Source organism: Schistocerca serialis, chromosome 1, assembly GCF_023864345.2.
Source record: "Schistocerca serialis cubense isolate TAMUIC-IGC-003099 chromosome 1, iqSchSeri2.2, whole genome shotgun sequence".
Classification (NCBI taxonomy): domain Eukaryota; kingdom Metazoa; phylum Arthropoda; class Insecta; order Orthoptera; family Acrididae; genus Schistocerca; species Schistocerca serialis.
This window is the reverse complement of record NC_064638.1, coordinates 41,812,786-41,956,964: the sequence shown is the minus strand read 5'-3', so window position 1 is coordinate 41,956,964 and position 144,179 is coordinate 41,812,786.

Here is a 144,179-nt window from a genome sequence, read left to right as displayed (position 1 = left end):
ACTATGGGCTCTATGGCTTTTCCATCTAAATCGAGTAACGTTTCTGTTGAAACGACAGGATTTTCTTTTGGAGTACGAGTATCTCCTTTCCGATGCACTATTCCTTCTTAACTGCATCTCTCGCTCCCTCCTAATGACGAATAAACACAGAAATTGCGTCGCTACGAAATACTATGGGCTCTATGGCTCCTCCATCTAAATCGAGTAACGTTTCTATTGAAACGACAGGATTTTCTTTTGGAGTACGAGTATCTCCTTTCCGATGCACTATTCCTTCTTAACTGCATCCTTCGCTCCCTCATAATGACGAATAAACACAGAAATGGCGTCGCTATGAAATACTATGGGTTCTATGACTTCTCCTTCTAAATCGAGTAACGTTTCTATGGAAACGAAAGGATTTTCTTTTGGGATACGGGTATATCCTTTCAGATGCACTATTCCTCCTTTATTGCATTCCTCGCTTCCTCACATTGTCGTATTAACACAGAAATTGCGTCGCTACGAAATACTATGGGCTCTATGGCTTCTCTATCTAAAACGAGTAACGTTTCTATTGAAACGACAGTATTTTTTTTGGAGTACGAGTATCTCCTTTCCGATGCACTATTCCTTCTTAACTGCATCTCTCGCTCCCTCATAATGGCGAATAAACACAGAATGGCGTCGCTACGAAATACTATGGGTTCTATGACTTCTCCATCTAAATCGAGTAACGTTTCTATGGAAACGACAGGATTTTTTTTGGGATACGGGTATATCCTTTCAGATTCACTATTCCTTCTTTACTGCATCCCTCGCTCCCTCACATTGTCGTATTAACACAGAAATGGCGTAGCTACGAAATACTATGGGCTCTATGGCTTCTCCATCTAAATCGAGTAACGTTTCTATTGAAACGACAGGATTTTCTTTTGGAGTACGAGTATCTCCTTTCCGATGCACTATTCCTTCTTAACAGCATCACTCGCTCTCTCATAATGACGAATAAACACAGAAATGGCGTCGCTATGAAATACTATGAGTTCTATTAATTCTCCTTCTAAATCGAGTAACGTTTCTATGGAAACGACAGGATTTTCTTTTGGGATACGGGTATATTCTTTCAGATGCACTATTCCTTCTTTACTGCATCCCTCGCTCCCTCACCTTGTCGTATTAACACAGAAATTGCGTCGCAACGAAATACAATGTGCTCTATGCCTCCTCCATCTAAATCGAGTAACGTTTCTATTAAAACGAAAGGATTTCCTTTTGGAGTACGAGTATCTCCTTTCCGATGCACTATTCCTTCTCAACTGCATCTCTCGCTCCCTCATAATGGCGAATAAAGACAGAAATGGCGTTGCTATGAAATACTATGGGTTCTATGACTTCTCCTTCTAAATCGAGTAACGTTTCTATGGAAACGACAGGATTTTCTTTTGGGATACGGGTATATCCTTTCAGATGCACTATTCCTTCTTTACTGCATCCCTCGCTCCCTCACATTGTCGTATTAACAAAGAAATTGCGTCGCTACAAAATACTATGGGCTCTATGGCTTCTCCATCTAAATCGAGTAACGTTTCTGTTGAAACGACAGGATTTTCTTTTGGAGTACGAGTATCTCCTTTCCGATGCACTATTCCTTCTTAACTGCATCTCTCGCTCCCTCCTAATGACGAATAAACACAGAAATTGCGTCGCTACGAAATACTATGGGCTCTATGGCTCCTCCATCTAAATCGAGTAACGTTTCTATTGAAACGACAGGATTTTCTTTTGGAGTACGAGTATCTCCTTTCCGATGCACTATTCCTTCTTAACTGCATCCTTCGCTCCCTCATAATGACGAATAAACACAGAAATGGCGTCGCTATGAAATACTATGGGTTCTATGACTTCTCCTTCTAAATCGAGTAACGTTTCTATGGAAGCGAAAGGATTTTCTTTTGGGATACGGGTATATCCTTTCAGATGCACTATTCCTCCTTTATTGCATTCCTCGCTCCCTCACATTGTCGTATTAACACAGAAATTGCGTCGCTACAAAATACTATGGGCTCTATGGCTTCTCTATCTAAAACGAGTAACGTTTCTATTGAAACGACAGTATTTTTTTTGGAGTACGAGTATCTCCTTTCCGATGCACTATTCCTTCTTAACTGCATCTCTCGCTCCCTCATAATGGCGAATAAACACAGAATGGCGTCGCTACGAAATACTATGGGTTCTATGACTTCTCCATCTAAATCGAGTTACGTTTCTATGGAAACGACAGGCTTTTCTTTTGGAATACGGGTATATCCTTTCTGATGCACTATTCTTTCTTTACTGTATCCCTCGCTCCCTCACATTGTCATATTACCACAGAAATTGCGTCGCGACGAAATACTATGGGCTCTATGGCTTCTCCATCTAAATCGAGTAACGTTTCTATTGAAACGAAAGGGGGTCCTTTTGGAGTACGAGTATCTCCTTTCCGGTGCACTATTCCATCATAACTGCATCTCTCGCTCCCTCATAATGACGAATAAACACAGAATTGGCGTCGCTATGAAATACTATGGGCTCTATGACTTCTCCTTCTAAATCGAGTAACGTTTCTATGGAAACGACAGGATTTTTTTTGGGATACGGGTATATCCTTTCAGATACACTATTCCTTCTTTACTGCATCCCCCGCTCCCTCACATTGTAGTATTAACCCAGAAATGGCGTCGCTACGAAATACTATGGGCTCTATGGCTTCTCCATCTAAATCGAGTAACGTTTCTATTGAAACGACAGGGTTTTCTTTTGGAGTACGAGTATCTCCTTTCCGATGCACTATTCCTTCTTAACTGCATCTCTCGCTCCCTCATAATGGCGAATAAACACAGAATGGCGTCGCTACGAAATACTATGGGTTCTATGACTTCTCCATCTAAATCGAGTTACGTTTCTATGGAAACGACAGGCTTTTCTTTTGGAATACGGGTATATCCTTTCTGATGCACTATTCTTTCTTTACTGCATCCCTCGCTCCCTCACATTGTCATATTACCACAGAAATTGCGTCGCGACGAAATACTATGGGCTCTATGGCTTCTCCATCTAAATCGAGTAACGTTTCTATTGAAACGAAAGGGTTTCCTTTTGGAGTACGAGTATCTCCTTTCCGGTGCACTATTCCATCATAACTGCATCTCTCGCTCCCTCATAATGACGAATAAACACAGAATTGGCGTCGCTATGAAATACTATGGGCTCTATGACTTCTCCTTCTAAATCGAGTAACGTTTCTATGGAAACGACAGGATTTTTTTTGGGATACGGGTATATCCTTTCAGATACACTATTCCTTCTTTACTGCATCCCCCGCTCCCTCACATTGTCGTATTAACCCAGAAATGGCGTCGCTACGAAATACTATGGGCTCTATGGCCTCTCCATCTAAATCGAGTAACGTTTCTATTGAAACGACAGGGTTTTCTTTTGGAGTACGAGTATCTCCTTTCCGATGCACTATTCCTTCTTAACTGCATCTCTCGCTCCCTCATAATGACGAATAAACACAGAATTGGCGTCGCTATGAAATACTATAGGTTCTATGACTTCTCCTTCTAAATCAAGTAACGTTTCTATGGAAACGACAGGATTTTCTTTTGGGATACGGGTATATTCTTTCAGATCCACTATTCCTTCTTTACTGCATCCCTCGCTCCCTCACATTGTTGTATTAACACAGAAATAGCGTCGTTACGAAATACTATGGGCTCTATGGCTCCTCCATCAAAATCGAGTAACGTTTATATTGAAACGACAGGATTTTCTTTTGGAGTACCAGTATCTCCATTCCGATGCACTATTCCTTCTTAACTGCATCTCTCGCTCCCTCATAATGACGAATAAACACAGAAATGGCGTCGCTATGAAACACTATGGGTTCTATGACTTCTCGTTCTAAATCGAGTAACGTTTCTATGGAAACGACAGGATTTTCTTTTGGGATACGGGTATAACCTTTCAGATGCACTATTCCTTCTTTACTGCATCCCTCGCTCCCTCACATTGTCGTATTAACACAGAAATTGCGTCGCTACGAAATACTATGGGCTCTATGGCTTCTCCATCTAAATCGAGTAACGTTTCTATTGAAACGACAGGATTTTCTTTTGGAGTACGAGTATCTCCTTTCCGATGCACTATTCCTTCCTAACAGCATCACTCGCTCCCTCATAATGACGAATAAACACAGAAATGGCGTCGCTATGAAATACTATGTGTTCTATGACTTCTCCTTCTAAATCGTGTAACGTTTGTATGGAAACGACAGGATTTTCTTTTGGGATACGGGTATATCCTTTCAGATGCCCTATTCCTTCTTTACTGCATCCCTCGCACCCTCACATTGTCGTATTAACACAGAAATTGCGTCGCTACGAAATACTATGGGCTCTAAGGCTTTTCCATATAAATCGAGTAACGTTTCTATTGAAACGACAGGATTTTTTTTGGAGTACGAGTATCTAATTTCCGATGCAGTATTCCTTCTTAACTGCATCTCTCGCTCCCTCATAATGGCGAATAAACACAGAAATGGCGTTGTTATGAAATACTATGTGTTCTATGACTTCTCCTTCTAAATCGAGTAACGTGTCTATGGAAACGACAGGATATTCTTTTGGGATACGGGTATAACCTTTCAGATGCACTATTCCTTCTTTACTGCATCCCTCGCTCCCTCACATTGTCGTATTAACACAGAAATTGCGTCGCTACAAACTACTATGGGCTCTATGGCTTCTCCATCTAAATCGAGTATCGTTTCTGTTGAAACGACAGGATTTTCTTTTGGAGACGAGTATCTCCTTTCCGATGCACTATTCCTTCTTAACTGCATCTCTCGCTTCCTCATAATGTCGAAGAAACACAGAAATGGCGTCGCCATGAAATACTATGGGTTCTATGACTTCTCCTTCTAAATCGAGTAACGTTTCTATGGAAACGACAGGATTTTCTTTTGGGATACGGGTATATCCTTTCAGATGCACTATTTGTTCTTTACTGTATCCCTCACTCCCTCACATTGTCGTATTAACACAGATATTGCGTCGCTACGAAATACTATGGTCACTTGCTCCTCCATTTAAATCGAGTAACGTTTCTATTGAAACGACAGGATTTTCTTTTGGAGTACGAGTATCTCCTTTCCGATGCTTTATTCCTTCTTAACTGCATCTCTCGCTCCCTCATAATGACGAATAAACACAGAATTGGCGTCGCTATGAAATACTATGGGTTCTATGACTTCTCCTTCTAAATCGAGTAACGTTTCTATGGAAACGACAGGATTTTCTTTTGGGATACGGGTATATTCTTTCAGATCCACTATTCCTTCTTTACTGCATCCCTCGCTCCCTCACATTGTCGTATTAACACAGAAATTGCGTCGTCACGAAATACTATGGGCTCTATGGCTTCTCCATCAAAATCGAGTAACGTTTCTATTGAAACGACAGGATTTTCTTTTGGAGTACCAGTATCTCCATTCCGATGCACTATTCCTTCTTAACTGCATCTCTCGCTCCCTCATAATAACGAATAAACACAGAAATGGCGTCGCTATGAAACACTATGGGTTCTATGACTTCTCCTTCTAAATCGAGTAACGTTTCTATGGAAACGACAGGATTTTCTTTTGGGATAAGGGTATAACCTTTCAGATGCACTATTCCTTCTTTACTGCATCCCTCGCTCCCTCACATTGTCGTATTAACACAGAAATTGCGTCGCTACGAAATACTATGGGCTCTATGGCTTCTCCATCTAAATCTTGTAACGTTTCTTTGAAGCGACAGGATTTTCTTTTGGAGTACGAGTATCTCCTTTCCGATGCACTATTCCTTCTTAACAGCATCTCTCGCTCCCTCATAATGACGAATAAACACAGAAATGGCGTCGCTATGAAATTCTATGTGTTCTATTACTTCTCCTTCTAAATCGAGTAACGTTTCTATGGAAACGACAGGATTTTCTTTTGGGATACAGGTATATCCTTTCAGATGCACTATTCCTACTTTACCGCATCCCTCGCTCCCTCACATTGTCGTATTAACACAGAAATTGCGTCGCTACAAAATACTATGGGCTCTATGGCTTCTCCATCCAAATCGAGTAACGTTTCTGTTGAAACGACAGGATTTTCTTTTGGAGTACGAGTATCTCCTTTCCGATGCACTATTCCTTCTTAACTGCATCTCTCGCTCCCTCATAATGACGAATAAACACAGAAATGGCGTCGCTATGAAATACTATGTGTTCTATGACTATTCCTTCTAAATCGAGTAACGTTTCTATGGATACGACAGGATTTTCTTTTGGGATACGGGTATATCCTTTCAGATGCCCTATTCCATCTTTACTGCATCCCTCGCACCCTCACATTGTCGTATTAACACAGAAATTGCGTCGCTACGAAATACTATGGGCTCTAAGGCTTTTCCATATAAATCGAGTATCGTTTCTATTGAAACGACAGGATTTTTTTTGGAGTACGAGTATCTAATTTCCGATGCAGTATTCCTTCTTAACTGCATCTCTCGCTCCCTCATAATGGCGAATAAACACAGAAATGGCGTTGCTATGAAATACTATGGGATCTATGACTTCTCCTTCTAAATCGAGTAACGTGTCTATGGAAACGACAGGATATTCTTTTGGGATACGGGTATAACCTTTCAGATGCACTATTCCTTCTTTACTGCATCCCTCGCTCCCCCACATTGTCGTATTAACACAGAAATTGCGTCGCTACAAAATACTATGGGCTCTATGGCTTCTCCATCTAAATCGAGTAGCGTTTCTGTTGAAACGACAGGATTTTCTTTTGGAGACGAGTATCTCCTTTCCGATGCACTATTCCTTCTTAACTGCATCTCTCGCTTCCTCATAATGTCGAAGAAACACAGAAATGGCGTCGCTATGAAATACTATGGGTTCTATGACTTCTCCTTCTAAATCGAGTAACGTTTCTATGGAAACGACAGGATTTTCTTTTGGGATACGAGTAACTCTTTTCCGATGCAGTATTCCTTCTTTACTGCATCCCTCGTTCCTCACATTGATGAATTAACACAGAAACTGTGACGCTATGAAATAATATGGGTTCTATGACTTCTCCCTCTACATCGAGTAACGTTGCAATGGAAACGACAGGTTTTTCTTTTGGGATACGGGTATATCCTTTCAGATGCACTATTCCTTCTTAACTGCATCTCTCGCTCCCTCATAATGTCGAATAACCACAGAAATGGCGTCGCTATGAAATACTATGGGTTCTATGACTTCTCCTTCTAAATAGAGTAACGTTTCAATGGAAACGACAGGATTTTCTTTTGGGATACGGGTATATCCTTTCAGATGCACTATTCCTTCTTTACTGCATCTCTCGCTCCCTCACTTTGTCGTATTAACACAGAAATTGCGTCGCTACGAAATACTATGGGCTCTATGGCTTCTCCATCTAAATCGAGTAACGTTTCTATGGAAACGACAGGATTTTCTTCTGGGATACGAGTATCTCTTTTCCGATGCACTATTCCTGCTTTACAGCATCCCTCGTTCCTCACATTGACGAATTAAGACAGAAACTGTGTCGCTATGAAATACTATGGGTTCTATGACTTCTCCCTCTAAATCGAATAACGTTGCTATGGAAACGACAGGTTTTTCTTTTGGAATACGGGTATATACTTTCAGATGTACTATTCCTTCTTAACTGCATCTCTCGCTCCCTCATAATGACGAATAAACACAGAAATGGCGTCGCTATGAAATACTATGGGTTCTAAGACTTCTCCTTCAAAATCGTGTAACGTTTCTATGGAAAGGAGAGGATTTTCTTTTGGGATACGGGTATATCCTTTCAGATGCACTATTCCTTCTTTACTGCATCCCTCGCTCCCTCACATTGTCGTATTAACACAGAAATTGCGTCGCTACGAAATACTATGGGCTCTATGGCTTCTCCATCAAAATCGAGTGACGTTTCTATGGAAACGACAGGATTTCCTTTTGGGATACGAGTAGCTCTTTTCCGATGCACTATTCCTTCTTTACTGCTTCCTCGTTCCTCACATTGACGAATTAACACAGAAACTGTGTCACTATGAAATACTATGGGTTCTATGACTTCTCCCTCTAAATCGAGTAACTTTGCTATGGAAACGACAGGTTTTTCTTTTGGGATACGGGTATATCCTTTCAGATGCACTATTCCTTCTTAACTGCATCTCTCGCTCCCTCATAATGACGAATTGACACAGAAAGTGTGTCACTATGAAATACTATGTGTTCTATGCCTTCTCCATCTAAATCGAGTAACGTTTCTATGGAAACGACAGGATTTTCTTTTGGGATTCGAGTATCTCTTTTCCGATGCACTATACCTTCTTTACTGCATCCCTCGTTCCTCACATTGACGAATAGACACAGAAACTGTGTCGCAATGTAATACTATGGGTTCTACGACTTCTCCCTCTAAATCGAGTAACGTTGCAATGGAAACGAGAGGTTTTTCTTTTGGGATAGGGGTATATGTCGTTTCAGATGCACTATTCCTTCTTTACTGCATCCTTCTCTCCCTCACATTGTCGTATTAACACAGAAATTGCGTCGCTACGAAATACTATGGGTTCTATGACTTCTCCCTCTAAATCGAGTAACGTTTCTATGGAAACGACACGATTTTCTTTTGGGATATGGTATATCCTTTCAGATGCACTATTCCTTCTTTACTGCATCTCTTGCTCCCTCATAATGACGAATAAACACAGAAATGGCAACGCAATGAAATACTATGGGTTCTATGTCTTCTCCTTCTAAATCGAGTAACGTTTGTATGGAAACGACAGGATTTTCTTTTGGGATACGGGTATATCCTTTCAGATGCACTATTCCTACTTTACTGCATCCCTCGCTCCCTCACATTGTCGTATTAAGACAGAAATTGCGTCGCTACGAAATACTATGGGCTCTATGGTTTCTCCATCTAAATCGAGTAACGTTTCTATGGAAACGACAGGATTTTCTTTTGGGATACGAGTATCTCTTTTCCGATGCACTATTCCTTCTTTACTGCATCCCTCGTTCCTCACATTGGCGAATTAACACAGAAACTGTGTCGCTATGAAATACTATGGGTTCTATGACTTCTCCCTCTAAATCGTGTAACGTTGCTATGGAAACGACAGGTTTTTTTTTGAGATACGGGTATATCCTTTCAGATGCACTATTCCTTCTTAACTGCATCTTTCGCTCCCTCATAATGACGAATAAACACAGAAATGGCGTCCCTATGAAATACTATGGGTTCTATGACTTCTCCTTCGAAATCGAGTAACGTTTCTATGGAAACGACAGGATTTTCTTTTGGGATACGGGTATATCCTTTCAGATGCACTATTCCTTCTTTACTGCATCCCTTGCTCCCTCACATTGTCGTATTAACACAGAAATTGCGTCGCTACGAAATACTATGGGCTCTATGGCTTCTCCATCTAATTCGAGTAACGTTTCTATGGAAACGATAGGATTTTCTTTTGGGATACGAGTATCTCTTTTCCGTTGCACTATTCCTTCTTTACTGCATCCCTCGTTCCTCACAATGACGAATTAACACAGAAACTGTGTCGCTATGAAATACTATAGGTTCTATGACTTCTCCCTCTAAATCGAGTAACGTTGCTATGGAAACGACAGGTTTTTCTTTTGGGATACGGGTATATCCTTTCAGATGCACTATTCCTTCTTAACTGCATCTCTCGCTCCCTCACAATGACGAATAAACACAGAAATGGCGTCGCTATGAAATACTATTGGTTCTATGACTTCTCCTTCTAAATCGAGTACCGATTCTATGGAAACGACAGGATTTTCTTATGGGATACGGGTATATCCGTTCAGATGCACTATTCCTTCTTTACTGTATCCCTTGCTCCCTCACATTGTCGTATTAACAAAGTAATTGCGTCGCTACGAAATACTATGGGCTCTATGGCTTCTCCATCTAAATCGAGTAACGTTTCTATGGAAACGACAGGATTTTCTTTTGGGATACGAGTATCTCTTTTCCGATGCACTATTCCTTCTTTACTGCATCCCTCGTTCCTCACATTGACGAATTAACACAGAAACTGTAACGCCATGAAATACTATGGGTTCTATGACTTCTCCCTCTAAATCGAGTAACGTTGCTAAGGAATCGACAGGTTTTTCTTTTGGGATACGGGTATATCCTTTCAGATGCACTATTCCTTCTTAACTGCATCTCTCGCTCCCTCATAATGACGTATAAACATAGAAATGGCGTCGCTATGAAATACTATGTGTTCTATGACTTCTCCTTCTAAATCGAGTAACGTTTCTATGGAAACGACAGGATTTTCTTTTGGGATACGGGTATATCCTATCAGATGCACTATTCCTTCTTTACTGCATCCCTCGCTCCCTCACATTGTCGTATTAACACAGAAATTGCGTCGATACGAAATACTATGGGCTCTATGGCTTCTCCATCTAAATCGAGTAACGTTTCAATGGAAACGACAGGATTTTCTTTTGGGATACGAGTATCCCTTTTCCGATGCACTATTCCTTCTTTACTGCATCCCTCGTTCCTCACATTGACGAATTGACACAGAAACTGTGTCGCTATGAAATACTATGGGTTCTATGACTTCTCCCTCTAAATCGAGTAACGTTGCTATGGAAACGACAGGTTTTTCTTTTGGGATACAGGTATATCCTTTCAGATGCACTATTCCTTCTTTACTGCATCCCTCGTTCCTCACATTGACGAATTAACACAGAAACTGTGTCGCTATGAAATACTATGGGTTCTATGACTTCTCCCTCTAAATCGAGTAACGTTGCTATGGAAACGACAGGTTCTCCTTTTGGGATACGGGTATATCATTTCAGATGCACTATTCCTTCTTAACTGCATCTCTCGCTCCCTCATAATGACGAATAAACACAGAAATGGCGTCGCTATGAAATACTATGGGTTCTATGACTTCTCCTTCTAAATCGAGTAACGATTCCATGGAAACGACAGGATTTTCTTTTGGGATACGAGTATCTCTTTTCCAATGCACTATTCCTTATTTACTGCATCCCTCGTTCCTCACAATGACGATTTAACACAGAAACTGTGTCGCTATGAAATACTATGGGTTCTATGACTTCTCCCTCTAAATCGAGTAACGTTGCTATCGAAACGACAGGTTTTTCTTTTGGGATACGGGTATTCCTTTCAGATGCACTATTCCTTCTCAACTGCATCTCTCGCTCCCTCATATTGACGAATAAACACAGAAATGGCGTCGATATGAAATACTATGGGTTCTATGACTTCTCCTTCTAATTCGAGTAACGTTTCTATGGAAACGACAGGATTTTCTTTTGGGATACGGGTATATCCTTTCAGATGCACTATTCCTTCTTTACTGCATCCCTCGTTCCTCACATTGACGAATTAACACAGAAACTGTGTCGCTATGAAATACTATGGGTTCTATGACTTCTCCCTCCAAATCGAGTAACGTTGCTATGGAACGACAGGTTTTTCTTTTGGGATACGGGTATATCCTTTCAGATGCACTATTCCTTCTTAACTGCATCTCTCGCTCCCTCACAATGACGAATAAACACAGAAATGGCGTCGATATGAAATACTATGGTTTCTATGACTTCTCCTTCTAAATCGAGTAACGTTTCTATGGAAACGACAGGATTTTCTTTTGGGATACGGGTATATCCTTTCAGATGCACTATTCCTTCGTTACTGCATCCCTCGCTCCCTCACATTGTCGTATTAACACAGAAATTGCGTCGCTACGAAATACTATGGGCTCTATGGCTGCTCCATCTAAATCGAGTAACGTTTCTATTGAAACGACAGGGTTTTCTTTTGGAGTACGAGTATCTCCTTTCCCATGCACTATTCCTTCTTAACTGCATCTCTCGCTCCCTCATAATGACGAATAAACACAGAATTGGCGTCGCTATGAAATACTATGGGTTCTATGACTTCTCCTTCTAAATCGAGTAACGTTTCTATGGAAACGACAGGATTTTCTATTAGGATACGGGTATATTCTTTCAGATCCACTATTCCTCCTTTACTGCATCCCTCGCTCCCTCACATTGTCGTATTAACACAGAAATTGCGTCGTTACGAAATACTATGGGCTCTATGGCTTCTCCATCAAAATCGATTAACGTTTCTATTGAAACGAAAGGATTTTCTTTTGGAGAACCAGTATCTCCATTCCGATGCACTATTCCTTCTTAACTGCATCTCTCGCTCCCTCATAATGACGAATAAACACAGAATTGGCGTCGCTATGAAACACCATGGGTTCTATGACTTCTCCTTCTAAATCGAGTAGCGTTTCTATGGAAACGTCAGGATTTTCTTTTGGGATACGGGTATAACCTTTCAGATGCACTATTCCTTCTTTACTGCATCCCTCGCTCCCTCACATTGTCGAATTAACACAGAAATTGCGTCGCTACGAAATACTATGGGCTCTATGGCTTCTCCATCTAAATCGAGTAACGTTTCTATTGAAACGACAGGATTTTCTTTTGGAGTACGAGTATCTCCTTTCCGATGCACTATTCCTTCTTAACAGCATCTCTCCTTCCCTCATAATGACGAATAAACACAGAAATGGCGTCGCTATGAAATAATATGAGTTCTATTACTTCTCCTTCTAAATCGAGTAACGTTTCTATGGAAACGACAGGATTTTCTTTTGGGATACGGGTATATCCTTTCAGATGCACTATTCCTTCTTTACTGCATCCCTCGCTCCCTCACATTGTCGTATTAACACAGAAATTGCGTCGCCAACAAATACAATGTGCTCTATGGCTTCTCCATCTAAATCGAGTAACGTTTATATTGAAACGACAGGATTTTCTTTTGGAGTACGAGTATCTCCTTTCCGATGCACTATTCCTTCTTAACTGCATCTCTCGCTCCCTCATAATGACGAATAAACGCGGAAATGGCGTCGCTATGAAATACTATGGGTTCTATGACTTCTCCTTCTAAATCGAGTAACGTTTCTATGGAAACGACAGGATTTTCTTTTGGGATACGGGTATATCCTTTCAGATGCACTATTCCTTCTTTACTGCATCCCTCGCTCCCTCACATTGTCGTATTAACACAGAAATTGCGTCGCTACGAAATACTATGGGCTCTATGGCTCCTCAATCTAAATCGAGTAACGTTTCTATTGAAACGACAGGATTTTCTTTTGGAGTACGAGTATCTCCTTTCCGATGCACTATTCCTTCTTAACTGCATCTCTCGCTCCCTCATAATGGCGAATAAACACAGAAATGGCGTTGCTATGAAATACTATGGGTTCTATGACTTCTCCTTCTAAATCGAGTAACGTTTCTATGGAAACGACAGGATTTTCTTTTGGGATACGGGTATGTTCTTTCAGATGCACTATTCCTTCTTCACTGCATCCCTCGCTCCCTCACATTGTCGTATTAACAAAAAAATTGCGTCCCTACAAAATACTATGGGCTCTATGGCTTCTCCATCTAAATCGAGTAACGTTTCTATGGAAACGACAGGATTTTCTTTTGGGATACGGGTATATCCTTTCAGATGCACTATTCCTTCGTTACTGCATCCCTCGCTCCCTCACATTGTCGTATTAACACAGATATTGCGTCGCTACGAAATACTATGGGCTCTATGGCTTCTCCATCTAAATCGAGTAACATTTCAATGAAAACGACATGATTTTCTTTTGGGATACGAGTATCACTTTTCCGATGCACTATTCCTTTTTTACTGCATCCCTCGTATCTCTCATTGACGTATTAACACAGAAACTGTGTCGCTATGAAATACTATGGGTTCTATGACTTCTCGCTCTAAATCGAGTAACGTTGCTATGGAAACGACAGGATTTTCTTTTAGGATACGGGTAAATCCTTTCAGATGCACTATTCCTTCTTAACTGCATCTCTCGCTACCTCATAATGACGAATAAACACAGAAATGGCGTCGCTATGAAATACTATGGGTTCTATGACTTCTCCTTCTAAATCGAGTAACGTTTCTATGGAAACGACTGGATTTATTTTTGGGATACGGGTATATCGTTTCAGATGCTCTATTCCTTCTTTACTGCATCCCTCGCTCCCTCACATTGTCGTATTAACACAGAAATTGCGTACCTACGAAATACTATGGGCTCTATGGCTTCTCCATCTAAATCGAGTAACGTTTCTATGGAAACGACAGGAATTTCTTTTGGGATACGAGTAGCTCTTTTCCGATGCACTATTCCTTCTATACTGCATCCCTCGTTCCTCACATTGACGAATTAACACAGAAACTGTGTCGCTATGATGTACTATGGGTTCTATGACTTCTCCCTCTAAATCGAGTAACGTTGCTACGGAAACGACAGGTTTTTCTTTTGGGATACGGGTATATCCTTTCAGATGCACTATTCCTTCTTAACTGCATCTCTAGCTCCCTCATAATGACGAATAAACACAGAAATGGCGTCGCTATGAAATACTATGGGTTCTATGACTTCTCCTTCTAAATCGAGTAACGTTTCTATGGAATGGACTGGATTTTCTTTTGGGATACGGCTATATCCTTGCAGATGCACTATTCCTTCTTTACTGCATCCCTCGCTCCCTCACATTGTCGTATTAACACAGAAATTGCGTCGCTACGAAATACTATGGTCTCTATGGCTTCTCCGTCTAAATCGAGTAACGTTTCTATGGAAACGACAGGATATTCTTTTGTGATACGGGTATATCCTTTCAGATGCACTATTCCTTCTTTACTGCATCCGTCGCTCCCTCACATTGTCGTATTAACACAGAAATTGCGTCGCCATGAAATACTATAGGCTCTATGGCTTCTCCATCTAAATCGAGTAACGTTTCTATGGAAATGACAGGATTTTCTTTTCTGATACGGGTATATCCTTTCAGATGCACTATTCCTTCTTTACTGCATCCCTTGCTCCCTCACATTGTCGTATTAACACAGAAATTGCGTCGCTACGAAATACTATGGGCTCTATGGCTTCTCCATCTAAATCGAGTAACATTTCTATGGAAACCACAGGATTTTCTTTTGGGATACGAGTATCTCGTTTCCGATGCACTATTCCTTCTTTACATGCATCCTTCGTTCCTCACATTGACGTATTAACACAGAAACTGTGTCGCTATGAAATACTGTGGGTTCCATGTCTTCTCCCTCTAAATCGAGTAACGTTGCTATGGAAACGACAGGTTTTTCTTTTGGGATACGGTTATATCCTTTCAGATGCACTATTCCTTCTTAACTGCATCTCTCGCTCCCTCATAATGACGAATAAACACAGAAACGGCGTCGCTATGAAATACTATGCGTTCTATGATTTCTCCTTCTAAATCGAGTAACGTTTCTTTGGAAACGACAGGATTTTCTTTTGGGATACGGGTATATTCTTTCAGATGCACTATTCCTTCTTTACTGCATCCCTCGCTCGCTCCCTCACATTGTCGTATTAACACAGAAATTGCGTCACTACGAATTACTATGGGCTCTATGGCCTCTCCATCTAAATCGAGTAACGTTTCTATGTAAACGACAGGATTATCTTTTGGGATACGGGTATATCCTTTCAGATGCACTATTCCTTCTTCACTGCATCCCTCGCTCCCTCACATTGTCGTATCAACACAGAAATTGCGTCGCTACGAAATACTATGGGCTCTATAGCTTCTCCATCTGAATCGAGTAACATTTCTATGGAAACCACAGAACTTTCTTTAGGGATACGAGTATCTCTTTTCCGATGCTCTATTCCTTCTTTACTGCATCCCTCGCTCCTCACACTGACGAATTAACACAGAAACTGTGTCGCTATGAAATACAATGGGTTCTATGACTTCTCCCTCTAAATCGAGTAACGTTGCTATGGAAACGAAAGGTTTTTCTTTTGGGTAACGGGTATATCCTTTCAGATGCACTATTCCTTCTTAACTGCATCTCTCGCTCCCTCATAATGACGAATAAACACATAAATGGCGTCGCTATGAAATACTATGGGTTCTATGACTTCTCCTTCTAAATCGCGTATCGTTTCTATGGAAACGACAGGATTTTCTTTTGGGATACGGGTATATCCTTTCAGATGCTCTATTCCTTATTTACTGCATCCCTCGCTCCCTCACATTGTCGTATTAACACAGAAATTGCGTCGCGACAAAATACTATGGGCTCTATGGCTTCTCCATCTAAATCGAGTAACGTTTCTATGGAAACGACAGGATTTTCTTTTGGGATACGGGTATATCCTTTCAGATGCACTATTCCTTCGTTACTGCATCCCTCGCTCCCTCACATTGTCGTATTAACACAGAAACTGCGTTGCTATGAAATACTATGGGCTCTATGGCTTCTCCATCTAAATCGAGTAACGTTTCTATGGAAACGACAGGATTTTCTTTTGGGATACGGGTATATCCTTTCAGATGCACTATTCCTTCTTTACTGCATCCCTCGCTCCCTCACATTGTCGTATTAACACAGAAATTGCGTCGCTACGAAATACTATGGGCTCTATGGCTTCTCCATCTAAATCGAGTAACATTTCAATGGAAACGACAGGATTTTCTTTTGGGATACGAGTATCACTTTTCCGATGCACTATTCCTTCTTTACTGCATCCCTCGTACCTCTCATTGACGTATTAACACAGAAACTGTGTCGCTTAGAAATACTATGGGTTCTATGACTTCTCCCTCTAAATCGAGTAACGTTTCTATGGAAACGACAGGATATTCTTTTGGGATACGGGTATATCCTTTCAGATGCACTATTCCTTCTTAACTTCATCTCTCGCTCCCTCATAATGACGAATAAACACAGAAATGGCGTCGCTATGAAATACTATGGGTTCTATGACTTCTCCTTCTAAATCGAGTAACGTTTCTATGGAAACGACAGGATTTTCTTTTGGGATACGGGTATATCCTTTCAGATGCACTATTCCTTCTTTACTGCATCCCTCGCTCCCTCACATTGTCGTATCAACACAGAAATTGCGTCGCTACGAAATACTATGGGCTCTATGGCTTCTCCATCCAAATCGAGTAACATTTCTATGGAAACCACAGAATTTTCTTTTGGGATACGAGTATCTCTTTTCCGATGCACTATTCCTTCTTTACTCCATCCCCCGTTCCTCACATTGACGAATTAACACAGAAACTGTGTCGCTATGAAATACAATGTGTTGTATGACTTCTCCCTCTCAATCGAGTAACGTTGCTACGTAAACGACAGGTTTTTCTTTTGGCATACGGGTATATCCTTTCAGATGCAGTATTCCTTCTTAACTGCATCTCTCGCTCCCTCATAATGACGAATAAACACAGAAATGGCGTCGCTATGAAATACTGTGGGTTCTATGACTTCTCCTTCTAAATCGAGTAACGTTTCTATGGAAACGACAGGATTTTCTTTTGGGTTACGGGTATATCCTTTCAGATGCACTATTCCTTCGTTACTGCATCCCTCGCTCCCTCATATTGTCGTATTAACACAGAAATTGCGTCGCTATGAAATACTATGGGCTCTATGGCTTCTCCATCTAAATCGAGTAACGTTCCTATGGAAACGACAGGATTTTCTTTTGGTGATACGGGTATATCCTTTCAGATGCACTATTCCTTCTTTACTGCATCCCTCGCTCCCTCACATTGTCGTATTAACACAGAAATTGCGTCGCTACGAAATACTATGGGCTCTATTGCCTCTCCATCTAAATCGAGTAACGTTTCTATGGAAACGACAGGATTACCTTTTGGGACACGGGTATATCCTTTCAGATGCACTATTCCTTCTTTACTGCATCCCTCGCTCCCTCTCATTGACGTATTAACACAGAAACTGTGTCGCTATGAAATACTATGGGTTCTATGACTTCTCCCTCTAAATCGAGTAACGTTGCTATGGAAACGACAGGTTTTTCTTTTAGGATACGGGTATATCCTTTTAGATGCACTATTCCTTCTTAACTGCATCTCTCGCTCCCTCATAATGACGAATAAACACAGAAAAGGCGTCGCTATGAAATACTATGGGTTCTATGACTTCTCCTTCTAAATCGAGTAACGTTTCTATGGAAACGACTGGATTTTCTTTTGGGATACGGGTATATCCTTTCAGATGGTCTATTCCTTCTTTACTGCATCCCTCGCTCCCTCACATTGTCGTATTAACACAGAAATTGCGTAGCTACGAAATACTATGGGTTCTATGACTTCTCCTTCTAAATCAAGTAACGTTTCTATGGAAACGACAGGATTCTCTTTTGGGATACGGGTATATCCTTTCAGATGCACTATTCCTTCTTTACTGCATCCCTCGCTCCCTCACATTGTCGTATTAACACAGAAATTGCGTCGCCAACAAATACAATGTGCTCTATGGCTTCTCCATCTAAATCGAGTAACGTTTATATTAAAACGACAGGATTTTCTTTTGGAGTACGAGTATCTCCTTTCCGATGCACTATTCCTTCTTAACTGCATCTCTCGCTCCCTCATAATGATGAGTAAACGCGGAAATGGCGTCGCTATGAAATACTATGGGTTCTATGACTTCTCCTTCTAAATCGAGTAACGTTTCTATGGAAACGACAGGATTTTCTTTTGGGATACGGGTATATCCTTTCAGATGCACTATTCCTTCTTTACTGCATCCCTCGCTCCCTCACATTGTCGTATTAACACAGAAATTGCGTCGCTACGAAATACTATGGGCTCTATGACTCCTCAATCTAAATCGAGTAACGTTTCTATTGAAACGACAGGATTTTCTTTTGGAGTACGGGTATCTCCTTTCCGATGCACTATTCCTTCTTAACTGCATCCTTCGCTCCCCCATAATGACGAATTAACACAGAAATGGCGTCGCTATGAAATACTATGGGTTCTATGACTTCTCCTTCTAAATCGAGTAACGTTTCTATGGAAACGACAGGATTTTCTTTTGGGATACGGGTATATCCTTTCAGATGCACTATTCCTCCTTTATTGCATTCCTCGCTCCCTCACATTGTCGTATTAACACAGAAATTGCGTCGCTAAGAAATACTATGGGCTCTATGGCTCCTCCATCTAAATCGAGTAACGTTTCTATTGAAACGACATGATTTTCTTTTGGAGTACGAGTATCTCCTTTCCGATGCACTATTCCTTATACTATGGGCTCCATGGCTTCTCCATCTAAATCGAGTAACGTTTCTATTGAAACGACAGGGTTTTCTTTTAGAGTACGAGTATCTCCTTTCCGATGCACTATTCCTTCTTTACTGCATCCCTCGCTCCTCACATTGACGAATTAACACAGAAACTGTGTCGCTATGAAATACAATGGGTTCTATGACTTCTCCCTCTAAATCGAGTAACGTTGCTATGGAAACGACAGGTTTTTCTTTTGGGAAACGGGTATATCCTTTCAGATGCACTATTCCTTCTTAACTGCATCTCTCGCTCCCTCATAATGACAAATAAACAGAGAAATGGCGTCGCTATGAAATACTATGGGTTCTATGACTTCTCCTTCTAAATCCAGTATCGTTTCTATGGAAACGACAGGATTTTCTTTTGGGATACGGGTATATCCTTTCAGATGCACTATTCCTTATTTACTGCATCCCTCGCTCCGTCACATTGTCGTATTAACACAGTAATTGCGTCGCTACGAAATACTATGGGCTCTATGGCTTCTCCATCTACATCGAGTAACGTTTCTATGGGAACGACAGGATTTTCTTTTGGGATACGGGTATATCCTTTCAGATGCACTATTCCTTCGTTACTGCATCCCTCGCTCCCTCACATTGTCGTATTAACATAGATATTGCGTCGCTACGAAATACTATGGGCTCTATGGCTTCTCCATCTAAATCGAGTAACATTTCAATGAAAACGACATGATTTTCTTTTGGGATACGAGTATCACTTTTCCGATGCACTATTCCTTTTTTACTGCATCCCTCGTACCTCTCATTGACGTATTAACACAGAAACTGTGTCGCTATGAAATACTATGGGTTCTATGACTTCTCGCTCTAAATCGAGTAACGTTGCTATGGAAACGACAGGTTTTTCTTTTAGGATACGGGTATATCCTTTCAGATGCACTATTCCTTCTTAACTGCATCTCTCGCTACCTCATAATGACGAATAACCACAGAAATGGCGTCGCTATGAAATACTATGGGTTCTATGCCTTCTCCTTCTAAATCTAGTAACGTTTCTATGGAAACGACTGGATTTATTTTTGGGATACGGGTATATCCTTTCAGATGCTCTATTCCTTCTTTACTGCATCCCTCGCTCCCTCCCATTGTCGTATTAACACAGAAATTGCGTACCTACGAAATACTATGGGCTCTATGGCTTCTCCATCTAAATCGAGTAACTTTTCTATGGAAACGACAGGAATTTCTTTTGGGATACGAGTAGCTCTTTTCCGATGCACTATTCCTTCTATACTGCATCCCTCGTTCCTCACATTGACGAATTAACACAGAAACTGTGTCGCTATGAAGTACTATGGGTTCTATGACTTCTCCCTCTAAATCGAGTAACGTTGCTACGGAAGCGACAGGTTTTTCTTTTGGGATACGGGTATATCCTTTCAGATGCACTATTCCTTCTTAACTGCATCTCTAGCTCCCTCATAATGTCGAATAAACACAGAAATGGCGTCGCTATGAAATACTATGGGTTCTATAACTTCTCCTTCTAAATCGAGTAACGTTTCTATGGAAATGACAGGATTTTCTTTTGGGATACGGCTATATCCTTTCAGATGCACTATTCCTTCTTTACTGCATCCCTCGCTCCCTCACATTGTCGTATTAACACAGAAATTGCGTCGCTACGAAATACTATGGTCTCTATGGCTTCTCCGTCTAAATCGAGTAACGTTTCTATGGAAACGACAGGATATTCTTTTGTGATACGGGTATATCCTTTCAGATGCACTATTCCTTCTTTACTGCATCCGTCGCTCCCTCACATTGTCGTATTAACACAGAAATTGCGTCGCCATGAAATACTATAGGCTCTATGGCTTCTCCATCTTAATCGAGTAACGTTTCTATGGAAATGACAGGATTTTCTTTTGGGATACGGGTATATCCTTTCAGATGCACTATTCCTTCTTTACTGCATCCCTTGCTCCCTCACATTGTCGTATTAACACAGAAATTGCGTCGCTACGAAATACTATGGGCTCTATGGCTTCTCCATCTAAATCGAGTAACATTTCTATGGAAACCACAGGATTTTCTTTTGGGATACGAGTATCTCTTTTCCGATGCACTATACCTTCTTTACTGCATCCCTCAATCCTCACATTGACGAATTAACACAGAAATGGCGTCGCTATGAAATACTATGGATTCTATGACTTCTCCCTCTAAATCGAGTAACGTTGCTATGGAAACGACAGGTTTTTCTTTTGGGATACGGTTATATCCTTTCAGATGCACTATTCCTTCTTAACTTCATCTCTCGCTCCCTCATAATGACGAATAAACACAGAAATGGCGTCGCTATGAAATACTATGGGTTCTATGACTTCTCCTTCTAAATCGAGTAACGTTTCTATGGAAACGACAGGATTTTCTTTTGGGATACGGGTATATCCTTTCAGATGCACTATTCCTTCTTTACTGCATCCCTCGCTCCCTCACATTGTCGTATTAACACAGAAATAGCGTCGCTACGAAATATTATGGGCTCTATGGCCTCTCCATCTAAATCGAGTAACGTTTCTATGGAAACGACAGGATTTTCTTTTGGGATACGGGTATATCCTTTCAGATGCACTATTCCTTCGTTACTGCATCCCTCGCTCCCTCACATTGTCGTATTAACACAGAAATTGCGTCGCTATGAAATACTATGGGCTCTATGGCTTCTCCATCTAAATCGAGTAACGTATCTATGGAAACGACAGGATTTTCTTTTGGGATACGAGTATCTCGTTTCCGATGCACTATTCCTTCTTTACTGCATCCTTCGTTCCTCACATTGACGTATTAACACAGAAACTGTGTCGCTATGAAATACTGTGGGTTCCATGTCTTCTCCCTCTAAATCGAGTAACGTTGCTATGGAAACGACAGGTTTTTCTTTTGGGATACGGGTATATCCTTTCAGATGCACTATTCCTTCTTAACTGCATCTCTCGCTCCCTCATAATGACGAATAAACACAGAAACGGCGTCGCTATGAAATACTATGCGTTCTATGATTTCTCCTTCTAAATCGAGTAACGTTTCTTTGGACACGACAGGATTTTCTTTTGGGATACGGGTATATCCTTTCAGATGCACTATTCCTTCTTTACTTCATCCCTCGCTCGCTCCCTCACATTGTCGTATTAACACAGAAATTGCGTCACTACGAATTACTATGGGCTCAATGGCCTCTCCATCTAAATCGAGTAACGTTTCTATGTAAACGACAGGATTATCTTTTGGGATACGGGTATATCCTTTCAGATGCACTATTCCTTCTTCACTGCATCCCTCGCTCCCTCACATTGTCGTATCAACACAGAAATTGCGTCGCTACGAAATACTATGGGCTCTATAGCTTCTCCATCTGAATCGAGTAACATTTCTATGGAAACCACAGAACTTTCTTTAGGGATACGAGTATCTCTTTTCCGATGCTCTATTCCTACTTTACTGCATCCCTCGCTCCTCACATTGACGAATTAACACAGAAACTGTGTCGCTATGAATTACAATGGGTTCTATGACTTCTCAATCTAAATCGAGTAACGTTGCTATGGAAACGAAAGGTTTTTCTTTTGGGAAACGGGTATATCCTTTCAGATGCACTATTCCTTCTTAACTGCATCTCTCGCTCCCTCATAATGACGAATAAACACAGAAATGGCGTCGCTAAGAAATACTATGGGTTCTATGACTTCTCCTTCTAAATCGAGTATCGTTTCTATGGAAACGACAGGATTTTCTTTTGGGATACGGGTATATCCTTTCAGATGCTCTATTCCTTATTTACTGCATCCCTCGCTCCCTCACATTGTCGTATTAACACAGAAATTGCGTCGCGACATAATACTATGGGCTCTATGGCTTCTCCATCTAAATCGAGTAACGTTTCTATGGAAACGACAGGATTTTCTTTTGGGATACGGGTATATCATTTCAGATGCACTATTCCTTCGTTACTGCATCCCTCGCTCCCTCACATTGTCGTATTAACACAGAAACTGCGTTGCTATGAAATACTATGGGCTCTATGGCTTCTCCATCTAAATCGAGTAACGTTTCTATGGAAACGACAGGATTTTCTTTTGGGATACGGGTATATCCTTTCAGATGCACTATTCCTTCTTTACTGCATCCCTCGCTCCCTCATATTGTCGTATTAACACAGAAATTGCGTCGCTACGAAATACTATGGGCTCTATGGCTTCTCCATCTAAATCGAGTAACATTTCAATGGAAACGACAGGATTTTCTTTTGGGATACGAGTATCACTTTTCCGATGCACTATTCCTTCTTTACTGCATCCCTCGTACCTCTCATTGACGTATTAACACAGAAACTGTGTCGCTTAGAAATACTATGGGTTCTATGACTTCTCCCTCTAAATCGAGTAACGTTTCTATGGAAACGACAGGATATTCTTTTGGGATACGGGTATATCCTTTCAGATGCACTATTCCTTCTTAACTTCATCTCTCGCTCCCTCATAATGACGAATAAACACTGAAATGGCGTCGCTATGAAATACTATGGGTTCTATGACTTCTCCTTCTAAATCGAGTAACGTTTCTATGGAAACGACAGGATTTTCTTTTGGGATACGGGTATATCCTTTCAGATGCACTATTCCTTCTTTACTGCATCCCTCGCTCCCTCACATTGTCGTATCAACACAGAAATTGCGTCGCTACGAAATACTATGGGCTCTATGGCTTCCCCATCCAAATCGAGTAACATTTCTATGGAAACCACAGAATTTTCTTTTGGGATACGAATATCTCTTTTCCGATGCACTATTCCTTCTTTACTGCATCCCTCGTTCCTCACATTGACGAATTAACACAGAAACTGTGTCGCTATGAAATACAATGGGTTGTATGACTTCTCCCTCTCAATCGAGTAACGTTGCTACGTAAACGACAGGATTTTCTTTTGGCATACGGGTATATCCTTTCAGATGCAGTATTCCTACTTAACTGCATCTCTCGCTCCCTCATAATGACGAATAAACACAGAAATGGCGTCGCTATGAAATACTGTGGGTTCTATGACTTCTCCTTCTAAATCGAGTAACGTTTCTATGGAAACGACAGGATTTTCTTTTGGGATACGGGTATATCCTTTCAGATGCACTATTCCTTCGTTACTGCATTTCTCGCTCCCTCATATTGTCGTATTAACACAGAAATTGCGTCGCTACGAAATACTATGGGCTCTATTGCCTCTCCATCTAAATCGAGTAACGTTTCTATGGAAACGTCAGGATTACCTTTTGGGACACGGGTATATCCTTTCAGATGCACTATTCCTTCTTTACTGCATCCCTCGCTCCCTCTCATTGACGTATTAACACAGAAACTGTGTCGCTATGAAATACTATGGGTTCTATGACTTCTCCCTCTAAATCGAGTAACGTTGCTATGGAAACGACAGGTTTTTCTTTTAGGATACGGGTATATACTTTTAGATGCACTATTCCTTCTTAACTGCATCTCTCGCTCCCTCATAATGACGAATAAACACAGAAATGGCGTCGCTATGAAATACTATGGGTTCTATGACTTCTCCTTCTAAATCGAGTAACGTTTCTATGTAAACGACTGGATTTTCTTTTGGGATACGGGTATATCCTTTCAGATGGTCTATTCCTTCTTTACTGCATCCCTCGCTCCCTCACATTGTCGTATTAACACAGAAATTGCGTAGGTACGAAATACTATGGGCTCTATGGTTTCTCCATCTAAATCAAGTAACGTTTCTATGGAAACGACAGGATTTTCTTTTGGGATACGAGTAGCTCTTTTCCGATGCACTATTCCTTCTTTACTGCATCCCTCGCACCTCACATTGACGAATTAACACAGAAACTGTGTCGCTATGAAGTACTATGGGTTCTATGACTTCTCCCTCTAAATCGAGTAACGTTGCTATGGAAACGACAGGTTTTTCTTTTGGGATACGGGTATATCCTTTCAGATGCAGTATTCCTTCTTAACTGCATCTCTCGCTCCCTCATAATGACGAATAAACACAGAAATGGCGTCGCTATGAAATACTATGGGTTCTATGACTTCTCCTTCTAAATCGAGTAACGTTTCTATGGAAACGACAGGATTTTCTTTTGGGACACGGGTATATCCTTTCAGATGCACTATTCCTTCTTTACTGCATCCCTCGCTCCCTCACATTGTCGTATTAACACAGAAATTGCGTCGCTACGAAATACTATGGGCTCTATGGCTTCTCCATCTAAATCGAGTAACGTTTCTATGGAAACGACAGGATTTTCTTTTGGGATACGGGTATATCCTTTCAGATGCACTACTCCTTCTTTACTGCATCCCTCGCTCCCTCACATTGTCGTATTAACACAGAAATTGCGTCGCTACGAAATATTATGGGCTCTATGGCTTCTCCATCTAAATCGAGTAACGTTTCTATGGAAACGACAGGATTTTCTTTTGGGATACGAGTATCTCTTTCCGATGCATTATTCCTTCTTTAATGCATTCCTCGTTCCTCACATTGACGAATTAACACAGAAACTGTGTCGCTATGAAATACTATGGGTTCTATGACTTCTCCCTCTAAATCGAGTAACGTTGCTATGGAATCGACAGGTTTTTCTTTTGGGATACGGGTATATCATTTCAGATGCACTATTCCTTCTTAACTGCATCTCTCGCTCCCTCATAATGACGAATAAACACAGAAATGGCGTCGCTATGAAATACTATGGGTTCTATGACTTCTCCTTCTAAATCGAGTAACGTTTCTATGGAAACGACAGGATTTTCTTTTGGGACACGGGTATATCCTTTCAGATGCACTATTCCTTCTTTACTGCATCCCTCGCTCCCTCACATTGTCGTATTAACACAAAAATTGCGTCGCTACGAAATACTATGCTCTCTATGGCTTCTCCATCTAAATCGAGTAACATTTCAATGGAAACGACAGGATTTTCTTTTGGGATACGAGTATCTCTTTTCCAATGCACTATTCCTTCTTTACTGCATCCCTCGATCCTCACAGAAACTGTGTCGCTATGAAATAGTATGGGTTCTATGACTTCTCCCTCTAAATCGAGTAACGTTGCTATGGAAACGACAGGTTTTTCTTTTAGGATACGGGTATATCCTTTCAGATGCACAATTCCTTCTTAACTGCATCTCTCGCTCCCTCATAATGACGAATAAACACAGAAATGGGGTCGCTATGAAATACTATGGGTTCTATGACTTCTCCTTCTAAATCCAGTATCGTTTCTATGGAAACGACAGGATTATCTTTTGGGATATGGGTATATCCTTTCAGATGCACTATTCCTTCTTTACTGCATCCCTCGCTCCCTCATATTGTCGTATTAACACAGAAATTGCGTCGCTACGAAATACTATGGGCTCTATGGCTTCTCCATCTAAATCGAGTAACGTTTCTATGGAAACGACAGCATTTTCTTTTGGAATACGGGTATATCCTTTCAGATGCACTATTCCTTCTTTACTGCATCCCTCGCTCCCTCACATTGTCGTATTAACACAGAAATTGCGTCGCTACGAAATACTATAAGCTCTATGGCTTCTCCATCTAAATCGAGTAACGTTTCAAAGGAAACGACAGGATTTTCTTTTGAGATACGGGTATATCCTTTCAGATGCACAAATCCTTCATAACTGCATCTCTCGCTCCCTCATAATGACGAATAAACACAGAAAAGTCGTCGCTATGAAATACTATGGGTTCTGTGACTTCTCCTTCTAAATCGCGTAACGTTTCTATGGAAACGACAGGATTTTCTTTTGGGATACGGGTATATCCTTTCAGATGCACTATTCCTTCTTTACTGCATCGTTCGGTCCTCACATTGACGAATTAACACAGAAACTGTGTCGCTATGAAATACTATGGATTCTATGACTTCTCCCTCTAAATCGAGTAACGTTGCTATGGAATCGACAGGTTTTTCTTTTGGGATACGGGTATATCCTTTCTGATGCACTATTCCTTCTTAATTGCATCTCTCGCTCCCTCATAATGACGAATAAACACAGAAATGGCGTCGCTATGAAATAGAATGGGTTCTATGACTTTTCCTTCTAAATCGAGTAACGCTTCTATGGAAACGACAGGATTTTCTTTTGGGATACGGGTATATCCTTTCAGATGCACTATTCCTTCTTTACTGCATCCCTCGCTCCCTCACATTGTCGTATTAACACAGAAATTGCGTCGCTACGAAATATTATGGGCTCTATGGCTTCTCCATCTAAATCGAGTAACGTTTCTATGGAAACGACAGGATTTTCTTTTGGGATACGAGTATCTCTTTCCGATGCATTATTCCTTCTTTAATGCATTCCTCGTTCCTCACATTGACGAATTAACACAGAAACTGTGTCGCTATGAAATACTATGGGTTCTATGACTTCTCCCTCTAAATCGAGTAACGTTGCTATGGAATCGACAGGTTTTTCTTTTGGGATACGGGTATATCCTTTCTGATGCACTATTCCTTCTCAATTGCATCTCTCGCTCCCTCAAAATGACGAATAAACACAGAAATGGCGTCGCTATGAAATACTATGGGTTATATGACTTCTCCTTCTAAATCGAGTAACGTTTCTATGGAGCCGAAAGGATTTTCTTTTGGGATACGGGTATATCTTTTCAGATGCACTATTCCTTCTTTACTGCATCCCTCCATCCCTCACATTGTCGTATTAACACAGAAATAGCGTCGCTACGAAATACTATGGGCTCTATGGCTTCTCCATCCAAATCGAGTAACATTTCTATGGAAACCACAGAATTTTCTTTTGGGATACGAGTATCTCTTTTCCGATGCACTATTCCTTCTTTACTGCATCCCTCGTTCCTCACATTGACGAATTAACACAGAAACTGTGTCGCTATGAAATACAATGGGTTGTATGACTTCTCCCTCTCAATCGAGTAACGTTGCTATGGAAACGACAGGTTTTTCTTTTAGGATACGGGTATATCCTTTTAGATGCACTATTCCTTCTTAACTGCATCTCTCGCTCCCTCATAATGACGAATAAACACAGAAATGGCGTCGCTATGAAATACTATGGGTTCTATGACTTCTCCATCTAAATCGAGTAACGTTTCTATGGAAACGACAGGATTTTCTTTTGGTGATACGGGTATATCCTTTCAGATGCATTATTCCTTCTTTACTGCATCCCTCGCTCCCTCACATTGTCGTATTAACACAGAAATTGCGTCGCTACGAAATACTATGGGCTCTATTGCCTCTCCATCTAAATCGAGTAACGTTTCTGTGGAAACGACAGGATTACCTTTTGGGACACGGGTATATCCTTTCAGATGCACTATTCCTTCTTTACTGCATCCCTCGCTCCCTCCCATTGACGTATTAACACAGAAACTGTGTCGCTATGAAATACTATGGGTTCTATGACTTCTCCCTCTAAATCGAGTAACGTTGCTATGGAAACGACAGGTTTTTCTTTTAGGATACGGGTATATCCTTTTAGATGCACTATTCCTTCTTAACTGCATCTCTCGCTCCCTCATAATGACGAATAAACACAGAAATGGCGTCGCTATGAAATACTATGGGTTCTATGACTTCTCCATCTAATTCGAGTAACGTTTCTATGGAAACGACTGGATTTTCTTTTGGGATACGGGTATATCCTTTCAGATGGTCTATTCCTTCTTTACTGCATCCCTCGCTCCCTCACATTGTCGTATTAACACAGAAATTGCGTAGCTACGAAATACTATGGGCTCTATGGCTTCTCCATCTAAATCAAGTAACGTTTCTATGGAAACGACAGGATTTTCTTTTGGGATACGAGTATCTCTTTTCCAATGCACTATTCCTTCTTTACTGCATCCCTCGATCCTCACAGAAACTGTGTCGCTATGAAATAGTATGGGTTCTATGACTTCTCCCTCTAAATCGAGTAACGTTGCTGTGGAAACGACAGGTTTTTCTTTTAGGATACGGGTATATCCTTTCAGATGCACAATTCCTTCTTAACTGCATCTCTCGCTCCCTCATAATGACGAATAAACACAGAAATGGCGTCGCTATGAAATACTATGGGTTCTATGACTTCTCCTTCTAAATCGAGTATCGTTTCTATGGAAACGACAGGATTATCTTTTGGGATACGGGTATATCCTTTCAGATGCACTGTTCCTTCTTTACTGCATCCCTCGCTCCCTCATATTGTCGTATTAACACAGAAATTGCGTCGCTACGAAATACTATGGGCTCTATGGCTTCTCCATCTAAATCGAGTAACGTTTCTATGGAAACGACAGCATTTTCGTTTGGGATTCGGGTATATCCTTTCAGATGCACTATTCCTTCTTTACTGCATCCCTCGCTCCCTCACATTGTCGTATTAACACAGAAATTGCGTCGCTACGAAATACTATGGGCTCTATGGCTTCTCCATCTAAATCGAGTAACGTTTCCAAGGAAACGACAGGATTTTCTTTTGAGATACGGGTATATCCTTTCAGATGCACAATTCCTTCTTAACTGCATCTCTCGCTCCCTCATAATGACGAATAAACACAGAAAAGTCGTCGCTATGAAATACTATGGGTTCTGTGACTTCTCCTTCTAAATCGAGTAACGTTTCTATTGAAACGACAGGATTTTCTTTTGGGATACGGGTATATCCTTTTAGATGCACTATTCCTTCTTTACTGCATCGTTCGGTCCTCACATTGACGAATTAACACAGAAACTGTGTCGCTATGAAATACTATGGATTCTATGACTTCTCCCTCTAAATCGAGTAACGTTGCTATGGAATCGACAGGTTTTTCTTTTGGGATACGGGTATATCCTTTCTGATGCACTATTCCTTCTTAATTGCATCTCTCGCTCCCTCATAATGACGAATAAACACAGAAATGGCGTCGCTATGAAATAGTATGGGTTCTATGACTTCTCCTTCTAAATCGAGTAACGTTTCTATGGAAACGACAGGATTTTCTTTTGGGATACGGGTATATCCTTTCAGATGCACTATTCCTTCTTTACTGCATCCCTCGCTCCCTCACATTGTCGTATTAAAACAGAAATTGCGTCGCTACGAAATATTATGGGCTCTATGGCTTCTCCATCTAAATCGAGTAACGTTTCTATGGAAACGACAGGATTTTCTTTTGGGATACGAGTATCTCTTTCCGATGCATTATTCCTTCTTTAATGCATTCCTCGTTCCTCACATTGACGAATTAACACAGAAACTGTGTCGCTATGAAATACTATGGGTTCTATGACTTCTCCCTCTAAATCGAGTAACGTTGCTATGGAATCGACAGGTTTTTCTTTTGGGATACGGGTATATCCTTTCTGATGCACTATTCCTTCTCAATTGCATCTCTCGCTCCCTCAAAATGACGAATAAACACAGAAATGGCGTCGCTATGAAATACTATGGGTTCTATGACTTCTCCTTCTAAATCGAGTAACGTTTCTATGGAAACTACAGGATTTTCTTTTGGGATACGGGTATATCCTTTCAGATGCACTATTCCTTCTTTACTGCATCGTTCGTTCCTCACACTGACGAATTAACACAGAAACTGTGTCTCTATGTAATACTATGGGTTCTACGACTTCCCCCTCTAAATCGAGTAACGTTGCAATGGAAACGAGGGTTTTTCTTTTGGGATACGGGTATATGTCGTTTCAGATGCACTATTCCTTCTTTACTGCATCCTTCGCTCCCTCACATTGTCGTATTAACACAGAAATTGCGTCGCTACGAAATACTATGGGTTCTATGACTTCTCCCTCTAAATCAAGTAACGTTTCTATGGAAACGACACGATTTTCTTTTGGGATATGGTATATCCTTTCAGATGCACTATTCCTTCTTTACTGCATCTCTTGCTCCCTCATAATGACGAATAAACACAGAAATGGCAACGCAATGAAATACTATGGGTTCTATGACTTCTCCTTCTAAATCGAGTAACGTTTCTATAGAAACGACAGGATTTTCTTTTGGGATACGGGTATATACTTTCAGATGCACTATTCCTTCTTAACTGCATCTCTCGCTCTCTCATAATGACGAATAAACACAGAAAAGGCGTCGCTATGAAATACTATGGGTTCTATGACTTCTCCTTCTAAATCGAGTAACGTTTCTATAGAAACGACAGGATTTTCTTTTGGGATACGGGTATATACTTTCAGATGCACTATTCCTTCTTTACTGCATCCCTCGCTCCCTCACATTGTCGTTTTAACACCGAAATTGCGTCGCTACGAAATACTATGGGCTCTATGGATTCTCCATCTAAATCGAGTAACGTTTCTATGGAAATGACAGGATTTTCTTTTGGGATACGAGTATCTCTTTTCCGATGCACTATTCCTTGTTTACTGCATCCCTCGTTCCTCACATTGACGAATTAACAAAGAAACTGTCTCGCTATGAAATACTATGGGTTCTATGACCTCTCCCTCTAAATCGAGTAACGTTGCTATGGAAACGACAGGTTTTTCTTTTGGGATACGGGTATATCCTTTCAGATGCACTATTCCTTGTTAACTGCATCTCTCGCTTCCTCATAATGACGAATAAACACAGAAATGGCGTCGCTATGAAATACTATGTGTTCTATGACTTCTCCTTCTAAATCGAGTAACGTTTCTATGGAAACGACAGGATTTTCTTTTAGGATACGGGTATATCCTTTCAGATGCACTATTCCATCTTTACTGCATCCCTCGCTCCCTCACATTGTCGTATTAACTCAGAAATTGCGTCGCTACGAAATACTATGGGCTCTATGGCTTCTCCATCTAAATCGAGTAACGTTTCTATGGAAACGACAGGATTTTCTTTTGGGATACGGGTATATCCTTTCAGATGCACTATTCCTTCGTTACTGTATCCCTCGCTCCCTCATATTGTCGTATTAACACAGAAATTGCGTCGCTATGAAATACTATGGGCTCTATGGCTTCTCCATCTAAATCGAGTAACGTTTCTATGGAAACGACCGGATTTTCTTTTGGGATACGGGTATATCCTTTCAGATGCACTATTCCTTCTTTACTGCATCCCTCGCTCCCTCACATTGTCGTATTAACACAGAAATTGCGTCGCTACGATATACTATGGGCTCTATGGCTTCTCCATCTAAATCGAGTAACATTTCAATGGAAACGACAGGATTTTCTTTTGGGATACGAGTATCTCTTTTCCAATGCACTATTCCTTCTTTACTGCATCCCTCGATCCTCACAGAAACTGTGTCGCTATGAAATAGTATGGGTTCTATGACTTCTCCCTCTAAATCGAGTAACGTTGCTATGGAAACGACAGGTTTTTCTTTTAGGATATGGGTATATCCTTTCAGATGCACAATTCCTTCTTAACTGCATCTCTCGCTCCCTCATAATGACGAATAAACACAGAAATGGCGTCGCTATGAAATTCTATGGGTTCTATGACTTCTCCTTCTAAATCGAGTATCGTTTCTATGGAAACGACAGGATTATCTTTTGGGATACGGGTATATCCTTTCAGATGCACAATTCCTTCTTAACTGCATCTCTCGCTTCCTCATAATGACGAATAAACACAGAAATGGCGTCGCTATGAAATTCTATGGGTTCTATGACTTCTCCTTCTAAATCGAGTATCGTTTCTATGGAAACGACAGGATTATCTTTTGGGATACGGGTATATCCTTTCAGATGCACTATTCCATCTTTACTGCATCCCTCGCTCCCTCATATTGTCGTATTAACACAGAAACTGCGTCGCTACGAAATACTATGGGCTCTATGGCATCTCCATCTAAATCGAGTAACGTTTCTATGGAATCGACAGCATTTTCTTTTGGGATACGGGTATATCCTTTCAGATGCACTATTCCTTCTTTACTGCATCCCTCGCTCCCTCACATTGTCGTATTAACACAGAAATTGCGTCGCTACGAAATACTATGGGCTCTATGGCTTCTCTATCTAAATCGAGTAACGTTTCAAAGGAAACGACAGGATTTTCTTTTGAGATACGGGTATATCCTTTCAGATGCACAATTCCTTCTTAACTGCATCTCTCGCTCCCTCATAATGACGAATAAACACAGAAAAGTCGTCGCTATGAAATACTATGGGTTTTGTGACTTCTCCTTCTAAATCGAGTAACGTTTCTATGGAAACGACAGGATTTTCTTTTGTGATACGGGTATATCCTTTCAGATGCACTATTCCATCTTTGCTGCATCCCTCGCCCCCTCACATTGTCGTATTAACACAGAAATTGCGTCGCTACGAAATATTATGGGCTCTATGGCTTCTCCATCTAAATCGAGTAACGTTTCTATGGAAACGACAGGATTTTCTTTTGGGATTCGAGTAACTCTTTTCCGATGCACTATTCCTTCTTTACTGCATCCCTCGTTCCTCACATTGATGAATTAACACAGAAACTGTGTCGCTATGAAATACTATGGGTTCTATGACTTCTCCCTCTACATCGAGTAAAGTTGATATGGAAACGACAGGTTTTTCTTTTGGGATACGGGTATATCATTTCAGATGCACTATTCCTTCTTAACTGCATCTCTCGCTCCCTCATAATGTCGAGTAAACACAGAAATGGCGCCGCTATGAAATACTATGGGTTCTATGACTTCTCCTTCTAAATCGAGTATCGTTTCTATGGAAACTACAGGATTTTCTTTTGTGATACGGGTATATCCTTACAGATGCACTATTCCTTCTTTACTGCATCGTTCCTTCCTCACACTGACGAATTAACACAGAAACTGTGTCGCTATGAAATACTATGGATTCTATGAGTTCTCCCTCTAAATCGAGTAACGTTGCTATGGAAACGACAGGTTTTTCTTTTGAGATACGGGTATATCCTTTCAGATGCACTATTCCTTCTTTACTGCATCCCTCGCTCCCTCACATTGTCGTATTAAAACAGAAATTGCGTCGCTACGAAATACTATGGGCTCTATGGCTTCTCCATCTAAATCGAGTAACGTTTCTATGGAAACGACAGGATTTTCTTTTGGGATTCGAGTAACTCTTTTCCGATGCACTATTCCTTCTTTACTGCATCCCTCGTTCCTCACATTGATGAATTAACACAGAAACTGTGTCGCTATGAAATACTATGGGTTCTATGACTTCTCCCTCTACATCGAGTAAAGTTGATATGGAAACGACAGGTTTTTCTTTTGGGATACAGGTATATCCTTTCAGATGCACTATTCCTTCTTAACTGCATCTCTCGCTCCCTCATAATGACGAATTGACACAGAAAGTGTGTCACTAAGAAATACTATGGGTTCTATGACTTCTCTCGCTAAATCAAGTAACGTTTCTATGGAAACGACACGATTTTCTTTTGGGATATGGTATATCCTTTCAGATGCACTATTCCTTCTTTACTGCATCTCTTGCTCCCTCATAATGACGAATAAACACAGAAATGGCAACGCAATGAAATACTATGGGTTCTATGTCTTCTCCTTCTAAATCGAGTAACGTTTGTATGGAAACGACAGGATTTTCTTTTGGGATACGGGTATATCCTTTCAGATGCACTATTCCTACTTTACTGCATTCCTCGCTCCCTCACATTGTCGTATTAAGACAGAAATTGCGTCGCTACGAAATACTATGGGCTCTATGGTTTCTCCATCTAAATCGAGTAACGGTTCTATGGAAACGACAGGATTTTCTTTTGGGATACGAGTATCTCTTTTCCGATGCACTATTCCTTCTTTACTGCATCCCTCGTTCCTCACATTGACGAATTAACACAGAAACTGTGTCGCTATGAAATACTATGGATTCTATGACTTCTCCCTCTAAATCGAGTAACGTTGCTATGGAATCGACAGGTTTTTCTTTTGGGATACGGGTATATCCTTTCTGATGCACTATTCCTTCTTTCTTGCATCTCTCGCTCCCTCATAATGACGAATAAACACAGAAATGGCGACGCTATGAAATAGTATGGGTTCTATGACTTCTCCTTCTAAATCGAGTAACGTTTCTATGGAAACGACAGGATTTTCTTTTGGGATACGGGTATATCCTTTCAGATGCACTATTCCATCTTTACTGCATCCCTCGCCCCCTCACATTGTCGTATTAACACAGAAATTGCGTCGCTACGAAATATTATGGGCTCTATGGCTTCTCCATCTAAATCGAGTAACGTTTCTATGGAAACGACAGGATTTTCTTTTGGGATACGAGTATCTCTTTCCGATGCATTATTCCTTCTTTAATGCATTCCTCGTTCCTCACATTGACGAATTAACACAGAAACTGTGTCGCTATGAAATACTATGGGTTCTATGACTTCTCCCTCTAAATCGAGTAACGTTGCTATGGAATCGACAGGTTTTTCTTTTGGGATACGGGTATATCCTTTCTGATGCACTATTCCTTCTCAATTGCATCTCTCGCTCCCTCAAAATTACGAATAAACACAGAAATGGCGTCGCTATGAAATACTATGGGTTCTATGACTTCTCCTTCTAATTCGAGTAACGTTTCTATGGAGCCTAAAGGATTTTCTTTTGGGATACGGGTATATCTTTTCAGATGCACTATTCCTTCTTTACTGCATCCCTCGCTCCCTCACATTGTCGTATTAACACAGAAATAGCGTCGCTACGAAATACTATGGGCTCTATGGCTTCTCCATCTAAATCGAGTAACGTTTGTATGGAAACGACAGTATTTTCTTTTGGGATACGAATATCTCTATTCCGATGCACTATTCCTTCTTTACTGCATCCCTCGTTCCTCACATTGATGAATTAACACAGAAACTGTGTCGCTAAGAAATACTATGGGTTCTATGACTTCTCCCTCTAAATCGAGTAACGTTGCTATGGAAACGACATGTTTTTCTTTTGGGATACGGGTATATCATTTCAGATGCACTATTCCTTCTTAACTGCATCTCTCGCTCCCTCATAATGTCGAGTAAACACAGAAATGGCGCCGCTATGAAATACTATGGGTTCTATGACTTCTCCTTCTAAATCGAGTAACGTTTCTATGGAAACTACAGGATTTTCTTTTGGGATACGGGTATATCCTTACAGATGCACTATTCCTTCTTTACTGCATCGTTCGTTCCTCACACTGACGAATTAACACAGAAACTGTGTCGCTATGAAATACTATGGATTCTAAAAGTTCTCCCTCTAAATCGAGTAACGTTGCTATGGAAACGACAGGTTTTTCTTTTGAGATACGGGTATATCCTTTCAGATGCACTATTCCTTCTTTACTGCATCCCTCGCTCCCTCACATTGTCGTATTAAAACAGAAATTGCGTCGCTACGAAATACTATGGGCTCTATGGCTTCTCTATCTAAATCGAGTAACGTTTCTATGGAAACGACAGGATTTTCTTTTGGGATACGAGTAACTCTTTTCCGATGCACTATTCCTTCTTTACTGCATCCCTCGTTCCTCACATTGATGAATTAACACAGAAACTGTGTCGCTATGAAATACTATGGGTTCTATGACTTCTCCCTCTACATCGAGTAAAGTTGATATGGAAACGACAGGTTTTTCTTTTGGGATACGGGTATATCCTTTCAGATGCACTATTCCTTCTTAACTGCATCTCTCGCTCCCTCATAATGACGAATTGACACAGAAAGTGTGTCACTATGAAATACTATGGGTTCTATGGCTTCTCCATCTAAATCGAGTAACGTTTCTATGGAAACGACAGGATTTTCTTTTGGGATTCGAGTATCTCTTTTCCGATGCACTATTCCTTCTTTACTGCATCCCTCGTTCCTCACATTGACGAATAGACACAGAAACTGTGTCGCTATGTAATACTATGGGTTCTACGACTTCTCCCTCTAAATCGAGTAACGTTGCAATGGAAACGAGAGGTTTTTCTTTTGGGATACGGGTATATGTCGTTTCAGATGCACTATTCCTTCTTTACTGCATCCTTCGCTCCCTCACATTGTCGTATTAACACAGAAATTGCGTCGCTACCAAATACTATGGGTTCTATGACTTCTCCCTCTAAATCAAGTAACGTTTCTATGGAAACGACACGATTTTCTTTTGGGATACGGGTATATCTTTTCAGATGCACTATTCCTTCTTTACTGCATCCCTCGCTCCCTCACATTGTCGTATTAACACAGAAATAGCGTCGCTACGAAATACTATGGGTTCTATGTCTTCTCCTTCTAAATCGAGTAACGTTTGTATGGAAACGACAGGATTTTCTTTTGGGATACGGGTATATCCTTTCAGATGCACTATTCCTACTTTACTGCATTCCTCGCTCCCTCACATTGTCGTATTAAGACAGAAATTGCGTCGCTACGAAATACTATGGGCTCTATGGTTTCTCCATCTAAATCGAGTAACGTTTCTATGGAAACGACAGGATTTCCTTTTGGGATACGAGTATCCCTTTTCCGATGCACTATTCCTTCTTTACTGCATCCCTCGTTCCTCACATTGACGAATTGACACAGAAACTGTGTCGCTATGAAATACTATGGGTTCTATGACTTCTCCCTCTAAATCGAGTAACGTTGCTATGGAAACGACACGTTTTACTTTTGGGACACGGGTATTCCTTTCAGATGCACTATTCCTTCTCAACTGCATCTCTCGCTCCTTCATATTGACGAATAAACACAGAAATGGCGTCGCTATGAAATACTATGGGTTCTATGACTTCTCCTTCTAAATCGAGTAACGTTTCTATGGAAACGACAGGATTTTCTTTTGGGATACGGGTATATCCTTTCAGATGCACTATTCCTTCTTTACTGCATCCCTCGTTCCTCACATTGACGAATTAACACAGAAACTGTGTCGCTATGAAATACTGTGGGTTCTATGACTTCTCCCTCTAAATCGAGTAACGTTGCTATGGAAACGACAGGTTTTTCTTTTCAGATACCGGTATATCCTTTCAGATGCACTATTCCTTCTTAACTGCATCTATCGCTTCCTCATAATGACGAATAAACACAGAAATGGCGTCGCTATGAAATACTATGTGTTCTATGACTTCTCCTTCTAAATGGAGTAACGTTTCAATGGAAACGAGAGGATTTTCTTTTGGGATACGGGCATATCCTTTCAGATGCACTATTCCTTCTTTACTGCATCCCTCGCTCCCTCACATTGTCGTATTGACACAGAAATTGCGTCATTGCGAAATACTATGGGCTCTATGGCTTCTCCATCTAAATCGAGTAACGTTTCTATGGAAACGACAGTACTTTCTTTTGGGATACGAGTATCTCTTTTCCGATGCACTATTCCTTCTTTACTGCATCCCTCGTTCCTCACATTGACGAGTTAACACAGAAACTGTGTCGCTATGAAATACTATGGGTTCTATGACTTCTCCCTCTAAATCGAGTAACGTTGCTATGGAAACGACAGGTTTTTCTTTTGGGATACGGGTATATCCTTTCAGATGCACAATTCCTTCTTAACTGCATCTATCGCTCCCTCATAATGATGAATAAACACAGAAATGGCGTCGCTATGAAATACTATGGGTTCTATGACTTCTCCTTCGAAATCGAGTAACGTTTCTATGGAAACGACAGGATTTTCTTTTGGGATACGGGTATATCCTTTCAGATGCACTATTCCTTCTTTACTGCATCCCTCGCTTCCTCACATTGTCGTATTAACACAGAAATTGCGTCGCTACGAAATACTATGGGCTCTATGGCTTCTCCATCTAAATCGAGTAACGTTTCTATGGAAACGACAGGATTTTCTTTTGGGATACGAGTATCTCTTTTCCGATGCACTATTCCTTCTTTACTGCATCCCTCGTTCCTCACAATGACGAATTAACACAGAAACTGTGTCGCTATGAAATACTATGGGTTCTATGACTTCTCCCTCTAAATCGAGTAACGTTGCTATGGAAACGACAGGTTTTTCTTTTGGGATACGGGTATATCCTTTCAGATGCACTATTCCTTCTTAACTGCATCTCTCGCTCCCTCATAATGACGAATAAACACAGAAATGGCGTCGCTATGAAATACTATGGGTTCTATGACTTCTCCTTCTAAATCGAGTAACGTTTCTATGGAAACGACAGGATTTTCTTATGGGATACGGGTATATCCGTTCAGATGCACTATTCCTTCTTTACTGCATCCCTTGCTCCCTCACATTGTCGTCGTTTGTTGTTGTTGTGGTCTTCAGTACTGAGACTGGTTTGATGCAGCCTTCCATGCTACTCCATTCTGTGCAAGCCTTTTCATCTCCCAGTACCTACTGCAACCCACATCCTTCTGAATCTGCTTAGTGTAATCATCTCTTGGTCTCCCTCTACGATTTTTACCCTCCACGCTGCCCTCGAATACTAAATTGGTGATCCCTTCATGCCTCAGAACATGTCCTATCATCCGATCCCTTCTTCTGGTCAAGTTGTGCCACAAACTTCTCTTCACCCCAATCCTATTCAATACATCCTCATTAGTTATGTGATCTACCCATCTAATCTTCAGCATTCTTCTGTAGCACCACATTTCGAAAGCTTCTATTCTCTTCTTGTCCAAACTATTTATCGTCCATGTTTCACTTCCATACATGGCTACACTCCATACGAATACTTTCAGAAATGACTTCCTGACACTTAAATCAATACTGGATGTTAACAAATTTCTCTTCTTCAGAAACGCTTTCCTTGCCATTGCCAGCCTACATTTTATATCCTCTCTAATTCGACCATCATCAGTTATTTTGCTCCCCAAATAGCAAAACTCCTTTACTACTTTAAGTGCCTCATTTCCTAATCTAATTCCCTCAGCATCACCCGACTTAATTAGACTACGTTCCATTATCCTTGTTTTGCTTTTGTTGATGTTCATCTTATATCCTCCTTTCAAGACACCATCCATTCCATTCAACTGCTCTTCCAAGTCCTTTGCTGTCTCTGACAGAATTACAATGTCATCGGCGAACCTCAAAGTTTTTATTTCTTCTCCATGAATTTTAATACCTACTCCGAATTTTTCTTTTGTTTCCTTTACTGCTTGCTCAATATACAGATTGAACAACATCGGGGAGAGGCTACAACCCTGTCTTACTCCCTTCCCAACCACTGCTTCCCTTTCATGTCCCTCGACTCTTATAACTGCCATCTGGTTTCTGTACAAATTGTAAATAGCCTTTCGCTCCCTGTATTTTACCCCTGCCACCTTTAGAATTTGAAAGAGAGTATTCCAGTCAACATTGTCAAAAGCTTTCTCTAAGTCTACAAAGGCTAGAAACGTAGGTTTGCCTTTCCTTAATCTTTCTTCTAAGATAAGTCGTAAGGTCAGTATTGCCTCACGTGTTCCAGTGTTTCTACGGAATCCAAACTGATCTTCCCCGAGGTTGGTTTCTACTAGTTTTTCCATTCGTCTGTAAAGAATTCGTGTTAGTATTTTGCAGCTGTGACTTATTAAGCTGATAGTTCGGTAATTTTCACATCTGTCAACACCTGCTTTCTTTGGGATTGGAATTATTATATTCTTCTTGAAGTGGGAGGGTATTTCACCTGTTTCATACACCTTGCTCACCAGATGGTAGAGTTTTGTGAGGACTGGCTCTCCCAAGGCCGTCAGTAGTTCCATTGGAATATTGTCTACTCCGGGGGCCTTGTTTCGACTCAGGTCTTTCAGTGCTCTGTCAAACTCTTCACGCAATATCATATCTCCCATTTCATCTTCATCTACATCCTCTTCCATTTCCATAATATTGTCCTCAAGTACATCGCCCTTGTATAGTCCCTCTATATACTCCTTCCACCTTTCTGCTTTCCCTTCTTTGCTTAGAACTGGGTTTCCATCTGAGCTCTTGATATTCATATAAGTGACTCTCTTATCTCCAAAGGTCTCTTTAATTTTCCTGTAGGCGGTATCTATCTTACCCCTAGTGAGATAGGCCTCTACATCCTTACATTTGTCCTCTAGCCATCCCTGCTTAGCCATTTTGCACTTCCTGTCGATCTGATTTTTGAGACGTTTGTATTCCTTTTTGCCTGTTTCACTTACTGCATTTTTATATTTTCTCCTTTCATCAATTAAATTAAATATTTCTTCTGTTACCCAAGGATTTCTACTAACCCTCGTCTTTTTACCTACTTGATCCTCTGCTGCCTTCACTACTTCATCCCTCAAAGCTACCCATTCTTCTTCTACTGTATTTATTTCCCCCATTCCTGTCAATTGCTCCCTTATGCTCTCCCTGAATCTCTGTACCACATCTGGTTCTTTTAGTTTATCCAGGTCCCATCTCCTTAAATTCCCACCTTTTTGCAGTTTCTTCAGTTTTAATCTACAGGTCATAACCAATAGATTGTGGTCAGAGTCCACATCTGCCCCTGGAAATGTCTTCCAATTTAAAACCTGGTTCCTAAATCTCTGTCTTACCATTATATAATCTATCTGATACCTTTTAGTATCTCCAGGGTTCTTCCATGTATACAACCTTCTTTCATGATTCTTAAACCAAGTGTTAGTTATGATTATGTTGTGCTCTGTGCAAAATTCGACCAGGCGGCTTCCTCTTTCATTTCTGTCCCCCAATCCATATTCGCCTACTATGTTTCTTTCTCTCCCTTTTCCTACACTCGAATTCCAGTCACCCATGACTATTAAATTTTCGTCTCCCTTCACAATCTGAATAATTTGTCGTATTAACAAAGAAATTGCGTCGCTACGAAATACTATGGGCTCTATGGCTTCTCCATCTAAATCGAGTAACGTTTCTATGGAAACGACAGGATTTTCTTTTGGGATACGAGTATCTCTTTTCCGATGCACTATTCCTTCTTTACTGCATCCCTCGTTCCTCACATTGACGAATTAACACAGAAACTGTGTCGCCATGAATTACTATGGGTTCTATGACTTCTCCCTCTAAATCGAGTAACGTTGCTAAGGAATCGACAGGTTTTTCTTTTGGGATACGGGTATATACTTTCAGATGCACTATTCCTTCTTTACTGCATCCCTCGCTACCTCACATTGTCGTTTTAACACAGAAATTGCGTCGCTACGAAATACTATGGGCTCTATGGCTTCTCCATCTAAATCGAGTAACGTTTGTATGGAAAGACAGGATTTTCTTTTGTGATACGAGTATCTCTTTTCCGATGCACTATTCCTTCTGTACTGCATCCCTCGTTCCTCACATTGACGAATTAACACAGAAACTGTTTCGCTATGAAATACTATGGGTTCTATGACTCCTCCCTGTAAATCGAGTAACGTTGCTATGGAAACGACAGGTTTTTCGTTTGGGATACGGGTATATCCTTTCAGATGCACTATTCCTTCTTAACTGCATCTCTCGCTCCCTCATAATGACGAATAAACACAGAAATGGCGTCGCTATGAAATACTATGGGTTCTATGTCTTCTCCTTCTAAATCGAGTAACGTTTCTATGGAAACGACAGGATTTTCTTCTGGGATACGGGTATATCCTTTCAGATGCACTATTCCTTCTTTACCGCATCCCTCGTTCCTCACATTGTCGAATTAACACAGAAACTGTGTCGCTATGAAATACTATGGGTTCTATGACTTCTCCCTCTAAATCGAGTAACGTTGCTATGGAAACGACAGGATTATCTTTCGGAATACGGGTATATCTTTTCAGATGCACTATTCCTTCTTCACTGCATCCCTCGCTCCCTCACATTGTCGTATTAACACAGAAATTGCGTCGCTACGAGATACTATGGGCTCTATGGCTTCTCCATCTAAATCGAGTAACATTTCTATGGAAACGACAGGATTTTCTTTTGGAGTACGAGTATCTCCTTTCCGATGCACTATTCCTTCTTAACTGCTTATCTCGCACCCTCATAATGACGAATAAACACAGAAATGGCGTCGCTATGAAATACTATGGGTTCTATGACTTCTCCTTCTAAATCGAGTAACTTTTCTATGGAAACGACAGGATTTTCTTTTGTGATACGGGTTTATCCTTTCAGATGCACTATTCCTTCTTGACTGAATCCGTCGCTCCCCCACATTGTCGTATTAACACAGAAACTGTGTCGGTATGAAATACTATGGGTTCTATGACTTCTCCCACTAAATCGAGTAACGTTGCAATGGAAACGACAGGTTTTTCTTTTGGGATACGGGTATATCCTTTCAGATGCACTATTCCTTCTTTACTGCATCCCTCGCTCCCTCACATTGTCGTATTAGCACGGAAATTGCGACGCTACGAAATACTATGGGCTCCATGGCTTCTCCCTCTAAAACGAGAAACGTTTCTATTGAAACGACAGGATTTTCTTTAGGAGTACGAGACTCTCCTTTCCGATGCACTATTCCTTCTTAACTGCATCTCTCGCTCCCTCATAATGACGAATAAACACAGAAATGGCGTCGCTATGATATACTATGGGTTCTATGACTTCTCCTTCTAAATCGATTAACGTTTCTATGGAAACGACAGGATTTTCTTTTGGGATACGGGTATATCATTTCAGATGCACTATTCCTTCTTTACTGCATCCCTCGCTCCCTCACATTGTCGTATTAACACAGAAATTGCGTCGCTACGAAATACTATGGGCTCTATGACTTCTCCCTCTAAATCGAGAAACGTTTCAACTGAAACGATAGGATTTTTTTTGGAGTACGAGTATCTCCTTTCCGATGCACTATTCCTTCTTAACTGCATCTCCCTCTCCCTCATAATGACGAATAAACACAGAAATGGCGTAGCTATGAAATACTATGGGTTCTATGACATCTCCTTCTAAATCGGGTAACGTTTCTATGGAAACGACAGGATTTTCTTTTGGGATACGGGTATATCCTTTCAGATGCACTATTACTTCTTTACTGCATCCCTCGCTCCCTCACATTGTTGTATTAACACAGAAATTGCGTCGCTACGAAATACTATGGGCTCCATGGCTTCTCCATCTAAATCGAGTAACATTTCTATGGAAACGAAAGGATTTTCTTTTGGAGTACGAGTATCTCCTTTCCGTTGCACTATTCCTTTTTAACTGCATCTCTCGCTTCCTCATAACGACGAATAAAAACAGAATTGGCGTCGCTATGTAATACAATGGGTTCTATGACTTCTCTTTCTAAATCGAGTAACGTTTCTATGGAAACGACAGGATTTTCTTTTGGGATACGGGTATATCCTTTCAGATGCACTATTCCTTCTTTACTGCATCCCTCGCTCTCTCACATTGTCGTATTAACACAGAAATTGCGTCGCTACGAAATACTATGGGCTCTATGGCTTCTCCATCTAAATCGAATATCATTTCTATTGAAACGACAGGATTTTCTTTTGGAGTACGAGTATCTCCTTTCCGATGCACTATTCCTTCTTAACTGCCTCTCTCGCTCCCTCATAATGACGAATAAACATAGAATGGCGGCGCTATGAAATACTATGGGTTCTATGACTTCTCCTTCTAAATCGAGTAACGTTTCTATGGAAACGACAGGATTTTCTTTTGGGATACGGGTATATCCTTTCAGATGCACTATTCCTTCTTTAATGCATTCCTCGCTCCCTCACATTATCGTATTAACACAGAAATTGCGTCGCTACGAAATACTATGGGTTCTATGACTTCTCCCTCTAAATCGAGTAGCGTTGCTATGGAAACGACAGGTTTTTCTTTTGGGATACGGCTATATCCTTTCAGGTGCACTGTTCCTTCTTAACTGCATCTCTCGCTCCCTCATAATGACGAAAAAACACAGAAATGGCGTCGCAATGAAACACTATGGGTTCTATGACTTCTCCTTCTAAATCGAGTAACGTGTCTATGGAAACGGCAGGATTTTGTTTTGGGATACGGGTATATCCTTTCAGAAGCACTATTCCTTCTTTACTACATCCCTCGCTCCCTCACATTGTCGTATTAACACAGAAATGGCGTCGCTACGAAATACTATGGGTTCTACGGCTTCTCCATCTAAATCGAGTAACGTTTCTATGGAAACGACAGGATTTTCTTTTGGGATACGAGTATCTCTTTTCCGATCCACTATTCCTTCTTTACTGCATCCCTCGTTCCTCACATTGACGAATTAACACAGAAACTGGGTCGCTATGAAATACTACGGGTTCTATGACTTCTCCCTCTAAATCGAGTAACGTTGCTATGGAAACGAGTTGTTTTTCTTTTGGGATACGGGTATATCCTTTCAGATGCACTATTCCTTCTTAACTGCATCTCTCGCTCCCTCATAATGACGAATAAACACAGAAATGGCGTCGCTACGAAATACTGTGGGATCTATGACTTCCCCTTCTAAATCGAGTAACTTTTCTATGGAAACGACAGGATTTTCTTTTGGGATACGGGTTTCTCCTTTCCGATGCGCTATTCCTTCTTTACTGCATTCCTCACTGCTTCACATGGACGAATTAACACAGAGATTGGGTCGCTATGAAATACTATGGGTTCTATGAGTTCTCCTTCAAAATCGAGTAACGTTTCTATTGAAACGACAGGATTTTCTTTTGGGGTACGAGTACTTCCTTTCCGATGCTCTATTCCTTCTTTACTGCATTCCTCGTTCCCTCACATTGACGAATTAAGACCGAAATTGCGTGGCAATGAAATACTATGGGTTCTATGACTTCTCCTTCTGATCGACTAACGTTTCTATGGAAACGACAGGATCATCTTTTGGGATACGAGTATCTCCTTTCCGATGCACTATTCCTTCTTTACTGCATGTCTCGTTCCCTCACATTGAACAATAAGCACAGAAATTGCGTCGCTATGAAATACTATGGGTTCTATGACTTCTCCTTCTAAATCGAGTATCGTTTCTATGGAAACGACAGCATTTTCTTTTGGGATACGAGTTTCTCCTTTTCGATGTGCTATTCCTTGTTTACTGCATCCCTCGCTCCCTCACCTTGACGAATTAACAATGCTATAGCGTCGCTATGAAAAACTATGGGTTCTATGACTTCTCCTTCTAATCGAGTAACGCATCTATGTTAACGACAGGATTTTCTTTTCGGATACGAGTATTTCCTTTCCGATGACTATTCCTTCTGTATTGCATCCCTCGCTCCCTCACATTGACGATTTAACTCAGAATTGGCGTCGCTATGAAATACTTTGGGTTCTATGACATCACCTTCTAAATCGAGTAACGTTTCTTTCGAAACGACAGGATTTTCCATTGGGATACGACTATCTCCTTACCGATGCTCTATTCCTTCTGTACTGATTCACTCACTCCCTCACATTGGCGAATTAAGACAGAAATTGGGTGGCTATGAAATACTACGGGATCTATTACTGCTCCTTCTAAATCGAGTAACGTTTCTATGGAGACGACAGGATTTTCTTTTGGTTTATGAGTATCTCCTTTCCGATGCACTATTCCTTCTTTACTGCATCCTTCGTTCCCTCACATTGACGAATATGCGCAGAAATTGCGTCGCTATGAAATACTATGGGATCTATGACTTCTCTTTCTAAATCGAGTAAAGTGTCTATGGAAACGACAGCATTTTCTTTTGGGATACGGGTTTCTCCTTTCCGATGCGCTATTCCTAGTTTACTGCATCCCTCGCTCCCTCACCTTGACGAATTAACAATGCTATATCGTCGCTATGAAATACTATGGGTTCTATGACTTCTCCTTCTAATCGAGTAACGTTTCTATGTTAACGACAGGATTTTCTTTTGGGATACGACTATCTCCATTTTGATGCACTATTCCTTCTGTATTGCATCCTTCGCTCCCTCACATTGACGAATTAACACAGATACTGCGTAGCCTTGAAATACTATGCTTTCTATGACTTCTCCTTCTAAATCGAGTAACGTTTCTATGGAAACGACAGGAATTTCTTTTGGGATACGAATATCTCCTTTCCGATGCACTATTACCTATTTACTGCATCCCTCGCTCCCTCACATTGACGAATTAACACAGAAATTGCGTCGCTATGAAATACTATGTGTTCTAGTACCTCTCCTTCTAACTCGAGTAACGTTTCTATGGAAACGAAAGGATTTTGTTTTGGGATACGAGTATCTCCTTTCCGATGCACTATTCCTTCTTTACTTCATCCCTCGCTCCCTCACATAGATGAATAAGCTCAGAAATTGCGTCGCGATGAAATACTATGGGTTCTATGACTCCTCCTCCTAAATCGAGTTAGGTCTCTATGGAAAGGACTGTATTTTCTTTTGGGATACGAGTATCTCCTTTCCGATGCACTAATCCTTCTTTACTGCATCCCTCGCTCCCTCACATTGACGATTTAACTCAGAATTTGCGTCGCTATGAAATACAATGGGGTCTATGACATCTCCTTCTAAATCGAGTAACGTTTCTATGGAAACGACAGGATTTTCTATTGGGATACGACTATCTCCTTTCCGATGCTCTATTCCTTCAGTACTGATTCCCTCACTCCCTCACATTGGCGAATTAACACAGAAATTGCGTCGCTATGAAATACCATGAGTTCTATGACCTCTCCTTCTAAACCGAGAAACATTTCTATGGAAACGAAAGGATTTTCATTTGGGATACGACTATCTCCTTTCCGATGCACTATTGGTTCTTTACTGCATCCCTCGCTCGATCACATTGACGAATACGCACAGAAATTGCGTCGCTATCAAATACTTTTGGTTCTATGACTTCTCCTTCTAAATCAAGTAACGTTTCTATGGAAGCAAAAGGATTTTCTTCTGGGATACGAGTGTCTCCTTTCCGATGCACTATTCCTTCTTTACTGCTTCCCTCTCTCCCTCACATTGACGAATTAACTCAGAAATTGCGTCGCTATGAAATACTATGGGTTCTATGACTTCCCCTTCTAAATCGAGTAACTTTTCTATGGAAACGACAGGATTTTCTTTTGGGATACGAGTTTCTCCTTTCCGATGCGCTATTCCTTCTTTACTGCATTCCTCACTGCTTCACATGGACGAATTAACACAGAGATTGGGTCGCTATGAAATACTATGGGTTCTATGAGTTCTCCTTCAAAATCGAGTAACGTTTCTATTGAAACGACAGGATTTTCTTTTGGGGTACGAGTACTTCCTTTCCGATGCTCTATTCCTTCTTTACTGCATTCCTCGCTCCCTCACCTTGACGAATTAACAATGCTATAGCGTCGTTATGAAAAACTATGGGTTCTATGACTTCTCCTTCTAATCGAGTAACGCATCTATGTTAACGACAGGATTTTCTTTTCGGATACGAGTATTTCCTTTCCGATGACTATTCCTTCTGTATTGCATCCCTCGCTCCCTCACATTGACGATTTAACTCAGAATTGGCGTCGCTATGAAATACTTTGGGTTCTATGACATCACCTTCTAAATCGAGTAACGTTTCTTTCGAAACGACAGGATTTTCCATTGGGATACGACTATCTCCTTACCGATGCTCTATTCCTTCTGTACTGATTCACTCACTCCCTCACATTGGCGAATTAAGACAGAAATTGGGTGGCTATGAAATACTACGGGATCTATTACTGCTCCTTCTAATTCGAGTAACGTTTCTATGGAGACGACAGGATTTTCTTTTGGGATACGAGTTTCTCCTTACCGATGCGCTATTCCTTCTTAACTGCATTCCTCACTCCCTCACAATGACGAATTAACAATGATATATCGTCGCTATGAAATACTATGGGTTCTATGACTTCTCCTTCTGATCGACTAACGTTTCAATGGAAACGACAAGATCTTCTTTTGCGATACGTGTATGTCCTTTCCGATGCACTATTCCTTCTTTACTGCATCCCTCGTTCCCTCACATTGACGAATAAGGACAGAAATTGCGTCGCTATGAAATACTATGGGTTCTATGAGTTCTCCTTCTAAATCGATTAACGTTTCTATTGAAACGACTGGATTTTCTTTTTGGGTACGAGTACTTCCTTTCCGATGCACTATTCCGTCTTTACTGCATTCCTCGCTCCCTCACATTGTCGAAGTAAGGCAGAAATTTCGTGGCTATGAAATACTTTGGGTTCTATGACTTTTCCTTCTTAATCGAGTAACATTTCTATGAAAACGACAGGATTTTCTTTTGGTATACGAGTATGTCCTTTTCGATGCACTATTCCTTCTTTACTGCTTCCCTCGCTCCCTCACTTTGACGAATTAACACAGAATTTGCGTCGCAATGAAATACCTTGGAATCTATGACATCTGCTTCTAAATCGAGTAACGTTTCTATGGAAACGACAGGATTTTCTATTGCGATACCACTATCTCCTTTCCGATGCACTATTCCTTGTGTACTGATTCCCTCACTCCCTCTCATAGTCGAATTAACACAGAAATTGCGCCGCTATGAAATACCATGGGTTCTATGACTTCTCCTTCTAAAACGAGTAACGTTTCTATGGAGACGACAGGATTTTCATTTGGGTTACGACTATCTGCTTTCCGATGCACCATTGGTTCTTTACTGCATCCCTCGCTCGATCACACTGACGAATACGGACAGAAATTTCGTCGCTATCAAATACTTTTGGTTGTATGACTTCTCCTTCTAAATCAAGTAACGTTTCTATGGAAGCAAAAGGATTTTCTTTTGGAATACGAGTATCCCATTTCCGATGCACTATTGCTTCTTTACTGCATTCCTCGCTCCCTCACATTGACGAATTAAGACAGAAATTGGGTGGTTATGAAATACTATGGGATCTATTACTTCTCCTTCTAAATCGAGAAACGTTTCTATGGAAACGACATGATTTTCTTTTGGGATACGAGTATCTCCTTTCCGATGCACTATTCCTTCTTTACTGCATCCCTCGCTCCCTCACATTGACGAATTAACGCAGAAATTGTCGTTATGAAATACTATGGGTTCTATGACTTCCCCTTCTAAATCGAGTAACGTTTCTCATAAAACTACATGAATTTCTTTTGGGATACGAGTATCTCCTTTCCGATGCACTATTCCTTCTTTACTGCATTCCTCGCTCCCTCACATTGACGAATTAGGACAGAAATTGCGTGGCTATGAAATACTATGGGTTCTATGACTTCACCTTCTAAACCGAGTAACGTTTCTATGGAAACGACAGGATTTTCATTTGGGATACGACTATCTCCTTTCCGATGCACTATTGGTTCTTTACTGCATCCCTCGCTCGATCACATTGACGAATACGCACAGAAATTGCGTCGCTATCAAATACTTTTGGTCCTATGACTTCTCCTTCTAAGTCAAGTAACGTTTCTATGGAAGCAAAAGGATTTTCTTTTGGGATACGAGTATCCCATCTCCGATGCACTATTGCTTCTTTACTGCATTCCTCGCTCCCTCACATTGACGAATTAAGAGAGAAATTGGGTGGCTATGAAATACTATGGGTTCTATTACTTCTCCTTCTAAATCGAGTAACGTTTCTATGAAACGACAGGATTTTCTTTTGGGATACGAGTACCTCCTTCCGATGCACTATTCCTTCTTTACTGCTTCCCTCGCTCACTCACATTGACGATTTAATTCAGAATTTGCGTCGCTATGAAATACTATGGGGTCTATGACATCTCCTTCTAAATCGAGTAACGTTTCTATGGAAACGACAGGATTTTCTATTGGGATACGACTATCTCCTTTCCGATGCTCTATTCCTTCAGTACTGATTCCCTCACTCCCTCACATTGGCGAATTAACACAGAAATTGCGTCGCTATGAAATACCATGAGTTCTATGACCTCTCCTTCTAAACCGAGTAACATTTCTATGGAAACGACAGGATTTTCATTTGGGATACGAGTATCTCCTTTCCGATGCACTATTGGTTCTTTACTGCATCCCTCGCTCGATCACATTGACGAATACGCACAGAAATTGCGTCGCTATCAAATACTTTTGGTTCTATGACTTCTCCTTCTAAGTCAAGTAACGTTTCTATGGAAGCAAAAGGATTTTCTTTTGGGATACGAGTATCCCATCTCCGATGCACTATTGCTTCTTTACTGCATTCCTCGCTCCCTCACATTGACGAATTAAGAGAGAAATTGGGTGGCTATGAAATACTATGGGTTCTATTACTTCTCCTTCTAAATCGAGTAACGTTTCTATGAAACGACAGGATTTTCTTTTGGGATACGAGTACCTCCTTCCGATGCACTATTCCTTCTTTACTGCTTCCCTCGCTCACTCACATTGACGATTTAATTCAGAATTTGCGTCGCTATGAAATACTATGCGGTCTATGACATCTCCTTCTAAATCGAGTAACGTTTCTATTGAAACGATAGGATTTTCTTTTAGGGTACGAGTACTTCCTTACCGATGCTATATTCCTTCTTTACTGCATTCCTCGCTCTCTCACATTGACGAATTAAGACCGAAATTGCGTGGCTATGAAATACTATGGGTCCTATGACATCTCCTTCTAAATCGAGTAACGTTTCTTTCGAAACGACAGGATTTTCTATTGGGATACGACTATCTCCTTACCGATGCTCTATTCCTTCTGTACTGATTCACTCACTCCCTCACATTGGCGAATTAACAATGATATATCGTCGCTATGAAATACTATGGGTTCTGTGACTTCTCCTTCTAATCGACTAACGTTTCAATGGAAACGAGAGGATTTTCTTTGGGATACGAGTATCTCCTTTCGGATGCACTATTCCTTCTTACTGCATTCCTCGCTCCCTCACACTGACGAATTACGACAGAAATTGCGTGGCTAAGAAATACTATGGTTTCTATGGCTCCTCCATCTAAATCGAGTACCGTTTCTGTGGAAACGACAGGATATTCTTTTGGGATACGAGTATCTCCTTTCCGAAGCAGTATTCCTTCTTTACTGCATCCCTCGCTCCATCAAATAGACGAATAAGCTCAGAAATTGCGTCGCTATAAGAAACTATGGGTTCTATGTCTCCTCCTTCTAAATCGAGTTACGTTTCTATGGAAGCGACTGGATTTTCTTTTGGGATACGAGTATCTCCTTTCCGATGCACTATTCCTTCTTTACTGCATCCCTCGCTCTCTCACATTGTCGATTTAAGTCGGAATTTGCGTCGCTATGAAATACTATGGGTTCTATGAAATCTCCTTAAAATCGAGTAACGTTTCTATGGAAACGACAGGATTTTCTTTTGGGATACGACTATCACCTTTCCGATGCACTATTCCTTCTGTACTGATTCCCTCTATCCCTCACATTGGCGAATTAACACAGAAATTGCGTCGCTATGAAAAACCATGGGTTCTATGACTTCTCCTTCTAAACCGAGTAACGTTTCTGTGGAAACGATAGGATTTTCTTCTGGGATACGTCTATCTCCTCTCGGATGCACTATTGGTTCCTTACTGCATCCCCCGCTCGATCACATTGAGGAATACGCACAGAAATTACGTCGCTATCAAATACTATTGGTTCTATGACTTCTCCTTCTTAATCAAGTATCGTTTCTATGGAAACGAAAGGATTTTCTTTTGGGATACGAGTATCCACTTTCCAATGCGCAATCTCTTCTTTACTGCATTCCTCGCCCCCTCACATTGACGTATTAACACAGAAATTGCGACGCTATGAAATACTACGGGTTCTATGACTTCTCCTTCTAAATTTAGGAACGTTTCTATGGTAACGAACGGATTTTCTTTTGGGATACGAGTTTCTCCTTTCCGATGCGCAATTCCTTGTTTACTGCATCCCTCGTTCCCTCACCTTGACGAATTATCAATGATATAGCGTCGCTATGAAATACTATGGGTTCTATGCCTTCTCCTTCTAATCGAGTATGGTTTCTATGGAAACGACAGGATATCCTTTTGGTTTATGAGTATCTCCTTTCCGATGCACTATTCCTTCTTTACTGCATCCTTCGTTCTCTCACATTGACGAATATGCGCAGAAATTGCGTCGCTATGAAATACTATGGGATCTATGACTTCTCCTTCTAAATCGAGTAACGTTTCTATGGAGACGACAGGATTTTCTTTTGGGATACGAGTTTCTCCTTTCCGATGCGCTATTCCTTCTTAACTGCATTCCTCACTCCCTCACAATGACGAATTAACAATGATATATCGTCGCTATGAAATACTATGAGTTCTATGACTTCTCCTTTTGATCGACTAACGTTTCAATGGAAACGACTAGATCTTCTTTTGGGATACGTGTATGTCCTTTCCGATGCACTATTCCTTCTTTACTGCATCCCTCGTTCCCTCACATTGACGAATAAGGACAGAAATTGCGTCGCTATGAAATACCATGGGTTCTATGACTTCTCCTTCTAAACCGAGTAACGTTTCTATGGAGACGACAGGATTTTCATTTGGGTTACGACTATCTGCTTACCGATGCACCATTGGTTCTTTACTGCATCCCTCGCTCGATCACACTGACGAATACGGACAGAAATTTCGTCGCTATCAAATACTTTTGGTTGTATGACTTCTCCTTCTAAATCAAGTAACGTTTCTATGGAAGCAAGAGGATTTTCTTTTGGAATACGAGTATCCCATTTCCGATGCACTATTGCTTCTTTACTGCATTCCTCGCTCCCTCACATTGACGAATTAAGACAGAAATTGGGTGGTTATGAAATACTATGGGTTCTATTACTTCTCCTTCTAAATCGAGAAACGTTTCTATGGTAACGACATAATTTTCTTTTGGGATACGAGTATCTCCTTTCCGATGCACTATTCCTTCTTTACTGCATCCCTCGCTCCCTCACATTGACGAATTAACACAGAAATTGTCGTTATGAAATACTATGGGTTCTATGACTTCCCCTTCTAAATCGAGTAACGTTTCTCATAAAACTACATGAATTTCTTTTGGGATACGAGTATCTCCTTTCCGATGCACTATTCCTTCTTTACTGCATTCCTCGCTCCCTCACATTGACGAATTAGGACAGAAATTGCGTAGCTATGATATACTATGGGTTCTATGACTTCACCTTCTAAACCGAGTAACGTTTCTATGGCAACGACAGGATTTTCATTTGGGATACGACTATCTCCTTTCCGATGCACTATTGGTTCTTTACTGCATCCCTCGCTCGATCACATTGACGAATACGCACAGAAATTGCGTCGCTATCAAATACTTTTGGTCCTATGACTTCTCCTTCTAAGTCAAGTAACGTTTCTATGGAAGCAAAAGGATTTTCTTTTGGGATACGAGTATCCCATCTCCGATGCACTATTGCTTCTTTACTGCATTCCTCGCTCCCTCACATTGACGAATTAAGAGAGATATTGGGTGGCTATGAAATACTATGGGTTCTATTACTTCTCCTTCTAAATCGAGTAACGTTTCTATGAAACGACAGGATTTTCTTTTGGGATACGAGTACCTCCTTCCGATGCACTATTCCTTCTTTACTGCTTCCCTCGCTCACTCACATTGACGATTTAATTCAGAATTGGCGTCGCTATGAAATACTATGGGGTCTATGACATCTCCTTCTAAATCGAGTTACGTTTCTATTGAAACGATAGGATTTTCTTTTAGGGTACGAGTACTTCCTTACCGATGCTATATTCCATCTTTACTGCATTCCTCGCTCTCTCACATTGACGAATTAAGACCGAAATTGCGTGGCTATGAAATACTATGGGTCCTATGACATCTCCTTCTAAATCGAGTAACGTTTCTTTCGAAACGACAGGATTTTCTATTGGGATACGACTATCTCCTTACCGATGCTCTATTCCTTCTGTACTGATTCACTCACTCCCTCACATTGGCGAATTAACAATGATATATCGTCGCTATGAAATACTATGGGTTCTGTGACTTCTCCTTCTGATCGACTAACGTTTCAATGGAAACGAGAGGATTTTCTTTGGGATACGAGTATCTGCTTTCGGATGCACTATTCCTTCTTACTGCATTCCTCGCTCCCTCACACTGACGAATTACGACAGAAATTGCGTGGCTAAGAAATACTATGGTTTCGATGGCTCCTCCATCTAAATCGAGTACCGTTTCTGTGGAAACGACAGGATATTCTTTTGGGATACGAGTATCTCCTTTCCGAAGCAGTATTCCTTCTTTACTGCATCCCTCGCTCCATCAAATTGAAGGATAAGCTCAGAAATTGCGTCGCTATAAGATACTATGGGTTCTATGTCTCCTCCTTCTAAATCGAGTTACGTTTCTATGGAAGCGACTGGATTTTCTTTTGGGATACGAGTATCTCCTTTCCGATGCACTATTCCTTCTTTACTGCATCCCTCGCTCTCTCACATTGTCGATTTAAGTCGGAATTTGCGTCGCTATGAAATACTATGGGTTCTATGAAATCTCCTTCCAAATCGAGTAACGTTTCTATGGAAACGTCAGGATTTTCTGTTGGGATACGACTATCACCTTTCCGATGCACTATTCCTTCTGTACTGATTCCCTCTATCCCTCACATTGGCGAATTAACACAGAAATTGCGTCGTTATGAAAAACCATGGGTTCTATGACTTCTCCTTCTAAACCGAGTAACGTTTCTGTGGAAACGATAGGATTATCTTCTGGGATACGTCTATCTCCTCTCGGATGCACTATTGGTTCCTTACTGCATCCCCCGCTCGATCACATTGAGGAATACGCACAGAAATTACGTCGCTATCAAATACTATTGGTTCTATGACTTCTCCTTCTTAATCAAGTATCGTTTCTATGGAAACGAAAGGATTTTCTTTTGGGATACGAGTATCCCCTTTCCAATGCGCAATCTCTTCTTTACTGCATTCCTCGACCCCTCACATTGACGAATTAACACAGAAATTGCGACGCTATGAAATACTACGGGTTATATGACTTCTCCTTCTAAATTTAGGAACGTTTCTATGGTAACGAACGGATTTTCTTTTGGGATACGAGTTTCTCCTTTCCGATGCGCTATTCCTTGTTTACTGCATCCCTCGTTCCCTCACCTTGACGAATTATCAATGATATAGCGTCGCTATGAAATACTATGGGTTCTATGCCTTCTCCTTCTAATCGAGTATGGTTTCTATGGAAACGACAGGATATCCTTTTGGTTTATGAGTATCTCCTTTCCGATGCACTATTCCTTCTTTACTGCATCCTTCGTTCTCTCACATTGACGAATATGCGCAGAAATTGCGTCGCTATGAAATACTATGGGATCTATGACTTCTCCTTCTAAATCGAGTAACGTGTCTATGGAAACGACAGCATTTTCTTTTGGGATACGGGTTTCTCCTTTCCGATGCGCTATTCCTTGTTTACTGCATCGCTCGCTCCCTCACCTTGACGAATTAACAATGCTATATCGTCGCTATGAAATACTATGGGTTCTATGACTTCTCCTTCTAATCGAGTAACGTTTCTATGTTAACGACAGGATTTTCTTTTGGGATACGACTATCTCCATTTTGATGCACTATTCCTTCTATATTGCATCCTTCGCTCCCTCACATTGACGAATTAACACATATACTGCGTAGCCTTGAAATACTATGCTTTCTATGACTTCTCCTTCTAAATCGAGTAACGTTTCTATGGAAACGACAGGATTTTCTTTTGGGATACGAATATCTCCTTTCCGATGCACTATTACCTATTTACTGCATCCCTCGCTCCCTCACATTGACGAATTAACACAGAAATTGCGTCGCTATTAAATACTATGTGTTCTAGTACCTCTCCTTCTAACTCGAGTAACGTTTCTATGAAAACGAAAGGATTTTCTTTTGGGATACGAGTATCTCCTTTCCGATGCACTATTCCTTCTTTACTTCATCCCTCGCTCCCTCACATAGACGAATAAGCTCAGAAATTGCGTCGCGACGTAATACTATGGGTTCTATGACTCTTCCTTCTAAATCGAGTTAGGTCTCTATGGAAAGGACTGGATTTTCTTTTGGGATACGAGTATCTCCTTTTCGATGCACTATTCCTTCTTTACTGCATCCCTCGCTCCCTCACATTGACGATTTAACTCAGAATTTGCGTCGCTATGAAATACAATGGGGTCTATGACATCTCCTTCTAAATCGAGTAACGTTTCTATGGAAACGACAGGATTTTCTATTGGGATACGACTATCTCCTTTCCGATGCTCTATTCCTTCAGTACTGATTCCCTCACTCCCTCACATTGGCGAATTAACACAGAAATTGCGTCGCTATGAAATACCATGAGTTCTATGACCTCTCCTTCTAAACCGAGTAACATTTCTATGGAAACGAAAGGATTTTCATTTGGGATACTACTATCTCCTTTCCGATGCACTATTGGTTCTTTACTGCATCCCTCGCTCGATCACATTGACGAATACGCACAGAAATTGCGTCGCTATCAAATACTTTTGGTTCTATGACTTCTCCTTCTAAATCAAGTAACGTTTCTATGGAAGCAAAAGGATTTTCTTTTGGGATACGAGTGTCTCCTTTCCGATGCACTATTCCTTCTTTACTGCTTCCCTCTCTCCCTCACATTGACGAATTAACTCAGAAATTGCGTCGCTACGAAATACTATGGGTTCTATGACTTCCCCTTCTAAATCGAGTAACGTTTCTATGGAAACGACAGGATTTTCTTTTGGGATACGAGTTTCTCCTTTCCGATGCGCTATTCCTTCTTTACTGCATTCCTCACTGCCTCACATGGACGAATTAACACAGAGATTGGGTCGCTATGAAGTACTATGGGTTCTATGAGTTCTCCTTCAAAATCGAGTAACGTTTCTATTGAAACGACAGGATTTTCTTTTGGGGTACGAGTACTTCCTTTCCGTTGCTCTATTCCTTCTTTACTGCATGCCTCGTTCCCTCACATTGAAGAATAAGCACAGAAATTGCGTCGCTATGATATACGATGGGTTCTATGACTTCTCATTCTAAATCGAGTATCGTTTCTATGGAAACGACAGCATTTTCTTTTGGGATACGAGTTTCTCCTTTTCGATGTGCTATTCCTTGTTTACTGCATCCCTCGCTCCCTCACCTTGACGAATTAACAATGCTATAGCGTCGCTATGAAAAACTATGGGTTCTATGACTTCTCCTTCTAATCGAGTAACGCATCTATGTTAACGACAGGATTTTCTTTTCGGATACGAGTATTTCCTTTCCGATGCACTATTCCTTCTGTATTGCATCCCTCGCTCCCTCACATTGACGAATTCAGAGAAATTGCGTCCCTATAACATACTATGGGTTCTATAACTTCTCCTTCTACATCGGGTAACGCTTCTATGGAAACGACGGGGTTTCTTATGGGATACGACTATCTCCATTTTGATGCACTATTCTTTCTGTTTTGCATCCTTCGCTCCCTCACATTGACGAATTAACACAGATACTGCGTAGCTTTGAAGTACTGTGCGTTCTATGACTTCTCCTTCTAAATCGAGTAACGTTTCTATGGAAACGACAGGATTTTCTTTTGGGATACGAGTATCTCCCTTCCGATGCACTATTACATCTTTACTGCATCTATCGCTCCCTCACATTCACGAATTAACACAGAAATTGCGTCGCTATGAAATACTATGTGTTCTATTACTTCTCCTTCTAAATCGAGTAACGTTCTTTGGAAACGAAAGGTTTTTCATTTGGGATACGAGTATCTTTTGCCGATGCACTATTCCTTCTTTACTGCATCCCTCGCTCCCTCACATTGACGATTTAACTCAGAATTGGCGTCGCTATGAAATACTTTGGGTTCTATGACATCTCCTTCTAAATCGAGTAACGTTTCTTTCGAAACGACAGGATTTTCTATTGGGATACGACTATCTCCTTACCGATGCTCTATTCCTTCTGTACTGATTCACTCACTCCCTCACATTGGCGTATTAAGACAGAAATTGGGTGGCTAAGAAATACTACGGGATCTATTACTGCTCCTTCTAAATCGAGTAACGTTTCTATGGAGACGACAGGATTTTCTTTTGGGATACGAGTTTCTCCTTTCCGATGCGCTATTCCTTCTTAACTGCATTCCTCGCTCTTTCACAATGACGAATTAACAATGATATATCGTCGCTATGAAATACTATGGGTTCTATGACTTCTCCTTCTGATCGACTAACGTTTCAATGGAAACGACAAGATCTTCTTTTGGGATACGTGTATGTCCTTTCCGATGCACTATTCCTCCTTTACTGCATCCCTCGTTCCCTCACATTGACGAATAAGGACAGAAATTGCGTCGCTATGAATTACTATGGGTTCTATGAGTTCTCCTTCTAAATCGATTAACGTTTCTATTGAAACGACTGGATTTTCTTTTTGGGTACGAGTACTTCCTTTCCGATGCACTATTCCGTCTTTACTGCATTCCTCGCTCCCTCACATTGTCGAAGTAAGGCAGAAATTTCGTGGCTATGAAATACTTTGGGTTCTATGACTTTTCCTTCTTAATCGAGTAACATTTCTATGAAAACGACAGGATTTTCTTTTGGTATACGAGTATGTCCTTTTCGATGCACTATTCCTTCTTTACAGCTTCCCTCGCTCCCTCACTTTGACGAATTAACACAGAATTTGCGTCGCAATGAAATACTACGGGTTCTATGACTTCTCCTTCTAAATCTAGGAACGTTTGTATGGAAACGACCGGATTTTCTTTTGGGATACGAGTTTCTCCTTTCCGATGCGCTATTCCTTGTTTACTGCATCCCTCGCTCCCTCACCTTGACGAATTATCAATGATATAGCGTCGCTATGAAATACTATGGGTTCTATGACATATCCTTCTAATCGAGTAACGTTTCTATGGAAATGACAGGATTTTCTTTTGATATAAGAGTATCTCCTTTCCGATGCACTATTCCTTGTGTACTGATTCCCTCACGCCCTCACATTTGCGAAATAACACAGAAATTGCGTCGCTATGAAATACCTTGGGTTCTATGACATCTGCTTCTAAATCGAGTAACGTTTCTATGGAAACGACAGGATTTTCTATTGCGATACCACTATCTCCTTTCCGATGCACTATTCCTTGTGTACTGATTCCCTCACTCCCTCTCATAGTCGAATTAACACAGAAATTGCGTCGCTATGAAATACCATGGGTTCTATGACTTCTCCTTCTAAACCGAGTAACGTTTCTATGGAGACGACAGGATTTTCATTTGGGTTACGACTATCTGCTTTCCGATGCACCATTGGTTCTTTACTGCATCCCTCGCTCCCTCACATTGACGAATTAACACAGATATTGTCGTTATCAAATACTATGGGTTCTATGACTTCCCCTTCTAAATCGAGTAACGTTTCTCATAAAACTACATGAATTTCTTTTCGGATACGAGTATCTCCTTTCCGATGCACTATTCCTTCTTTACTGCATTCCTCGCTCCCTCACATTGAAGAATTAGGACAGAAATTGCGTGGCTATGAAATACTATGGATTCTATGACTCCTCCTTCTAAATCGAGTTACGTTTCTATGGAAGCGACTGGATTTTCTTTTGGGATACGAGTATCTCCTTTCCGATGCACTATTCCTTCTTTACTGCTTCCCTCGCTCACTCACATTGACGATTTAATTCAGAATTTGCGTCGCTATGTAATACTATGGGGTCTATGACATCTCCTTCAAAATCGAGTAACGTTTCTATGGAAACGACAGGATTTTCTATTGGGATACGACTATCTCCTTTACGATGCTCTATTCCTTCAGTACTGATTCCCTCACTCCCTCACATTGGCGAATTAACACAGAAATTGCGTCGCTATGAAATACCATGAGTTCTATGACCTCTCCTTCTAAACCGAGTAACATTTCTATGGAAACGACAGGATTTTCATTTGGGAAACGAGTATCTCCTTTCCGATGCACTATTGGTTCTTTACTGCATCCCTCGCTCGATCACATTAACGAATACGCACAGAAATTGCGTCGCAATCAAATACTTTTGGTTCTATGACTTCTCCTTCTAAGTCAAGTAACGTTTCTATGGAAGCAAAAGGATTTTCTTTTGGGATACGAGTATCTCCTTTCCGATGCACTATTCCTTCTTTACTGCTTCCCTCTCTCCCTCACATTGACGAATTAACACAGAAATTGCGCCGCTATGAAATACTAAGGGTTCTATGACTTCCCCTTCTAAATCGAGTAACGTTTCTATGGAAACGACAGGATTTTCTTTTGGGATACGAGTTTCTCCTTTCCGATGCGCTATTCCTTCTTTACTGCATTCCTCACTGCCTCACATGGACGAATTAACACAGAGATTGGGTCGCTATGAAATACTATGGGTTCTATGAGTTCTCCTTCTAAATCGAGTAACGTTTCTATTGAAACGATAGGATTTTCTTTTAGGGTACGAGTACCTCCTTACCGATGCTCTATTCCTTCTTTTCTGCATTCCTCGCTTTCTCACATTGACGAATTAAGACCGAAATTGCGTGGCTATGAAATACTATGAGTCCTATGACATCTCCTTCTAAATCGAGTAACGTTTCTTTCGAAACGACAGGATTTTCTATTGGGATACGACTATCTCCTTACCGATGCTCTATTCCTTCTGTACTGATTCACTCACTCCCTCACATTGGCGAATTAACAATGACATATCGTCGCTATGAAATACTATGGGTTCTGTGACTTCTCCTTCTGATCGACTAACGTTTCAATGGAAACGAGAGGATCTTCTTTTGGGATACGAGTATCTCCTTTCCGATGCACTATTCCTTCTTTACTGCATCCCTCGTTCCCTCACATTGACGAATAAGGACAGAAGTTGCGTCGCTATGAAATACTATGGGTTCTATGAGTTCTCCTTCTAAATCGATTAACGTTTCTATTGAAACGACTGGATTTTCTTTTTGGGTACGAGTACTTCCTTTCCGATGCACTATTCCGTCTTTACTGCATTCCTCGCTCCCTCACATTGACGAAGTAAGGCAGAAATTGCGTGGCTATGAAATACTTTGGGTTATATGACTTCTCCTTCTTAATCGAGTAACATTTCTATGAAAACGACAGGATTTTCTTTTGGTATACGAGTATGTCCTTTTCGATGCACTATTCCTTCTTTACTGCTTCCCTCGCTCCCTCACATTTACGAATTAACACAGAATTTGCGTCGCAATGAAACACTACGGGTTCTATGACTTCTCCTTCTAAATCTAGGAACGTTTGTATGGAAACGACCGGATTTTCTTTTGGGATACGAGTTTCTCCTTTCCGATGCGCTATTCCTTGTTTACTGCATCCCTCGCTCCCTCACCTTGACGAATTATCAATGATATAGCGTCGCAATGAAATACTATGGGTTCTATGACATCTCCTTCTAATCGAGTAACTTTTCTATGGAAACGACAGGATTATCTTTTGGTATACGAGTATCTCCTTTCCGATGCACTATTCCTTCTGTATTGCATCCCTCGCTCCCTCACATTGACAAATTCACAGAGAAATTGCGTCGCTATAACATTCTATGGGTTCTATAACTTCTCCTTCTATATCGGGTAACGCTTCTATGGAAACGACGGAGTTTCTTTTGGGATACGACTATCTCCATTTTGATGCACAATTCCTTCTGTATTGCATCCAACGCTCCCTCACAATGACGAATTAACACAGATACTGCGTAGCCTTGAAATACTATGCGTTTCATGACTTCTTCTTTTAAATCGAGTAACGTTTCTATATAAACGACAGGATTTTCTTTTGGGATACGAGTATCTCTTTTCCGATGCACTATTCCTTCTTTACCTCATCCCTCGCTCCCTCATATTGTCGAATAAGCTCAGAAATTGCGTCGCTATGAAATACTATGGGTTCTATGACTCCTCCTTCTAAATCGAGTTAGGTTTCTATGGAAACGACTGAATTTTCTTTTGGGATACGAGTATCTCCTTTCTGATTGCACTATTCCTTCTTTACTGCATCCCTCGCTCCCTCACATTGACGATTTAACTCAGTTTTTGCGTCGCTATGAAAAACTATGGGTTCTATGACATCTCCTTCTAAATCGAGTAACGTTTCTATGGAAACGACAGGATTTTCTACTGGGATACGACTATCTCCTTTCCGATGCACTATTCCTTGTGTACTGATTCCCTGACGCCCTCACGTTGGCGAAATAACACAGAAATTTCGTCGCTATGAAATACCTTGGGTTCAATGACATATGCTTCCAAAGCGAGTAACGTTTCTATGGAGACGACAGGATTTTCTATTGCGATACCACTATCTCCTTTCCGATGTACTATTCCTTGTGTACTGATTCCCTCACTCCCTCTCATAGGCGAATTTTCACAGAAATTGCGTCGCTATGAAATACCATGGGTTCTATGACTTCTCCTTCTAAACCGAGTAACGTTTCTATGGAGACGACAGGATTTTAATTTGGGTTACGACTATCTGCTTTCCGATGCACCATTGGTTCTTTACTGCATCCCTCGCTCGATCACACTGACGAATACGGACAGAAATTGCGTCGCTATAAAATACTTTCGGATGTATGACTTCTCCTTCTAAATCAAGTAACGTTTCTATGGAAGCAAAAGGATTTTCTTTTGGAATACGAATAACACATTTCCGATGCACTATTGCTTCTTTACTGCATTCCTCGCTCCCTCACATTGACGAATTAAGACAGAAATTGGGTGGCTATGAAATACTATGGGTTCTATTACTTCTCCTTCTGAATCGAGTAACGTTTCTATGGAAACGACATGATTTTCTTTTGGGATACGAGTATCTCCTTTCCGATGCACTATTCCTTCTTTACTGCATCCCTCGCTCCCTCACATTGACGAATTAACACAGAAATTGTCGCTATGAAAAACTATGGGTTCTATGACATCTCCTTCTAAATCGAGTAACGTTTCTATGGAAACGACAGGATTTTCTATTGGGATACGACTATCTCCTTTCCGATGCACTATTCCTTGTGTACTGATTCCCTCACGCCCACACGTTGGCGAAATAACACAGAAATTTCGTCGCTATGAAATACCTTGGGTTCAATGACATATGCTTCTAAATCGAGTAACGTTTCTATGGAAACGACATGATTTTCTTTTGGGATACGAGTATCTCCTTTCCGATGCACTATTCCTTCTTTACTGCATCCCTCGCTACCTCACATGGACGAATTAACACAGAAATTGCGTCGCTATGAAATACTATGGGTACTATGACGTCTCCTTCTAAATCGAGTAACGTTTCTATGGAAAGGACAGGATTTTCTTTTTGGATACGAGTTTCTCCATTCCGATGCGCTATTCCTTCTTTACTGCATTCCTCACTCCCTCACATTGACGAATTAACAATGATATTTCGTCGCTATGAAATACTATGGGTTCTATGACTTCTCCTTCTGATCGAGTAACGTTTCTATGGAAACGACAGCATCTTCTTTTGGGATACGAGTATCTCCTTTCCGATGCACTATTCCTTCTTTACTGCATCCCTCGTTCCCTCACATTGACGAATAAGCACAGAAATTGCGTCGCTATGAGATACTATGAGTTCTATGACTTCTCCTTCTAAATCGAGTAACGTTTCTATGGAAACGTCAGGATTTTCATTTGGAATACGAGTATCTCCTTTCCGATGCACTGTTCCTTCTTTACTGCATCCCTCGCTCCCTCACATTGACGAATTAACACAGAGATTGGGTCGCTATGAAATACTATGGGCTCTATGAGTTCTCCTTCTAAATCGAGTAACGTTTCTATTAAAACGACAGGATTTTCTTTTGGGGTACGAGTACTTCCTTTCCGATGCACGATTCGTTCTTTACTCCATGCCTCGCTCGTTCACATTGACGAATTAAGACAGAAATTGCGTGGCTATGAAATACTATGGGTTATATGAATTCTCCATCTAAATCGATTAACGTTTCTATGGATACGACTGGATTTTCCTTTGGTATACGAGTATGTCCATTCCGATGCACTATTCCTTCTTTACTGCTTCCCTCGCCCCCTCGCATTGACGAATTAACACAGAAATTGCGTCGCTATGATATCCTATGGGTTCTATGACTGCTCCTTCTAAATCGGGTAACGTTTCAATGGAAACGAAATGGATCTTCTTTTGGGATACGAGTATCTCCTTTTCGATGAACCATTCCTTGTTTATTGCATCCCCTGCTCCCTCACATTGACGAATTAACAATGATATAGCGTCGCTATGAAAAACTATGGGTTCTATGACATCTCCTTCTAATCGAGTAACGTTTATATGGAAACAACAGGATTTTCTTTTGTAATACGAGTATCTCCTTTCCGATGCACCACTCCTTCTTTACTGCATCCCTCGTTCCCTCACATTGACGAATAAGCACAGATATTGCGTCGCTATGAAATACTATGTGTTCTATGAATTCTCCTTCTAATCGAGTAACGTTTCTATGGAAACGACAGCATTTTCTTTTGGAATACGAGTATCTCCTTTCCGAGGAACCATTCCTTCTTTACTGCATCCCTCGTTCCCTCACAATGACGAATAAGCACAGATATTGCGACGCTATGACTTCTCCTTCTAATTCGAGTAACGTTTCTATGGAAACGACAGGATTTTCTTTTGGAATACGAGTATCTCCTTTCCGAAGCGCTATTCCTTGTTTACTGCATCCCTCGCTCCCTCACTTTGTCGACTTAACAATGATATAGCGTCGCTATGAAATAGCATGGGTTCTATTACTTCTCCTTCTCATTCGAGTATTGTTTCTATGGAAACGAAAGGATTTTCTTTTGGTGTACGAGTATCTCTTTTCCGATGCACTAATCCTTCGTTACTGCAACCATCGCTCCCTCACAATGACGAATAAGCACAGATATTGCGTCGCTATGAAATACTATGGGTTCTATGACTTCCCCTTCTAAATCGAAAAACGTTTCTATGGTAACGACAGGATTTTCTTTTGGGATACGAGTATCTCCTTTTCCGATGCACTAATCCCTCTTTACTGCATCCCTCGCTCTCTCACATTTACGTATTAACACAGAAATTGCGTCGCTATGAAATACTATGGTTTCTATGGCTTCTCCATCTAAATCGAGTAATGTTCCTATGGAAACGACAGGTTTTTCTTTTGGGATACGAGTATATCCTTTACGATGCACTATTCCTTCTCTACTGCATCCCTCGTTCCCTCACATTGACGAATAAGCACAGAAATAGCGACGCTATGAAATACGATGGGTTCTATGACTTCTCCTCCTAAATCGAGTAACGTTTCTATGGAAACGACGGGATTTTCTTTTGGGATACGAGTATATCCTTTCCGATGCACCATTCCTTCTTTACTGCATCCATCGTTCCCTCACATTGACGAATAAGTACAGATATTGCGTCGGTATGAAATACTATGTGTTCTATGTCTTCTCCTTCTAATCGAGTAACGTTTCTATGGAAACGACAGGATTTTTTTTTGGAATACGAGTATCTCCTTACCGATGCACTATTCCTTCTTTACTGCATCCCTCGTTCCCTCACAATGACGAATAAGCACTGATATCGCGTCCTATGAAATAATATGTGTTCTATGACTTCTCCTTCTAATTCGAGTAACGTTTCTATGGAAACTACAGGATTTTCTTTTGGGATACGAGTATATCCTTTCCGATGCACCATTCCTGCTTTACTGCATTCCTCGTTCTCTCACATAGACGAATAAGCACAGATATTCCGTCGCTATGATATATTATGGGATCTATCACTTCTCCTTCTAAATCGAGTAACATTTCGATGGAAACGACGGGATTTTCTTTAGGTATACGAGTATGTCCTTTTGATGCACTATTCCTTCTTTACTGCTTCCCTCGCTCCCGCACATTGACGAATAAGCACTGATATTGCGTCCTGTGAAATAATATGTGTTCTATCACTTCTCCTTCTAATTCGAGTAACTTTTCTATGGAAACTACAGGATTTTCTTTTGGGATACGAGTATATCCTTTCCGATGCACCATTCCTGCTTTACTGCATTCCTCGTTCCATCACATAGACGAATAAACACAGATATTCCGTCGCTATGATATATTATGGGATCTATGACTTCTCCTTCTAAATCGAGTAACATTTCGATGGAAACGACGGGATTTTCTTTAGGTATACGAGTATGTCCTTTCGATGCACTATTCCTTCCTTACTGCATCGCTCGCTCCCGCACATTGACGAATTAACACAGAAATTGCGTCGCTGTGAAATACTACGGGTTCTATGACTTCTCCTTCTAAATCTAGTAACGTTTCTATGGAAACGACCGGATTTTCTTAACAATGATATAGCGTCGCTATGATATACCATGGGTTCTATGACTTCTCCTTCTCAGTCGAGTATTGTTTCTATGGAAACGAAAGGATTTTCTTTTGGGATACGAGTATCTCCTTTTCCGATGCACTAAACCTTCTTTCCTGCAACCATCGCTACCTCACAATGACGAATAAGCACAGAAATAGTGTCGCTATGAAATACTATGGGTTCTATGACTTCTCCTTCTAAATCGAGTAACGTTTCTATGGAAACGACAGGATTTTCTTTTGGGATACGAGTATCTCCTTTTCCGATGCACTATTCCCTCTTTACTGCATCCCTCGTTCTCTCACATTTACGTATTAACACAGAAATAGCGTCGCTATGAAATACTATGGTCTCTATGGCTTCTCCATCTAAATCGAGTAACGTTTCTATGGAAACGACAGGATTTTCTATAGGGATACGACTAACTCCTTTCCGATGCACTATTCCTTCTGTACTGATTCCCTCACTCCCTCAAATTGGCGAATTAACACAGAAATTGCGTCGCTATGAAATACGATGGGTTCCATGACTGCTCATGCTAAACCGAGTAACGTTTCTATGGAAACGACAGGATTTTCATTTGGGATACGACTATCTCCTTTCCGATGCACTATTGGTTCTTTACTCCATCCCTCGCTCGAACACACTGACGAATACGCACAGAAATTGCGTCGCTATCAAATACTATTTGTTCTATGCCTTCTCCTTCTAAATCAAGTAACGTTTCTATGGAAACGATAGGATTTTCTTTTGGGATACGAGTATCCCCTTTCCCATGCACTAATGCTTCTTTACTGCATCCCTCGCTCCCTCACATTGACGAATTACAAAGAAATGGCGTCGCTATGATATACTATGTGTTCGATGTCTTCTCCTTTTAAATCGAGTAACGTTTCTATGGAAACGTCACGAATTTCTTTAGGGATACGAGTACCTCCTTCCGATGCATTATTCCTTCTTTACTGCATCCCTCGCTACCTCACATGGACGAATTAACACAGAAATTGCGTCGCTATGAAACACTATTTGTTCTATGACTTCTCCTTCTAAATCGAGTAACGTTTCTATGAAAACGACAGGATTTTCTTTTGGGATACGAGTTTCTCCTTTCCCATGCGCTATTCCTACTTTACTGCATCCCTCGCTCCCTCACATTGTCGAATTAACAATGATATATCGTCGCTATGAAATACTATGGGTTCTATGACTTCTCCTTCTAATCGAGTAACGTTTCTATGGAATCGACAGAATCTTGTTTTGGTATACGAGTATATCCTTTCCGATCCACTATTCCCTCTTTACTGCATCCCTCGTTCCGTCACATTGACGAATAAGCACAGAAATTGTGTCGCTATGAAATACTATGTGTTCTATGACTTCTCATTCTAAATCGAGTATCGTACCTATGGAAACGCCGGGATTTTCGTTTGGGATGGGAGTATCTCCTTTCCGATGCACTGTTCCTTCTTTACTGCATCCCTCGCTCCCTCACATTGACGATTAAGCACAGACATTGCGTCGCTATCAAATACTGTAGGTTCTACGACTTCTCCTTCTAAATCGAGTAACATTTCTATGGAAACGACAGGATTTTCTTTTGGTATACGAGTATGTCCTTTTCGATGCACTATTCCTTCTTTACAGCTACCCTCGCTCCCTCACAGTGACGAATTAACACAGACATTGCGTCGCTATGAAATACTACCGGTTCTATGAGTTCTCCTTCGAAATCTAGTAATGTTACTATGGAAACGACCGAATTATCTTTTGGGCTACGAGTTTATCCATTCCGATGCGCTATTCTTTGTTTACTGCATCCCTCGCTCCCTCACATTATCCAATAAACATAGAAATGACGTCGCAATGAAATACTATCTGTTCTATGACTTCTCTTTCTAAATCGGGTAACGTTTCTATGGAAACGACAGGATTTTCTTTTGGGATACGAGTATGTCCTTTCCGATGCACTATTCCCTCTTTACTGCATTCCACGTTTCCTCATATTGAGGAATTACGACAGAAATTGCGTTGCTATTAAGTACTATGGGTTCTATGACTTCCCCTTCTAATTGGAGTAACGTATCTATGGAAACGACATTTTATTCTTTTGGTATACGAGTATGTCCATTCCGATGCACTATTCCTTCTTTACTGCTTCTCTCGCATCATCACATTGACGAATTAACACGGAAATGGCGTCGCTACGAAATACTATTGTTTCTATGACTTCTCCTTCTAAATGGAGTAACGTCTCTATAGAAACGACAGGATTTTCTTTTGGGATACCAGTACCTCCTTTCCGATGCTCTATTCCTTCTTTACTGCATTCCTCGCTTCCTCACATTGACGAATTAAGACAGAAATTGCGTGGCTATGAAGTACTATTGGTTCTATGACTTCACCTTCTAATTCGAGTAACGTTTCTACGGAAACGACAGGATTTTCTTTTGGTATACGAGTATGTCCTTTCCGATGCACTATTCCTTCTTTACTGCTTCCCTCGCTCCCTCACATTGACGAATAAGCACAGAAATTGCGTTGCTATCAAATACTGTAGGTTCTACGACATCTCCTTCTAAATAAAGTATCGTTTCAATAGTAACGGTAGGATTTTCTTTTGGGATACGAGTATCTCCTTTCCGATGCACTATTCCATCTTTACTGCATTCCTCGCTCCCTCACATTGACGAATTAAGACAGAAATTGCATGGCTATTAAATACTATGGGTTCTGTGACTTCTTCTTCTAAATTAAGTAACATTTCTATGGAAACGACAGGATTTTCTTTTGGTATACGAGTATGCCCTTTTCGATGCACTATTCCTTCTTTACTGCTTCCTTCGCTCCCTCACATTGACGAATTAACACAGACATTGCGTCGCTATGAAATACTACCGGTTCTATGAGTTCTCCTTCTAAATCTAGTAATGTTTCTATGGAAACGACCGGATTTTCTTTTGGGCTACGAGTTTCTCCTGAAGATGCGCTATTCCCATTTTACTGCATCCCTCGCTCCCTCACATTGACGAATTAACAATGATATATCGTGGCTGTGAAATACTATGGGTTCTCTGACTTCTCTTTCTAATCGAGTAACGGTTATATGGAAACGACAGGATTTTCTTTTAAGATACGAGTATCTCCTTTCCGATGAAATATTCCTTCTTTACTGCATCCCTCGTTCCATCACACTGACGAATACGCACAGAAAATGCGTCGCTATGAAATACTATGTGATCTATGACTTCTCCTTCTAAATCGAGTAACGTTTCTATGGAAACGACAGGTTTTTCTTTTGGGATACGAGTACCTCCTTTCCGATGCTCTATTCCTTCTTTACAGCGTCCCTCGTTCCCTCACATTGACGAATAAGCACAGAAACTGCGTCGCTATGAAATACTATGGATTCAATGACATCTCCTTCTAAATCGAGCAACGTTTCTATGGAAACGACAGTATTTTCTTTTGGGATACGAGGATCTCCTTTCCAATGCATTATTGGTTTTTTACTGCATCCCTCGCTCCCACACATTGACGAATAACCACAGAAATTGGGTCGCTATGATATACTATGCGTTCAATGAGTTCTCCTACTAAATCGAGTAACGTTTCTATGGATACGACAGGATTCTCTTTTGGGATACGACTATCTCCTTTCCGATGCACTATTCCTTCTTTGCTGCATCCCTCGCTCCCTCACATTGACGAATAAACATAGAAATGACGTCGCAATGAAATACTATCTGTTCTATGACTTCTCTTTCTAAATCGAGTAACGTTTCTATGGAAACGTCTGGATTTTCGTTTGGGATACGAGTCTCTCCTATCCGATGCGCTATTCCTTCTTTACTGCATCCCTCGCTCCCTCACATTGACGAATAAACATAGAAATGACGTCGCAATGAATTACTATCTGTTCTATGACTTCTCCTTCTAAATCGGGTAACGTTTCTATAGAAACGACAGGATTTTCTTTTGGGATACTACTATCTCCTTTCCGATGCACTATCGGTTCTTTACTGCATCCGTCGCTCCCTCACATTGACGTATTAACAATGATATTGCGTCGCTATGAAATACTGTGGGTTCAATGACTTCTCCTTCTAATCGAGTAACGTTCCTATGAAATCGACAGGATTTTCTTTTGGGATAAGAGTATGTCTATTCCGATGCACTATTCCATCTTTACTGCTTCCCTCGCTCCTTAATATTGACGAAATAACAAAGAAATTGCGTGGCTATGAAGTACTATGGGTTCTATGACTTCTATTTCCAAATCGAGTAACGTTTCCATGAAAACGACAGGATTTTCTTTTGGGATACGAGTATGTCCATTCCGATGCGCTATTCCTTCTTTACTGCTTCTCTCGCTCCATCACATTGACGAATTAATACAGAAATGACGTCGCTATGAAATACTATTGGTTCTATGACTTCTCCTTCTAAATCGAGTAACGTTTCCATTGAAACGACAGGATTTTCTTTTGGGATACGAGTACCTCCTTTCCGATGCACTATTCCTTCTTTACTGCATCCGTCGCTCCCTCACATTGACGTATTAACACAGAAATTGCGTCGCTATGAAATGCTATGGGCTCTATAGCATCTCCTTCTAAATCGAGTAACGTTTGTAGGGAGACGAGAGGATTTTCTTTTGGTTGCGGGTATCTCCTTTCCGTTGCACTATTCCTTCTTTACTGCTTCCCTCGCTCCCGCACATCGACGAATTAACACAGAAATTGCGTCGCTATGAAATACTACTTGTTCTATGACTTCTCCTTCTTAATCGCGTAACGTTTTTATGGAAACGACAGGATTTTCTTTTGAGATACGACTTTCACCTTTCCGATGCGCTATTCCTACTTTACTGCATCCCTCGCTCATTCACATTGACGAATTAACAATGATATATCGTCGCTATGAAATACTATGGGTTCTATGACTTCTCCTTCTAATCGATCAACGTTTCTATGGAATCGACAGGATCTTCTTTTGGGATACGAGTATCTCCTTTCCGATGCACTATTCCTTCTTGACTGCATCCCTCGTTCCCACACATTGACGAATAAGCACAGAAATTGTGTCGCTATGAAATACTATGTGTTCTATGACTTCTCCTTCTAAATCGAGTATCGTTTCTATGGAAACGTCAGGATTATCGTTTGGGATACGGGTATATCCTTTCAGATGCACTATTCCTTATTTACTGCATCCCTCGCTCCGTCACATTGACGAATTAACACAGAAATTGTCGCTATGAAATACTATGGGTTCTATGACTTCCCCTTCTAAATCGAGTAACGTTTCTATTGAAACTACATGATTTTCTTTTGGGATACGAGTATCTCCTTTTCGATGCTCTGTTCCTTCTTTACTGCATCCCTCTCTCCCCCACATTGACGAATAAGCACAGAAATTGCGTCGCTATCAAATACTGTAGGTTCTACGACTTCTCCTTCTAAATAAAGTATCGTTTCAATAGAAACTGTAGGATTTTCTTTTGGGATACGACTATCTCCATTCCGATGCACTATTCCTTCTTTACTGCATTCCTCGCTCCCTCACGTTGCCGAATTAAGACAGAAATTGCTTGGCTATGAAATACTATAGGTTCTATGACTTCTCCTTCTAAATCGAGTAACATTTCTATGGAAACGACAGGATTTTCTTTTGGTATACGAGTATGTCCTTTTCGATGCACTATTCCTTCTTTACTGCTTCCCTCGCTCCCTCACATTGACGAATTAACACAGACATTGCGTCGCTATGAAATACTAGCGGTTCTATGAGTTCTCCTTCTAAATCTAGTAATGTTTCTATGGAAACGACCGGATATTCTTTTGGGCTACGAGTTTCTCCTTTCCGATGCGCTATTCCTTGTTTACTGCATCCATCGCTCCCTCACATTGACGAATTAACAATGATATAGCGTCGCTATGAAATACTATGGGTTCTATGACTTCTCCTTCTACTCGAGTAACGTTTCTATGGAAACGACAGGATTTTCTTTTAAGATACGAGTATCTCCTTTCCGATGCAATATTCCTTCTTTACTGCATCCCTCGTTCCATCACATTGACGAATAACCACAGAAACTGCGTGGGTATAAAAAACTATGTGTTCTATAACATCTCCTTCTAAATCGAGCAACGTTTATATGGAAACGACAGGATTTTCTTTTGGGATACGAGGATCTCCTTTCCAATGCACTCTTGGTTCTTTACTGCATCCCTCGCTCCCTCACATAGACGAATAACCACAGAAATTACGTCGCTATGATATACTCGCGTTCTAAGAGTTCTCCTACTAAATCGAGTAACGTTTCTATGGATACGACAGGATTATCTATTGGGATACGACCATGTCCTTTCCGATGCACTATTCCTTCTTTACGGCCTTCCTCGCTCCCTCATATTGACGAATTAAAACAGAAATTGTGTGGCTATGAAGTACTATGGGTTCTATGACTTCTCCTTCTAAATCGAGTAACGTTTCTATGGAAATGACAGGATTTTCTTTTGGGAAACGAGTATATCCATTCCGATGCAGTTTTCCATCTTTACTTCATACCTCGCTCCCTCACATTGACGAATAAAATCAAAAATTGCGTCGCTATGAAATACTATGGGTTCTATGACTCCTCCTTCTAAATCGAGTTACGTTTCTATGGAAACGACTGGATTTTCTTTTGGGATACGACTATCTCCTTTCCGATGCACTATTCCTTCTGTACTGATTCCCTCACTCCCTCACATTGGCGAATTAACACTGAAATTGCGTCGTTATGAAATACTATTGGTTGTATGACTTCTCCTTCTAAATCAAGTAACATTTCTATGGAAACGAAAGAATTTTCTTTTGGGATACTAGTATCCCCTTTCCGATGCACTAATGCTTCTTTACTTCATCCCTCGCTCCCTCACATTGACGAATTAACACAGAAATGACGTCGCTATGATATACTATGTGTTCGATGTCTTCTCCTTTTAAATCGAGTAACGTTTCTATTGAAACGACTGGATTTTCTTTTGGGATACGACTATCTCCTTTCCGATGCACTATTCCTGCTTTACTGCATTCCTCGCTTCCTCACATTGACGAATTACGACAGAAATTGCGTGGCTACGAAATACATTGGGTTTTATGAATTCTCCTTGTAAATCGAGTAACGTTTCTATGGAAACGACAGGATTTTCCTTTGGTATACGAGTATGTCCTTTCCGATGCACTATTCCTGCTTTACTGCATTCCTCGCTCCCTCACGTTGACGAATTTAGACAGAAATTGCATGGCTATTAAATACTATGGGTTCTATGACTTCTCCTTCTAAATCGAGTAACATTTCTATGGAAACGACAGGATATTCTTTTGGTATACGAGTATGTCCTTTTCGATGCACTATTCCTTCTTTACTGCTCCCCTCGCTCCCTCACAGTGACGAATTAACACAGACTTTGCGATGTATGAAATACTACCGGTTCTATGAGCTCTCCTTCTAAATCTAGTAATGTTTCTATGGAAACGACCGGATTTTCTTTTGGGCTACGAGTTTGTCCTTTCCGATGCGCTATTCCTTGTTTACTGCATTCCTCGCTCCCTCACATTAACGAATAAACATAGAAATGACGTCGCAATGAAATACTATCTGTTCTATGACTTCTCCTTCTAAATCTAGTAACGTTTCTATGGAAACGACAGGATTTTCTTTTGGGATACGACTATCTCCATTCCGATGCACTATCGGTTCTTTACTGCATCCGTCGCTCCCTCACATTGACGTATTAACAATGATATTGCGTCGCTATGAAATACTATGGATTCTATGACTTCTCCTTCTAATCGAGTAACGTTTCTGTGTAAACGACAGGATTTTCTTTTGGGATACGCGTATCTCCTTTCCGATGCACTATTCCCTCTTTACTTCAACCCTTGCTCCCTCACATTGACGAGTTAACACAGAAATTGTGTCGCTATGAAATACAATGGGCACTATGACTCCTCCTTCTAAATCGAATAACGTTTCTATTGAAACGACAGGTTTTTCTTTTGGGATACGAGTATGTCCTTTCCGATGCACTATTCCCTCTTTACTGCATTCCTCCATTCCTCATATTGAGGAATTAAGACAGAAATTCCGTTGCTATGAAGTACTATGGGTTCTATGACTTCCCCTTCTAATTCGAGTAACGTTTCTATGGAAACGACATTTTATTCTTTTGGTATACGAGTATGTCCATTCCGATGTACTATTCCTTCTTTACTGCTTCTCTCGCTCCATCACATTGACGACTTAACACAGAAATGGCGTCGCTATGAAATACAATTGTTTCTATGACTTCTCCTTCTAAATGAAGTAACGTTTCTATAGAAACGACAGGATTTTCTTTTGGGATACGACTAACTCCTTTCCGATGCTCTATTCCTTCTTTACTGCATTCCTCGCCCCCTCACATTGACGAATTAAGACAGAAATTGTGTGGCTTTGAAGTACTATGGGTTCTATGATTTCTCCTTCTAATTCGAGTAACGTTTCTACGGAAACGACAGACTTTCTTTTAAGATACGAGTATCTCCTTTCCGATGCAACATTCCTTATTTACTGCATCCCTCGTTCCCTCACATTGACGAATAAGCACAGAAATTGCGTCGCTATGAAATACTATGGGTTCTATGACTTCTCCTTCTAATTCGAGTAACGTTTCCATGGAAACGACAGGATTTTCTTTTGGGATACAAGTTTCTCCTTTCCGATGTGCTATTTCTCCTTTACTGCATCCGTCGCTCCCTCACATTGACGAATTAACAATGATATTGCGTCGCTATGAATTACTATGGATTCTATTACTTCTCCTTCTAATCGAGTAACGTTTCTATGGAATCGACAGGATTTTCTTTTGAGATACGACTATCTCCTTTCCGATGCACTATTCCTTCTTTACTGCATCCCTCGTTCCCTCACATTGACGAATAAGCACAGAAATTGCGTGGCTATGAAATACTGTGGGTTCTATGCCATCTCCTTCTAAATCGAGTAACGTTTCTATGGAAGCGACAGATTTTCTTTTGGGATTCCAATATCTCCTTTCCGATGCACTATTCCTTCTTTACTGCTTCCCTTACTCCCTCACATTGACGACTAAGCAAAAAGATTGCGTCGCTACGAAGTACAAGGGTTCTATGACTTCTCCTTCTGAATCTAGTTACGTTTCTATGGAAACGACAGGATTTTCTTTGGGAAACGAGTATCTCCTTTCCGATGCACTATTCTTTCATTACTGCATCCCTCGCTCCCTCACATTGACGAATTAACACAGAAATTGCGTTGCTATGAAATACTATGGGTTTTATGACTTCTCCTTCTAATTAGAGTAACGTTACTATGGAAACGTCAGAATTTTCTTCTGGGATACGACTATCTCCATTCCGATGCCCTATTCCTTCTATACTGCAACCCTCGCTTCCTCACACTGACGATTTAACACAGAAATTGCGTCGCTATGAAATACTATGGGTTCTATGACTTCTCCTTCTAAATCGAGTAACGTTTCTATTGAAACGACAGCATTTTCATTTGGGATACGAGTATCTCCTTTCCGATGTACTATTCCTTCTTTACTGCATGCCTCGCTCCCTCACATTGACGAAATAACACAGACATTGCGTCGCTATGAAATACTATTGGTACTGTGACTTGTCCTTCTAAATCGAGTAACGTTTCTATGGAAACGACAGTATTTTCTTTTGGCATACGAGTATCTCCTTTCCGACTCAATATTCCTTCTTTACTGCATCCCTCGCTCCCTCACATTGACGTATTAACACAGATAATGCGTCGCTATGATATCCTATGGGTTCTATGACTGCTCCTTCTAAATCGGGTAAGGTTTCTATGGAAACGACAGGATTTTCTGTTGGGATACGAGTATCTCCTTTTCGATGTACTATTCCTTCTTTACTGCATCCCTTGGTCCCTCACATTGACAAATTAACACAGAAATTGCGTCGCTATGAAATACTATTGGTTCTATGACATCTGCTTCCAAATCGAGTAACGTTTCTACGGAAGCGACAGGATTTTCTTTTGAGATACGAGTATCTCCTTTCCGATGCACTATTCCATCCTTACTGCATACCTCGCTCCCTCACATTGACGAATTAACACAGAAATTGCGTCGCTATGAAATACTATGCGTTCTATGACTTCTTCTTCTAAATCAAATAACGTTCTATGGAAACGACTCGATTTTCTTTTGGGATACCAGTATCACCTTTCCGTTGCACTTTTCCTTCTTTGCTGCATCCTCGCTCCCGCACATTGACAAATTATCACAGAAATAGCGTCGCTAAGAAATACTATTGGTTCTATGACTTCTCCTACTAAATCGAGTAACGTTCCTATGAAAGCGACAGGATTTTCTTTTGGCATATGAGGATCTCCTTTCCGATGCACTATTCCGTTTTTACTTCGTCCCTCCCTCCCTCACATTGACAAATTAACACAGAAATTGCGTCGCTAATAAATACTATTGGTTCTATGACTTCTCCTTCTAACTCGAGTAACGTTTCTTTGGAAGCGACAGGCTTTTCTTTTGAGATACGAGTATCTCCTTTCCGATGCACTATTCCATCCTTACTGCATACCTCACTCCCTCACATTGACGAATTAACACAGAAATTGCGTCGCTATGAAATACTATGCGTTCTATGACTTCTTCTTCTAAATCAAATAACTTTCTATGGAAACGACTCGATTTTCTTTTGGGATACGAGTATCAACTTTCCGTTGCACTTTTCCTTCTTTGCTGTATCCTCGCTCCCGCACATTGACAAATTGTCACAGAAATAGCGTCGCTAAGAAATACTATGGGTTCTACGACTTCTCCTTCTAAATCGAGTAACGTTTCTATTGAAAGGACAGGATTTTCATTTGGGATACGAGTATCTCCTTTCCGATGTACTATTCCTTCTTTACTGCATGCCTCGCTCCCTCACATTGACGAAATAACACAGACATTGCGTCGATATGAAATACTATTGGTACTGTGACTTCTCCTTCTAAATCCAGTAACGTTTCTATGGAAAGGACAGTATTTTCTTTTGGCATACGAGTATCTCCTTTCCGACTCACTATTCCTTCTTTACTGCATCACTCGCTCCCTCACATTGACGTATTAACGCAGATATTGCGTCGCTATGATATCCTATGGGTTCTATGACTGCTCCTTCTAAATCGGGTAAGAATTCTATGGAAACGACAGGATTTTCTTTTGGTATACGGGTATCTAATTTCCGATGCACTATTCCTTCTTTACTGCATCCCTCGGTCCCTCACATTGGCGAATTATCACAGTAATTGCGCCGCTATGAAATACCATGTGTTCCATGACTTCTCCTAAATCGAGTAACGTTTCTATGAAAACGACAGGATTTTCATTTGGGATACGAGTATCTCCTTTCCGATGCACTATTCCTTCCTTTCTGCATCCCTCACTCCCTCACATTGACGAATTAACACAAAAATTGAGTGGCTATGAAATATTATGTGTTCTCTGACTTCTCCTTCTAAATGGAGTAACGTTTCTATGTTAACGGCAGATTTTCTTTTGGTATACCAGTATCTCCTTTCCCTTGCACTATTCCTTCTTTACTGCCTCCCTCGCTCCCTCACATTGACGAATAATTACAGAGATTCCGTCTCTATGTTATACTATGGGTTAATGACTTGTCCTTCTAAATCTAGTTACGTTTCTATGGAAACGACAGGATTTTCTTTTGGTGTACGAGTTTCTCCTTTCCGATGCACTATTCCTTCTTTACTGCATCCCTCGCTCAATCACATTAACGAATTAACACAGAAAGTGCGTCGCTCTGAAATACTGTCAGATCAATGACTCCCCCTTTTTAAATTGAGAAATGTTTCTATGGAAACGACAGGATTTTCTTTTGGGATACGACCATCTCCTTTCCGATGCTTTATTCCTTTTTTACTGCATCCCTCGCTAACTCACAATGACGAATTAATACAGAAATTGCGTTGCTATGTAATACTATGTGTTCTATGACATTTCTTTCCAACTCGAGTAACAGTAATATGTAAACGACAGGAATTTCTTTTGGGAAACTTCTATCTAGTTTCCGATGCACCATTCCTTCTTTACTGTAATCCTCGCTCCCACACATTGACGAATTAACACAGAAATTCCGTCGCTATGAAATACTATTGGTTCTGTGACTTCTCCTTCTAAATCAGGTAACGTTTCTATGAAAAAGACAGGATTTTCTTTTGGGATACGAGTATCTCCTTTCCGATGCACCATTCCTTCCTTACTGCATACCTCGCTCCCTCACACTGTCGAATTAACACAGAAATTGCGTCGCAATGAAATACTACAGGTTCAATCACATCTCCTTCTAAATCGAGTAACGTTTCTATGGAAACTACAGGATTATCTTTTGGGAAACGAGTATCTCCTTTCCGATGTACTATTCCTTCTTTACTGCATGCCTCGCTCCCTCACATTGACGAAATAACACAGACATTGCGTCGATATGAAATACTATTGGTACTGTGACTTCTCCTTCTAAATCCAGTAACGTTTCTATGGAAAGGACAGTATTTTCTTTTGGCATACGAGTATCTCCTTTCCGACTCACTATTCCTTCTTTTCTGCATCCCTCGGTTCCTCACATTGACGAATTAACACGGATATTGCGTTGCTGTGAAATACTATGGGTTCTATGACATCTCCTTCTAAATCGGGTAACGTTTCTATGGAAACGACAGGCTTTTCTCGTGAGATACGAGTATCTCCGTTCCCGATGCCCTATTCCTTCTTACTACATCCCTCGCACCCTCACAATGACGAATTAACTAAGAAATTGCGTCGCTAAGAAATACTATGTGTTCTATGACATCTCCTTCTATATCGAGTACGTTTCAATGGAAACGACAGGATTTTCTTTTGGAATACATCTAACTCCTTTCCGATGCACTATTCCATATTAACTGCATCCCTCGCTCCCTCACACTGTCGAATTAACACAGAAATTGCGTCGCGATGAAATACTATGGGGTCTATGACCTCTCCTTCTTAATCGAGTAACGTTTCTATGGAAACGACAGGATTTTCTTTTGGGATACGGGTATATCCTTTCAGATGCACTATTCCTTCTTTACTGCATCCCTCGCTCCCTCACATTGTCGTATTAACACAGAAATTGCGTCGCTACGAAATACTATGAGCTCTATGGCTTCTCCATCTATATCGAGTAACGTTTCTATTGAAACGACAGAATTTTCTTTTGGAGTACGAGTATCTCCTTTCCGATGCACTATTCCTTCTTTACTGCATCCCTCGCTCCCTCTAATTGACGAATTGACACAGTAATTGCGTCGCTAGCAAATGCTATGGGTTCTATGACTTCTCCTTCTAAATTGAGTAACTTGTCTATGGAAAGGTCGGGATTTTCTATTGGGATACGCCTATCTCCTTTCCGATGCACTATTCCGTCTTTCCTGCATCCCTCGCTCCCTCACATTGAGGAATTAACACAGAAATACCGTCGCTATGAAATTCTATTAGTTCTATGATTCTCCTTCTATATCGAGTAACGATTCTAAGAAAACTACAGGATTTTCTTTTGGGATACGACTATCTCCTTTCCGATGCATTTTTCCTTCTTTACAGCATCCCTCGCTCCCTCACATTGTCGAATTAACACAGAAATTGCGTCGCTATGGAATACTATCGGTTGTATGACTTCTCCATCTTAATCGAGGTACGTTTCTATGGAGACGACAGGATTTTCTTTTGGGATACGAATATCTAATTTCCGATGCACTATTCCTACTTTACTGCATCGCTCGCTAGCTAACATTGACGTATTAACACAGATATAGCGTCCCTATGAAATATCATTTGTACTATAACATATCGTTCTAAATCGAGTAACGTTTCTATGGAAATGAAAGGATATTCTTTAGGGATACGAATATCTCCTTTCCGATGCACTATTCCTTCTTTAGTGCATCCCTCGCTACCTAACATTGACGTATTAAAACAGAATTAGCGTCCCTATGAAATACTATGAGTTCTATGACTCCTACTTCTTAATCGATTAGTTTTTCTATGGAACCTTCAGCATTTTTTTTGGGATACGACTAACTCCTTTCCGATGCACTACTCCGTCTTTACTGCATCCCTCGCTACCTCACATTGACGAATTAACTCAGAAATTGGTCGCTATGAAACACTATGGGTTCTATGACATCTCCTTCTAAATCGAGAACGGTTTCTATGGAAACGAGAGGATTTTCTTTAGGGATACGACAATCTTCTTTCCGATGCACTATTCCTTCTTTTCAGCATCCCTCGGTCCCTCACATTGACGAGTTAACACAGAATTTGCTTCGCTATGAAAAACTAAGGGTTCTATGACTTCTCCTTCTAAATCGAGTAACGTTTCTATGGAAACGACAGGATTTCCTCTTGGGGTACGAGTATCTCCTCTCCGATGAACTATTCCTCCTTTACTGCATCTCTGGCTCCCTCACACTGACGAATTAACACAGAAATTGCGGTGCTATGTAATACTACGTGTTCAATGACATCTCCTTCTAAATCGAGTAACGTTTCTATGGAAACAACAGGATTTTCTTTTGGGACAAGAGTATCTCCTTTCCGATGCACTAATCCTTCTTTACTGCAACCCTCGCTCCCTCACATTGACGAATTAATACAGAAATTGCGTCGTTATGATGTGCTATGATTACTATGACTTCACCTTCTAAGTCGAGTAAAGTTTCTATGGTAACGACATGATTTTCTTTTGCGATACGAGTATCTCCCTTCCCGATGCATTATCCCTTCTTTACAACATTCCTCGCTCCCTCACACAGACGAATTAACACAGAAATTGGGTCGGTATGATATACTATGGGTTCTATGACTTCTCCTTCTAAATCGAGTAACGTGTCTATGGAAAGGATAGGATTTTCTTTTGGGATACGACAATCTCCTTTCCGATGCACTATTCCTTCTTTGTTGCATCCCTTGCTCCCTCACATTGACGAATTAACAGAGAAAATGCGTCGCTTGATATACTACGTGTTCTATGACTTCTCCTTCTATATCAATTACCTTTTCTATGGAACGTTCAGAATTTTCTTTTGGGATACGACAATCTCCTTTCCTATGCATTATTCCTTCTTTACTGCTTCCCTCGCACCATCACATTGACGAATTAACACGGAAATTGCGTCGCTATGAAATACTATGCGTTTTATGACTTCTCCTTCTAAATCGAATAACGTTTCTATGGAGACGACAGGATTTTCTTTCGGGATACGACTAACTCCTTTCCGATGCGCTACTCCGTCTTTACTGCATCCCTCGCTCCCACACATTGACGAATTAACATAGAAATTGATCGCTATGAAATACTATGTATTCTATGACTTCTCCTTCTAAATCGAGTACGGCTTCTATGGAAACGAGAGGATTTTCTTTAGGGATACCACAATCTTCTTTCTGATGCACTATTCCTTCATTTCTGCATCCCTCGGTCCCTCACCTTGACGAATTAACACAGAAGTTGCGTAGCTATGAAATTCAATGGGTTCTATGACTCATCCTTCTAAATCGAGTAACGTTTCTATGGAAACTACAGGATTTTCTTTTGGGATACGACTATCTCCCTTCTGAAGCATTATTCCTTCTTTACTGCATTCCTCGCTCCCTCAAATTGACGAATTAACACAGAAATTGCCTCGCTATGAAATACTATGGGTTCTATGACTTCTACTTCTAAGTCCAGTACCGTTTCTATGGAAATGACAGTATTTTCTTTTGGGATACGAGTATCTCCTTTCCCGATGCACTATTCCCTCTTTACTGCATAGCTGGCCCCGTCTTAATGACGAATTAACACAGAAATTGTGTCGCTATGAAATACTGTGGGTTCTATGACTTTTCATTCTAAATCGAGTAACGTGTCTATGGAAATGACACGATTTTTCTTTTGAGATACGCCTATCTCCTTTCCGATGCACTATTCCGTCTTTACTGCATCCCTTGCTCCCTCACATTGTCGAATTAACACAGAAATTGCGTCGCTATGGAGTACTATCAGTTCTATGACTTCTCCTTCTTAATCGAGTAATATTTCTATGGGAACGACAGGATTTTCTTTTGGAAAACGAATATCTCCTTTCCGACGTACTATACCTTCTTTACTGCATCCCTCGCAACCTAACATTGACGTATTATCACAGAAATTGCGTCCTTGTGAAATACTATGGGTTTTATGACATCTCCTTCTAAATCGATTAACATTTCTATGTAAACGACAGGATTTTCTTTTGGGATACGAGTATCTCCATTCCGATGCACGATTCCTTCTTTACTGCATCCCTCGCTACCTAACATTGACGAATTAACACAGAAATTGCGTCGGCATGAAATACTATGGATTCTGTGACTTCTCCTTCTAAATCGAGTAACGTTTCTATGGAACGGACAGGATTCTCTTTTTGGATACGAGTATCTCCTTTCCGATGTACTATTCCTTCTCTACTGCATCCCTCGCTACCGCACATTGACGAATTAACACAGAAATTGCGTCGCTATGAAATACTATGGGTTCTATGACTATTCCTTCTAAAACGAGTAACGTTTCTATGGAAAGGACAGGATATTCATTTGGGATACGAGTATCTCCTTTCCCATGCACTATTCCTTCTCTACTGCATCCCTCGCTCACTCACATTGACGAATTAACAGAGAAATTGCGTCGCTATAAAATACTATGGGTTCTATGACTTCTACTTCTAAATCGAGTAACGTTTGTAGGGAAGCCACAGGATTTTCTTTTGGGATACTAGTATCTCCTTTCCCGATGCACTATTCCATCTTTACTGCATCCCTCGCTCCGTCACACTGACGAATTTACACAGAAATTGCGTTGCTATGAAATACAATGGGTTCAATTACATCTCCTTCTAAATCGGGAAACGTTTATATGAAATCGACAGGATTTTCTTTTGGGATAAGAGTATCTTCTTTCCGATGCACTATTCCTTCTTTACTGCATCCCTGGCTCCCTCACACTGACGAATTAACACAGAAATTGCGGCGCTATGGAATACTATGTGTTCTAAGACATTTCCTTCTAAATCGAGTAACGTTTCTATGGAAGCGACAGGATTTTCTTTTGGGATATGACTATCTCCTTACCGTTGCTCTATTCCTTCTTTACTGCATCCCTCGCTCCCTCACATTGACGAATTAACATAGAAATTGCGTCGCTATGAAACACTATGGGTACCAAGACTTCTTCTTCTAAGTCGAGAAACGTTTCTATGGAATCCACAGTATTTTCATTTGGGATACGACTATCTCCTGACCGATGCTCTACTCCTTCTTTACTGCATCCCTAGCTCCCTCACATTGACAAATTAACACAGAAATTGCGTCGCTATGAAATACTATGGGATATGTGACTTTTCATTCTAAATCGAGTAACGTGTCTATGGAAAGGACAGGATTTTTCTTTTGGGATACGCCTATCTCCTTTCCGATGCACAATTCCGTCTTTACTGCATCCCTCGCTCCCTCACATTGTAGGATTAACACAGAAATTGCGTCGCTATGGAGTACCATCTCTTCTATGACTTCTCCTTCTTAATCGAGTAACGTTTCTATGGAAACTGCAGGATTTTCTTTTGGCATACGACTATCTCCTTTCCGAAGCATTATTCCTTCTTTACTGCATCCCTCGCTCCCTCAAATTGCCGAATTAACACAGAAATATCGCCGCTATGGAATACTATGTGTTGTATGACTTCTCAGTCTAAGTCGAGTAACGTCTCTATGGTAACGAAAGGATTTTCTTTTGGATACGAATATCGCCTTTCCGATGCACTATTCCTTCTTTACAGCATCCCTCGCTCCGTCACATTGACGAATTTACACAGAAATTGCGTTGCTATGAAATACAATGGGTTCTATGACATCTCCATCTAAATCGGGTAACGTTTATATGGAATCGACAGGATTTTCTTTTGGGATACGAGTATCTTCGTTCCGATGCACTATACCTTCTTTACTGCATCCCTGGCAACCTATCATTGACGTATTATCACAGAAATTGCGTCCCTGTGAAATACTATGGGTTCTATGACATCTGCTTCTAAATCGAGTAACGTTTCTATGTAAACGACAGGATTTTCATTTGGGATACGAGTATCTCCTTTCCGATGCACGATTCCATCTTTCCTGCATCCCTCGCTACCTAACATTGACGAATTAACACAGAAATTGCGTCACTATGAAATACTATGGGTTCTATGACTTCTCCTTCTAAATCGAGACACGTTTCTATGGAACGGACAGGATTTTCTTTTGAGATGCGAGTATCTCCGTTCATATGCACTATTCCTTCTCTACTGCATCCCTCGCTACCTCACATTGACGAATTAACACAGAAATTGCGTCGCTATGAAATACTATGGGTTCTATGACTACACCTTCTAAAACGAATAACGTTGTTATGGAAAGGACAGGATTTTCATTTGGGATACGAGTAACTCCTTTCCGATGCACTATTCCTTCTCTACTGCATCCCTCGCTCCGTCGCATTGACGAATTTACACAGAAATTGCGTTCCTATGAAATACAATGGCTTCTATGACATCTCCTTCGAAATCGGGTAACGTTTATATGGAATCGACAGGATTTTCTTTTTTGATACGAGTATCTTCTTTCCGATGCACTATTCCTTCTCTACTGCATCCCTCGCTCCCTCACATTGACGAATTAACATAGAAATTGCGTCGCTATGAAACACTATGGGTACCAAGACTTCCTCTTCTAAGTCGAGAAACGTTTCTATGGAATCCATAGTATTTTCATATGGAATACGACTATCTCCTTACCGATGCTCTACTCCTTCTTTCCTGCATCCCTAGCTCCCTCACATTGACAAATTAACACAGAAATTACGTCGCTATGAAATTCTATGAGATCTGTGACTTTTCATTCTAAATCGAGTAACGTGTCTATGGAAAGGACAGGATTTTTCTTTTGGGATACGCCTATCTCCTTTCCGATGCACTATTCCGTCCCTACTGCATCCCTCGCTCATTCACATTGTAGAATTAACACAGAAATTGCGTCGCTATGGAGTACCACCACTTCTATGACTCCTTCTTCTTAATCGAGTAACGTTTCTATGGAAACTACAGGATTTTCTTTTGGGATACGACTATCTCCCATCCGAAGCATTATTCCTTCTTTACTGCATCCCTCGCTCCCTCAAATTGCCGAATTAACACAAAAATGTCGTCGCTATTGAATACTATGTGTTGTATGACTTCTCAATCTAAGTCGAGTAACGTCTCTATGGGAACGAAAGGAATTTCATTTGGATACGAATATCGCCTTTCCGATGCACTATTCCTTCTTTACAGCATCCCTCGCTCCGTCACATTGACGAATTTACACAGAAATTGCGTTGCTATGAAATACAATGGGTTCTATGACATCTCCTTCTAAATCAGGTAACGTTTATATGGAATCGACAGGATTTTCTTTTGGGATACGAGTATCTTCTTTCCGATGCACTATACCTTCTTTTCTGCATCCCTCGCAACCTAACATTGACGTATTATCACAGAAATTGCTTCCCTGTGAAATACTATGGGTTCTATGGCATCTCCTTCTAAATCGAGTAACGTTTCTATGTAAACGACAGGATTTTCATTTGGGATACGAGTATCTCCTTTTCGATGCACGATTCCCTCTTTACTGCATCCCTCGCTACCTAAAATTGACGAATTAACGCAGAAATTGCGTCGCTATGAAATACTATAGGTTCTATGACTTCTCCTTCTAAATCGAGTAACGTTTCTATGGAACGGACAGGATATTCTTTTGGGATACGAGTATCTCCTTTCCGATGAACTATTCCTTCTCTACTGCATCCCTCGCTACCTCACATTGACGAATTAACACAGAAATTGCGTCGCTATGAAATACTATGGGTTCTATGACTACACCCTCTAAAACGAGTAACGTTTATATGGAAAGGACTGGATTTTCTATTGGGATACGAGTAACTCCTTCCCGATGCACTATTCCTTCTCTACTGCATCCCTCGCTCACTCACAATGACGAATTAACAGAAAAATTGCGTCGCTATGAAATACTATAGGTTGTATGACTTCTACTTCTAATTCGAGTAACGTTTGTATGGAAACGACAGGATTTTCTTTTGGGATACGAGTATCTCCTTTCCCGATGCACTATTACTTCTTAACTGCATCCCTCGCTCCGTCACATTGACGAATTTACACAGAAATTGCGTTGCTATGAAATACAATGGGTTCTATGACATCTCCTTCTAAATCGGGTAATGTTTATATGGAATCGACAGGATTTTCTTTTTTGATACGAGTATCTTCTTTCCGATGCACTATTAGTTCTGTACTGCATCCCTCGCTTCCACACATTGACGAATTAACTCAGAAATTGCGTCGCTATGAAATACTATGGGTTCAATAACTTCTCTTTCTAAATCGAGTACCGTTTCTATTGAAACGATAGGATTTTATTTTGGGATACGAGTATTTCATTTCCGATGCAGTATTCCTACTCAACTGCATCTCTCGCTCCCTCACCTTTACGAATTAACACAGATATAGCGTAGCTATGAAATGCTATGGGTTCTATGACATCTCCGACTAAATCGAGTTACGTTTCTATGGAATCGACAGAATTTTCTTTTGGGAGACGAGTATCTCCTTTCCGATGCATTATTCCTTCCTTATTGCATCCCTAGGTCCCTCACACTGTTGAATTAACACAGATATTGCGGCACTATGAAATACTATGTGGTCGATGACATTTCCTTCTCAATCGAGTAACATTTCTGTGGAAGCGACAGGATTTTATTTTGGGATACGACTATCTCCTTAAAGTTGCATTATTCCTTCTTTACTGCATTGTTCGCTCGTTCACATTGACAAATTAACACAGTAATTGCGTCGCTATGAAATACTATGCGCTCTGTGACTTCTCCGTCTATATCGAGTAACGTTTCTATGGAAACGACAGGATTTTCTTTCGGAATACGAGTATCTCCTTTCCGATGCACCATTCCTTTTTTTCCGCATCATTCTCTCCCTCACATTGACGAACTAACACAGAAGTTGCGGCGCTATGAAATTCCACGGGTTCTATGACTTCTCCTTCTAAATCGAGTAACGTTTCTATGGAAACGACTGGATTTTCTATTGGGATACGAGTATCTACTTTCCCGATGCAATATTCCCTCTTTACTGCATCCCTCGCTCTCTCACATTGATGAATTAACACAGAAATTGATCGCTATGAAATACTAGGGGTTCTATGGCTTTTCCTTCTAAATCGTGTAACGTTTCTATGGAAAAGGAAAGATGTTCTTTTTGGATACGACTATCTCCTATCCAATGCACTATTCCTTCACTACTGCACCCCTCCCTGCCTCACATTGTCGAATTAACACAGAAATTGCGTCGCTATGGAATACTATCGGTTCTATGACTTCTCCTTCTTAATCGAGTAACGTTTCTATGGAAACGACAGGATATTCTTTTGGGATACGAATATCTCCTTTCCGATGGACCATTTCTTCTTTACTGCATCCCTCGCTACCTAACGTTGAAGCATTAACACATAAATTGCGTCCCTATGAAATACTATGGGATCTATGACATCTACTTCTAAATCGAGTAACGTTTCTATCGAAACGACTGTATTTTCTTTTGGGATACGAGTACCTCGTTTCCCGATGCACTATTCCCTCTTTACTGCATCCCTCGCTCCCTCTTATTGACGATTTAACACAGATATTGCGTCGCTATGTAATACTATGGGTTCTATGACTTCTCCTTCTAAATCGAGTAACGTGTCTATGGAAGGGACATGATTTTTCTTTCGGGATACGCCTATCTCCTTTCCGATGCACCATTCCGTCTTAACTGCATCCCTCGCTCCCTCACATTGTCGAATTAACACAGAAATTAAGTCGCTATGGTGTGCTATCAGTTCTATGTCTTCTCCTTCTTAATCGAGTAACGTTTCTATGGAAACGACAGGATTTTCTTTTGGGATACGAATATCTCCATTCCGATGCACTATACCTTCTTTACTGCATCCCTCACTACCTAACATTGACGTATTAACAAAGAAATTGCGTCCCTTTGAAATACTATGGGTTCTATGGCATCTCCTTCTCAATCGAGTAACGTTTCTACGTAAACGACACGATTTTCTTTTGGGATACGAGTATCTCCTTTCCGATGCACGATTCCTTCTTTACTGCATACCTCACTACATAACAATGACGAATTAACACATAAATTGCGTCGCTATGAAATACTATGGGTTCTATGACTTCTCCTTCTAAATCGAGTAACGTTTCTACGGAAACGACAGGATTTTCTTTTGGGATACGAGTATCTCCTTATCGTTGCACTATTCCTTCTTTACTGCATCCCTCGCTCCCTCACATTGACAAATTAACACAATAATTGCGTCGCTATGAAATACTGTGGGGTCTGTGACTTCTCCTTCTAAATCGAGTAACATTTCTATGGAAAGGTAAGGATTTTCTTTTGGGATACGAGTATCTCTTTTACAATGCACTATTCCTTCACTACTGCATCCCTAGCTGCCTCACATTGTCGAATTAACAAAGAAATTGTGTCGCTATGGAATACAATCGGTTCTGTGACCTCTCCTTCTTAATCGAGTAACGTTTCTATGGAAACGACAGGATTTTCTTTTGGGATACTTATATCTCCTATAAGATGCACTATTCCTTCTTTACTGCATCCCTCGCTACCTAACGTAGACGTATTAACACAGTAATTGCGTCCCTATGAAATACTATGGGTTCTATGACTTCTACTTCTAAATCGAGTAACGTTTGTATGGGAACGACAGGGTTTTTCTTTTGGGATTCGAGTATCTCCCTTCCCGATGCACTATTCATTCTTTACTGCATCCCTCGCTCCCTCATATTGACAAATTAACACAGATATTGCGTCGCTATGAAATGCTGTGGTTCTATGACTTCTGCTTCGACATCGGGTAACGTGTCTATGGAAGGGGCAGGATTTTTCTTTTGGGATACGCCTATCTCCTTTCCGATGCACAATTCCTTCTTTACTGCATCCCTCGCTCCCTCACATTGAGAAATTAACACAGTAATTGCGTCGCTATGAAATACTATGCGATTTGCACTTCTCCTTCTAAATCGAGTACCGTTTCTATGGAAACGACAGGATTTTATTTTGGGATACGAGTATTTCCTTTCCGATGCAGTATTCCTTCTTTACTGCATCCCCCGCTCCCACACCTTGACAAATTAACACAGATATTGCGTCGCTATGAAATGCTATGGTTCTATGACTTCTGATTCTAAATCGGGTATCGTGTCTATGGAAAGGGCAGGATGTTTCTTTTGGGATACGCCTATCTCCTTTCCGATGCACTATTCCGTCTTTACTGCATCCCTCGCTCCCTCACATTGTCGAATTAACACCGAAATTAAGTCGCTATGTAGTTCTATCAGGTCTATGACTTCTACTTCTTAATCGTGTAACGTTTCTATGGAAACGACAGGATTTTCTTTTCGGATACGAATATCTCCTTTCCGATGCACTATACCTTCTTTACTGCATCCCTCGCTACCTACCATTGTCGTATTAACAAAGAAATTGCGTCCCTATGAAATACTATGGGTTCTATGACATCTCCTTCTAAATCTAGTAACGTTTCTATGGAAACGACAGGATTTTCTTTTGGGATACGAGTATCTCCTTTCCGATGCACTATTCCTTCTTTATTGCATCCCTGGCTCCCTCACACTGACGAATTAACACAGAAATTGCGGCACTATGAAATACTATGAGTTCTACGACGTTTCCTTCTAAATCGAGCAACGTTTCTATGGAAGCGACAGGAATTTCTTTGGGATACGACTATCTCCTTACCCTTGCACTAATCCTTCTTTACTGCATCCCTCGCTCCCTCACATTGACAAATTATCACAGTAATTGCGTCGCTATGAAATACTATGGGGTCTGTGACTTCTGCTACTAAATCGAGTAACGATTCTATGGAAACGACAGGATTTTCTTTTGGGATACGAATATCTCCTTTCCGATGAACTATTCCTTTTTTACTGCATCACTCGCTCCCTCACATTAACGAATTAACACAGAAGTTGCGACGCTATGAAATTCCATGGGTTCTATGACTTCGCCTTCTAAATCGAGTAACGTTTCAATGGAAACGACAGGATTTTCTTTTGGGATACGAGTATCTCCTTTCCGATGCTCGATTCCTTCTTTACTGCATCCCTCGCTACCTAACATAGACGAATTAAAACAGATATTGCGTTGCTTTGAAATACTATGGGTTCCATGACTTGTCCATATAAATCGAGTAACGTTGCTATGGAAAGGACAGGATTTTCTTTTGGGATACGAGAATGTCCTTTCCGATGCACTATTCCATCTCTACTGCATCCCTCGCTCCATCAAAATGACGAATAAACACAGAAATTGCGTGGCTATGAAATACTATGGGTTCTATGACTTCTACAGCTACATCGAGTAACGTTTGTATGGAAACGACAGGATTTTCCTTTGGGATACGAGTATGTCGTTTCCCGATGCACTATTCCATCTTTACTGCATCCCTTGATCCGCCACATTGACGAATTAACACAGAAATTGCGTTGCTATGAAATATAATGGGTTCTATGACATCTCCTTCTTAATCGAGTGACGTTTATATGGAAACGACAGGATTTTCTTTTGGGATATGAGTATCTCCATTCCGATGCACTATTCCTTCACTACTGGATCCCTCGCTGCCTCAAATTGTCGAATTACCACAGAAATTGCGTCGCTATGTATACTATGGGTTGTATTACTTCTCCATCTAAATCGAGTAACGTTTCTTTGGAAACGAAAGGATTTTCTTTTTAATACGAATATCTAATTTCCGATTCACCATTTCTCTTTACTGCATCCCTCGCTACCTAACGTTGACGCATTAACACATAAATTGCGTCCCTATGAAATACTATGGGATCTATGACATCTACTTCTAAATCGAGTAACGTTTCTATGGAAACGACTGTATTTTCTTCTGGGATACGAGTACCTCGTTTCCCGATGCACTATTCCCTCTTTACTGCATCACTGGCTCACTCTTATTGACGATTTAACACAGATATTGCGTCGCTATGTAATACTATGGGATCTATGAGTTCTCCTTCTAAATCGAGTAACGTGTCTATGGAAGGGACATGATTTTTCTGTTGGGATACTCCTATCTCGTTTCCGATGCACCATTCCTTTTTTTCTGCATCACTCGCTCCCTCACATTGACGAATTAACACAGAAGTTGCGGCGCTATGAAATTCCACGGGTTCTATGACTTCTCCTTCTAAATCGAGTATCGTTTCTATGGAAACTACAGGATTTTCTTTTGGGATACGACTATCTCCCTTCCGATGCATTATTCCTCCTTTACTGCATACCTCGCTCCCTCACATTGACGAATTAACACAGAAAGTGCGTCGCTATGGAATACTATGGGTTGTATGACTTCTCCTTCTAAATCGAGTAACGTTTCTATGGAAAGGGCTGGATTTTCTATTGGGATACGAGTATCTACTTTCCCGATGCAAAATTATCTTTTTACTGAATCCCTCGCTCTCTCACATTGATGAATTAACACAGAAATTGATCGCTATGAAATACTAAGGGTTCTATGGCTTCTCCTTCTAAATCGAGTAACGTTTCTACGGAAACAACAGGATTTTCTTTTGGGATACGAGTATCTCCTTTCCGATGCACGATTCCTTCTTTACTGCATCCCACGCTACGTATCGTTGACGTATTAACACAGAAATTGCGTCCCTATGAAATACTATGGGATCTATGACATCTACTTCTAAATCGAGTAACGTTTCTATGGAAAGGACAGGATGCTGATTTGGGATACGAGTATCTACTTTCCGATCCACGGTTCCTTCTTTACTGCATCCCTCGCTACCTCATATAGACGAATTAACACAGATATTGCGTGGCTATGAAATACTATGGGTTCTATGACTTCTACTTCTAAATCGAGTAACGTTTGTATGGGAACGACAGGGTTTTTCTTTTGGGATTCGAGTATCTCCCTTCCCGATGCACTATTCATCCTTTACTGCATCCCTCGCTCCGTCGCATTGACAAATTAACACAGAGATTGCGTTGCTATGAATTACTATGTGTTCTATGACATCTCCTTCTGAATCGAGTAATGTTTATATGGAAATGACAGGATTTTATTTTGGGATACGAGTATCTCCTTTCCGATGCTCTATTCCTTCTTTACTGCATCCCTGGCTCCCTCACACTGACGAATTGACACAGAAATATCGGCGATATGAAATACTATGTGTTTTATGACATCTGCTTCTAAATCGCGTAACGTTTCCATGGAAGCGACTGGATTTTCTTTTGGGATACGTCTATCTCCTTACCGTTGCACAATTCCTTCTTTACTGCATCCCTCGCTCCCTCATATAGACAAATTAACACAAATATTGCGTCGCTATGAAATGCTATGGTTCTATGACTTCTGCTTCGACATCGGGTAACGTGTCTATGGAAGGGGCAGGATTTTTCTGTTGGGATACGCCTATCTCCTTTCCGATCCACAATTCCTTCTTTACTGCATCCCTCGCTCCCTCACATTGAGAAATTAACACAGTAATTGCGTCGCTATGAAATACTATGCGATTTGTCACTTCTCCTTCTAAATTGAGTACCGTTTCTTCGGAAACGACAGGATTTTATTTTGGGATACGAGTATTTCCTTTCCGATGCAGTATTCCTTCTTTACTGCATCCCCCGCTCCCACACATTGACAAATTAACACAGATATTGCGTCGCTATGAAATGCTATGGTTCTATGACTTCTGATTCGAAATCGGGTATCGTGTCTATGGAAAGGGCAGGATGTTTCTTTTGGGATACGCCTATCTCCATTCCGATGCACTATTCCGTCTTTACTGCATCCCTCGCTCCCTCACATTGTCGAATTAACACCGAAATTAAGTCGCTATGTAGTTCTATCAGGTCTACGACTTCTACTTCTTAATCGTGTAACGTTTCTATGGAAACGACAGGATTTTCTTTTCGGATACGAATATCTCCTTTCCGATGCACTATACCTTCTTTACTGCATCCCTCGCTACCTACCATTGTCGTATTAACAAAGAAATTGCGTCCCTATGAAATACTATGGGTTCTATGACATCTCCTTCTAAATCTAGTAACGTTTCTATGGAAACGACAGGATTTTCTTTTGGGATACGAGTATCTCCTTTCCGATGCACTATTCCTTCTTTATTGCATCCCTGGCTCCCTCACACTGACGATTTAACACAGAAATTGCGGCACTATGAAATACTATGAGTTCTACGACATTTCCTTCTAAATCGAGCAACGTTTCTATGGAAGCGACAGGAATTTCTTTGGGATACGACTATCTCCTTACCCTTGCACTATTCCTTCTTTACTGCATCCCTCGCTCCCTCACATTGACAAATTAACACAGTAATTGCGTCGCTATGAAATACTATGGGGTCTGTGACTTCTGCTACTAAATCGAGTAACGATTCTATGGAAACGACAGGATTTTCTTTTGGGATACGAATATCTCCTTTCCGATGAACTATTCCTTTTTTACTGCATCACTCGCTCCCTCACATTAACGAATTAACACAGAAGTTGCGTCGCTATGAAATTCCATGGGTTCTATGACTTCGCCTTCTAAATCGAGTAACGTTTCAATGGAAACGACAATATTTTCTTTTGGGATACGAGTATCTCCTTTCCGATGCACGATTCCTTCTTTACTGCATCCCTCGCTACCTAACATAGACGAATTAAAACAGATATTGCGTCGCTTTGAAATACTATGGGTTCCATGACTTGTCCATATAAATCGAGTAACGTTGCTATGGAAAGGACAGGATTTTCTTTTGGGATACGAGAATGTCCTTTCCGATGCACTATTCCATCTCTACTGCATCCCTCGCTCCATCACAATGACGAATAAACACAGAAATTGCGTTGCTATGAAATATAATGGGTTCTATGACATCTCCTTCTTAATCGAGTGACGTTTATATGGAAACGACTGGATTTTCTTTTGGGATACGAGTATCTCCATTCCGATGCACTATTCCTTCACTACTGGATCCCTCGCTGCCTCACATTGTCGAATTACCACAGAAATTGCGTCGCTATGGATACTATGGGTTGTATTACTTCTCCATCTAAATCGAGTAACGTTTCTTTGGAAACGACTGTATTTTCTTCTGGGATACGAGTACCTCGTTTCCCGATGCACTATTCCCTCTTTACTGCATCACTGGCTCACTCTTATTGACGATTTAACACAGATATTGCGTCGCTATGTAATACTATGGGATCTATGAGTTCTCCTTCTAAATCGAGTAACGTGTCTATGGAAGGGACATGATTTTTCTGTTGGGATACTCCTATCTCGTTTCCGATGCACCATTCCTTTTTTTCTGCATCACTCGCTCCCTCACATTGACGAATTAACACAGAAGTTGCGGCGCTATGAAATTCCACGGGTTCTATGACTTCTCCTTCTAAATCGAGTATCGTTTCTATGGAAACTACAGGATTTTCTTTTGGGATACGACCATCTCCCTTCCGATGCATTATTCCTCCTTTACTGCATCCCTCGCTCCCTCACATTGACGAATTAACACAGAAAGTGCGTCGCTATGGAATACTATGGGTTGTATGACTTCTCCTTCTAAATCGAGTAACGTTTCTATGGAAAGGGCTGGATTTTCTATTAGGATACGAGTATCTACTTTCCCGTTGCAAAATTATCTTTTTACTGAATCCCTCGCTCTCTCACATTGATGAATTAACACAGAAATTGATCGCTATGAAATACTAAGGGTTCTATGGCTTCTCCTTCTAAATCGAGTAACGTTTCTACGGAAACGACAGGATTTTCTTTTGGGATACGAGTATCTCCTTTCCGATGCACGATTCCTTCTTTACTGCATCCCACGCTACGTAACGTTGACGTATTAACACAGAAATTGCGTCCCTATGAAATACTATAGGATCTATGACATCTCCTTCTGAATCGAGTAACGTTTATATGGAAATGACAGGATTTTATTTTGGGATACGAGTATCTCCTTTCCGATGCACTATTCCTTTTTTACTGCATCCCTGGCTCCCTCACACTGACGAATTACAACGGAAATTGCGGCGCTATGAAATACTATGTGTTCTATGACATCTGCTTCTAAATCGCGTAACGTTTCCATGGAAGCGACAGTATTTTCTTTTCGGATAAGACTATCTCCTTGCCGTTGCACTATTCCTTCTTTGCTGCATCCCTCGCTCCCTCACATTGGCAAATTGACACAGTAATTGCGTCGCTATGAAATACTATGGGGTCTGGGACTTCTCCTTCTAAATCGAGTAACGTTTCTATGGAAACGACAGGATTTTCTTTTGGTATACAAGTATCTCCTTTCCGATGCACTATTCCTTCTTTACTGCATCCCTGGCTCCCTCACACTGACGAATTAACACAGAAATTGGGGCACTATGAAATACTATGTGTTCTATGACATTTCCTTCTAAATGGAGTAACGTTTCTATGGATGCGACAGGATTTTCTTTTGGGATACGAATATCTCCTTACCGTTGCACTATTCCTTCTTTACTGCATCCCTCGCTCCCTCACATTGACAAATTAACACAGTAATTGCGTCGCTATGAAACACTATGGGGTCTGTGACTTCTATATATAAATCGAGTAACGTTTCTATGGAAACGACAGGATTTTCTTTTGGGATACGAATATCTCCATTCCGATGCACTATTCCTTCTTTACTGCATCCCTCGCTACGTAACGTTGACGTATTAACACAGAAATTGCGTCCCTATGAAATAGTATGGGATCTATGACATCTCCTTCTGAATCGAGTAACGTTTATATGGAAATGACAGGACTTTATTTTGGGATACGAGTATCTCCTTTCCGATGCACTATTCCTTTTTTACTGCATCCCTTTCTCCCTCACACTGACGAATTACAACGGAAATTGCGGCGCTATGAAATACTATGTGTTCTATGACATCTGCTTCTAAATCGCGTAACGTTTCCATGGAAGCGACAGTATTTTCTTTTCGGATACGAGTATTTCCTTTCCGATGCAGTATTCCTTCTTTACTGCATCCCCCGCTCCCTCACCTTGACAAATTAACACAGATATTGCGTCGCTATGAAATGCTATGGTTCTATGGCTTCTGCTTCGAAATCGAGTAACGTGTCTATGGAAAGGGCTGGATTTTTCTTTTGGGATGCGCTTATCACCTTTCCGATGCACTATTCCTTCTCTACTGCATCCCTCTCTCCCTCACAAGGACGAATTAACACAGAAATTGCGTCGCTATGAAATACAATGGCTTCTATGACTTCTACTGCTAAATCGAGTAACGTTTGTATGGAAACGACAGGATTTTCTTTGGGATACGAGTATCTCGTTTCCCGATGCACTATTCCATCTTTTCTGCATCCCTTGATCCGCCACATTGACGAATTAACACAGAAATTGCGTTGCTATGAAATACAATGGGTTCTATGACATCTCCTTCTTAATGGAGTGACGTTTATATGGAATCGACAGGATTTTCTTTTGGGATACGAGTATCTCCTTTCCGATGCACTATTCCTTCTTTATTGCATCCCTGGCTCCCTCACACTGACGAATTAACACAGAAATTGCGGCACTATGAAATACTATGTGTTCTATGACATTTCCTTCTAAATGGAGTAACGTTTCTATGGATGCGACAGGATTTTCTTTTTGGGATACGACTATCTCCTTACCCTTGCACTATTCCTTCTTTACTGCATCACTCGCTCCCTCACATTGACAAATTAACACAGTAATTGCGTCGCTATGATATACTATGGGGTCTGTGACTTCTGCTACTAATTCGAGTAACGATTCTATGGAAACGACAGGATTTTCTTTTGGTATACGAATATCTCCTTTCCGATGGACTATTCCTTTTTTACTGCATCACTCGCTCCCTCAAATTGACGAATTAACACAGAAGTTGCGTCGCTATGAAATTCCATGGGTTCTATGACTTCTCCTTCTAAATCGAGTAACGTTTCTATGGAAACTACAGGATTTTCTATTGGGACACGACTATCTCCCTTCCGATGCATTATTCCTTCTTTACTGCATCTCTCGCTCCCTCACATTGACGAATTAACACAGAAATTGCGTCGCTATGCAATACTATGGGTTGTATTACTTCTCCGTCTAAATCGAGTAACGTTTCTTTGGAAACTAAAGGATTTTCTTTTGAATACGAATATCTACTTTGCGATGCACTATTCCTTCTTTGCTGCATCCCTCGCTACCTAACATTGACGAATTAACACAGAAATTGCGTCGCTATGAAATACTATGGGGTTCTATGACTTCTACTTCTAAATCGAGTAACGCTTCTATTGAAACGACTAAATTTTCTATTGGGATACGAGTATCTCCTTTCCCGATGCACTATTCCCTCTTTACTGCATCGCTCGCTCTCTCACTTTGATGAATTAACACAGAAAGTGATCACTATGAATTACTAAGGGTTCTATGTCTTCTCCTGCTAAATCGAGCAACGTTTCTATGGAAAGGAAAGGATTTTCTTTGGGATACGAGTATCTCCTTTCCAATGCACTATTCCTTCACTACTGCATCCCTCGCTGAGTCACATTATCGAATTAACACAGAAATTGCGTCGCTATGGAATACTATGGGTTGTATTACTTCTCCATCTAAATCGAGTAACGTCTCTTTGGAAACGAAAGGATTTTCTTTTGGATACGAATATCTCCTTTCCGATGCACCATTTCTTCTTTACTGCATCATTCGCTACCTAACGTTGACGAATTAACACAGAAATTGCGTCGCTATGAAATACTATGGGGTTCTATGACTTCTACTTCTAAATCGAGTTACGTTTCTATGGAAACGACTGCATTTTCTTTTGGGATACGAGTACCTCGTTTCCCGATGCACTATTCCCTCTTTACTGCATCCCTCGCTCCCTCTTATTGACGATTTAACACAGATATTGCGTCGCTATGTAATACTATGGGTTCTATGACTTCTCCATCTAAATCGAGTAACGTGTCTATGGAAGGGACATGATTTTTCCTTTGGGACACGCCTATCTCCTATCCGATGCACCATTCCGTCTTTACTGCATCCCTCGCTCCCTCACATTGTCGAATTAGCACAGAAATTAAGTCGCTATGGTGTACTATCAGTTCTATGACTTCTCCTTCTTAAACGAGTAACGTTTGTATGGAAACGACTGGATTTTCTTTTGGGATACGAATATCTCCATTCCGATGCACTATACCTTCTTTACTGCATCCCTCGCTACCTAACATTGACGTATTAACAAAGAAATTGCGTCCCTTTGAAATACTATGGGTTCTATGGCATCTCCTTCTAAATCGAGTAACGTTTCTACGGAAACGACATGATTTTCTTTTGGGATACGAATATCTCCGTTCCGATGCACTATTCCTTCTTTACTGCATCCCTCGCTACCTAACATTGACGAATTAACACAGAAATTGCGTCGCTATGAAATACTATGGGTTCTATGACTACTCCTTCTAAATCGAGTAACGTTTCTACGGAAACGACAGGATTTTCTTTTGGGATACGAGTATCTCCTTTCCGATGCACTATTCCTTTTTTTCTGCATCACTCGCCAACTCACATTGTCGAATTAACACAGAAGTTGCGTCGCTATGAAATTCCACGGGTTTATGACTTCTCCTTCTAAATCGAGTAACATTTCTATGGAAACTACAGGATTTTCGTTTGGGATACGAATATCTCCTTTCCGATGCACTATTCCTTCTTTACTGCATCCCTCACTACCAAACGTTGACGTATTAACACAGAAATTGCGTCCCTATGAAATACTATGGGATCTACGACATCTACTTATAAATCGAGTAACGTTTCTGTGGAAACGACTGGATTTTCTATTGGGACACGAGTATCTCCTTTCCCGATGCACTATTCCCTCTTTACTGCATCCCTCGCTCTCTCACATTGATGAATTAACACAGAAATTGATCGCTATGAAATACTAAGGGTTCTATGACTTCTCCTTCTAAATCGAGTAACGTTTGTATGGGAACGACAGGGTTTTTCTTTTGGGATACGAGTATCTCCCTTCCCGATGCACTATTCCTTCTTTACTGCATCCCTCGCTCCGTCACATTGACAAATTAACACAGAGATTTCGTTCCTATGAAATACTATGGGTTCAATGACATCTCCTTCTGAATTGAGTAACGTTTATATGGAAATGACATGATTTTATTTTGGGATACGAGTATCTCCTTACCGTTGCACTATTCCTTCTTTACTGCATCCCTCGCTCCCTCACATTGTCAAATTAACACAGTAATTGCGTCGCTATGAAATACTATGGGGTCTGTGACTTCTCCTTCTAAATCGAGTAACGTTTCTATGGAAACGACAGGATTTTCTTTTGGTATACAAGTATCTCCTTTCCGATGCACTATTCCTTCTTTACTGCATCCCTGGCTCCCTCACACTGACGAATTAACACAGAAATTGCGGCACTATGAAATACTATGTGTTCTATGACATTTCCTTCTAAATCGATTAACGTTTCTATGGAAGCGACAGGATTTTTCTTGGGATACGACTATCTCCTTACCCTTGCACTATTCCTTCTTTACTGCATCCCTCGCTCCCTCACATTGACAAATTAACACAGTAATTGCGTCGCTATGAAATACTATGGGGTCTGTGACTTCTGCTTCTAAATCGAGTAACGATTCTATGGAAACGACAGGATTTTCTTTTGGGATACGAATATCTCCTTTCCGATGAACTATTCCTTTTTTACTGCATCACTCGCTCCCTCACATTAACGAATTAACACAGAAGTTGCGTCGCTATGAAATTCCATGGGTTCTATGACTTCGCCTTCTAAATCGAGTAACGTTTCAATGGAAACGACAATATTTTCTTTTGGGATACGAGTATCTCCTTTCCGATGCACGATTCCTTCTTTACTGCATCCCTCGCTACCTAACATAGACGAATTAAAACAGATATTGCGTCGCTTTGAAATACTATGGGTTCCATGACTTGTCCATATAAATCGAGTAACGTTGCTATGGAAAGGACAGGATTTTCTTTTGGGATACGAGAATGTCCTTTCCGATGCACTATTCCATCTCTACTGCATCCCTCGCTCCATCACAATGACGAATAAACACAGAAATTGCGTTGCTATGAAATATAATGGGTTCTATGACATCTCCTTCTTAATCGAGTGACGTTTATATGGAAACGACTGGATTTTCTTTTGGGATACGAGTATCTCCATTCCGATGCACTATTCCTTCACTACTGGATCCCTCGCTGCCTCACATTGTCGAATTACCACAGAAATTGCGTCGCTATGGATACTATGGGTTGTATTACTTCTCCATCTAAATCGAGTAACGTTTCTTTGGAAACGACTGTATTTTCTTCTGGGATACGAGTACCTCGTTTCCCGATGCACTATTCCCTCTTTACTGCATCACTGGCTCACTCTTATTGACGATTTAACACAGATATTGCGTCGCTATGTAATACTATGGGATCTATGAGTTCTCCTTCTAAATCGAGTAACGTGTCTATGGAAGGGACATGATTTTTCTGTTGGGATACTCCTATCTCGTTTCCGATGCACCATTCCTTTTTTTCTGCATCACTCGCTCCCTCACATTGACGAATTAACACAGAAGTTGCGGCGCTATGAAATTCCACGGGTTCTATGACTTCTCCTTCTAAATCGAGTATCGTTTCTATGGAAACTACAGGATTTTCTTTTGGGATACGACCATCTCCCTTCCGATGCATTATTCCTCCTTTACTGCATCCCTCGCTCCCTCACATTGACGAATTAACACAGAAAGTGCGTCGCTATGGAATACTATGGGTTGTATGACTTCTCCTTCTAAATCGAGTAACGTTTCTATGGAAAGGGCTGGATTTTCTATTAGGATACGAGTATCTACTTTCCCGTTGCAAAATTATCTTTTTACTGAATCCCTCGCTCTCTCACATTGATGAATTAACACAGAAATTGATCGCTATGAAATACTAAGGGTTCTATGGCTTCTCCTTCTAAATCGAGTAACGTTTCTACGGAAACGACAGGATTTTCTTTTGGGATACGAGTATCTCCTTTCCGATGCACGATTCCTTCTTTACTGCATCCCACGCTACGTAACGTTGACGTATTAACACAGAAATTGCGTCCCTATGAAATACTATGGGATCTATGACATCTCCTTCTGAATCGAGTAACGTTTATATGGAAATGACAGGATTTTATTTTGGGATACGAGTATCTCCTTTCCGATGCACTATTCCTTTTTTACTGCATCCCTGGCTCCCTCACACTGACGAATTACAACGGAAATTGCGGCGCTATGAAATACTATGTGTTCTATGACATCTGCTTCTAAATCGCGTAACGTTTCCATGGAAGCGACAGTATTTTCTTTTCGGATAAGACTATCTCCTTGCCGTTGCACTATTCCTTCTTTGCTGCATCCCTCGCTCCCTCACATTGGCAAATTGACACAGTAATTGCGTCGCTATGAAATACTATGGGGTCTGGGACTTCTCCTTCTAAATCGAGTAACGTTTCTATGGAAACGACAGGATTTTCTTTTGGTATACAAGTATCTCCTTTCCGATGCACTATTCCTTCTTTACTGCATCCCTGGCTCCCTCACACTGACGAATTAACACAGAAATTGGGGCACTATGAAATACTATGTGTTCTATGACATTTCCTTCTAAATGGAGTAACGTTTCTATGGATGCGACAGGATTTTCTTTTGGGATACGAATATCTCCTTACCGTTGCACTATTCCTTCTTTACTGCATCCCTCGCTCCCTCACATTGACAAATTAACACAGTAATTGCGTCGCTATGAAACACTATGGGGTCTGTGACTTCTATATATAAATCGAGTAACGTTTCTATGGAAACGACAGGATTTTCTTTTGGGATACGAATATCTCCATTCCGATGCACTATTCCTTCTTTACTGCATCCCTCGCTACGTAACGTTGACGTATTAACACAGAAATTGCGTCCCTATGAAATAGTATGGGATCTATGACATCTCCTTCTGAATCGAGTAACGTTTATATGGAAATGACAGGACTTTATTTTGGGATACGAGTATCTCCTTTCCGATGCACTATTCCTTTTTTACTGCATCCCTTTCTCCCTCACACTGACGAATTACAACGGAAATTGCGGCGCTATGAAATACTATGTGTTCTATGACATCTGCTTCTAAATCGCGTAACGTTTCCATGGAAGCGACAGTATTTTCTTTTCGGATACGAGTATTTCCTTTCCGATGCAGTATTCCTTCTTTACTGCATCCCCCGCTCCCTCACCTTGACAAATTAACACAGATATTGCGTCGCTATGAAATGCTATGGTTCTATGGCTTCTGCTTCGAAATCGAGTAACGTGTCTATGGAAAGGGCTGGATTTTTCTTTTGGGATGCGCTTATCACCTTTCCGATGCACTATTCCTTCTCTACTGCATCCCTCTCTCCCTCACAAGGACGAATTAACACAGAAATTGCGTCGCTATGAAATACAATGGCTTCTATGACTTCTACTGCTAAATCGAGTAACGTTTGTATGGAAACGACAGGATTTTCTTTGGGATACGAGTATCTCGTTTCCCGATGCACTATTCCATCTTTTCTGCATCCCTTGATCCGCCACATTGACGAATTAACACAGAAATTGCGTTGCTATGAAATACAATGGGTTCTATGACATCTCCTTCTTAATGGAGTGACGTTTATATGGAATCGACAGGATTTTCTTTTGGGATACGAGTATCTCCTTTCCGATGCACTATTCCTTCTTTATTGCATCCCTGGCTCCCTCACACTGACGAATTAACACAGAAATTGCGGCACTATGAAATACTATGTGTTCTATGACATTTCCTTCTAAATGGAGTAACGTTTCTATGGATGCGACAGGATTTTCTTTTTGGGATACGACTATCTCCTTACCCTTGCACTATTCCTTCTTTACTGCATCACTCGCTCCCTCACATTGACAAATTAACACAGTAATTGCGTCGCTATGATATACTATGGGGTCTGTGACTTCTGCTACTAATTCGAGTAACGATTCTATGGAAACGACAGGATTTTCTTTTGGTATACGAATATCTCCTTTCCGATGGACTATTCCTTTTTTACTGCATCACTCGCTCCCTCAAATTGACGAATTAACACAGAAGTTGCGTCGCTATGAAATTCCATGGGTTCTATGACTTCTCCTTCTAAATCGAGTAACGTTTCTATGGAAACTACAGGATTTTCTATTGGGACACGACTATCTCCCTTCCGATGCATTATTCCTTCTTTACTGCATCTCTCGCTCCCTCACATTGACGAATTAACACAGAAATTGCGTCGCTATGCAATACTATGGGTTGTATTACTTCTCCGTCTAAATCGAGTAACGTTTCTTTGGAAACTAAAGGATTTTCTTTTGAATACGAATATCTACTTTGCGATGCACTATTCCTTCTTTGCTGCATCCCTCGCTACCTAACATTGACGAATTAACACAGAAATTGCGTCGCTATGAAATACTATGGGGTTCTATGACTTCTACTTCTAAATCGAGTAACGCTTCTATTGAAACGACTAAATTTTCTATTGGGATACGAGTATCTCCTTTCCCGATGCACTATTCCCTCTTTACTGCATCGCTCGCTCTCTCACTTTGATGAATTAACACAGAAAGTGATCACTATGAATTACTAAGGGTTCTATGTCTTCTCCTGCTAAATCGAGCAACGTTTCTATGGAAAGGAAAGGATTTTCTTTGGGATACGAGTATCTCCTTTCCAATGCACTATTCCTTCACTACTGCATCCCTCGCTGAGTCACATTATCGAATTAACACAGAAATTGCGTCGCTATGGAATACTATGGGTTGTATTACATCTCCATCTAAATCGAGTAACGTCTCTTTGGAAACGAAAGGATTTTCTTTTGGATACGAATATCTCCTTTCCGATGCACCATTTCTTCTTTACTGCATCATTCGCTACCTAACGTTGACGAATTAACACAGAAATTGCGTCGCTATGAAATACTATGGGGTTCTATGACTTCTACTTCTAAATCGAGTTACGTTTCTATGGAAACGACTGCATTTTCTTTTGGGATACGAGTACCTCGTTTCCCGATGCACTATTCCCTCTTTACTGCATCCCTCGCTCCCTCTTATTGACGATTTAACACAGATATTGCGTCGCTATGTAATACTATGGGTTCTATGACTTCTCCATCTAAATCGAGTAACGTGTCTATGGAAGGGACATGATTTTTCCTTTGGGACACGCCTATCTCCTATCCGATGCACCATTCCGTCTTTACTGCATCCCTCGCTCCCTCACATTGTCGAATTAGCACAGAAATTAAGTCGCTATGGTGTACTATCAGTTCTATGACTTCTCCTTCTTAAACGAGTAACGTTTGTATGGAAACGACTGGATTTTCTTTTGGGATACGAATATCTCCATTCCGATGCACTATACCTTCTTTACTGCATCCCTCGCTACCTAACATTGACGTATTAACAAAGAAATTGCGTCCCTTTGAAATACTATGGGTTCTATGGCATCTCCTTCTAAATCGAGTAACGTTTCTACGGAAACGACATGATTTTCTTTTGGGATACGAATATCTCCTTTCCGATGCACTATTCCTTCTTTACTGCATCCCTCGCTACCTAACATTGACGAATTAACACAGAAATTGCGTCGCTATGAAATACTATGGGTTCTATGGCTACTCCTTCTAAATCGAGTAACGTTTCTACGGAAACGACAGGATTTTCTTTTGGGATACGAGTATCTCCTTTCCGATGCACTATTCCTTTTTTTCTGCATCACTCGCCAACTCACATTGTCGAATTAACACAGAAGTTGCGTCGCTATGAAATTCCACGGGTTTATGACTTCTCCTTCTAAATCGAGTAACATTTCTATGGAAACTACAGGATTTTCGTTTGGGATACGAATATCTCCTTTCCGATGCACTATTCCTTCTTTACTGCATCCCTCACTACCAAACGTTGACGTATTAACACAGAAATTGCGTCCCTATGAAATACTATGGGATCTACGACATCTACTTATAAATCGAGTAACGTTTCTGTGGAAACGACTGGATTTTCTATTGGGACACGAGTATCTCCTTTCCCGATGCACTATTCCCTCTTTACTGCATCCCTCGCTCTCTCACATTGATGAATTAACACAGAAATTGATCGCTATGAAATACTAAGGGTTCTATGACTTCTCCTTCTAAATCGAGTAACGTTTGTATGGGAACGACAGGGTTTTTCTTTTGGGATACGAGTATCTCCCTTCCCGATGCACTATTCCTTCTTTACTGCATCCCTCGCTCCGTCACATTGACAAATTAACACAGAGATTTCGTTCCTATGAAATACTATGGGTTCAATGACATCTCCTTCTGAATTGAGTAACGTTTATATGGAAATGACATGATTTTATTTTGGGATACGAGTATCTCCTTACCGTTGCACTATTCCTTCTTTACTGCATCCCTCGCTCCCTCACATTGTCAAATTAACACAGTAATTGCGTCGCTATGAAATACTATGGGGTCTGTGACTTCTCCTTCTAAATCGAGTAACGTTTCTATGGAAACGACAGGATTTTCTTTTGGTATACAAGTATCTCCTTTCCGATGCACTATTCCTTCTTTACTGCATCCCTGGCTCCCTCACACTGACGAATTAACACAGAAATTGCGGCACTATGAAATACTATGTGTTCTATGACATTTCCTTCTAAATCGATTAACGTTTCTATGGAAGCGACAGGATTTTTCTTGGGATACGACTATCTCCTTACCCTTGCACTATTCCTTCTTTACTGCATCCCTCGCTCCCTCACATTGACAAATTAACACAGTAATTGCGTCGCTATGAAATACTATGGGGTCTGTGACTTCTGCTTCTAAATCGAGTAACGATTCTATGGAAACGACAGGATTTTCTATTGGTATACGAATTTCTCCTTTCCGATGCACTATTCCTATTTTACTGCATCACTCGCTCCCTCACATTGACGAATTAACACAGAAGTTGCGTCGCTATGAAATTCCATGGGTTCTATGACTTCTCCTTCTAAATCGAGTAACGTTTCTATGGAAACTACAGGATTTTCTTTTGGGACACGACTATCTCCCTTCCGATGCATTATTCCTTCTTTACTGCATCCCTCGCTCCCTCACATTGACGAATTAACACAGAAATTGCGTCGCTATGGAATACTATGGGTTGTATTACTTCTCCATCTAAATCGAGTAACGTTTCTTTGGCAACGAAAGGATTTTCTTTTGGGATACGAGTATCTCCCTTCCCGATGCACTATTCCTTGTTTACTGCATCCCTCGCTCCGTCACATTGACAAATTAACACAGAGATTTCGTTGCTATGAAATACTATGGGTTCAATGACATCTCCTTCTGAATTGAGTAACGTTTATATGGAAATGACATGATTTTATTTTGGGATACGAATATCTCCTTTCCGATGCACTATTCCTACTTTACTGCATCCCTCGCTACCTAACTTTGACGAATTAACACAGAAATTGCGCCGCTATGAAATACTATGGGGTTCTATGACTTCTACTTCTAAATCGAGTAACGTTTCTGTTGAAACGACTAAATTTTCTTTTGGGATACGAGTATCTCCTTTCCCGATGCACTATTCCCTCTTTACTGCATCCCTCGCTCTCTCACTTTGATGAATTAACACAGAAATTGATCGCTATGAAATACTAAGGATTCTATGTCTTCTCCTGCTAAATCGAATAACGTTTCTATGGAAAGGAAAGGATTTTCTTTTGGGATACGAGTATCTCCTTCCAATGCACTATTCCTTCACTACGCATCATTCGCTGCCTCACATTGTCGAATTAACACAGAAATTACGTCGCTATGGAATACTATCGGTTCTATGACTTATCCTTCTAAATCGAGTAACATTTCAATGGAAAGGCCAGGATTTTCTTTTGGAATACGAGTATCTCCTTTCCGATGCACGGTACCTTCTTTACTGCTTACCTCGCTCCCTCACATTGACGAATTAACACAGATATTGCGTCGCTATGAAATACAATGGGTTCTATGACTTCTACCACTAAAACGAGTAATGTTTGTATGGGAACGACAGGATTTTCTTTTGGGATACGAGTATCTCCCTTCCCGATGCACTATTCTTTCTTTACTGCATCCCTCGCTCCGTCACATTGACGAATTAACACAGAGATTGCGTTACTATGAAATACTATTATTTCTATGACATCTCCTTTTAAAACTAGTAACGTTTATATGGAAACGACAGGATTTTCTTTTGGGATACGAGTATCTCCTTTCCGATGCACTATTCGTTCTTTACTGAATCCCTCGCTCCCTCCCTTTGACAACTTAACACAGTAATAGCGTCGCTATGAAATACTATGGGATCTGTGACTTCTCCTTCTAAATCGAGTAACGTTTCTATGGATACGAAAGGATTTTCTTTTGAATACGAATGTCTCCTTCCGGTGCACTATTTCTTATGTACTGCATCCCCCGCTACGTAAGATTGACAAATTAACACAGAAATTTCGTCGGTATGAAATACTATGTGTTCTATGACTTCTACTTCTAAATCGAGTAACGTTTCTATGGAAACGACTGGATTTTCTTTTGGGAGACGAGTATCTCCTTTCCCGATGCACTACTCCCTCTTTACTGCATCCCTCGCTCCCTCACATTGACAAATTAACAAAGTACTGGCGTCGCTATGAAATACTATGTCGTCTGTGAGTTCTCCTTCTAAATCGAGTAACGTTCCAATGGAAGCGACAGGATTTTCTTTTGGTATACGAGTATCTCCTTTCCGATGCACTATTCCTTCTTTACTGCTTCCCTCGCTCCCGCTTATTGACGCATTAACACAGAAATTGCATCGCTATGAAATACTATGGGTTCTATTACTTCTCCTTCTAAATCGAGTAACGTTTATATGGAAGCGACGGGATTTTCTTTTGGGATACGTCTATCTCCTTACCGTTGCACTATTGCTTCTTTACTGCATCCTTCGCTCCCTCACTTTGACAAATTAACACAGTAATTGCGTCGCTATGAAATACTATGGGATCTGTGACTTCTCCTTCTAAATCCAGTAACGTTTCTATGGGAACGTTTCTATGGGATCTCCTTACCGTTGCACTATTCCTTCTTTACTGCATCCCTCGCTCCCTCACTTTGACAAATTAACACAGTAATTGCGTCGCAATGAAATATTATGGGATCTCTGACTACTTCTTCTAAATCGAGTAACGTTTCTATGGGAACGACAGGATTTTCTTTTGGGATACGAATATCTCCTTTCCGATTCACTATTCCTGCTTCACTGCATCCCTCGCTTCCTCACATTGACGAATTAACACAGAAATTGCGTCGCAATGAAATACTATGGGATCTGTGACTACTCCTTCTAAATCGAGTAACGTTTCTATGGGAACGACAGGATTTTCTTTTGGGATACGAATATCTCCTTTCCGATTCACTATTCCTGCTTCACTGCATCCATCGCTTCCTCACATTGACGAATTAACACAGAAATTGCGTCGCAATGAAATACTATGGGATCTGTGACTACTCCTTCTAAATCGAGTAACGTTTCTATGGGAACGACAGGATTTTCTTTTGGGATACGAATATCTCCTTTCCGATTCACTATTCCTGCTTCACTGCTTCCTTCGCTCCCTGACATTGACGAATTAACACATAAATTGCGTCACTATGAAATACTATGGGTTCTACGACACCTCCTTCTAAATCGAGTAACGTTTCTACGGAAACGACAGGATTTTCTTTTGGGATACGAGTATCTCCTTTCCCATGCACTACTCCTTTTTTACTGCATCACTCGCTAACTCTCATTGACGAATTAACACAGAAGTTGCGTCGCTATGAAATTCTATGGGTTCTATGACATCTCCATCTAAATCGAGTAACGTTTCTATGGAAACGACAGGATTATCTTTTGGGATACGAATATCTCCCTTCCGATGCTTTATTCCTTCTTTTACTGCATCCCTCGCTCCCGCACATTGACGAATTAACACAGAAATTGCATCGCTCTGGAATACTATGGATTGTATGACTTCTCCTTCTAAATCGAGTAACGTTACTATGGAAAGGAAAGGATTTTCTTTTGGGATACGACTACCTCCTTTCCAATGCACTATTCGTTCACTACTGCATCCCTCGCTGCCTCACACTGTCGAATTAACACAGAAATTGCGTCGCTATGGAATACTATCGGTTCTATGACTTCTCCTTCTTAATCGAGTAACGTTTCTATGGAAAGGACAGGTTTTTCTTTTGGGATACGAATATCTCCTTTCCGATGCAGTATTCATTCTTTACTGCATCCCTCGCTACCTAACGTTGACGTATTAACACAGAAATTGCGTCCCTATGAAATTCTATGGGTTCTATGACATCTCTTTCAAAATCGAGTAACGATTCTATGGATGGACAGGAATTTCTTTTGGGATACGAGTATCTCCTTTCCGTTGCACGGTTCTTTCTATACTGCATTCCTCGCTCCCTCACATTGACGAATTAACACAGATTTGGCGTCGCTATGATATACTATGCGTTCTATGACTTCTACCTCTAAATCGAGTATCGTTTGTATGGGAACGACTGGATATTCTTTTGGGATACGAGTATCTTCCTTCCCGATGCACTATACCATCTTTACTGCATCCCTCGCTTCGTCACATTGACGAATTAACACAGAGATTGCGTTGCTATGAAATACTATGGGTTCTATGACATATCCTTCTAAATCGAGTAACGTTTCTATGGAAATGAGAGGATTTTCTTTTGGGAAACGAGTATCTCCTTTCCGATGCACTATTCCTTTTTTACTGCATCACTCGTTAACTCACATTGACGAATTAACACAGAAGTTGCGTCGCTATGAATTTCTGTGGGTTGTATGACATCTCCTTCTAAATCGAGTACCGTTTCTATGAAACCACAGGATTTTCTTTTGTGATACGACTATCTCCCTTACGATGCATTATTCCTTCTTTTCTGCATACCTCGCTCCCTCACGTAGACGAATTAACACAGAAATTGTATCGATATGGAATACTATGTGTTTATGTCTCCACCTTCTAAATCGAGTAACGTTTCTATGGAAACGAAAGGGTTTTCTTTTGGATACGAATATCTCCTTTCCGATGCACTATTTAATCTTTACTGCATCCCTCGCCACCTAACATTGACGAATTAACACAGAAATATCGTCGGTATGAAATACTATTTGTTCTATGACCTCTACGTCTAAATCGAGTAACGTTTCTATGGAATCGACTGGATTTTCTTTTGGGATACGAGTATATCCTTTCCCGATGCACTATTCCCTCTTTACTGCATCCCTCGCTCCCTCTTATTGACGAATTAACACAGAAATTGCGTCGCTATGAAACACTATGGGTTCTATGACTTCTCCTTCTAAATCGAGTAACGTGTCTATGACAAGGACAGGATTATGTTCTGCGATACGCCTATCTCCTTTCCGATGCACTATTCCAACTTTACTGCATCCCTCGCTCCCTCACATTGACGAATTAATACAGAAATTGTGTTGCTATGGAATACTATGGGTTGTATGACTCCTCCTTCTAAATCGAGTAATGTTTCTATGGAAACTACAGGATTTTCTTTTGGGATACGAATATCTCCTTTCCGATGCAGTATTCCTTCTTTACTGCATCCCTCGCCACCAAACGTTGACGTATTAACACAGAAATTGCGTCCCTATGAAATACTATGTATTCTATGACATCTCCTTCTAAATCGAGTAACGTTTCTACGGAAAGGACAGGATTTTCTTTTGGGATAGGAGTATCACCTTTCCGATGCACGGTTCCTTCTTTACTGCGTCCCTCGCTCCCTCACATTGACGAATTAACACAGATATTGCGTCGCTATGAAATACTATGGTTTCTATGACTTCTACCTCTAAATCGAGTAGCGTTTGTATGGGAACGACAGGATTTCCATTTGGGATACGAGTATCTCCCTTCCCGATGCACTATTCCTTCTTTACTGCATCCCTCGCTCCGTCACATTGAAGAATTAACACAGAGATTGCGTTGCTATGAAATACTATGGGGTCTATGACATCTGCTTCTAAATCGAGTAACGTTTCCATGGAAGTGACAGGATTTTCTTTTGGGATACGACTATGTCCTTACCGTTGCAGTATTCCTTCTTTACTGCATCCCTCGCTCCCTCACTTTGACAAATTAACTCAGTAATTGCGTCGCTATGAAATACTATGGGATCAGTGACTTCTCCTTCTAAATCGAGTAACGTTTCTATGGAAACGACAGGATTTTCTTTTTGTATGCGAGTATCTCCTTTGCGATGCACTATTCCTTCTTTACTGCATCCCTCGCTTCCTCACATTGACAAATTAACACAGAAATTGCGTCGCTATGAAAAACAATATGTTCTATGACTTCTCCTTCTAAATTGAGTAACGTTTCTATGGAAACGACAAGATTTTCTTTTGGGATACGACTATTTCCTTTCCGATGCACTATTCCTTCTTTACTACAACACTCGCTCCCTCACATTGACGAATAACCACAGAAATTGCGTCACTATGAAATACTATGGGTTCTATGACTCCTCCTTCTAAATCGAGTAACGTCTCTATGGAAACGAGAGGATTTTCTTACGGGATACGACCATCTCCCTTACGATGCATTATTCCTTCTTTACTGCATCCCTCGCTCCCTCACATTGACGAATTAACACAGAAATTGCATCGCTATGGAATTCTATGGGTTGTAGGACTTCTCCTTCTAAATCGAATAACGTTTCTATGGAAACGAATGGATTTTCATTTGGATACGAATATCTCCTTTCCGATGCACTATTTCTTCTTTACTGCATCCCTCGCTACCTAACATTGACGAATTAACACAGAAATAGCGTCGCTATGAAAGACTATGACTTCTATGACCCCTCCTACTAAATCGAGTAACGTTTCTATGGAAACTACAGGACATTCTCTTGGGATACGAGTATCTCCTTTCCGATGCATTATTCCCTCTTTACTGCATCCCTCTCTCCTTCATATTGACAAATTATCACAGATATTGCGTCGCTATGAAAAACGGCCTTGCTGTGCTGGTACTGCGAACGTCTGAAAGCAAGGGGAATCTACAGCCGTAATTTTTCCCGAGGGCATGCAGCTTTACTGTATGATTACATGATGATGGCGTCCTCTTGGGTAAAATATTACGGAGGTAAAATAGTCCCCCATTCGGATTTCCGGGCGAGGACTACTCAAGAGGATGTCGTTATCAGGAGAAAGAAACTGGCGTTCTACGGATCGGAGCGTGGAATGTCAGATCCCTTAATCGGGCAGGTAGGTTAGAAAATTTATAAAGGGAAATGGATAGGTTGAAGTTAGATATAGTGGGAATTAGTGAAGTTCGGTGGCAGGAGGAACAAGACTTCGGGCAGGTGACTACAGGGTTATATACGCAAAATCAAATAGGGGTAATGCAGGAGTAGGTTTAATAATGAATAGGAAAATAGGAATGCGGGTAAGCTACTACAAACAGCATAGTGAACGCATTATTGTGGCCAAGATAGATACGAAGCCCACACCTACTACAGTAGTACAAGTTTATATGCCTACTAGCTCTGCAGATGACGAAGAAATTGAAGAAATGTATGATGAAATAAAAGAAATTATTCAGATTGTGAAGGGAGACGAAAATTTAATAGTCATGGGTGACTGGAATTCGAGTGTAGGAAAAGGGAGAGAAGGAAACATAGTAGGTGAATATGGATTGGGGGACAGAAATGAAAGAGGAAGCCGCCTGGTAGAATTTTGCACAGAGCACAACATAATCATAACTAACACTTGGTTTAAGAATCATGAAAGAAGGTTGTATACATGGAAGAACCCTGGAGATACTAAAAGGTATCAGATAGATTATATAATGGTAAGACAGAGATTTAGGAACCAGGTTTTAAATTGGAAGACATTTCCAGGGGCAGATGTGGACTCTGACCACAATCTATTGATTATGACCTGTAGATTAAAACTGAAGAAACTGCAAAGTGGTGGGAATTTAAGGAGATGGGACCAGGATAAACTAAAAGAACCAGAGGTTGTACAGAGATTCAGGGAGAGCATAAGGGAACAATTGACAGGAATGGGGGAAATAAATGCAGTAGAAGAAGAATGGGTAGCTTTGAGGGATGAAGTAGTGAAGGCAGCAGAGGATCAGGTAGGTAAAAAGACGAGGGCTAGTAGAAATCCTTGGGTAACAGAAGAAATATTGAATTTAATTGATGAAAGGAGAAAATATAAAAATGCAGTAAGTGAAACAGGCAAAAAGGAATACAAACGTCTTAAAAATAAGATCGACAGGAAGTGCTAAATGGCTATACAGGGATGGCTAGAGGACAAATGTAAGGATGTAGAGGCCTATCTCACTAGGGGTAAAATAGATACCGCCTACAGGAAAATTAAAGAGACCTTTGGAGATAAGAGAACGACTTGTATGAATATCAAGAGCTCAGATGGAAACCCAGGTCTAAGCAAAGAAGGGAAAGCAGATAGGTGGAAGGAGTATATAGAGGGTCTATACAAGGGCGATGTACTTGAGGACAATATTATGGAAATGGAAGAGGATGTAGATGAAGATGAAATGGGAGATACGATACTGCGTGAAGAGTTTGACAGAGCACTGAAAGACCTGAGTCGAAACAAGGCCCCCGGAGTAGACAATACTCCATTGGAACTACTGACGGCCTTGGGAGAGCCAGTCCTGACAAAACTCTACCATCTGGTGAGCAAGGTGTATGAAACAGGTGAAATACCCTCCGACTTCAAGAAGAATATAATAATTCCAATCCCAAAGAAAGCAGGTGTTGACAGATGTGAAAATTACCGAACTATCAGCTTAATAAGTCACAGCTGCAAAATACTAACACGAATTCTTTACAGACGAATGGAAATACTAGTAGAAGCCAACCTCGGGGAAGATCAGTTTGGATTCCGTAGAAACACTGGAACACGTGAGGCAATACTGACCTTACGACTCATCTTAGGAGAAAGATTAAGGAAAGGCAAATCTACGTTTCTAGCATTTGTAGACTTAGAGAAAGCTTTTGACAATGTTGACTGGAATACTCTCTTTCAAATTCTAAAGGAGGCCGGGGTAAAATACAGGGAGCGAAGGGCTATTTACAATTTGTACAGAAACCAGATGGCAGTTATAAGAGTCGAGGGACATGAAAGGGAAGCAGTGGTTGGGAAGGGAGTAAGACAGGGTTGTAGCCTGTCCCCGATGTTGTTCGATCTGTATATTGAGCAAGCAGTAAAGGAAACAAAAGAATAATTCGGAGTAGGTATTAAAATTCATGGAGAAGAAATAAAAACTTTGAGGTTCGCCGATGACATTGTAATTCTGTCAGAGACAGCAAAGGACTTGGAAGAGCAGTTGAATGGAATGGACAGTGTCTTGAAAGGAGGATATAAGATGAACATCAACAAAAGCAAAACAAGGATAATGGAATGTGGTCTAATTAAGTCGGGTGAAGCTGAGGGAATTAGATTAGGAAATGAGGCACTTAAAGTAGTAAAGGAGATTTGCTGTTTGGGGAGCAAAATAACTGAAGATGGTCGAAGTAGAGAGGATATAAAATGTAGGCTGGCAATGGCAAGGAAAGCGTTTCTGAAGAAGAGAAATTTGTTAACATCCAGTATTGATTTAAGTGTCAGGAAGTCATTTCTGAAAGTATTCGTATGGAGTGTAGCCATGTATGGAAGTGAAACATGGACGATAAATAGTTTGGACAAGAAGAGAATAGAAGCTTTCGAAATGTGGTGCTACAGAAGAATGCTGAAGATTAGATGGGTAGATCACATAACTAATGAGGAAGTATTGAATAGGATTGGGGAGAAGAGAAGTTTGTGGCACAACTTGACCAGAAGAAGGGATCGGTTGGTAGGACATGTTCTGAGGCATCAAGGGATCACCAATTGAGTATTGGAGGCCAGCGTGGAGGGTAAAAATCGTAGGGGGAGACCAAGAGATGAATACACTAAGCAGATTCAGAAGGATGTAGGTTGCAGTAGGTACTGGGAGATGAAAAAGCTTGCACAGGATAGAGTAGCATGGAGAGCTGCATCAAACCAGACTCAGTACTGAAGACCACAACAACAACAACATGAAATACTATGGGTTCCTATGGGTTCTATGACTTCTACCTCTAAATCGAGTAACGTTTGTATGGGAACGACAGGCTTTTCTATTGGGACACGAGTATCTCCCTTCCCGAAGCACTATTCCTTCTTTACTGTATCCCACGCTCCGTCACATTGACGAATTATCACAGAGATTGCGTTGCTATGAAATACTAAGGGTTCTATGACATCTCCTTCTAAATCGAGTAACGTTAATACGGAAACGACAGGATTTTCTTTTGGGATACGCCTATCTCCTTTCCGATGCACTATTCCATCTTTCCTGCATCCTTCGCTCCCTCACATTGACGAATTAACACAGAAATAGCGTCGCTATGAAGTACTATGGGTTCTATGAGTTCTCCTCCTAATTCGAGTTACATTTCTATGGAAAGGAAAGGATTTTCCTTTGGGATACGAGTATCTCCTTTCCAATAAACTATTCCTTCTCTACTGCATCCTTCGCTCCTTCACATTGTCGAATTAACACAGAAATTGCGTCGCTATGAAATACTATCGGTTCTATGACTTCTCCTTCTTAATCGAGTAATGTTTCTATGGAAACGAGAGGATTTTCTTTTGGGATACAACTATCTACTTTCCGATGCACTATTGCTTCTTTACTGCATCCCTCGCTCCCTCTCATTGACGAATTAACACAGAAATTGAGTCGCCATGCAATTCTATGGGTTCTATGACTTCTACTTCTAAATCGAGTAACGTTTCTATGGAAACGACTGGATTTTCTTTTGGGATACGCCTATCTCCTTTCCGATGCACTATTCCATCTTTACTGCATCCCTCGCTCATTCACATAGACGAATTAACACAGAAATAGCGTCGCTATGAAATACTATGAGATCTATGACTTCTCCTTCTAAATAGAGTAACGTTTCTATGGAAACTACAGGATTTTATTTTGGGATTTGACTATCTCCTTTCCGATGCACTATTCCTTCTTTACTGCATCCCTCGCTCTGTCACATTGACGAATTAACACAGAGCTTGCGTTGCTATGTAATACTATGGGCTCTATGACATCTCCTTCTAAATCGAGTAACATTTATATGGAAACGACAGGATTTTCTTTTGGGATACGAGTTCCTCCGATGCACTATTCCTTCTTTACTGCATCCCTGGCTCCCTCACACTGACGAATTAACACAGAAATTACGGCGCTATGAAATACTAAGGGTTCTTTGACTCCTCCTTCTAAATTGAGTAAAGTTTCTATGGAAACGAAATTCATTTCTTTTGGGACAAGAGTATCTCCTTTCTGAAGCACTATTCCTTTTTTACTGCATCACACGCTTCCTCACATTGACGAATAAACACAGAAGTTGAGTCGGTACGTAATTCTATGGATTCAATGACTTCTCCGTCTAAATCGAGTAACGTTTCTATGGAAACTATAGAATTTTCTTTTGGGATGCGACTATCTCCCTTCCGAAGCAATATTCCTACTTTACTGCATCCCTCGCTCCCTCAGATTGACGAATTAACACAGAAATTGACTCGCTATGGAATGCTATGGGCTGTATGACTACTTCTTCTAAATCGAGTAATGTTTCTATGGATACGAAAGGATTTTCTTTTGGATACGAATATCTCATTTCCGATGCACTATTCCTTCTTTACTGCATCCCTCGCTACCTAACATTGACGAATTAATACAGAAATTACGTCGCTATGCAATACTATGGGTTCTATGACTTCTACTTCTAAATCGAGTAACGTTTCTATGGAAACGACTAGATTTTCTTTTGGGATACGAGTATCTCCTTTCCCGATGCACTAGTCCCTCTTTACTGCATTCCTCGCTCCCTCCTATTGACGAATTAACACTGAAATTGCGACGCTATTGAATGCTATGGGTTCTATGACTTCTCCTTCTAAATCCAGTAACGTGTCAATGGAAAGGATAGATTTTCTTTTGGGACACGACTCTCTCCCTTCCGATGCACGATTACTTCTTTACTGCATCCCCCGCTCCCTCACATTGACGAATTAACACAGAAATTGCGTTGCTATGAAATACTATGGGTATCACGACTTCTTCTTCTAAGTCGAGTAAAGTTTCTATGGAAACGACAGGATTTTCTTTTGGGATACGACTATCTCCTTTCCGATGTACTATTGCTTCTTTACTGCATCCCTCGCTCCCTCGCATTGACGAATTAACGCAGAAATTGAGTCGCCATGCAATACTATGGGTTCTCTGACTTCTACTTCTAAATCGAGTAACGTTTCTATGGAAACGACTGGATTTTCTTTTGGGATATGTGTATCTCCTTCCCCGATGCACTAGTCCCTCTTTACTTCATCCCTCGCTCCCTCCTATTGACGAATTAACACTGAAATTGCGTCGCTATGAAATAATATGGGTTCTATGACTTCTCCTTCTAAATCGAGTAACGTGTCTATGGAAAGGACAGGATTTTCTTTTGGGAAACGCCTATCTCCTTTCCGATGCACTGTTCCATCTTTACTGCATCCCTCGCTCATTCACATAGACGAATTAACACAGAAATAGCGTCGCTACGAAATACTATGAGTTCTATGACATATCCTTTTACACCGTGTAAGGTTTCTATGGAAACTACAGGATTTTATTTTGGGATTTGACTATCTCCTTTCCGATGCATTACCCCTTCTTTACTGCATCCCTCGCTCCTTCACATTGAAGAATTAACACAGAGCTTGCGTTGCTATGAAATACTATGGGTTATATGACATCTCCTTCTAAATCGAGTAACGTTTATATGGAAACCACAGGATTTTCCTTTGGGATACGAGTATCTCCTTTCCAATAAACTATTCCTTCTCTACTGCATCCGTCGATCCCTCACATTGTCGAATTAACACAGAAATTGCGTCGCTATGGAATACTATCGGTTCTATGACTTCTCCTTCTTAATCGAGTATTGTTTCTATGGAAACGAGAGGATTTTCTTTTGGGTTACGAGAATCCCTTTCCGATGCACTATTCCTTCTCAACTGCATCCCTCGCTCCCTCACATTGATGAATTAACACAGAAATTGCGTCGCTATGAAATAGTATGGGTTCTATGTCTTCTCCTTCTAAATCGAGTAACGGGTCTATGAAAAGGACAGTATTTTCTTTTGGGATACGACTCTCTCCTTTCCGATGCACTACTCCTTCTTTACTGCATCCCTTGCTTCCTCACATTGACGAATTAACACAGATATTGCGTCACTATGAAATACTATGTTTACCAAGACTTTTTCTTCTAAGTCGAGTAACGTTTCTATGGAAACGACAGGATTTTCTGTTGGGATACGAGTATTTCCGTTGCACTATTCCTTCTTTACTGCATCCCTGGCTCCCTCACACTGACGAATTAACACAGAAATTACGGCGCTATGAAATACTATGGGTTCTTTGACACCTCCTTCTAAATTGAGTAAAGTTTCTATGGAAACGACAGGATTTTCTTATGGGATACGCCTATCTCCTTTCCGATGCACTATTCCATCTTCCTGCATCCTTCGCTCCCTCACATTGACGAATTAACACAGAAATACCGTCGCTATGAAGTACTATGGGTTCTATGACTTCTCCTTCTGAATCGAGTAACGTTTCTATGGAAAGGAAGGGATTTTCCTTTGGGATACGAGTATCTCCTTTCCCGATGCACTAGTCCCTCTTTACTGCATCCCTCGCTCCCTCCTATTGACGAATTAACACTGAAATTGCGTCGCTATGAAATAATATGGGTTCTATGACTTCTCCTTCTAAATCGAGTAACGTGTCTATGGAAAGAACAGGATTTTCTTTTGGGAAACGCCTATCTCCTTTCCGATGCACTGTTCCATCTTTACTGCATCCCTCGCTCATTCACATAGACGAATTAACACAGAAATAGCGTCGCTATGAAATACTATGAGTTCTATGACATATCCTTCTAAATCGAGTAAGGTTTCTATGGAAACTACAGGATTTTATTTTGGGATTTGACTATCGCCTTTCCGATGCATTTTCCCTTCGTTACTGCATCCCTCGCTCCTTCACATTGCCGAATTAACACAGACATTGCGGCGCTACGAAATACTATAGGTTCTGTGACTTCTCTTTCTAAATCGAGTAACATTTCTATGGAAAGCACAGGATTTTCTTTTGGGTTACGAGAATCTCCTTTCCGATGCACTATTCCTTCTCAACTGCATCCCTCGCTCCCTCACATTGACGTATTAACACAGAAATTGGGTCGCTATGAAATAGTATGGGTTCTATGTCTTCTCCTTCTAAATCGAGTAACGTGTCTATGGAAAGGACAGTACTTTCTTTTGGGATACTACTCTCTCCTTTGCGATGCACTATTCCTTCCTTACTGCATCCCTTGCTTCCTCACAATGACGAATGAACATAGATATTGCGTCACTATGAAATACTATGTTTACCACGACTTTTTCTTCTAAGTCGAGTAACGTTTCTATGGAAACGAGAGGATTTTCTTTTGGGATTCGACTATCTCCATTCCGATGCACTATTGCTTCTTTACTGCATCCCTCGCTCCCTCACATCGACGAATTAACGCAGATATTGCGTCGCTGTAAAATACTATGTGTTTTATGACTTCTCCTTCTAAATCAAGTAACGTTTCTTTGGAAACGACAGGATTTTCTTTTGGGATACGCCTATCTCCTTTCCGATGCACTATTCCATCTTTACTGCATCCCTCGCTCATTCACATAGACGAAGTAGCACAGAAATAGCGGCGCTATGAAATACTATGGGTTCTTTGACACCTCCTTCTAAATTGAGTAAAGTTTCTATGGAAACGACAGGATTTTCTTATGGGATATGCCTATCTCCTTTCCGATGCACTATTCCATCTTCCTGCATCCTTCGCTCCCTCACATTGACGAATTAACACAGAAATAGCGTCGCTATGAAGTACTATGGGTTCTATGACTTCTCCTTCTGAATCGAGTAACGTTTCTTTGGAAAGGAAGGGATTTTCCTTTGGGATACGAGTATCTCCTTTCCCGATGCACTAGTCCCTCTTTACTGCATCCCTCGCTCCCTCCTATTGACGAATTAACACTGAAATTGCGTCGCTATGAAATAATATGAGTTCTATGACATATCCTTCTAAATCGAGTAAGGTTTCTATGGAAACTACAGGATTTTATTTTGGGATTTGACTATCGCCTTTCCGATGCATTTCCCTTCGTTACTGCATCCCTCGCTCCTTCACATTGCCGAATTAACACAGACATTGCGGCGCTACGAAATACTATAGGTTCTGTGACTTCTCTTTCTAAATCGCGTAACATTTCTATGGAAAGCACAGGATTTTCTTTTGGGTTACGAGAATCTCTTTTCCGATGCACTATTCCTTCTCAACTGCATCCCTCGCTCCCTCACATTGACGTATTAACACAGAAATTGGGTCGCTATGAAATAGTATGGGTTCTATGTCTTCTCCTTCTAAATCGAGTAACGTGTCTATGGAAAGGACAGTACTTTCTTTTGGGATACTACTCTCTCCTTTGCGATGCACTATTCCTTCCTTACTGCATCCCTTGCTTCCTCACAATGACGAATGAACATAGATATTGCGTCTCTATGAAATACTATGTTTACCACGACTTTTTCTTCTAAGTCGAGTAACGTTTCTATGGAAACGAGAGGATTTTCTTTTGGGATTCGACTATCTCCATTCCGATGCACTATTGCTTCTTTACTGCATCCCTCGCTCCCTCACATCGACGAATTAACGCAGATATTGCGTCGCTGTAAAATACTATGTGTTTTATGACTTCTCCTTCTAAATCAAGTAACGTTTCTTTGGAAACGACAGGATTTTCTTTTGGGATACGCCTATCTCCTTTCCGATGCACTATTCCATCTTTACTGCATCCCTCGCTCATTCACATAGACGAAGTAGCACAGAAATAGCGGCGCTATGAAATACTATGAGTTCTATGACTTCTCCTTCAAAATCGAGTAACGTTTCTATGGAAACGAGAGGATTTTCTTTTGGGATTCGACTATCTCCATTCCGATGCACTATTGCTTCTTTACCGCATCCCTCGCTCCCTCACATCGACGAATTAACGCAGAAATTTCGTCGCTATAAAATGGTAGGAGTTCTATGACTTCTCCTTCTAAATCAAGTAACCTTTCTATGGAAACGACAGGATTTTCTTTTGGGATACGTGTATCTCCTTTCCCTATGCACTATTCCCTTTCTACAACAACCCTCGCTCCCTCACATTGTGGAATTAACACAGATATTGCGTCGCTATGAAATACAATGGGTTCTATGACTTCTCCTTCTAAATCGAGTAACGTGTCTTAGGAAAGGACAGGATTTTCATTTGTGATACGTCTATCTCCTTTTCCATGCACTATTCCTTCTTTACTGCATCCCTCGCTCCCTCACATTGAGGAATTTACACAGAAATTGCGTCGCTATGAAAATCTATAGGTTCTGTGACTTCTCCTTCTAAATGAAGTAACGTTTTTATTGAAACGACAGGATTCGTGTAACGTTTCTATGGAAAGGAAAGGATTTTCCTTTGGGATACGAGTATCTCCTTTCCAATAAACTATCCCTTCTCTACTGCATCCGTCGATCGCTCACATTGTCGAATTAACACAGAAATTGCGTCGCTATGGAATACTATCGGTTCTATGACTTCTCCTTCTTAATCGAGTATTGTTTCTATGGAAACGAGAGGATTTTCTTTTGGGTTACGAGAATCCCTTTCCGATGCACTATTCCTTCTCAACTGCATCCCTCGCTCCCTCACATTGATGAATTAACACAGAAATTGCGTCGCTATGAAATAGTATGGGTTCTATGTCTTCTCCTTCTAAATCGAGTAACGGGTCTATGGAAAGGACAATATTTTCTTTTAGGATTCGACTCTCTCCTTTCCGATGCACTACTCCTTCTTTACTGCATCCATTGTTCCCTCACATTGACGAATTAACACAGATATTGCGTCACTATGAAATACTATGTTTACCAAGCCTTTTTCTTCTAAGTCGAGTAACGTTTCTATGGAAATGACAGAATTTTCTTTTGGGATACATGTATCTCCTTTCCCGATGTACTATTCCTTCTTTACTGCATCCCTCGCTCCCTCACATTGACCAATCAACACAGAAATTGCGTCGCTATGAAATACTATCAGTTCTATGACTTCTCCTTCGAAATCGAGTAACGTGTCAATGGAAACGAAAGGATTTTCTTCTGGTATACGACTATCTCTTTTCCGTGCACTATTCCTTTTTTACTGCATAACGCGCACCATCACATTGACGAATTAACACAGAAATTGCGTCGCTATGAAATACTATGGGTTCTATGACTTCTTCTTCTCAATCGAGTAACGATTCTACGGAAGCGACAGGATTTTCTTTTTGGATACGAGAATCTCCTTTCCGATGCACTATTACTCCTTTACTGCATCTTTCCCTCCCTCACATTGTCGAATAAACACAAGATTGCGTCGCTATAAAATATTATGGGTCTTTTGACTTCTCCTTCTAAATCGAGTAACGTTTCTATGGAAACGAAAGGAATTTCTTTTGGGATACGGGTATCTCCTTTCCGAAGCTCTATTCCTTCTTCACTGCATCCTTCGCTCCCTCACATTGACGAATTATCACAGAAATTGCGTCGCTATGAAATTCTATGGGTTCTATGACTTCTTCTTCTAAATCGAGCAACGTTTCTACGGAAACGACAGGATTTTCTTTTTGGATACGAGTATCTCCTTTCCGATGCAGTATTCCTTCTTTACTGCATCCATCCCTCCCTCACATTGACGAATAAACACAAGTTTGCGTCGCTATGAGATTCTATGGGTTCTATGACTTCTCCTCCCAAATTGAGTACCGTGTCTAAGGAACGGACGGGATTTTCTTCAGGGATACGGCTATCTCCTTTCCGATGTATTATTCCTCCCTTACCGCATCCCTCGTGCCCTCACATTGACGAAATAACACAGATATTGCGTCGTTATGAAATACTATGGGTTCTATGACTCCTCCTTCTAAATCGAGTAACGTTTCTATGGAAACTACAGGATTTTATTTTGGGACGCGGCTATCTCCTTTCCGATGCACTATTCCTTGTTTACTGCATCCCTCGCTCCTTCACATTGACGAATTAACACAGAAATTGCGTCGCTATGAAATACTATGGGTTCTATGACTTCTCCTTCTGAATCGAGTAACGTTTCTATGGAAACCATGGGATTTTCTATTGGGATACGACTATCTCCTATCCGATGCACTATTCCTTCTTTACTGCATCCCTCGCACCCTCACATTGACGAATTAACACAGAAATTGATCGCTATGCAATACTATGGGTTCAATGACTTCTCCATCTAAATCGAGTAACGTTTTTATGGAAAGGACAGGATTTACTTTTGGTATACGAGTAGCTCCTTTCCGAAGCACTACTCCATCTTTTCTGCATCCCTCGCTCCCTCACATTGACGAACTAACACAGAAATTGCGTCGCTATGAAATACTATCAGTTCTATGACTTCTCCTTCTAAATCGAGTCACGATTCTATGGAAACTACAGGATTTTCTTTTGGGATACGAGTAACTCCTTTCCGATGCATTATGCCTCCTTTACTGCATCCCTCGCGCCCTCACATTGACGAAATAACACAGAAATTGTGTCGCTATGGAATACTATGGGTTCTATGGCATCTCCTTCTAAATCGAGTAACGTTTCTATGGAAACGACAGGATCTTCTTTTCGGATACGAATATCTCCTTTCCGATGCACTATTCCTGTTTTACTGCATCACTTGCAACCTAACATTGACGAATTACCACAGAAATTGCGTCCCTATGAAATACCATGCGTTCTATGACATCTCCTTCTAAATCGAGTAACGTTTCTATGGAAACGACAGGATTTTCTTTGGGGATACGACTATGTCCTTTCCGATGCACTATTCCGTCTTTACTGCATCCCTCGCTTCCTCACATTGACGAATTACACAGAAATAGCGTCGCTATGGAATACTATGGGTTCTATGAACTCTCCTACTAAATCGAGTAACGTTTCTATAGAAACGACAGGATTTTCTTTTCGGATACGAATATCTCAATTCCGATGCACTATTCCTGCGTTACTGCATCACTCACTACCTAACATTGACGAATTAAAACAGATATTGCGAACCCTATTAAATACCATATGTTCTATGACATCTCCTTCTAAATCGAGTAACGTTTCTATGGAAAGGACAGGATTTTCTTTTGGGATACGGATATCTCTTTTCCGATGCACTATTCCTTGTATATTGCGTCCCCGCTCCCTCCTATTGACTAATTAACAAAGAATTTGCGTCGCTATGAAATACTATGGGTTCTATGTTTTCTTCTTCTAAATCGAGTAACGTTTCTATGGAAACGACAGGATTTTCTTTTGGGATACGAGTATCTCCTTTCCAATGCACTATTCCTTGTATATTGCATCCCGCGCTCCATCCCATCGACGAATTAACACAGAAGTTGCGTCGCTATTAAATACAATGGGTTCTATGACTTCTCCTTCTAAATCGAGTAACGTGTCTAAGGAAAGGACAGGATTTTCTTTTGGGATACGACTATCTCTTTTCCGATGCACTATTCCTCCTTTACTGCATCCCTCGTTCTCTCACATTGACGAATTAACACATAAATTGCGTCGCTATGAAATACGATGGTTTCTATGACTTCTCCTTCTAAATCGAGTAACGTTCCCATGGAAAGGACAGGATTTTCTTTTGGGATACGAGTAACTATTTTCAAATGCACTATTCATTCTTTACTGCATTCCTCGCTCCCTCACATTGACGAATTAACACAGAAATTGCGTCGCTATGAAATACTATGGGTTCTATCACATTTCCATCTAAAACAAGTAAATTTTCTACGGAATTGAAAGGATTTTCTTTTGGGATATGTGTACCTTATTTCCCGATGCACTATTAATTCTTTACTGCATCCCTCGCTCTCTCACATTGACAAATTAACCCAGCAATTGCGGCGCTATGAAATACTATAGGTACTATGACTTCTACTTCCAAATTGAGTAACGTGTCTATGGAAAAGACAGGACTGTCTTTTGGGATACGACTATCTGTTTTCCGATGCACTATTCCTTGTATATTGCGTCCCCGCTCCCTCCTATTGACGAATTAACAAAGAATTTGCGTCGCTATGAAATACTATGGGTTCTATGTTTTCTTCTTCTAAATCGAGTAACGTTTCTATGGAAACGACAGGATTTTCTTTTGGGATACGACTATCTCCTTTCCGATGCACTATTCCCTCTTTACTGCGTAACTCGCTCCCTCACAATGACAAATAAACACAGAAATTGCGTCGCTATGAAATACTATGGGTTCTATGACTTCTCCATCTAAATCGAGTAACGTGTCTATGGAAAGGACAGGATTTTCTTTTGGGTTACGACCATTTCCCCTCCGATGCACTATTCCTTCATCACTGCATCCCTCGCTCCCTCACATTGACGAATTAACACAGAAAATGCGTCGCTATGAAATACTATGAGTTCTCTGTTTTCTCTTTCTAAATCGAGTAACCTTTCTATGGAAACTTCAGGATTTCCTTTTGGGATACGACTATCTCCTTTCCCATGCATTATTCCTTCCTTACTGCATCCCTCGCTCCTTCACATTGACGAATTAACCCAGAAATTGGGTCGCTATGATATACTATGGGTTCTATGACTTCTCCTTCTAAATCGAGTAACGTTTCTATGGAACCGACAGGATTCTCTTTTGGGATACGAGTATCTCCTTTCCGATGCACTGCTCCATCTTTACTGCATCCCTCGCTCCCTCACATTGACGAATGAATTCAGAAATAGCGTCGCTATGAATTTCAAAGGGTTCTATGACTTCTTCTAAATCGAATAACGTTTCTATGGAAAGGACAGGATTTTCTTTTGGGATACGAGTATCACCTTTCTGATGCACTATTCCCTCTTTACTGCATCCCTCGCTCCCTACACATTGACGAATAAACACAGAAATTGCGTCGCTATGAAATACTATGGGTTCTATGACTTCTCCATCTAAATCGAGTAACGTGTCTATGGAAAGGACAGGATTTTCTTCTGGGATACGACAATTTCCCTTCCGATGCACTATTCCTTCTTCACTGCATCCCCCGCTCCCTCACATTGACGAATTAACACAGAAAATGCTTCGCTATGAAATATTATGAGTTCTATGACATATCTTTCTAAATCGAGTAACTTTTCTATGGAAACTTCAGGATTTTCTTTTGGGATACGACTATCTCCCTTCCGATGCATTATTCCTTCCTTACTGCATCCCTCGCTCCTTCACATTGACGAATTATCACGGAAATAGCATCGCTATGTAAATCTATGTGTTCTATGACTTCTCCTTCTATATCGAGTAACGTATGTATGGAAACGACATGATTTTCATTTCGGATACGACTATCTCCTTTCCGATGCACTATTCCGTCTTTACTGCATCCATCGCTCCCTCACATTGACGAATTAACAGAGAAATTGATCGCTATAATATACTATGGGTTCTATGACTTCTCCTTCTATATCGAGTAACGTTTCTATTAAGAGGATAGGATTTTCTTTTGGGATTCGAGTATCTCCTGTCCGATGCTCTATTCCATCTTTACTGCATCCCTCGCTCCCTCGCATTGACGAATTAACACAAAAATTGCGTCGATATGAAATACTATGCGTTCTATGACTTCTCTTTCTAAATCGAGTAACGTTTCTATTGAAACTAGAGGAATTTCTTTTGGGATACGACTATCTCCCTTCCGATGCATTATTCCTTCTTTACTGCATCCCTCGCTCTCTCACATTGACTAATTAACTCAGAGATTGCGTGGCTATGAAATACTATGGGTTCTATGAATTCTCCTTCTAAATCGAGTAACGTGTCTATGGAAAGGACAGGATTTTCATTTGGGCTACGACTATCTCCTTTCTGATGCACTATTCCTTCTTCACTGCATCCCTCCCTCCCTGACATTGACAAATTAACACAGAAGTTGCGTCGCTGTGAAATACTCGTACTATGGTTTCTCTGACTTCTTCTTCTAAATCGAGTAACGTTTCTATGGAAACGACAGGATTTTCTTTTGGGATACGAGTATCTCCTTTCCGATGCACTATTCCATCTCTACTGCATACTTGGCTCCCTCACATTGACGAATTAACACAGAAATTGCGTCGCTATGAAATACTACCGGTTCTATGACTGCTCCTTCTATATCGAGTAACGTGTCTATGGAAAGGACCGGATTTTCTTTTGGGATACGACTATCTCCTTTCCGATGCACTATTCCTTCTTTACTGCATCCCTCGCTCCCTCACATTGACGAATAAACACAGAAATTGCGTCCCTAAGAAATACTATGTGTTCTAAGACTTCTCCTTCTAAATCGGGTAATGTTTCTATGAAAAGGACAGGATTTTCTTTTCCGATACGAGTATCTCCTGTCCGATGCACTATTCCAACTTTACTGCACCCCCCGCTCCCTCACATTGACGAATTAACCCAGAAATTGCGTCGCTCTGATATACTATGCGTTCTATGACTTCTCCTTGCAAAACGAGTAATGTTTCTATGGAAACGAAATAATTTTCTTTTGGGATACGAGTATCTCGTTTCCGATGCCCTATTCCTTCTTTACTGCATCCCTCGCTCCCTCACATTGATGAATTAACACAGAAATTGCGTCGCTATAAAATACTATGTGTTCTATGACTTCTTCTTCTATATCGAGTAACGTTTCTATGAAAACGACAGGATTTTCTATTTGGATACGAGTAACTCCTTTCCGATGAACTATTCATTCATAACTGCATCCCTCGCTCCCTCACACTGAGGAATTAACACAGAAGTTGCGTCGCTATGAAATACTATGAGTTCTATGATTTCTCCTTCAAAATCGAGTAACCTTTGTATGGAAACGACAGGATTTTTTTTTGGGATACGAGTATCTCCTTTCCCAATGCACTATTCCTTCTTCACTGCATGCCTCGCTCCCTCACATTGACGAATTAACACAGAAATTGCGTCGCAATGAAATACTATGGGTTCTATGACTTCTTCTTCTAAATCGAGTAACGTTTCTGTGCAAACGAGAGGATTTTCTTTTGGGATACGAGTATCTCTATGCCGATGCACTATTCCTTGTATATTGCATCGCCCACTCCCTCCCATTGACGAATTAACACAGAAATTGCGTCGCTATGAAATACTATGGGTTCTATGACTTCTCCTTCTAAATCGAGTAACATTTCTATGAAAAGGACAGGATTTTCTTTTGGGATACGAGTAGCTCCTTTCCGATGCACTACTATTACCTTACTGCATCCCTCGCTCCCTTATATTGACGAAATAATACAGAAATTGCGTCGCTATGGATTGCTATGGGTTCTATGACATCTCCTTCTAAGTCGAGTAACGTTTCTATGGAAAGGAGAGGATTTTTTTTTGGGATACGAGTATCTCCTTTCCGTTGCACTAACCCTTGTTTACTGCATCCCTCGCTCCCTCACATTGACGAATTAACACAGAAATTGCTTCGCTATGATATACTATGGGTTCTATGACTTCTGCTTCTAATTCGAGTAACGCTTGCATGGAAAAGACAGGATTTTCTTTTGGGATACGAGTATCTCCTTTCCCGATGCACTGTTCCTTCTTTACTACATTCCTCGCTCCCCCTCATTGAGGAACTAACACAGTAATGATATACTATGGGTTATGTGACTTCTCCTTCCAAATCGAGTAACGTGTCTATGGAAAGGACAGGACTTTCTTTTGGGATACGACTACCTCCATTCAGATGCACTATTCGTTCTTTACTGCATCCCTCGCTCCCCCACATTCACAAATTAACACAGAAATTGCGTCGCTATGAAATATATGAGTTCTATGATTTCTCCTTCTGAACCGAGTAACATTTGTATGGAAGCGACAGAATTTTTTTTTTTGGGATACTAGTATCTCCTTTCCCGATGCACTATTCCTTCTTTACAACATCCCTCGCTCCCTCACATTGAGGAATTAACACAGATATTGCGTCGCTAAGAAATACTGCGGGGTTCTATGACATTTCCGTCTAAATCAAGTAACGTTTTAATGGAAACGACAGAATTTTCTTTTGGGATACGAGTATATCCTATCCTGATGCACTATTCCTTCTTTACTGCATCCCTCGCTTTCTCACAATGACGAATTAACCCAGATATTGCGTCGCTATGCAATACTATGGGTTATATGACCTCTCCATCTAAATCGAGTAACGTGTCTATGGAAAAGACAGGATTTTCTTTTGGGCTACGACTATCTCCTTTCCGATGCACTATTCGTTCATTACTGCATCCCTCGCTCCCCCACATTGACGAATTAACACAGAAATTGCGTCGCTATTAAATACTATGGGTTCTACGACTTCTTCTTATAAATCGAGTAATGTTGCTATGGAAACCACAGAATATTCTTTTGGGATACGAGTATCTCCTTTCCGATGCACTATTCCTTGTATATTACATCCCCCGCTCCCTCCCATAGACGAGTTAACACAGATATTGCGTCGCTATGAAATACTATGGGTTCTATGACTTCTCCTTCTAAATCGAGTAACATTTCTATGAAAATCACAGGATTTTCTTTTGGGTTACGACTAACTCTTTTCGAATGCACTATTCCTTCCTTTCTTCATCCCTCGCTCCCTCACATTAACGAATTAACACGGAAAATGCGTCGCTATGAAGTCCTATGGGTTCTATGACTTCTTCGTCTAAATCGAGTAACGTTTCTACGGAATCGACATGATTTTCTTTTGCGATACGAGTATGTCCTTTCCCATGCACTATTTCTTATATTTCATCCCTCGTTCCCTCACATTGACGAATTAACACAGAAATTGCGTCGCTATAAAAGACTATGGGTTCGATTATTTCTTCTTCTAAATCGAGTAACGTTTCTATGGAAACCACAGGATTTTCTTTTGGGATACGAGTATCTCGTTTCCGATGCACTATTCCTTCTTTACTGCATCCCTCGCTCCCTCATATTGATGAATTAACACAGAAATTGCGTCGCTATAAAATACTATGGGTTCTATGACTTCTTCTTGTATATCGAGTAACGTTTCTATGAAAACGACAGGATTTTCTATTTGGATACGAGTATCTCCTTTCCGATGAACTATTCATTCCTAACTGCATCCCTTGCTCCCTCACACTGACGAATTAACACAGAAATTGCGCCGCTATGAAATACTATGGGTTCTGTGACTTCTCCTTCTAAATCGAGTAACGTTTCTATGGAAATTACAGGATTTTCTTTTGGGTTATGAGTATCTCCTTTCCGATGCACTATTCCCTCTTTACTGCATCCCTCGCTCCATCACATTCACAAATTAACACAGAAATTGCGTCGCTATGAAATACTATGAGTTCTATGATTTCTCCTTCTAATTCGAGTAACCTTTGTATGGAAACGACAGTATTTTTTTTGGGGATACGAGTATCTCCTTTCCCGATGCACTATACCTTCCTTACTACATCCCTCGCTCCTTCAGATTGAGGAATTAAAACAGATATTGCGTCGCTATGAAATACTATGGGTTCTATGACATCTTCTTCTAAATCGAGTAACGTTCCTATGAAAACGACAGGTTTTCTTTTGGGATACGAGCATCTCCTTCCCGATGCACTATTCCATCATTACTGCATCCCTCGCTCACTCACATTGACGAATTAATACAGAAATTACGTCGCTATGAAATACTATGAGTTCTATGACTTCTCCATCTAAATCGAGTAACGTTTCTATGAAAACGACATGATTTTCTTTTGGGACATGAGTATCTCCTATCCGAAGCACTGTTCACTGTATATTTCATCCCTCGTTCCCTCACACTGACGAATTAAGACAGAATTGCGTCGCTATAAAAGACTATGAGTTCGATGATTTCTTCTTCTAAATCGAGAAACGTTTCTATGGAAACGACAGGATTTTCATTTGGGATACGAGTTTCTCCTTCCCGATGCACTATTCCTTCTTTACTGCATACCTCGCTCCCTCACATTGATGAATTATCACAGAAATTGCGTCGCTATGAAATACTATGTGTTCTATGACTTCTTCTTCTATATCGAGTAACTTTTCTATGGAAACGACGGGATTTTCTATTTGGATACGAGTATGTCCTTTCCGATGAACTATTCGATCTAAACTGCATCCCTCGCTCCCTCACACTGACGAATTAACACAGAAATTGCGTCCCTATTAAATGGTATGGGTTCTACGCGTTCTCCTTCTAAATCGAGTAACGTTTCTATGTAAAGGTAGGATTTTCTTTTGGGATTCGACTATCTCTTTTCCGATGCACTATTCCTTCTTTACTGCATCCCGTGCTCCCTCACATTAACGAACTAACTCAGAAATTGCGTCGCTATGTAATACTACGTATTCAATGCCTTCTTCTTCTAAATCGAGTAACGTTTCTTTGGAAACGACAGGATTTTCTTTTGGGATACGAGTATCTCCTTTCCGATGCACTAATCCTTCTTTACTGCATCAGTCGCACCCTCACATTGACGAATATACACAGAAATTGCGTCAGTATGAAATACTATGGGTTCTATGACTTCTTCTTCTAAATCGACTAACGTTTCTATGGAATCGATGCACTATTTCTTGTATATTCCATCCCCCACTCCCTCCCACTGTCGAATTAACACAGAAATAGCGTCGCTATGAAATACTATGGGTTCTATGACTTCTCCTTCTAAATCGAGTAACGTTTCTATGTAAAGGACATGATTTTCTTTTGGGATACGACTATCTCTTTTCCGATGCATTATTCCTTTTTTACTGCATTTCTTTCTCCCTCACATTGACGAATTAACACAGAAATCGCGTCGCTATGAAATATCTATGGGTTCTATGTGTTCTTCTTCTAAATGGAGTAACGTTTCTATGGAAACGACCGGATTTTCATATGGGATACGAGTATCTCCTTTCCGTTGCACTATTCCTTGTATATTGCATCCCCCCTCCCTCCCATTGACGAATTAACACAGAAACTGCGTCGTTATCAAATACTATGGGTTCTATGACTTTCCCTTCTAAATCGAGTAACGTTTCAATGGAAAGGACAGGATTTTCTTTTGGGATTCGACTATCTCTATTCCGATGCTCTATTCCTTCTTTACTGCATCCCTCTCTCCCTCACATTAACGAATTAACACAGAAATTGTGTCGCTATGAAATACTATGGGTTCTATGTGCTCTTTCTTAAAATCGAGTCACGTTTCTATGGAAACGACAGGATTTTCTTTTGGGATACGAGTAACTCCTTTCCGTTGCACTATTAATTCTTTATTACATCCCCCGCTCCCTCACATTGACGAATTAACACAGAAATTGTGTAGCTATGAAATACTATGGGTTCTATGACATCTCCTTCTAAATCGAGTAACGTTTCTATGGAATCGACAGGATTTTCCTTTGGAATACGTGCACCTCCTTTCCGATGCACTATTCCTTGTATATTGCATCCCCCGCTCCCTACCATTGACGAATTAACACAGAAATTGCGTCGCTGTGAAATACTATGGGTTCTATCACTTCCCCTTCTAAATCGAGTAACGTTTCTATGTAAAGGACAGGATTTTCTTTTGGGATACGACTAACTCTTTTCCGATGCACTGTTCCTTCTTTACTGCATCCCTCGCTCCCTCACATTAACGAATTAACACAGACGTTGCGCCGCTATGAAATACTATGGGTTCTATCACTTCTCCTTCTAAATCGAGTAACGTTTCTATGTAAAGGACAGGATTTTCTTTCGGGATACGACTATCTCTTTTCCGATGCACAATTGCCCCTTTACTGCATCCCTTGGTCCCTCACATTAACGAATTAAATCAGAAATAGCGTCGCTATGTAATACTATGGGTTCTCGGACTTCTTCTTCTAAATCGAGTTACGTTTCTTAGGAACCGACAGAATTTCTTTTGGGATACGTGTATCTCCTTTCCGATGCACAATTCCTTCTTTACTGCATCTCTCGCACCCTCACATTGACGAATTAACACAGAAATTGCATTGCTATGAAATACTGTGGGTTCTACGACTTCTCCTTCTAAATCCAGTAACGTTTCTGTGTAAAGGACAGGATTTTCTTTTGGGATACGACTATCACTTTTCCGATGCACTATTCCTTCTCTACTGCATCCCTCTCCCCCTCACATTAACGAATTAACACTGAAATTGCATCGCTATTAAATAGTATGGGTTCTATGACTTCTCCTTCTAAATCGAGTAACGTTTCTATGTAAAGGACAGGATTTTCTTTTGGGATAAGAGTATCTCCTTTCTGATGCACTATTCCTTCTTTACTGCATCCTTCGCTCCATCACATTGACGAATTAACACAGAAATTGCGTCGCTACGAACTTCTATGGGTTCTATGACTTCTTCTTCTAAATCGAGTAACGTTACTATGTAAACGACTGAATTTGCTTTTGGGATAAGAGTATATCCTTTCCGATACACTACTCCTTCTTTACTGCATATGTCGTTTCCTCACATTGACGAGTTAACACAGATATTGCGTCGCTATGAAATACTATGTTTTCTATGTCTTCTTCTAAATTGAGTAACGTTTCTATGTAAAGGACTGGATTTTCTTTTGGGAACCGAATATCTCCTTTCCGATGCACTATTCCTTCATTACTGCATCCCTCGCTCCCTCACATTGACGAATTAACACAGAAATAGCGTCACTATGAAATACTATGTTCTCTATGTCTTCTTCTAAATCGAGTAACGTTTTTATGGAAACGACAGGATTTTCTTATGGGATACGAGTATCTCCTTTCCGATGCACTATTCCTTCTTTACTGCATCCCTCGCTCCCACTTAATGACGAATGAACACAGAAATTGCGTCGCTATGACATACTATTGGTTGTATTACTTCTCCTTCTATATCTGTAACGTTTCTATGGAAAGGACTGAATTTTATTTTGGGATACGAGTATCTAATTTCCCGATGCACTATTCCTTCTTTACTGCATCTCTCGCTCCCGCCAATTGACGATTTAACACAAAAATTGCGTCGCTATGAATTACTATAGGTTCTATGACTTCTCCTTCTAAATCGAGTAACGTTTCTATGGAAACGACAGGATTCTCGTTTGGGATACGAGTATCTCCTTTGCGATGCACTATTCCGTCTTTGCTGCATCCCTCGCTCCTTCACATTGAAGAATTAACACAGATATTGCGTCGCTATGAATTACTATGGGTACTATGACTACTCCTTCTGAAACGAGTAACGTTTCTATGGAAAGGACTGGATTTTCATTGGGTTATGACTATCTCCATTCCGATGCACTACTCCTTCTTTACTGCATTCCTTGCTCCTTCACATTGGCGAATAAACACAGAAATTGCGTCGCTAAAAATACTATGGGTTCTATGACTTCTTCTTCTAAATCGATTAACGTCTCTATGGAAACGACAAGTTTTTGTTTTGGGATACGGGTATCTCCTTTCCGATGCACTATTCCCTCTTTACTGCATCCCTTGCTCCCTCACATTGACGAATTAACACAGAATTTGCGTCGCTACGAAATACTATGGGTTCTATGACTATTCTTTCTAATTGGAATAACCTTTCTATGGAAACGGCAGGATTTTCTTTTGGGATACGAATATCTAATTTACGATGCACTACTCCTTCTTTACTGCATCCCTCGCACCCTCTTATTGACGAATTAACACAGAAATTGCGTTGCTATGAAATACTATGGGTTCTATGACTTCTCCTTTTAAATCTGTAACGTTTCTATGAAATGGACTGAATTTTATTTTGGGATACGAGTATCTCCTTTCCCGATGCACTATTCCTTCGTTACTGCATCTCTCACTCCCTCACATTGACAATTTAACACAGAAATTGCGTCGCTATGATATACTATGTGTTCTATGACTTCTCCTTCTAAATCGAGTAACGTTTCTATGGAAACGACAGGATTTTCGTTTGGGATACGAGTATATCCATTCCGATGCACTATTCCCTCATTACTACATCCCTCGATCCCTCTTATTTACGAATTAACACAGAAATTGCGTCGCCATGAAATACTATGTGTTCTATGACTTCTCTTTCTAAATCGAGAATCGTTTCTATGGAAAGGACATGATTTTCTTTTGGGATACGAGTATCTCCTTGCCGATGCACAATCCCTTCGTTACTGCATCCCTCGCTCCCTCTTATTGACGAATTAACACAGAAATTGCGTCGCTATGAACTACTACGACCTCTATGACTTCTCCAAAATCGAGTAACGTGTCGATGAAAAGGACATGATTTTCTTTTGGGATACGAGTATCTCCTTTCCGAAGCACTATTCCTTATTTACTGCATCCCTCGCTCCCTCTTATTGACGAATTAACACAGAAATTGCGTCGCCATTGAATACTATGAGTTCTATGACTTATCCTTCTAAATGGAGTAACGTTTCTATGGAAACGGGAGGATTTTCTTTTGGGATACGAATATCTAATTTCCGATGCACTACTCCTTCTTTACTGCCTCCCTCGCTCCCTCACATTGACGATTTAACACAGAAATTGCGTCGCTACGATATACTATGTGTTCTATGACTTCTCCTTCTAAATCGATTAACGTTTCTATGGAATGGACCAGATTTTCTTTTGGGCTACGAGTATCTCGTTTCCGATGCACTATTCCTTCTCTTCTGCATCCCTCGTTAAATCACATTGACGAATTAACACAAAAATTGCGTCGCTATGAAATACTATGGGTTCTATGTCTTCTCCTTCTAAATCGTGTAATGTTTCTATGGAAAGGACTGGATTTTATTTTGGGATATGAGTATCTCCTTTCCCGATGCCTTATTCCTTCTTTACTGTAACCCTCGCTCCCTCTTATTGACGAATTAACACAGAAATTGCGTCGCTATGAAATGCTATGTGTTCTATGACTTCTCCGTCTAAATCGAGGAACGTGTCTATGGAAAGGACTGGATTTTCTTTTGGGATTCAACTATCTCCTTTATGATGCACTATTCCATCTATACTGCATCCTTCGCTCCTTCACATTGACGAATTACAACAGAAATTGTGTCGCTATTAAATACTACGGGTTCTATGACATATCCTTCTAAATCGAGTAACATTTCTATGGAAACGACAGGATTATTTTTGGGATACGAGTGTCTCCTATCCGATGCACTATACCTTCTTTATAGCATCCCTCGCTCCTTCACATTGACGAATTAACACAGAAATTGCGTCGCTATGAAATACTATGTGTTCTATGACACATCCCTCTAAATCGAGTAACGTTTCTATGGTTACGACAAAATTTTCTTTTGGGATTCAAATATCTCCGTCCCGATGAACTATTACTTCTTTACTGCATCCCTCGCTACGTCGCATTGACGAATTATCACAGATATTGCGCCGCTATGAAATACTATAGGCTCTATGACATCTCCTTCTAATTCGAGTAACGTTTGTATGGAAACGACAGGATTTTCTTTTGGGATACGAGAATGTCCTTTCCGATGCACTATTACTTCTTAACGGCATCCCACGCTCCCTCACATTGACGAATTAACACAGACTTTGCGTCGCTATGAAATACTATGTGTTCTATGACTTCTCCTTCTAAATCGAGTAACGTTTCTATGGAAACGACACGAATTTCTTTTGGGATACGAATATATCCTTTCCGATGCACTATTCCTCCTTTACTGCAACCCTCACAGCCTCACATTGACGAGTTAACACAGAAATTGCATCGCTAAGAAATACTTTGGGCTCTGCGACTTCTCCTTCTAAATCGAGTGACGTTTCTATGGAAACGAAAGGATTTTCCTTGGGAATACGAGTATCTTCTTTCCTATGCACTATTCGTTATTTACTGCATCCCTCGCTTCCCTCACATTGACGAATTAACACAGAAATTGCGTCGTTGTGAAATACTATGGGTTCTATGACTTCTCCATCTAAATCGAGTAACGTTTCTATGGAAACAACCATATTTTCTTTTAGGATACGACTATCTCCTTTCCGATGGTCTAATCCGTCTTTACTGCGACCTTCACTCCTTCACACTGCCGAATTAACACAGAAATTGCGTCGCTTTGAAATACTACGGGTTCTATGACCTCTCCTTCTAAATCTAGTAACCTTTCTATGGAAACGACCGCATTTTCTTTCGGGATACGAGTTTCTCCTTTCCGATGCGCTATTCCTAGTTTACAGCATCCCTCGCTCCCTCACATTGACGAATTAACAATGATATATCGTCGCTATGAAATACTATGGGTTCTATGACTTCTTTTTCAAATCGAGTAACATTTCTATGGAAACGACGGGATTCTCTATTGGAATACATCTCCTTTCCGATGCACTAATCCATCTTTACTGCATGCCTCGTTCCCTCACATTGACGAATAAGCACAGATATTGCGTCACTATGAAATGCTATGTGTTCTATGACTTCTCCTTCTAATTCAAGTAACGTTTCTATTGAAACGACATGATTTTCTTTTGAGATACGACTATCTGCTTTCCGATGCACTATTCCTTCTTCCTGCATTCCTCTCTCCCTAATATTGACGAATTACCACAGAAATTGCGTCGCTATGAAATACTATTTGTACTATCTCTTCTCCTTCTTAATCGAGTAACGTTTCTATGGAAACGTCTGGATTTTCGTTTGGGATACGAGTATCTCCTTTCCGATGCACTATTCCTTCTTTACTGCTTCCATCGCTCAATCACATTGACGAATTAACACAGAAATTGTGTCGCTATGAAATACAATGGGTTCTATGACTTCTCTTTCTAAATCGAGTAACCTTTCTATTGAAACGACAGGATTTTCTTTTGGGATCCGAGTAACTCCTTTCCGATGCACTATTCCTTCTTTACTGCATCCCTCGCTCCCTCCCATTGACGAATTAACACAGAAATGGCGTCGCTATGAAATACTATGTGTTCTATGTCTTCTCCTTCCAAATCGAGTAACGTTTCTACTGATACGACAGGAATTTCTTTTGGGATACGAGTACGTCCTTTGCGATGCACTATTCCGTCTTTACTGCATTCCTCGCTCCCTCACATTGACGAATTAAGACAGATATTGCGTGGCTATGAAATACTATGGGTTCTATGACTTCTCCTTCTAAATCGAGTAACATTTCTATGGAAACGACCGGATTTTCTTTTGGTATAGGAGTATGTCCTTTTCGATGCACTATTCCTTCTTTACTGCTTCCATCGCTCCCTCAAATTGACGAATTAACACAGAAATTGCGTCGCTATGAAATACTACGGGATCTATGACCTCTCCTTCTAAATCTAGTAACGTTTCTATGGAAACGAGCAGATTTTCTTTTGGGATACGAGTTTCTCCTTTCCGATGCGCTATTCCTTGTTTACTGCATCCCTCGCTCCCTCACATTGACGAATTAACAAAGATATGGCGTCGCTATGAAATACTATGGGTTCTATGACTTCTCCTTCTAATCGAGTAACGTTTCTATGGAAACGACAGGATTTTCTTTTGGGATACGAGTATCTCCTTTCCGATGCACTATTCCTTCTTTACTGCATCCCTCGTTCCCTCACATTGACGAATAAGCACAGAAATTCCGTCGCTATGAAATACTATGTGTTCTATGACTTCTCCTTCTAAATCGAGTAACGTTTCTATGGAAACGACAGGATTTTCTTTGGGGATACGAGTATCTCATTTCCGAGGCACTATGCCTTCTTTACTGCATCCCTCGTTCCCTCACATTGACGAATTAACATAGAAATTGCGTCGCTATGTAATACTAAGGGTTCTATGACTTCTCCTTCTAAATCGAGTAACGTTTCTATGGAAACGACAGGATTTTACTTTGGGATACGGCTATCTCCTTTCCGATGCACTATTGGATCTTTACTGCATCCCTCTCTCCCTCACATTGACGAATAAGCACAGAAATTGCGTCGCTATCAAATACTGTAGGCTCTACGACTCTCCTTCTAAATCAAGTATTTTTCTATGGAAACGGTAGGATTTTCTTTTGGGATACGAATATCTTCTTTCGATGCACTATTCCTTCTTAACTGCATTCCTCGCTCTCTCACATTGACGAATTAAGACAGAAATTGCATGGCTATGAAATACTATGGGTTCTATGACTTCTCCTTCTAAATCGAGTAACATTTCTATGGAAACGACAGGATTTTCCTTTGGTATACGAGTATGTCCTTTTCGATGCACTATTCCTTCTTTACTGCTTCCCTCGCTCCCTCACATTGACGAATTAACACAGAAATTGCGTCGCTATGAAATACTACGGGTTCTATGACCTCTCCTTCTAAATCTAGTAACGTTTCTGTGGAAACGACCGGATTTGCTTTTGGGATACGAGTTTCTCCTTTCCGATGCGATATTCCTTGTTTACTGCATCCCTCGCTCACTCACATTGACGAATTAACAATGATATAGCGTCGCTATGAAATACTACGGGTTCTATTACTTCTCCTTCTAAATCGAGTAACGTTTCTATGGAAACGAACGGATTTTCTTTTGGGATAAGAGTATCTCTTTGCCGATGCAGTATTCCTTCTTTATTTCATCCCTCGCTCCCTTACATTGACGAATAAGCTCAGAAATTGCGTCGCTATGAAATACAATGGGTTCTATGACTCCTCCTTCCAATTCGAGTAACGTTTTATGGAAACGACTGGCTTTTCTTTTACGATACGAGTATCTCCTTTCCGATGCACTATTCCTTCTTTACTGCATCCCTTGTTCCCTCACATTGGCGAATTAAAAAAGAAATTGCGTCGCTATGAAATACCATGGGTTCTATGACTGCTTCTTCTAAACCGAGTAACGTTACTATGGAAACGACAAGATTTTCATTTGGGATACGACTGTCTCCTTTCCGATGCACTATTCCTTCTTTACTGCATTCCTCGCTACCCCTCATGGACGAATTAACACAGAAATTGCGTCGCTATGAAATACTATTTGTTCTATGACATCTCCTTCAATTTCGAGTAACGTTTGTATGGAAACGACAGGATTTACTTTTCTCGATACGAGTATCTCCTTTCCGATGCACTATTCCTGCTTTACTGCATTTCTCGCTCCCTCACATTGACGAATTAACACAGAGATTGGGTCGCTATGAAATACTAGAGGTTCTTTGACTCCTCCTTCTAAATCGAGTAACGTTTCTATTGAAACGACAGGATTTTCTTTTAGGGTACGAGTACATACTTTCCGATGCACTATTCCGTCGTTACTGCATTCCTCGCTCCCTCACATTGACGAATTAAGACAGAAATTGCGTGGCTATGAAATACTATGGGTTTTATTAATTCTCCTTCTAAATCGAGTAACGTTTCTATGGAAACGACAGGATTTTGTTTTGGTATACGAGTATGTCCTTTCCGATGCACTATTCCTTCTTTACTGCTTCCCTCGCTCCCTCACATTGACGAATTAACACAGAAGTTGCGTCGCTATGAAATACTATGGGTTCTATGACTTCTCGTTCTAAATCGAGTAACGTTTCTATGGAAACGACAGGATTTTCTTTTGGGATACGAGTTTCTAGTTTCCGATGCGCTATTCCTTCTTTACTGCATCCCTTGTTCCCTCACATTGAAGAATTAACAATGATATATCGGCGCTATAAAATACTATGGGTTCTATGACTTCTCCTTCTAATCGAGTAACGTTTCTGTGGAAAGGACAGGATTTTAATTTGGGGTACGAGTATCTCCTTTCCGATGCACTGTTCCTTCTTTACTGCATCCCTCGCTCCCTCACATTGACTAATTAACACAGAGATTGGGTCGCTATGAAATACTATAGATTCTTTGACTCCTCCTTCTAAATCGAGTAACGTTTCTATTGAAACGACAGGATTTTCTTTTAGGGTACGAGTACATACTTTCCGATGCACTAGTCCGTCGTTACTGCATTCCTCACTCCCTCACATTGACGAATTAAGACAGAAATTGCGTGGCTATGAAATACTATGGGTTCTATGACTTCTCCTTCTAAATCGAGTAACATTTCTATGGAAACTACAGGATTTTCTTTTGGTATACGAGTATATCCTTTTCGATGCACTATTCCTTCTTTATTGCTTCCATCGCTCCCTCACATTGACAAATTAACATAGAAATTGCGTCGCTATGAAATACTATGGGTTCTTGACTTCTCCTTCTAAATCGAGTAACGTTTCTATGGAAACGACAGGATTTTACTTTGGGATACGACTATCTCCTTTCCGATGCACTACTGGTTCTTTACTGCATCCCTCTCTCCCTCACATTGACGAAGAAGCACAGAAATTGCGTCGCTATCAAATACTGTAGGTTCTACGACTTCTCCTTCTAAATCAAGTATCGTTTCTATGGAAACGGTGGGGTTTTCTTTTGGGATACGAGTATCACCTTTCCGATGCACTATTCCTTCTTTACTGCATTCCTCGCTAACTCACATTGACGAATTAAGACAGAAATTGCATGGCTATGAAATACTATGGGTTCTATGACTTCTCCTTCTAATCGAGAAACGTTTCTATGGAAACGACACGATTTTCATTAAAGATACGAGTATCTCCTTTCCGATGCAATATTCCATCTTCACTGCATCCCTCGTTCCATCACATTGACGAATAATCACAGAAATTGCGTCGCTATGAAATTCTATGTGTTCTTTGTCTTGTCCTTCTTAATCGAGTAACGTTTCTATGGAAACGTCTGGATTTTCGTTTGGGATACGAGTATCTCCTTTCCGACGCACT